Below are 121,896 nucleotides of genomic sequence, written 5' to 3'. Positions count from 1 at the left end.
TATTCCTTTAAGAGGAGTGATTGGCCAGCAAAGACAAAGAATCATTACCTTTGCCCGCCCCCTCCCTGCCAGCAGTCAATAATGAGGGATCATTAAAATGAATAGATGGACATTCCCCTTTTCTCCGGATCCTTATTGCAAAATCAGTGTCAGGGGAAATGAAGATTGAGCTTGGAGAAGGCGTCTAAAAGCCTCACAGTGATTGTCGTGAACTCATCTCCAGTGCCAGGCTCCTTTATCTACTGTAAGAGTCTGCACCTGCCTGAACTCTTGACTAGCAAGGGCTTTTACTGTAGCCCATTAAGAGCATCCCTAATGTGTGCTACAATGTACTTCAACATAAACATTCTGCATATGTACCGAATCATTTACAGCAAACAGTGGAAGAAGGATTGCATAGGATATCTTGGAGTCTTTTTTTGATGAAGAAATAGAGTGAACTAGAAAGGGCTCTTGAATGCAACAACTTTGATGTGGAGAACAGAGAACTCACGTGTTGTGATCATATAAACAGACCCTTAAAGATAATTCTCACTTTTCACATTTCTTAAGCGCAAACATCTGTCCCGCCGCTAAATTTTATAAATCCTCGCACAACATTTCACGCATCACAAAAGAGAGAGCGAATCAAGCTGAATGATTGCAGATGGAGAATAAAAGACGGCACAGGATTTTCCAGGCCCCATCTGGTTGCCTTTCTGAGGGTCTCTTAAAGTGTCTTTTAAAATGGTGATTTGTCTGTGGGTCTGCAATGATGCGACCATGTCAGCGGGTCATCTGCTGGTCCTGTCACATGTGAAACAGTCCCATGAAAGGGGTCCGTGTACACCTGTGGAGCCCCAAAACCCCACCCTAAACAGATTAAAAAAACACATGTAAACACATGCTTAAATCCACAGATGGTCCTCGCCTTCCTTCTTTATCATCCTAAGGGTAATTGATAAGATGGTCTGTTACACATGTTTCTGAAGAAAAAGAAAATCGCAAAAGATTGACCCAAGGGACCAAAAAGATCAAATGTTGAACTGGCTTATTGGACAAAACTATCAAAGGTCCTTGAGTATGGTCAAGCAATTATCTCTTAAAGCATCTCTTAAAGCCACCCCCATGGTTCTCTCAACATGCCCTTCATAACAGAGGTATATTGAGGATTTACTGCCTGCAGATGGCTGATGAGAGACGAGGGCAGGAGCTCTAGCACCGTGCCTATGCACTCACTTTATAAAAGCTCAAATCAAGGGCTCTGTGGGAATACAAGGGGGGAGGAAGCGGGACCGTAAAGACACTATAAATCTGTACAATGAAACTTCTAAGTCGTGCCCTCTGCCAGGTGCTGTGTGCATGTGGACCCTGGGGAGAAAATGGCACGTGCTGCAATCATTATGATCAGAGATTGCTTTTTTGCTGTTGTCACCACTGCAGGGATGTATGGTCTGAGGAAGGCGGTCAGTCTGTCCGTCAGTAAGCCAGGCAGATGATCAGTCAATCAAGCCATTTGATCATTTGGTCAGGCAATCGGTGGAATCTTCATCTGAGTTCAGTCACGACTGCTGTGTGCATGACAAATATATTCAGTAAAACATCAGTTTGGATTTTCCAGGTTTTCCCTGTCAAGATCACAGAAAACATGGAAAAAGGAAGTTTTACGTATATGCATCAAATTTCCAGCAGGAAAATATCTGTTTGTTTAAAGTTCAGAGAAGAACACAAATCCTGCAAATGACCTAGAAAACATTTGTACATAACCTCATTACTAAAGCCAAAGAGGCCATAGTTACCTAAAAAATTCTGATGTCAAATAAGCAACGCATGATTATTCTTTATGAAAATGTCTGCTCAGTATCAGATATGAGCTGCAATAAAATGATTTTCCTGTTACACTGAAATACAAGCTATTCTCTGACTACATGAAAACAATGTACAATGTGATGCATTGAAGCCATCCATTCTAATGCAACTTGTGTGAACAACACCACACATTATTTGAATCCGTGCGGTCAGAGTATGCATCCTGCTCTCAAACATTCAAGCTCTTACTTACACAGTACAGTACTTTCACTGTGTGAAGTTACACATGGGAGAAAATTTGCTAAGTTTAGCATAACACAAAGAGAGACCAAACTATCCAAATGTAACAAAATCTGCCGAGCAGCACCTCTAAAGATCACTGATTAGCATGATGTATCTCATTATTTTTTTTAAAAAAAGCCTGTAAACTTATATTAGCGGTGCACTTTTCCGGGTGAATGTTTGAGTGGTAGAACACTGATGGTGCAGCTTCATGCATGATTTGATTGGCTGAATCAGAATAAGGTCTCCATCTATGTAGACAGATACTATGGTGTTCCATTGAATTAATGAGAAACTAGGGGGTGCATTATGTTTTCTGAACAGGACAAGTGATTTACAAAGCAGATGCTGTAGCAGACAAAAAAAGAAAAAAAGAAAAAAAAAATGAATTGGGCTTTAATAGTCCCGACAATAACTGCTCAAACAATCAAATATGATGGGTTTGTTAGTGACCTTTATATGTATTGATAAGCAGAATTTGTAACCTTTGGATTGACGCTATCCTTTTCCTCTGTTCATGAGAGTGGTGTTAATCTTCTTATCTAACTCTTCGCAAGAAAGCACATAAGCATACAAGAAATGCATCCCAGAGTGCTTTGCAAAACATGTAAAATGTACACATATTGGCCTATATACTGCAAGGTTGACTGAGAAACCTTGTGAGCATTCACTGTTTAAGCATGCATAATTCATTCTTTGCTGCTCATATAGAAAGATTACACAAAGTATTTTTAAAAAGCATTGCTCGTTACAGGTTCTGTACTTTCAATTATGAAAAAAAAAACAAACGGATGCATCTTTGAACAGATGTCAGTAGATTTATAGACTGACAGCAGCTCCATTTGTTTTCATGGATATTCCACTGCTTTGGTTAAGTCTCCCTACTTGACTGCTACTTCGGTGGAAACTATGGCCCAGAGTCATCTCTCCACTGTGTCAAAGGGTACTGCGCTGTCAGAGGAAGACTAAGGTAAGAAGAACAGGGTGCCAGGAAAAAGGGGCGTGACTGCATCTGTAAATAGTGGTGCTATTTTTGGCTTACCACGGTCATACAGGGGAGCACCGCCTAGACCTGCCTTCTGTCACTATGGGGATGGGCGCTTCATAACTTTGCTGGATGGAAAAAGTCTGGAGGACTGGCAGGTGGTACACAGGAGCATGGCAAAGCTCCCATGGCGAGGAGCTGTTTCACTCATAACTAGCCACCACTAACAATACACACCGGAAAACACGCAGGCCTCTGCTTGTATTTGGCATATCAGCACCTTTATCCTCCTGAAGTACAGTGTAGGTTTGTTTGTATTTCAGTTTGAAAAAAACATGAAAGACAAGATCTGCCTCTTTGCAGGCAATATGAAATGAATCTAACATGTAAAAGACATAGTGCCTATAACTACTGTGTCACAATTAGAATTGTAATGAAGTAAAAGTAAACTGCACTGTAGGTAAAATGAATGAAGGTAAAAATTAAATTAACACTAAGTGTGATACACTGTGTGCCAAAAAAAAAAGTGGGCAAAGAAAAACATTTTTTTCCCTCTCTTGTCAAACTCTCTCCTTTGCAGGTTTTATTAGGGATATACATACAGGTTGGAACAATCTGAGGTTTACTATGCTCATGTTCTATAACACAAGAATACCAGTCAGCCAAGTTACAGTGAAGGCCTTAAAACTAAAGCACAGCCATAAGGGCTGTGAACATAATAGTCAAAGAATGCTTTTAGTATAAACTGAGGGAAAAAGTGAGAAAATTGACTGAATCCATTACCAACTGATTCAATATTTTTTCAGTAGAACATGTATTATTTTAAATGAATAGGCTGAGTTTCTGAAAAACCACCAGGCTTAAAACAAGGCTGCAATGATCCATACTATAGGGATCAACGTGATGCACACATTTCAGCATTCCAGGGGGAGAAATATGTTTGTTTGAAGGTTGTCATGCAGATGACCAAGAACTAGTTTAGATGCCATATCAATGGTTGAAACCAAGGTCTTTGGCTTTCAAAAAGCTATGTGAAAAGGCTTATAAAATCAGCAGTGTATTTGCTCAAACTTAAATATAACACCATAGTAACACAGAGCATGGGTATGTATGGTCACCATTATGCCATTTATTAATTCATTGTTTAGAACACATTAAATGCACTTAAAACACATTTCATTTTTCATAAATATTTCATATTAAAGAGAAATATATTTCACCTTGTGCCTACACAGAAAAGCATTATAGAGTTGCAATGATCTTGTAGCCAAGAAAGAGAGTAAGGCACAAAACAGAAACCTTATTCATACAGTTTAGTCATGCTATTATACTATAAGTCCAAAAATGTATTAGGAAGCTATATTGTAAGCTAGTCTCAGCTAAATGATCCCCAACATTGTTACGATGTGCATGCTCCAAAAGACAGATAACATGGGAAAGATTGCAGCTGTGTGGAAGAAGAGTGGATGTAGGTCAGTTTGTGACACGACAGTGGAAATCAATCTACAATATTTGGTCTGGAAGCAAGAAAGTCTGCTCTGTTTCTGCGGTAAAGTGCATAATGTTTTTGATTTGTTTTCTTGTGTTCTGTTTTTTTTTTTTTTTTTCTTTGTCTGTTTGTTTGTACGGGGAGCCACTCTACACTAAAGTCTCCGACAGAAAAAGGAAACTTGGACAATAATTTCACCAAAGATAAAATCCTTTGGTCTACTCAGATCAATTATTGCCAACAGTAAGTAACAGTCCTGCCAACTCCTCAGCGCAATCACCCAAATGATGAGTAAAACTGAGCCTGTGGCATACTTAGATTATCCCTGTGCCTATTTACAAGCAAACCTGCAGTGCAAGAAGTAACAGACAAATATATATTGTCCAGGAATATTCTCATTTCAATTCAGCAGGCAAGCATACCATTGTTCAACTATCATAGGTGGGGGAGAAGAAAATTCTGATACCTGCCTTTATAAGTTCCTGCAACCAGGAACTGTTGTCATAGGATATGTGCTATATACTTCTCTGATTGTCTGTGCATCATTATGTCATGGTTCGGATGGGAGGACTGGAAGACCGGGGCAGGATGATAAAAAAATAGGCACTAAGGTGAAAAGCATAATGCAGGGTAGCAGAGATGGTACAAATCATATCAGGGGGAAAAGGGAAAGCTAAATAGCAAACTGCATGATATAAGCATAAGGCATACATAAGTACATTTTCAAATACATGTTTATACAAAAAGAATATCATACAATAACATTCAGTATAAATGAACAATGAGATAATAATGAGGAAGCAAGAAAAAATACAATTCTAATCTATTCACATACTCCCTATTTATTTTCCAGCCTTTTTTTTCTGTTTCCCTGTAAACAAATCATTGAAATGATACAAAAAGGTCATATAAAAACTTCCACTTTGGGTTACAATGAACCATTTGCATTTGTGTGACTGCTGCTGTTGTTTGCCATCAGTATCACTGCTGTAAGGCACCAATTTGGCTGTTGCGGACTGACTGCACAAACAAATGAACCAAAGTGATGAAGCATGACACTTGTTGTCCCATTAACTTGTCCATGCATTAACATAAAGATCACACTCGAAATGAAGATTGTCATTTGTCAACGATAGAAGTAATTCAGTCTCATTGAGCTGTTTGGTCCACTAAAGAATATCTGCTGTGAATTAAGGCAAGTGTAGTCTTGTACTTTGCCCCTGATACCACTTCCCTTTTTGTAAATATAACATTCATCTGTTTATTCAAATGGAGCTTGCCAGTGATTGTCAATGTGAGTCTGCAGCGAGTCTTTGAGTGAAGAGGAGCTGATGGCAACGATGGTCAGGTGGAAGATCCTGGTCAAAACTTTATTCTTCATCATCTGGATCTCTATGTTTTATTTGTCCTTGTTTTGTTGATGCTGCTGCTGTTTGAGTGTGTGTGTTTGTGTGTGTGTGTGTGTGTGCGCGCGCTGCTGCAGAAGACTTCTGGACGTCTATGCGTGAGTGTGCACGGAAATGCTGGAGAGGTCGTTCCTGATGATCTCGTTAACTGTGGAAAGAAAAGAGAAGTTGTGCTTCATTATAAATGAGTCACACTGAATAGCAATTCATTAAAAAACTATTACACTTAATAAATACAGGTGCTTCAATTTTGACCATTCATTTGTAAATCTCTCTCTCTCTTTATACTGTACATGATACTAAATCAATGGAGTATCCCTTTCATTTAGTTTATTTTTAGGACTATGGACCTTGATTTGGCCTTTTCCATCAACCTTTTCAATGTGATACTGCAACGTGCACGTTAAAATAAGTTGATGGAAACATGGCCAAACACTTGACACTTTGAAGACGATGCAACTCTTCAGCGCTTGCAGCCACCAATTAATCATGTCACATGAGGCAATACTACCCTGAATACTTGGCATACATGTGGTCAAGTTGAAAAATACTGGATATCAGTCCCTGCAATCCAAACATATCACTGTCGTTACCAGCCTCTAAAACTCATATCGGCAGCGTACACACATCTCTGTTTTCAAGTCACCGTCTTGTCTTTCCTGCTCTAGTTCCTGTGCCCGCGCCTTTCCCACAGTCGGGCAGACACAGATCACTCCCCTGCCTTTATCTGCTCTGTGTTCTTTGGCAAAACAGAGGGAAGTGACTGTGAAGATGGCGAGGACCCCGAGCCCTGTGGCTCAACGAAAACAAGAAGCTCCTCAGTCATGAAGCTTGCTGTGATAAAGTGGGCTGATGTAGACACAGAGATTCTGGTGAAACCACCATCTGCAGTAAGGAGCCGAGACAGGAAGTCCACCCACTCTGAGGCCCAAAGCAGGCCTGCCGTTTGTTATCACTAGATACTGTTTGGTGAACGGCGCATCAGCGCTGATCAAGACGAAAACATCACTAAGAGAGAACAAGACGGAGTCCTTTTATCACCAGACAATTTCAATCCTGTGAATTGTAATTAGCACAATGCCACATTTAGCTGTAGCTATGGTGTGGATGAATTGTGAAAAAATGCATGCTTATTCCACTGATGTCAGCTGAACTGATCTGTGGGAAATGAGGTGTAGAACCACCACAGCAATATGAACATTTATTACCAGGGATGGAGACAAAAACCTATATGGAAATGGATAAATGAAACTTTTAATTATGATTAATATAGTAAGATAAATTAAGCAGGCCACACACCTATAATATCATGCCCTGCTCTCTAATATCAGCCAACAACACCCACCTATTCACACACACACGCACAAACACACACACACAGGTTGGTTGGGACTCACCTCCCTAAACAGGAGGAACTCCCATTGGAAAAACCCAACCTGTGCCAACACTGCTGCCTGTTTTCAGCTCTATTCCACTCCGGGCTAAACAGGCATTTACACGCTGAGGTTATTTTTAGCGCTGCCATTGCAGGACATAGAGGAAGTGCAAGAACATGTAACAATTAAATGATCAAATTTTACTGTCGCTGCTCTTCTCTGTTAGCTGAGGTGAGAAAACAGCTCCAGGTGATTTTGAAGGAGGAAAGGGAAAACCCAACAGCTCAGTGGCAAAAAGCCACAAATTTACCCTTTATTTTTCTCAGAGGAAAGCACTGGCTTCCTTTCTTCTTTTCAGTCACTTTAAAAAAAAATTGTGACGTCTCCTCCACCCACAATTTAACTACGGTGTTTTTTCTGCACTATATCAACTGATATTTTCCATTGGCATGCCCAATGATGTTCCATTCTGAAGAAACAAGTGATAAAGAGAAAAAAAAGATAACACACTGGCCCCTCTGTTTTCATCTATGTACTCTGTCGGCAAAGTGAGAATCTCAGAAACAGGATGTGGCCAACTGTTAAACCACAAGACAACACCAAGCTGCTATTTATAGCAGTTTAATGGGGTAGCTTGTGTCATTATTTAGTTGCAACTACTTCTGGGAAATGAAGAAATTTGAAAGAACAGTTGATGAAACCTTAGTAACACATGGTGACGTGCACAGGTAGTGACTCCGTGTGTGCACGTATATTTTTAACCACTCAGGGTGGTTTTGGCCACAGTTCTTCAAATGCCTTTAATGTAATTTGATTTTGGCAAAATATTAAATTTAGTTTCAAAGTACTTTCTTTATTCAATTGATTTTATTTAGTTCATTTTTTTGGCTCTGCCAATGCATATTTTTCTGTTTTTCTTTTTAAGTCAATCTCTCCTGCATGACAGTTGAGTCTATCTCACCTTCAGTGAAGTCACTGGATAACCACAACTATGAAGAGTAAGGGAAGGCGGTCAGACATGATGGGGAACATTTTGTTCAGAGTGGAATTTGGCTCCAATAATTAAACCCCTTGCACAATATTGACGGGCATGGATACAGTACAAGGTGTCCTCTGTAAACCAGCCCTTGAAAGGCTAGTTGCAGTGTTTTACAAAACAGGCCAGAAGGTTATTTTCCACATTCATAATCTCTATATGCTATTGCAAAAACATTGCTATGTTATGTGACACAATAAAGATGCGAAGTTAGATGTTTATTGTCAGATATGTTCATAAATGAACTCCCTGTGGCCTGGCATCCCTGTCAGCAGCACTGGAAACTTGTTCTGTTTTTTCTTTTTTCAGTTGCTCAGGTTAATAATGGAAAGTTGTAACTGGGAGGATACCCTCTCATGAATAAACAAAAACAGCGGAAAGCTGCACTACAAATATTCCCCTGCTGAAAAAAAAAAACAACAACAAAAAAACGTGCCCTGCTAGACTTAGTTAAACAGAGTGACATCCTTTATTAGCCATAGTGCCAGTGCAATCAGTAAACCGCAGCCTGAACCTGTCAGGGCCGGGCGGCTGGGAGATCTATTTCAGGCAGGTGTGAGAGTGACACAAAAATGAGGCTGTGATGCCAGCTGTGTTGAATGGTCAATTCAGCTCTGTTGTGAAGTCCTACCACTGTTTTTTGGCAGTCGCTTACAGCTCAACCCCCGTCTCCATCGGGCGTGGCTGCTGGCTCAATGAATGTTGACCTCGCTAAAATAATCTGTCTGTATCAACTATGATGGAAAATGATTTGTTTCTGCTAGAAGGGGGAAGAACCTCCAGTGGACACGCTGCCTGGGGAGTGCATACATAAATGATACAGTACAGGTCAACTCTTCGAAAATGGCAGCATGTCAGTTATTTAAGTAACAAAGGAAGACACACAGGTTTGCTCATGTGTAACAGGTTGTCTGAGACCAACCATAGCAGAAGGCCCAGCGGGCTTTCGGACCAAAAATAGCACAGCTTTAAAAAACACAAGGGGCTGCGAAGGTGTGGGCATGTTGTTACAGGTACTGCTGAGAAGATACAATCTAAGCCAGGAAGTCCAGTTTGAGTAACATATCCTTGGTTCTAAAGGTTCAACAGTGCCAACACACTGCACAGCAGTTTGTAACACTGTGAGCCAAGATTTTACAACTGAGGAGCGTGTCCATGTTCCCAAGCTGGTCTGTCATGCTTTATACAAAGGACCAACTCACCTCCACAAGTCTATGATAAGCTATGATAGGACTTATAATCATACTCTATTGCTGTTGTCTGCACTTCATAATTCTGAAATTGTGTTCATGTTCACCATTTTCCATTTTGAAGGAGATGGATTAATGTTCGCCAGTCAGTTATTAGTGATTTGACGCACTGGTCCCATTGATGTCATTATGGTGGGTGTAGATACGAGCAGCTAACTTAATGTTTGTCTTGTTGAAACGTGACGATTTAAGTGTTGCTGTTAGTTTAAGATGTCAAAGTGTATCGTAGCAGTCTTTTTTTCTGCCACAGGAAGTTGATGTGCTCAGAGGATCATCCAACCACAAACAATCTGCCACTGTGCACAAAACTACAGACACAAAACACAGATGAAAACCAACCAGGCGCCAATCTAAGCAAATAAGGTACGTTGTGATTTCTATGATAAGACGTTCATTCAAAAAAGCTTGCAAACTGGAAATAGCTGGGTGTTTTCGACTGGTGTTGATGTAAATACGGTACTGCAGTTTTTTTTAAATTCAGTAATCCAAACCTGGGCGTGATGAGTCCATTTGGCTACTCTGAGAGTTCATCGTGAACCTGACCTGAACTGGTGATTTAGTTAGCACTGTTAGACGAGAGCGCTGTGCATTGGCGTTCGATAACAGCCAGGCTTCCTCAGAGAACAGAGGATGCCCGATGGTGTGGTGAGGCGTAGAGCCTCAAGGATCGAGAGCCAGTCTGGGGTTCCTGCCTTCGTAGCACCATCACCCTCAACCAAACCAGGCCTGACTGGCAATGACCTGTCAGAGAGTGACTTCACCTTCCCCTGGCTTCCCTCAGCTGACTATCCAAAACACAACCTCTGAACTAACAGAGGCTTCCTGCAAGGGACTTCTGTTCTCACTTGGAGTCTCTTGATGCCAAAGGACTGGGGGGCACCTTCACTTTCACTACATGAATAAACTGCAGCTGTGTTAGGGTCACGGACCTTCACGCTGTAGCAAAGGGGGGTGTTTCCTACGCTTCCTTGTACCTCCTGTAGTAGCACATCGGGCTTGTGAGAAAGAAGAGGTAGTTTCCTTCTATTGTGCCACTCAGACTCTCAGCAGCATTTGAGGAAGTACGTCTGACTCATACAAGCTCCTTTGTATAAACACAGATAAACACTGGCATCAAATCTGTGCAGGCGCTCATAGAGAGCAAAAGGAGACTGGCTGCAAGACAGACTCAGAGTTAAACCTCATCTGAACTGCTCTCATGTGAAATTGATTTGGTGGGGAAGCCAAACTAAAGCCCAAACTTGCTGGAGAGAGACAATTGAATTTCCTGGTACATATTACTTTTGTTTCCCCACTATATCAAATCTTCCCTCGGCCTCAGCAGAAACACTTAATGGACAATTTGCTGCCTCCCACACACATCTCAAATGGCTGGACGGAGAGGCTCAGACAACGTCACTTATCTTGTGTTGATAACTAGCAGCGTCAAAAATAGGGAGGGGTCAAAGGTCAGAACACACACATCAATGACACATTGAGAGAAATAAAGATGGAGGGACTGAAAGAGAATGAGTGAAATGGAGAGAGACACAATCATTATTCCCACAGATAAACACAAATGGAAAGAGACAAAGTGTTCCACTAATGCTTCATCATGATAAAGTGCTTCATAAATTCATCCCAGCCTCGCAGGTAGACAGCTTCTAATCCATCGCAGGGATCCCTTTGGGCCTAATGATGTGATGATATGTACAGACAGCATATTTCATCCCCACAGCTAGGCTGATGTGTGAAGCCCTGGGCTTTCCCATGTGGAACCACTCAGTCTCCACAACTGACAGAGGAGATAGAGAAAAAAAAAAAAAAAGAAGAGGAGGAGGAGAGATAGTGCTGCAGAGCGAGGGTTTGTTTTTAAAACAAAGCTGAGTTTACCCCGAGAGCTGAGGTTTTACAACTGCCCTGCAGCTGCTTCGTGGTACTGTGAAAACACTGCTGTACCATGGGCCACAGCCAATCGGCTCCTCACGCTGCGAAGGTGAACAGTGATGCCATGGAGGTTCTGATTTACACTTAGAGTTAAAGGCATGATTTCTGCTGGGGGGTTTGAGGCGGACATGTCCCCCTCACTCAGGTTTGTTCTTACTGTAGTAGTAGATAAGAATGTTGACACACTCATCTAAAAATTATTACTGTGTACACAAAGCAACAACCTTAATGAGCAGCAGCAAGTGGAGCTGAGAGCATTTTGTGGGTTTTCATTTACCCTGCGTTATGCCTCTCAGGCAACATACAGGCTGCCCTCCTTTATTGCTGGATGGTGCTGGGACAGTATGCAGCCTGAAATTAATACCTGCAGGCAGATATAGTGATTGATTAATTAATTAATCAATCAAGCAAATAACATGTCTAAAACGAAACTTATGCCTTTGGAGGTGAAATTGAAGAAATAGCTGAAGAGGGAGAAAAAGAAAAAAGAAGAAAGAGGTGGGACAGACAGATCACAGAGGAACTATGAGACTAATAAAAACAATGTGTTTGTGTGTGTGTGTGTGTGTGTGTGTGTGTGTCTTTGTGTGGAAACCGGAGGCATGATTCTAAACTTTGATTCAACAGCACGTATAGGGGGCCGGAGCTGGGATGCCACAAGAGGAGTGATACAATCCCTCTTTTGGAGAGCTGAAGAGAAAATAAGAAATAAAGTACGGAGTGTAAACAGTAAGTGCTCTGATGTCACTGAAGAGATTTACAATCAATATGTCTGCTGCTGTTTTTAGAAAAGGGCTCCAGGCTCAGTTGGAAAAGAGAGCTGGAGCAGCCTTGAGAAATAACGATGGCATACTCTCTGTGCCTCATGTGGAGAGACAAAGTGGAGCTGGGCTCTGTTCTCCACCTGTGAGTCTCTGATGTGCCTCATTCTTCAGAGGACATGCTTTATGGCTGTCTGCAGTCCGCTGAATCTGACATGTTGCCAAAGCAAATGACCTGACCCAGGAGAATTTAGGTGTCTGCCTAGTCCAGATCAAAATCACTTGGAAATGGCCAAATTAACCAGAAATGCTGTGATCCAGGCTTGAGAACAATAAAACGGCAGTATCCCAAATTAGAAATCTAAAGACAACAACTTTTACTCAAAGCTCCACCACTGATGTGCTTATTTTGGCTGCAGCGGTGCATAACCTTTGTCTTTGATCTTGCATGGTGTGCTGTGCCTCTCCCTATCTCACCTCACTCTGTCTCTCTTTGCGAGCCACTTCCCTCTCCTCCTCCTCCTCCTCCTCCTCCTCCTCTCATTTCCTCCCGGGCCCAGGAGGCCGCGGGTGTGCTCACTCGAGGTCGGCCTCCTGGGAGGATGAGGGGGAGGTGTTTACATGGTTGGAGCTGTTCTCCTGTGCCCTCATCACTGACTTCGTCGGTTAAGACCACATTGCAAACAATAACAAAATAAAAAATATATTGTTGTAGCGTTAGTAGTTCTGAGTATACATTATCCAGTATGTTAAGAAAAATTCATGTGAATTGATATCAGTAATGTTTAATGATATGTTATATAGATTATTGCCTTATTGTGGGCATGAATGCTGAGGGATTATCTGATTAGAGGTGAAAGCAAAGGTCAGAAACAACACGTTTTTGTTTAATCATTTGTCTAATTGTGTTTGAGAAACTGACATGTCTTCTTTCTTTTCTTATCCTTACACCTAAGATTTGTATTGGGACCCTTTAGGGGGTCCAGACCCTGACACTGGGAACCACTGATCTTGTACACTAACTGCCATAAGTGCACATGAACATAGAGTATACAGTTTTTCAACATTAAAAGAAAAGGATGCCACAGCAATGCCCACACTGTTTGCCTGACAGACGCTGTCAACAAAGGAAGTGCAGATGCTCAAATGCTGGGCAGGAAAATGGTGCTTTTAGTTATTTTGATTACACAGTTCAGTTTGATTGTGTTGAGTTGTGAACTATTTATTTAGCTGCGGTGGAAGAACACCACAACACAAAGTGTTTATCAAAAGCAAACATAAAAGTAGGAAGCTTAAGAGCTCCTGACATCAAGTGCGCACGGATAACTCAAGACTGTGAGAAATCAAAAGCTCAGTTTCGCACAAGCAGTGAAGCAGAACCGCATAAAGCAAACACCCAGGCCTGAAAATCCACCAAACTGAGTGCAACACACACATCTTTGTGATTGAGATATGAAAGGAGACAGATTAAACTCTTTGCATGGCTCATTACCAATGGGTTTATGGTAAAATAACTCAGCCATCTGATAAACTCCTTGTGACTGATTCAGAATTAGAAACGTATGCTCCCGTGGACGCTGATGCAGACGGCTCGAGATTTTGAAAATGGCACAGAGTGAAAAAAAAAAGCGGAGCATATTGAAGCAATCATACTTCAGTAGGTCGCAGCCGTCTGAGTGAGAATTTGGCTGTGCACCTGCGTATAATACGATTTATGACTCCATTTGTATTGTGCCTCTTTAAATCACCTGTCGCCTGTCAGTTGTTATGTGGGATGTCAGAATTGTTTTCTTTTATTTATACATAGAGAATCTGTGTTCTCTGGGTCCAAAAGGCTTACCTCAGTGCAAGCTTTATTGTTCACTATCCATCACAAATAGATGGCTCAGAGAGGCTCTTTCCTGTTTTTTAAGGTGAACGTCTGCTTGTTAGTGTGTATCTGCACATCATGGCGTTGGGTTAACCCGTGAGGAGCAGGGAGGCCTCAAGGGGACGCTAGCATGGCTTTCTTTCTCAGTAGAAGAACTGCAGCACAAAGGACACTCCAGTCCTCATGCTCAAACTGGCACTCTTAGTCTCTTATGGCTTGTTTTACAGCGTTGGAAAGCATGCTCTGATGAAAGTAACATTTCCACTGATCCAGCATCTCAGCGAGTTGGGCAGAGGGCTTCTGCAGGCTGTCCTGAAGTCACAGAAAAGGCTGTGAACACTATACTGAAGGTAACTCAATCTGAAAAAGCTCCTGCTGCACACAAGAACATGGCCTCTCTCTTTTCAACATCCTGCTGAGCTCTAGTGATCTGACTCTGTACCGAAGCAGAGTGTGATCTGATTAACACTCTGCCTGCTGACCCCGAGAGTTGCCCTACAACTTTAAACCCTCAACGCCTGCAGAGATTCAAAGAGACCGAGGAGGAGGTCAGCTCGGGGCACATCGTGGACTTATTCACGTCGACTTGCCAAATGTTCCACTTATCTCCTTTCCAACACCATCGACCTCGCTTTGATTTTCATAGACAAACTTTCATCCATCTGGAGACGGTGTAGTTTTCATGTGTCAGAGATAGTCAGTGAGACAGAGACTTTTGCTGTCACCTGTAAATCATAGCGCCGCATTTTCACCTGCTTCTGTTCGTGCTGTTTCAAATCACATAGATTTAACAGTTGCTGGGACCCAGGGAGTGAACCTGCCACTTAAAGACCTTAACAGAAACAAGAGCCTGCTACTTTACTCTATGATGCAGTAAATCTAAGCGATTTAATTAAAATGTACGTGACATTTTCACTCACACTGTGTTTGGGAGCCGGGCTTTCCAACTCGAGCTCCCTGCAGATTTGACGTGGCTGATTTACAACATGAGCAGAAAGAACTGTCTTGTCTTCAAGTTCTAGAAGGTCCAACAGATTTGAGAAGTCTAACAGAAGAGCACGGAAAAAGGACATAAAAGCAGTGGTACCACTTTGTGATTTGTTGTCATTCTAATGTCATTATATCATTATATCAGTGGCTAATGAATGATTTTCAAATGCTTTTTTGATCGCTTATAAGTTATGAATGAGTACCAAACAGAAGGCCTTTTCACATCTTAAGAGCTAATGTTATTAATGCTTTATACCTTATCTATGAAGCATTAGTAATAATAGTAATATCAATAATTAATTATATAAATACATTATAAAGGGCCTCATTAGAAAGCCAACCCTAATTTATGTGATATATATGTCACTGATAAACATCATACATATATGGCTTTGTATTTATGTTGTGAAGTCTATTGTCTCATTGGAGGAACTTTTTGTGGTTGACAAATACATTAATAAGCATTTAAAATGTCCTTATTTTCATTTATACCACCATATTAAAGTGTGTTAGAAACAGTTTAGTCTGTTTTTATATCGTGCCTAGAAATGCAAAACAGGGAATGTGTGGGGGGTGGTTAAAATGAAGTGTTCCCTTGATTTAATTTGAAGGTACATAACATTTGAAAGCTGGGATATGTCAGTGCTAAACGCAGCACAGCAATTAGTTCAAAGCACCTTGACCTTTCTGGAGCTAAAGACCTTAATTCTGAGGTTTGTGTAGCGCCGCAGCGGCCTTTCATCGTTTAATCTCTCAATGCTTCACACAGTAATAAAGGCTTACTGAGCGTGAAAGGATTTCCCTATTTGTTAGCATGTTGTTTTGAGAGGAACTGAGCTCAGCTGAGTACAATCAGGAGAGTCAGGGGACCCGTTGAGGTTTATAACTGCCATGGGTCACATGTCAACAGTAGGACACTTACAGTTCAGTGGTTATGATCATTCCCTCCCCTGAAGTAAACCCATTCACCCACCGCTTGGTAAGTCTCTGCACTGCGAGCGGCCACTGGTGGGAGAGGAAGAAAATGTGATCTTTAACTTCGGCAGTGTTTGTCTTTCTTTGACTTTTAGTGTTTTGGTTTTAACAGTTTTAGCTGTGAGAGGAGCACGTACTGTGTGTGTGTGTGTGTGTGTGTGTGTGTGTGTGTGTGTGTGTGAAGAACAGGGGCAGTGGGAGAAGCTGCCAGGGAAAATCACCAAGATTGCACGCTACTTTCTTCCACCTCAGATTTTCCCCTCTTTCTCTTCGTCTGTCTGTCTGTGTCAGTGTCTCCTTTATTTCTATGGCTGACCTGCTTCTTCTCATGCTCGCTGAATATTCCTGGATGTAAGGACATGATGAGATGTCCTGACCCCAAAATCTCAAAACACACAAAAATACATCTATGTCCCACCATTTTTAGGCCCAGAAGAGATGAATCGAGGGTGACGTGATTCTAATCGTTTCAGACAAATTATTTTGACAGTTGCAGTTTACGTTAACCTGCCTGTAAAACTAAAACAGGGGACGTGTGCATTTGGTTCAGAGTCAAGTGACAGATTCCACCTCCATGCTCCCTCCTCCTCCTCTCTCTCTAGTCTCTCTCTAGTTTGCTCGCTATCACCATCTCTTCCACCGTCTTCTTTCTGAGGTATCTGCACACGGAGGAGACGGCAAACTCTGCCAAGAGTTGCAAAACCCAACGGCTTTCCCCATCCCCTCCTGGCTGGATCAGACTTCTCTGTTGACATCCGTCGCTACAGGATACTATTTCACTGAGCTAACAAATTTCAGATGGGGAGCTGTTATTAAGTGGTCAGGGATGGAGACCTGCTCCTGTTTACTGATGCCGCAGGTATTTACATCCCCTAAATACCAACCAAAAACACTGCAATGTCTTGAGGCAAGCATCATGTAAGCGCGGTTATTGTGTCCGAATGGAGGAGCTCATCATTGGCCCTCACTCAGCTGTCTGTGACTACTTGTGTATCCTTGAGCAAGAAACCACACAAGCTTCGGGGATGCTGTCCAGAAGCTGATTCTGACCCTAGAGAATCAAAAGAGGAAAATGTGTCTGTCTTTCTGAGAATCAATTGTGCTTGTTTGTGTGTTTAGTGTGTTCCTGGACTGGATGAGTTTTCCATGTGCTCATAGTTTCAGCGCCAGCAGGAAATATCATAGATTCAAGGCAAATTTATGGTTTCTGGGGCTGTGCAGTTTTTGTGTTGTTTGCATCAATATCAGTGTTTTATGGTAAGTCCGGCAGTCGTGGTGTGATGTTTGCAGGGATTAAAGGCAAACCAACATGCCTTTTGAAAATCTGTTGCAGACACAGTGAAAATTCTGCTTTAAATAAAATCATTTAAAAAAAAAAAACAGATAAGGGCTTGGAGGCTGCTTATATCACAGCTTCAACACAACCTTCGGCAAGGCCAAGATAATGACTTGTGGGAGAAAGAGACTCTCTCAGATCATCCTGTCAGAGCAGTCAACCACACTGACATTTGTCATATTATGATTCAGTAATGAGAGTGTCTGGCGTGAGGTGGTAGCTCCATGATCACAGATGTACACAGGAAGACTGCAGCCAAGCCACAGGCCCTGTCTGAGTCCTGACCCGCTGTGATCCGTGTGGCTCGGCGGCTTTTCAACGCGTGTTTCCTAAACCTCAGAATGTGAGCCACATAAACCAAGCCTCTAAACCGCTGTGTCAGGAGAAACTAAGAAATGCATGACGTATGATGAACTGAAGGAATATAGCTATAATGGTGAATAGGCTCAAGCTTGTGCTTGTACCTTGTGACGTCCATTTTGCTATTGATGCCAAGTAATTTACTTCCACACAGAGTCCACACAGTGTGTCCAGTTTTTACACAGCTTGGAATAATGGAAGAAAATAAGACGCAAATCTTCGCAGTAGCAAATCTGCATCGCACATTTCTGACATTTGGGCAAAATAAACACTAAACCCACTCAAAATCTCTCATCTAAATGTGTTCGCGTATCAGATCCCAGACACAAAAGAAACCCAATTTGTTTAGATAATTTAGCTGCAGTTTTTCAGCAGACACATTCCTTCTCAGTGACTGTGGATATTATGACAGAGCAACTGAAACCAGACCAGATCCTCTGGCTCTCACACACACGCATAAAAGCCAGCGTGCTGCGGTAATGAATGGATTGAATTCTTACAGATTCATCTTGCTGCATTTATCAAAACTAATAATATTCCCAATGGTTTTACAAAGAGCTTAAAATCAAAGCACTAATACAGTGACCCCATAGCCACTGTCATATGTAACCACTTAGACCCAATCATTTGCTAAACTGCAAGCAATCTTGGACAATAGGGTCTGTAATTGAGTGGGTTTCATAATGTGTTGAAAAAAAAAAAAAAAACCTGATCACAACCAGGAACCTAAAGGCTCTTATTTTCAGCCAATGGGACAGAGATAAAAGAGATGTAAGAAGAAACAGAGGGTGCTTAGGTAATCCAGAGGACTTCCACTAAACTGCATAGGTGGTGTCTTCTGTTGTGAAGACACCACGAGATCCTCTGGGTTCCATTTCTGTACTTCCGTTGAAACGTCCACGCTTTATATTGCAAATGAACGCGTTTAAGCAGACTGCCATCTGCTTTACAAGAGTGACTTCAAGTTTCCAACTTTTACAGGGTATAAAGATTTCCTTTTTTATATCACCAATTTTGGCTATGCTCCTCTTTTCCAAGGAAATATCACAGCAATTAACAACTTTATAAGATCAAGCAATAAGTTTGTGTCTTTTAGCAAAACTTTATAAGCTAACTGTTCGATTAATATCGTACCCAAGTTCCACCACAACCAGATCAATATACATCCTCACGTTTGCTACTGAGCACACCCCATCAAGCACTCTGTGAGGTCTGTTTGCACTGTGAAAGTAATGATTTTTGATCCAAATGAGAAGAAATTGAATCAAATCTATTGCTGATCCCAAAAGTGCAGTTGTTGATCCATAGCTTAGGCTCAATGACTCTAAAAGGCCAATCATGGAGTGCAGCCGCCTATTAATTTTTCCTATGACTATAAAACTTCTCCAGCTAGACCATACTTTGACTTATACCCCAGCATGTCAAGAGCTGCCAGGAAAACAGGATTTCTTATGTGAGAACGCACCAGTGACAACAATGGTAAGAAATCCACATCCTCTTTGTTGTCATGAATAATAAAAAAGCCATCACCCTTCTTCTTGCACCCATCAATATCACGATGTCTAGAAGGCGACTCGTCTCTTAGTGTTCCACTTAACCACAAGACAGCCTTTCTTTCTGTGCGCTATTAGCTGGAGCTTGACCTGCTCCCAAAAGGCCAGCGGGTCAGAGGTGGAGTGTTGTGAAAGCACAGGCTGTCACTGGCCCTTACAGCGCTTCCACATCCCGCTGACTAAAAGACACACACACACACACACACACACACACACACACACACATACCGTCTAAACATACAGGAGCTTCTCCTGCTTTAGTGAGTCCCATTAGACACTTCAACCTCCACTTTAATGAACAAACCCCCCCCCCCCCCCCCCCCAAAAAAAAATCCTCTCTCTTCTGCCCCCCCCTCCAATCCGAGAGCCAGCCTTGCGGCGGCACTCCAATGTTAGCGACTCAGCATGTTTTCAGCGCGGTGTGGACGCGCTCTCAATCATCATTAGGGGTTTTGCGGAGTCCTGGGGTCTGGGCAACTTGCCAGGATGTGTAAAAGTTTCCATGAGGAAAGCCTTGAGTTGCCTTCAGAAGCTTTGGTGGTGGACGGAGATCCTCAGGAAGGTTAGAATGCCTTTTTTGTTGCCGGAGGGAGGGTGGCAGGAAAGGAGCACCGACAACAATTCTGTTTCCAGTTTGAGAAAACAAGCCTAGTAGTTTCAAATGCACAAACTTCGAATTGAGGAGGAAACAATCACAAGGAAAACTACCCTGTAAGATGAGGCAATCAGAGCACATATGTCAAATGTCAGAAATCGGCAGCGGCTGCGTTGCACTCTGTGTTTTTCTTATTTTGGGGAATAAGGGCCCTCTGTTTCCCAGAGAGGCAGCTGGTAGAAATCTGGGCCTCTGATTAGCACTAGTTCCTTTGCTGGGTGCTGCATTCAGCTGCATTTCATGATATCACCCATCACAGCAGCAGCTAATGAGACAGGACACACGGCAGCAGCCTCACAGGAACAAATGTCTAGCCCAGCCAGCACACAAACTCTGCTGTACACACACACACACACACACACACACACACACACACACCACACAGCCACACCAAAATACCTATAAACACCAGGAATAGGGGTCAAAGTGAAGGGTTTGCAATAAGCAATGTGAGCTACATTTTCCCACATTAAAAAAAAGTCTGAGATCAAAAGTGTGTGTGTGCATAGATGGACATGTGTGTCAGAGGTAGTTTGAGACAAGAGGAGGTATGATGTCACCAGAACTGCTCCTTCAGACATGTGACAAAGCAGGCCATCATTTTAGCATTTCTTTTTTTGGCCTAATTAGAGGGGCTAACAAGGCTACCGTAAATGCTGCAGACTTTTTTCATCAATTCTATTGTTATCCACACTGATGTCATTTGACTGGCGTTTTTCTCACAGTCATGTGCCTTGTAAAGTACAGATAGTGGGCTGTGAGTAAGTACGAAATGTCTGCAAATTTTGGTTTTATGTGAGCCCCACCACGCGTTGTTTACGATGGTGAGTCAACAATGCAACGAGGCAGAGTCGTCCAGCTGCACGGGGTGTTTTCATCCTCTTCTCGCTTCCATTCTCTAAACCATGCTGATCTACTGCTTCATTCTAGGTATGACAAGTGAGACTGAAGCAGGTGAGAGCCGACAAGCCACAGAGTGAAAATGTCTGCTCTGATGTAGATCTGACAGCCAACTGGAGTCTTCCTATAAAACCTTGTTGCAGACACCAGAATCACCGCCTCATGTCTTGCGCTGTAGTTAGTAAGCTTCTATCACAGCAGAGGGAAGAGTTTAGCAGATTACAATGGAGACTGTGTATGGCAGTCGGGGGGGTTTGCATCTCAGACTCCCTCCATACTAACCAAGCTCCTTGCGGTACAGTAGCTCACCGTTGATAAGTTGAGTGATTTCTCAGGGGCTGCGTAAAATTTGGGCCTGACCAGCGAGACACATTTCCTCTGGCTGATGAGAGCCGGAGGCCTCAGCGTTCAAGCGTGGGAGGTGCTCCACTCTTGGGGAAGATCAAGTGTGCTCCTGCAGACTCCAAATCACCGGCCCCCAATTGCTGTGGAGGAACGCTACTCTACATGGCTGGCGTTAAATCACTGCTGCTGTGGTGAGGTCATCCGCTTGTCTTCCCTCTCTAATGGAGCGCTCAGCTCACTAACATACAGTGGTAATGCGTGCGGACGGCGAGCGGGACGCCCTGTGAGCTGCCTTCCGATCTTATTTATTTGAGCTTAGGGCTCATTTGAGGGGGTTGGGATAGGGCTGGGCCTGGGAGCAGTAGATGCCTTTGGAGTATGCTGTTACCACCACACACTTACAGGGACTCCAGGAGTTCACCACAGATGCTTGCACAGACGTTAGGTGATGCACAAGCGCTGCATATTGAGGTTTTTCAAGGGGCTGCCTCAGTGTCCTTGGTCAATCAATACACATTCCAGCGCGTCCCTAATGCAACTGTAATCACTGCCTGAATACATTTGGCACCGGGTCGGAGGAAGACTGAGCCTGCTAAAGTGACAGTGGATGGAGTAGTGGGGAAGAGAAACAAGGTTACATGATTTCACCTTAGCACTGTTATGTACATTTGGTATATCTTCATGCTGTTGGTGTAAAAGGACCCCTTGCCAACCCTATTACAAAATGCAAACTAAAGCTAGAGTTTCACTTTATTCAATTAATGCTGAAATGAAAGCTTCTGCCTGCCATAGCTATTAAAAACAGTCCGAAAGAATTTCAAATGAGTAGTTTTGTTTCAAATTAGATTTCCAGAGCATCCGGCAATGCTCAGAGAAAAGAAGAGAAAAAGGAAATGAAAAAGTTGGAAATCAGTTTATATATGTAGCTGATAACAGGCAGACATCCCTCCTGTCTCTGTATTGTCTGTTTATGAGGTGAGGACTAATGGGACTCATCAGGACTGACAGATATGCTGACAACCGCATTTCAACTCAATTACAGTTCCACAGCACAACTCCCTTGGTCCCCTCATGCCTATCACCCCTCTACTCCCAGAGCTGTTGAGTGAAGTGTGCGCACACACACACACACACACACACACACACACACACACACACACACACACACACACACACACACACACACATGCATCGACATGCATGCACACACACACTACATTGGTTCACTGAACAAAAGGTGCACAGGAAGGGTAATATTCCTGAGCTCAACGTGGAGTTGTCTCCCCCCCCCTCCTCCATTAGGATGCGGGGGGACTTTAACATTTCAACCTGGCACAATGCCATTGATGCGTTCTATGAATATACAGAAAAACAACAAGTGGAGCCTCTGATAACACTGATAACAGGTTGGTGACCTGAAAGAAATAATGTGGGATGGACACAAGAGGCAATAAACTCGGCCATATGGTCCCTTGGGTGTGACTTTTTTCATTGCCAGAGGGAGACCAGTGACCCCACAGCCTCCCCTGATGACGACAGCCGCATGGTGTCGACTCCATGGGGAAAAGACGGGAAAACAAAGCCTCGCCTCCTGCCTCCCAGCATCCCTCCCAGAAAGATGGGGGGAAAAATGGCTCGGTTCAGGAAACCCCTACCCATTGTTTTGCTTCCTTCATTAGTCGTTGTGTCAACAGTTTGGTTCGCTACGCGTGTGCCACTGTTTTTGTTCTGCTGCACCCCAGCTGACCTCCGCGCTCTGATGTTTTGACAGATTGTTTCAAAATCCCATCAAGGCAATCCACTGTTTTAAAGTAAAGCAGCCACTTGGACAACATAAGCCGGACGGCACGTTGCGCCAAAAGCAAATAAATCAGCCAAGTCTAAAATTACACAAACCTGACGCAAATCTGCCGCCACAATTTCATCAGGAAATACTGAGAGGTGCGGCAGGGTGTGGCTATGTGTGCGAGCTTGCAGATAAGCAAAAGGTGTTAAATAAATGTAATGTGCTACGTAAACAGCCACTTTTGACATGACCAAGAGCTCATAAAGAGAAGTTTTCATCTAGAAAAACAGCTCTCATTATTCCAAAGATTATCAAATGGAAACTTGCAGATAGTGTATGTACACCTTCTTTCTTGTAACTCACCATCATCTAGGTACATCTGGTCCAGTTCCTGGGGCTCCTGTTTGACGGTGATGGCCATTGAAGGGGGACTGGCATCCTCAGGTAACAGGCTGGGTGAGCTGGCTGCTGCCTGAGCCTGACTGGGGCTGTAGGCCTGAACGAACGGGCTCTCCGCAGTCCCACCGGGAGTGGAAGGGTGGGATACCGGGGAGGATGAGGGACTGCTGTTGGCATAGATAGGGTGGTAAACATTGGGCCCAGGGCTGTTGAGGTGGTTAGGGCTGCCCTGGGAATGGAGCAACCCTAGAGAAGAGCTGTGGTCTGGCGATGCTGGGTGGGTGAGGCTGGGGCAGCCAGGGGTCTCCTGGACGGAGGGTACCAGGGGGCCTGGTGGCGCTGCATGGCTGGGGCTGTTGGAGAGGCACTTGCTGTATGCAACTGGGGATAGGTCATGCAGTGTGGGGCTGGAGCTGGGGGACGTCGATGGCATGGCGGCATGGCGAGGTGGGCAGGAAGGGTAGCCACCAACCAGGCAGGCATCAGGATCGGCTACAGGCATGATGGGAGTCAGCCTGGGCTGGCTGTAATAGGGCTTTGAATGCATGGGCAGTCTTGCAGTCCCCAGAGAATCATATTCATCACTGGGTTCTGTCTTTATAATCGGCACTGGGGGAAAAAAGTAGAAAGAAAGGTGGAGATATTAAAAAACGTGCAGGGAATCCACGTGGCGCAGTGAGTGCACGAGTGAGACTGAGTAAAGCAGTGAGCAGGCACAATTGCGGCCACGATACCCTCCATTATCCAAACAAACAACCACCAGTGGATATGGGCTCGGTGTCAACTTGGCTGAGCTCTCTAACAGAGAAACCCTCACGCCTCCCAACCGCCACCCCTTTTTACCACACCGTGAAAAAAAGCAAAAGAATAGGGGGGAAAGAAAAATGGATGAGTCATCAGTGTGGAAAGCCACAGCTGGCTCTAATCATGAATAAGACCTATTTTCTTTGGACTCTCCTCCAGCTCTGATATCCAATAAAAGACTACTTTAAAGCACTGGGCTTCTGCTGTTGCTGCTGCTGCTGCTCAAGTAGCCCGGGACCCCTTGGTTTTCTCCACACTGTAGCAGTAATTGTTTCTCTCAGGACCAAAAGATAGAGGGAGAGAGGGGGAGGAAAGGGAGATGATTTGATTTTGATTAGGCCGCCTGAGCTCCTTAAGAGGCTGTGGAGCTGTGCCTGTGGTTTCAGGAGCTTCAGGCCTCAGCTAATGCAGGAGAGTGCAGTGACCCCACTTGATCATCCTGCCTCCTCCCTGCTAATTTCTAATCCAGCGCAGACGGTCTGCACTGTTTCCTGATTAGTTCTGACTGACAGGTCTCACATGCTTCCACCTCACTTATAGACAACAACTTTCTATTAATTAAAAATTTCGAAACAGAGCTATATGGCCTGGGTTGAGAGATGGAGGCCACATTAAAAAGCTCACTGGTGAGTTATTATGTAAGTACACATGCACAGACTGTGCCAGCAGAGAACTAATAGGGCAGTGTTAAGATACCCAGATGCATAGCAAAGGCTTCTGAGTCACAATGGGCACACTGTTTCTATTTCTACACATTGTTAAAATGTGTTAATGGGTGTGGTGAGCGTTTGATGCCAACCATTAAGAGTTTTTGGCTGAACTTGCTCCAAGTGACATTTACTCAAAGGCGTGCAGATGTCAATATGAATAAGATGTCTGTCTCAACTTTGTGTTTGCGTTTGTACACAATAGAACCTTTGACAGAGAGTAAAAGCAGAGGGAGCAAATGAAACGAATGACGCGCTGGCTGTCATACGAAAAACAAGCTGTTTTTCAGTGTCTTATTATTTGGTGGGAGTTGGATTTGAAAAGACACGAGTCGCGCCTGGAGCCTCTGGGGTGCTGAGCTGCGATGTGGTGATAACGCAGAGCAGGGAGCACATTTACGTCAGCCTCGTCTGCTTTCAGAGCCCAGGGAGCAGACCTGGTGGCTCGGGGAGCATCGTAAGGTGAGTGCCATGATGCACGGGCCTCCACAGACTGGGGAATAACAAGGCATGAAACACACGAAAACCCACAGTCTCTTCCCTCAGCCATTCTCTTCCTCTTTGATGCCCTCTCTTCGGTGTGAATGGGTGGCAAGGTGCCACTGTCATTATCTGATTTGATCATTTTTATATTTTGGCTTCGAATTAAGAACTGGGTCTGTGAGTTGAAACACATTTTGACCTTTTGCTGTTTGAAATCATTTTCAAAGTCCTGTAAATAAATCATTTATAATCAAGCTTGATGGACCTGACTTATGTACAGCTAAATGAGTGACAATATTCTAAAAAAAGGTATTATTTTTAAAGGATGTCATGGTTTTGAGGTTGTACTTGAAATGTTCCAAAGGAAGTAAGAAATTAAGTTTGAACCGTGCAAACAAAGCTAACCCATGCCTGTTAATTTATATGGAAGAAAAGCAGAGCAATGAAAAACGCAAATTGTCTAAATGTTTGTGATTGTGGCTTTATCTGGATGCACTTCTTCAGATTAAACAAACCTAAGTCACAAGATTTCCACCCTGTGACTGTAACCAACATGAGAATTTCATTTAAAGAAACAGGATGGATCAGCAGTAGCTCAGAAGGGAGGGGATGCTGTTGTCCTTTGCAGCCACACTTTGTAATCCAGTTGGAAGGGACAGGTGTATTTTTGAAAGAGGGGTTGGGTTCATTGCAGCTTAAGGTTTTCATTCCCAGTGAGGTCATTTGTCAGCATTATTTTCCTGTATGCCTTCTGACTATGAGCAAGACTGGCGAAACAGGAAATCAAATCACGCTGGACTAATGGCCTTTCTTTAAAGTTTCAAACATTTTTTCCCCCAGCTCCTCCCTCCTCTGCTTCAGATACAAACAGTGGTCTCCCTCCAGATTGATCCATCTGTGCGTCTCCTTTCCTCTTTGCATGTGCGCTGAGAAAACAGATTCACCAGGCGAGTCCCAACTTCAGCTGGCTTTTATTTCCTCCCAACCTGTGGGTTATGGCCCACAGACAGTTGATGTTCTGCACATGGTTTTCTCTCCATCTCTGGCAGTTTCCCCTCTGCTCGTATTAAACTGATCAGGCCTGATCTGGGTATTTTATTGAGAGCTCGTTTCCTCTGAGGAGAATGGGAGTCGAGACGTAGATGTGTGCTGTCTGCGCCTGTATCAGTGTATTTGATTAGGAAGGACAAGCAAACACGGCTTATGTAGATTAGTAAATTATCATCCAGAGGAGGCCCTCTCTACTTGCAGCCATTGGGCAAAGCGGATTTGGGCACTATAAAGGTTCCCATTTTCATTTATGATGCTTTTTGGCTGGGATTTGACATTATCACGCCGCTGCGAAAAAATCAGGGATAGTGTTGTTACAGAAATGCTGAACTCATCTTGTTCTAGCGGCATGAATCTCCAGTGACATTTAACATGGAGCAGGTGGTAGTTCATTAACTCAAAGGTACCTGGTGCACCATGTCCCACTGTGTAGGCAATCTGGTCACCCAGTGTATTGTGGGCCTTGGTGTACTGTGTACTGTGAGTCTGACAAAGCCCAAAGCTGTAGACATGACAGAAACAGCTCAGTCTTTGTCCAATTTTCGGGAAAAACATGACTGTGCAAATATTTACAAAAAAAAAAGAACAATGTGTGGTTCATCAACTTTTCCTCTGTGTCACAGAACATGTTTCTGACTTTCCCCTCTCCAACTCCAACCACAAACCAATGCAGCGGGGGGAGTCGGCACCCGTTTGCGTTAAGAATAGAACTTGATATTACAGAGGAATCTCCAAACGGCCTGTAAAAATAAAGGGGTTCCGAGAAGTTCTTCACTCCAGCTTTGGTCACTGCCAGCACTTTTTTGGCATTTGTTGTTTAATGTGGTTGGTGAAAACTGTTTCTTATTTGAAGAGCAACACGTCACGACCCTTACTCACGCAAGAATGATTGGAAGGGAGCTCGGAAAAGGGAGGCTCATTCCAGGAGCCAGACAAGGACATTCGTACCGTATGTACATCTCAACATCACAGACAGCACTTAGGTTTGACAAGATGCCACAAACGCTGCTGATGGTTCATCTCCACATCAATTCTTGACCCAGAGGAGGCAGCTTTACCTCACATTCAATAACTCCTGAGCAGCAAAAAATTTGGCATAATGGGTTTAACTCTTACATGCATTTTATGCATTTAACTTTAATACATTCTTTAAAATCAGCCTTTCTGTTTGTGGAAAGCCAAGAGTCAAGTTCTGGAGGCCAACTGAAGGATCCTAGACAGCTGACCTGTGTGCTCTCTGCCATACTCCACAGTGCTAAGGACAAATCTCAAGGGGGATGTTTCTGAATGGCTTGAATTCCTGTTTTAAATGGTCTGCAGCAGCCTTCCACTCACATCACTGAGGCTTATCTTTATATGTCAGCTGGGAAGAGTGAGAGCAGCTATGATTCCACCACAGACTGCATCAGATAATGTTATAATTTCACGTTGGATGCAGGACGAGGCTGAGAGAAGATAAAAATCTGTCGGAAACAATACAGTCTATTGAAATGACACGTCTGATTGGAGCTGAGGGGTGCATACAGCATAGTGAAACTTCTTTTTTTCTCTTCTCTTTAGTTCTTCAACTGCAGGCTTAGGTGTTCAGCCACAGTAGGTGCCTACCGCATTTGCTTCAGCATGAAAGAATAACAAGACGGTCACGTGACTTCAATGGAAAATAAAAGTGGTTTTCACTAGCATCTGTGTCCCAGAGAGTGTTTGCTTCATCCTTCCGCTGTTTCAAACAAGTCAGGCTATTTTCAGGGTTGGGTTTGCCTTTTTATAGATGAACAGACACCAGAGTGTGAAAGAAATGTTCTCTCTAAACAACGTCAGTGACCACAACTGTGCTTGAAGTGGGACAGCAGGCCGGAAGAGTCTTTTCATACAAGCAAGCAAAAAAGTGTTGACAACAGCTTGTGTGTATTTGTGTGTGGGTGTGTGTGTGTGTGTGTGTGTGTGTGTATCCTCCTCCCCAGCCCACCCCGAGTACCTGGCCACAGTGTTGGTTGTTTCTCTCAGTGTTGACACACACACTGAAACCCTCAAAAGCAAACAGCGCCTGGATTTCCTCATTCTTTGTTGCTGTATTGAAACCATGAATGTATTACAATCATCATTGCCACAGAGGGTCTGTTTACGCTGATTATAACCTTATACGGTGTTCTTTATGAATGCTTTTCAGACAGTGGGCAGTGATTAGTCACTTGGCCAGCTAGCATCATGAATAAGAAATCAAAAACATACATTTTCGCCACTGCCTCTGTATTTTCCAATTAGTCAAACTCTGTAATTATACATTAGGCTATAATACAGCTTTCATGTATAGCAAGATGCAGCTCTGCTCGTGACTGTACAGACCCTGATATGATATTGTAATATGACACCTCTGTACTGTGGATTACTTCTTTGATTTAAACACTACATTTTTGTTTCTATAAAGGTGCCGTGTTTTAAGTTTTAATGTGTGTCTTCAAAAGTGTGCTAAATCTCAAAATGGAACTCAATAGCTTGTGATTTATGGCCTCTTTGACTTTAACACTTGTTACTTAATTATGCTCCTTTGAGCAGACATTGGCCCTGCTTGTGTGGTCCACACTGTACTTGTGGTTTACTTGGCAGCGAAAGAGAGAACACAACAAGTCATCTTTTAATTAGAGCTGTGTTTATGTTCAGGGAAATGACTTAGAGATGCATAGTGGAGGCTGAGAAACCTCTACGTGTCATTATCTCTCCTTCTCTGTGGAAGTACAGCATATTGAAATGGATAAGCTATATATGGCCACAGTTTGTCTGCCCCACACTGGTCCAGTTACCCATAAAGCACTCGTTCATCACATAATCAGGCATCTCCAAATAGGGTCCTGCTCTACTTTCTCTCAGAGCCTCATCCAAAATCCCAATCACTTGTATCTCCTGCGGCCATAAATACATCTGCTGATAATCTAAATGTCACATCTTATTAACAGCTGTAGACTCACAACACAAAGTATACTAGCCCAGCCGCATTAGACACATTAGACATAATCGATGAAAACAAGATACCAGCCTTCTGATCTAATGGATTTCACTGGTTATCATGAGAGGGAGGTGGGTTTTGTAAATGAAGGGTTGCTGGTGGAAATCCCTTCACAAGCTGGGACAATGTGTGAGGAAATCTGTGGCAGTGGAGCATCACAAAACCTGCCTCAGCTATTGTTCAGGTGGTGGAAAAGTTGTTTAGTACCTTACAAAAGTTACAAAATTCCTGCCTGATTCAGTAAAGCTACTCAAAGGACTTTGGCTTTGTAAAAAGGAAGCATTATTTAGTGAAAAGAAGAGCAAACATGCTTAGTCAACTTTCTCTGGCTACATAAAGATAAAATAACAGCATGCTAGCCGAATGGTTGAAAGTGATACCAAAGCTGATATTTCACCTGTGGCCATTGTGAAAAGTCAATAGCTCACAATGTCATTTTGAGGCTGAACTCTTCTCTAAACTCTCAGCAATACATTCCTCAAATTCCACCTTGAAAGCCATCTATAAACACTGAGGCCAGGGACACATGATGAACACACAGAGAGGTATTCCTGGGTTTTCAGGTTGCTACATGAATGACAGGGCAAAGCACTACCTGGTGGATGCGTGCGTATGAATGTGTGTGTGTGTGTGTGTGTGTGTGTGTGTGTGTGTGTGTGTGTGTGTGTGCATTCGTTGTTGTGTTGGTGAGGCATTGTGTGAGGTGGGGTATGAAAGTCAGGTCACCAGGGGATTGACTTCTCTACATCAACAGTGCTCGGAGGCTCTGTCACTCAGCAGGTACACCTCATCGCTGGGGAACGCGGTCTCACTACAGAATAAACACACCTCACATCTTCTGCTCTAACTCACAGGCTGTGGCCAAGTGGTGCCAGGCCTAACGACAGACCAAAAACTGCCCACAAATTTCACATGGCATGTTGACGGCTGCAGTAAACGAGAGCGGTTTGCAGAGTATGCAGCTTGTCAAAAGCATACATGTTAATGTCACTGGCAGTAAAAAGGTGGGAAATATGTGATGCATTTATGATGATTACCATTGGGAGGCAGGTAGGTGAAGCGCTGGTACTGGCTCCTCTTCCTCTTGCCGTTGCAGACGTAGAAGTTAACCTGCACCGGGCTGGATATTCTCTGGTTCCTGTAGGGTGGGATCTCCACAACAATAGCGCTCTACAATACAAATAAGATACAATAAGATATTCCACATTTTTGACAGAAGGCCATCAAAAATAGTTGTATTTACTCATCTGATTTCATGTCCCTCTCCAAATGTAACTGTGTAGTATGATTTCCTGCAGCATATCAATCAATAGCTATGTTTATTTTGCAGCTGGCCTGCATTGAGCATACTGATTCCAAGAAGCTGGACTGGGACCTGGTCTAATTGAGCTTGTCTGGACTGTGTAGGTGCAGTAGTGGAGCCCACAAGGTTGGTCCAGTGCCAGTGTTTGTCTCTGAGGAAAACCCCAGGGCTTTAGCTGTGTCTCCTTACAGTGCGAGAGGAGGGAGGTAGCTGGCTTATTTGTTTGCACAGCCATGCCTCCCTGTGGAGAGGCTTGCATGTTGCCCTCCCCCCCATGCCAGACCTCTGCAAGTCTGGACGGATGTGAACTTTCAGTGCTTTCCTTCTGACAAGGGAACATTTTCAGAATTTGTCTGAGCGTTTGTGTCTAATTCCTGTGATGGCTGTCAGTCTCGCAGGGGCCTGAGTAGGCCAGAATGGGGGAACTCTGACAGGAAACAGGTTTTCGTTGGTCATCACTGTGGATGGAGGGAGCCGTAGGATGGGGGGCTGGAGGTGAGGGGTCTGCGTCCTCAGCCTTGGTCTGCCCGCCAGATGACGACAAAGAAAACCTGCAGGTGGCTGAGTGTGTCAAGTCTGTGTGTGCACATGGCTTTCCCTCTCTGTCCTAACCAATGAAAGTTAGCACGCTCTGGATGGCAATAAAAACACAGTCAGCCAGGCCGGCTGGAGCAATTTAAAGTAGTCTGGAGGCAACTGACATAAGAAGAAGGCCAGCGCTCTCTTGCTGTCTCCCCTTACTTGTTTGTTAGATCTACAAATAAACACACTGCTGTACTTGTCTTTCATCGACCTCACCTCCCCACACCGCCGCCCCCAGCCGAGCCTTGCACGCCCGCTAATTTTCCAGCATGTGGGACTCCAGCCATAGCACATCAGCCAGCCCTACAGGCCAATTAGACATCAGAGTCCATATTTACCCTCCTGATGCAACCAAGTCATTTACCTGAGTGAAATAACAGCAATAACAAGGACAAAAACACCCTCAAGTTGCAGCATTTACATGCGCATGGCTTATTTCAAACCCTGTGCAAGTGTAAATTGCCTTGGTTAGTTTACACAAAAAAGGGGGAAGTGCGGGGAGGATGAGACGCCGCTGATGAAAGGCATCAGCAATTCAAAACATACTGTCATCAGGCACAAGCAAACAGGTTTTCACAGATCCCGTACTTGACTCTCCACACTGAAAGCAGATCTGACGAACCTCAGTGAAATCTTAATTAACTCCAGAGCACAACTAGCTTTCTGTGACACGAACAACGTTTGCTTCATTCGCTCTCTTGATGATTGCTTTCGCTCCATTTTATATTAACACAATCCGAACGTGTGACTGAGCGTCAGTATTTTCTCATTACGGCTCTCATAAAAAGCAGCAGGTAAGAGCAGGGGTGTAATCCACTCTTGGCTGCATGATCCCGGCACAGACGAGGTGTTGAAGTCCAATTCACCACACCATAACACTCTGCTGTGAACTAAATGTCTGGCTATGCTGGGAGGGCTGTGGTGTGAGTGCGCGAGTGTGCGTGTATGCGTGTTTATACTTCCATTGTGTAATCTCTGTGTGTGTGTGTGTGTGTGTGTGTGTGTGTGTTTGAGATGCAAAAACAATATGACAATATGCCCCTGTTTACTCCGTGAGGGTACAGAGATTTTGTGAAAATTCCATTCAGGATTGCATGGACTAATCATCATTGTCTATGTTGCAAATCGCAACGTCTTAGCAAAGGTTACATCATTACAGGGGACAGATGAGGAGGAGACAGCGAGAGGAAAGGAGAAAGTGTCAAGGGAGGGTGGGACTGAAGACAGCAGGAGCATTTCCAGTGCGTCATGTTGGCGAGGTGCACTTACAGATTTGACAGAGTTCTTGTCAACTTTGGCTTCTGTCTCCCACAGATGATGCCCATCTATTGACAAAAGAATAAAATACAATGTTTAGTACGGCTCATTATGAACTGCATTAGTATACAAACAAGATGGGCTTTAAATGGAGGGTGGCTGGATGGATTAAGATATTGTTATTATTAAGAACACATTCTCCGTTGTTAGCCATTTAGCAAGCAAAACAGCCAAGCATTAGTGAAGGCTTTGAAAAGTGAGAGCCTTTAGGTTCTGGACTAAAAATGCTAAACAAAACAAAGGAAAGATATTCTTTTAAGTTTTAGAGCATTATGATGATGTTTTCTCACAATTTCATGATATACAATTAATCCGAAAAATATATCATGAAGTTAAGCTATAAATGCAGCCTTAGGTCAGATCAGTGACAGATACAAGGTTGTTTAATCTTCAGCTCGGACTGCACACTGTATTTTATTCATCTCCATTAAGTTCTTTTGTGCCTTCCTTAAACCTTAATTAGATACTTTTATTTCTCCCTTTCTCTATTCTGAACTCTGCTCTGTGAAACTACAAAAAAGAAGCGTTTGTTTGTTCTCTTTTTCTTCTCATCTCCATCTTGTTGTGGTAAGGAGGTTTCCCTTGCTGCCATGCAATAAAAGGCCCGTGAGCTACTGCAGCTGCTGGGAGTCTGCAGAAGCTCAGCGCACATTCTTTAGGTTTTCTCTGTGATTTCATGCCACACCTTAGCAAGCAGACGCTCTGGGCTCTGCTAGGGCAATCAGCACCAACCACAGTGCCACTTTTTTTCTTTTTTTCAAAACCGATGACTCATTAGGGCTGTCAGAAATAGAAGTGACACAGAACAGCCTTTGTGTCAGTGGCACACCATGCGAGGGAATAGCATGGGCACTGTGGCACTGCTACTGTACGTTAGCAGGGGAAGGTGGTAGCTGTGCCTTTATGGATACAGCAGTACGAACACTGCACTTTGCTTCTGGGACAGGAAGCCATCAGATAAGATAATCAGAGTCAGTTTCCAAATAACTGATAGCAGAAGTTGAGCAGCTCTGGAAGATGTAAAACCCTTATTTTTTTCCAAAGCATTATGTTTTTCACATCATGCAGAGAGCGAAAGAATAAAGCATCCCAGTCACGGTTGGCTTATTATTGGTGAGCTGTGGTAGTGGGGGCGGGTGGTCAGCTTTATTATTCAGAGAGTGAACATCAGTAGATATCTCTTTCCAAAATGGCCATATTAAAACTGAGAGAAAGAGAAAAACAGACGGTGGACAGATCAGATAAGGATTTTCTATTTGAACTGGGGGAAATAAGAGTTGCATATGGAGAAATGGGAATCGCTGCAATGGAGATGATGTGGATGAATGGCGAATAGAAGGAGGCTGGTACGCAAGTACTGCCACAGGGCGCAGCTATGATACTGTGCATGTGGCAGGCGATTGAGATGCTCAAAAGAATGAGGCACACGTAATGCTGTGAAGTGGCTAAGAGTATGGAAGGGCAATTAGAGTGAGCACAGACAGGGGGAAGGTCAGAGAAAGGGAGAGAGACAGAGACAAACAGAGATGAGCGTTCCTCATGTTACGTCTCGGGGAACCAAGAGGGAATCTCACCCGCCTCCGCTCTGGGAGACACTCCAAGAGGGAAACCTTAGACTACGACGTCAACCCCAACCTCCACTAGTAAACATGTTTTTCAAGCTTTTCTCCTTCCTTTCCTCTTCATACCTCCCTCTTCATCTTTTCTCTCACCTTTTCTCAGTCACTTTGTCACATCAAACTTTTCAATGATTACTCCATCAGGCTTAGCAAACCTAAAACTGAGAGTGAGTTGGGACAGGGGCCACATGTGGCATACCTTTGCGAGTCAGAGAGTGCTGTACGACTGATAACCACAGAACTTTCCATTCACTCCTTCTTCCCTGCAACATCTGCAAAATGCTTCTGTTCCCGACAACACCTCCTCCTTCACGCAGCCTCCACCCACGCATAATGCACACACACAGATCCAGACACATGCACGCACACAGCCACAGTATCCTCTACCTTTGCTCTGGCCTTCAACTTGAATGGTCGGAGGGCATGAAACAATAGGTTCGCCTGGAGAAGTCTTGGTATCATCTAGTCATATTTAAATAGAGCAATAAATGGACGCATGCAAGCACACAGACAAATAGAAACACACAATTATTCTTTCAGCTTGAAGGTAAACCAACATCTGTCTATTGCTCTACATGACTCACTTGTGCAAATGGGATCAACAAAGGCTAACACCAACACAGACAACCAGGACAACACGCTCATTCATCAGGCAATTAGAGCACGTGTAGGGTGAGGCTTCTTGGAGTCATCTCTACTTCAATTTTTGACGGCACATAATGTTGTGAACATGACAACATGGCAACAGTGTTGCTCTTATAGTAAATCTCACACAAACAAAGCCTCTCATTTGTCATTATTTGGTTAATGATGGTGCAGAGACTATGTCATCCACTACACTCTTGTTGGTGATCATCAAAAGGCAAACAACCACTGCAGATACTAACTATATATTTATAACATTCATTGGGTTTTATATCTAGCACATTCCTGATTAGACCTTTTTTTTTAACTAAGCCACAGATAGCTGAGTAATGACATCTTTGTCCTCACACTGACCTTCCACGTTTTGGCTTTCCAGATGTCACTCTTCCTTCAATAAAGTGTTGTGTAGTGCACAACAACTTCCACTGACCAAAGAGAGTTCATTCAGTATTTTGGAGAATGGAAAATATGATTCACATGCTTAATTGCGGAGGTTGTCTTGTGAAACAACCCAGACGTATTTTGCAGCTATGTCTCTTTTCCAGAGATGGTTTTCAGGAGTATTTTTCTCTCCTTCCTGTTTACATACGTCAAGGCTACTTTCCATTTTAATACCACTCTGCTGCGCCTACCTGGGCTGAAAACGCGTTTTACACATATTTTCTCAGCAATTACCTTGTTGTCCAATGAGGAGCAAAGCCAAAAGGCCAAAAGGGTTTCCCCCATGACTGATCGCAGAGGTGCAGCTGCTTTCCTCTCTGAAGCACCTGACCCCTGCCAATCTGAGGACTGGTGAAATTGGAGAAAGGTGAGTCTGCTTCAGATTGAGAGGCTTCTGTATAAATTATGACCTGAGGGTAGATTTATGATGGTTTTATAGTCAGGAAGTGAGTTATTCTTGGTGTTTAACAGGCAAAGCGTGAGCTGACTTGACCTCTAGGCGCAGGCTGAGGAGGATGACAGTCAGATTTGATCCTTTTCTCAAGACTCCAGCTGTGTGGCACTGTGTCTGAAAATGATCTAAAGACTGAGAGGGATGGTTGGAAGATCATCCAGACTTGTACATTTGTATTAAAGGCCTGTTTGTGTTCGCAAGGAAGACATTGCTCTCCAAGTCAGAGTCTATGGAGGGTCGCAGCAAGACCCTTACTGACAGAACTTCAAACAGAATGTATGGTGAGCAGCATTTCATCAAATTGTATCAGTATTCTCATTACATGGAGGGATATTTCTTGAGAATGGCCCCACAATGGGAAATAGAAGCAAATATCTCTGTCTGATGTGAACCACTTATCTGGCTATAACACGTTCATACACATCTGAAGAAAGGGTGGAGGCCAGAGGACAATCGAGACATCTCTCTGTTTTGATAGTGATCAGCTCCAACCGATTCCTTTGATGAAGAGACGTGCCCAAAGCAGAGGCATTCCAGCATGGTGCACTGGCCTATTGCTGATTAATTTCGACATCATAAAAGAAATACATTTTAATTAGCCGGAGGCTTTGTGGGTTAGAGGCAAACTTTCGGTTCTATTTCACATAAGCCTCACCTTAAAGCAATAGCCTATGGTTTAACTTTGTGTCCGTGTGGGTTAACACATTGAAAGCACAGGCTCAGCAAACAAAACTAACCTCATTATAAGCTGCAGTGACATCTTCCCCTTCAACTCTGTATGATTCACTCTTTACTCATTCATTTGCCATAGGTACACCCTTAGACATAATTCATTTTATGGAGGGTGGCAAAGGAGCATGAGAGGCTAAGCCCTTACAGCTGTGTTGGAGGGCTCCTCCAAGAACTACAATTATTATACATAATCATTGATTTTGGTGCAGTATTGCATCTTAATTAGACAGGATACTGTAACTCATACACCTCTGATCTCTAGCCTAAAGCAGGGGTGGAGGTTGACCTTACACTGCCACAGTGCCAAAACTGTGAGCCAAGATTATGGAGGTTATCCTAGCCTAAAGCCAAAGGGCAGTCTAGACATAGTGCTAGAAGTACAATACATCGACCGATTTGTCTGGTGTTTAGACTTGCCCGAGGTAGAAGTGTTTAACGGAATATAAATAGCCTTTGAATGAACTCAGATCACAGTCTGTAAGGGCTGCGTTCCTTGAATTATGAAGGTATGAGAACCCAAATACTTCAGCCTGTTGCTGAAGAGTTTCCACATGACAAGAGTAATAGCCTAGGGGTATTGTTGTGGACTATGCTGTCCTAATGTTACAGATTATACTGTAGCTCACAATTCTCTTAGTCTTGGCTGTGAGCTCGACCAGCCTGAAGCAGAGGTGGAGAAGCTGCAGCCCAAGCTGCGTGGTGCTGCCGAGCTCCAGGCAACGCTCCAATCCCACCAGATGTAAAAACTATCCAGCTCACCAGGGAATTCCCTTACCTCCCCTTTGAGTCAGAGTGTAGGCTTTCCCCAGCTCTCTCTCTCTCTCTGTTTGTCTGTCTGTCTGTCTGTCTGTCTCTCTCTCTCTATTTTCCCTGCCTCTAGCAATCATTCCATCCATGGAAAGCAGGGCAAGCCAGAACACACACTGCAATAGGTGCGCCAGGTATGTCCTCCTACCCTAGTGCCAAAAGAGTGATTTGGGCAAACCAAAACACTGACACAACCTCAACACATACATATAATAAAATAACAGCAAAAACTGAACCAAGCAGAACAATTCAAAAGAAGACGGAAAGTTTCATAAATGTCCACACAACAGCTACGTCAAGGGTACAACTCTCCACTGCAGAGAAAAAAACAGATAAGGCCGATTAAAAATACATGTCAACAGTAATTACTGTTGAAAAGACTGTTTACATTGCAGCAGAAACAAAAATTTGGACTGAGGTTCTTGAGTCTATCATTATCTAGTTTCAGTCTGATTACTTTGCTCTCCCTGCTATGTGTGGTCTGTGACGAACTAAAAAAAAAAAAAAAAAAAAAAAAACTACAGTAGGAAAAGCAGTTGTATTGATTTATTTTAGAAACTGACTCTACACTTGGCGTTCATGAACTAAACAAGAGTCAACATCAGGGAAGGATAGGATCACTTCTATGCTCCGACGTCTCAGCACGCAAGGTCACAAGTAGGATTTCTAAGGAAGTCCTGTCTTTTTCTGCCTCCCTTCTTCCGCTCCTCTCTCTTCTCTCGTCTACCCTCTGAGGGTCTCGTCTTTTCCGTTTCCCCTCTACAGGGAATCCCTCGCGGATGACTCACTGAAAACACTTCCTACCAAACGCAAACAGGCCCGCAGGCTAGCAGCAATAATGTGCACACACGTACACAACAACAAACACACTCGCACATGCAGTGGATGCACAGAGTTTGCATCAGTTATCCTGTGGGTGACGAAGGCGAGCAGTGGGGACAGACATGGCATTTGAGAAGTAAAAGTAATTATTTTTCAAGGCGCATTAGGGTCTCCCGCAGTGGCGACAGCTATAAGCTCTGCTCATTTGATACTGAGGACATCTCAGGGGGTGCGGACAGGCAATCAAAACAATGTAGAGAGGAGGAGAGGAGGATTAAAGTGGCAGCGAAAGACAGAGGGAAGGTATGATTTAACAGTATAATATGTTAAAAAAATACATGTAGGTTCCTAGGGTCTCCCATTTATCTACTTTCCCTTGATGACACCAAAATCAACTATCTGCCCTTCACAGATTCTCTGCACTGCTGCAAAATGGTAGTATTAAAGCACATACTATTGTTTGCTTTAGCCAGAAAATCCAAATTTGTCCCTGGTAGCTTTTTTACTTGATGCTACTTGATGTTTATCAAATTTAGACCAGTGTCAAGGACTTGCCAAGGACTAGTCTTTGTTGTTGGTGTCTCTGTTCTCATCACTAAACCAGAAACTGTTAATGGGACAATCTCTCCATTGTCAATGTCATTCGTTATTTAAGAGTTCAGTAATGAATTGTAATCTGCAGGCAATTCCAAAACAGGCATCTGGGTATGTTTATACTAAAAGCAGCTACATTGTAGACTGTGCAAAAGAAAATGGGAACGGTTAAAGAAATACATGTATTTATGATTTACAACTGTCTCATTTGTGCTAATAAGCTTTTGTGCTGTGTGTGATCTCCCTCTGACTCAACTTGGACGATTTGAACTGTATATAATTATTCACACAAGTTGGATTGGGACACTCAAAAACCGTCTGTTGCTCCTTAGGATTTGTGGAATTTTCTGGAAGGTGTTTATTGGAGTCAATTTTGGAAAGTGAGCAGCCGTCCTGACCTTTGATGGCAGCGACAGTAATGGCTGTCACCACTGTGGCAAAAGCAGTGATTGGTGTCGTGCTGTACAAAGAGCTCGGCTGTACATACGCATGTGTGTGTCCCACTGTGTGTGTGTAAGCACATGTCTGCGAGTAGTAATTATTGCGGTGCAATGCTCTGTATTTCATGGGTGCATTTAGTCATGAACTTTTCCAGAGGAAAATAAAACCAAAGTTATAGAATAAATCTGTAATATAATTATAATTTTATTGGTTTCTTTTTTCCTCATCCCAGTTTGGGCCTTCTAAATCAACAATCAGAGAAATTCTAAGTCTGAGAACCTTCATGAAACAGCAGGATTCTCTGATTAAAATGCCAAAAGACAATATTTTGCAGTGTATTTGGGACATGAGTACTTTTCCACACTCATACTTGCTCATAGATAGTTGCCATTAGTGAGTGATGTATGTGTTCCTGTGGGTGCATGTGTGTAGAGTGTGTACGTCGGGCTGTAATGGGCTTTTTGACTTAGGAGACCCTGGAAGTGGTGGGTCATTAAAGTTTACATAAAAGCAGACTAAGTAGTAGACAGACAACCTCTCTTTCGATCTCTCTCTCTTCTTCTCGACACCACAGAGACGGAAAACAAACCACTGAAATGTCGATGGCAGGCACGAGTGTGGGGATCCCGCTAGCGCAGAGCTCCACATCAGCTAATGTCTTTAACGGGTATCCAGGAGAGAGGTAAGAAGAACTGAGAATGAGGGAATGAAATGAGAAAAAAGGAGGAAACGGAGAACCCAAGGTAGACAGGAAGGGGTGAAAAAAGGGAAATACAACCTAGAGGGGGTCATGAGTGTCAAATTTCAGGGAGTGGAGAAGTGAAGGTGTTGTGTAAGTATGGGCTTTCCTCTCCAGGGGATCCCCCTCCATGACTAAGTCAAGCCAGGAGGAGGGAGACCCCATATTATCATCCACCCCCTCTCACACCACCTCTGCTTATCCCTTAACCCCTAAGAGAACTCACAGAGGAGTGTAGAGAAGAGTAAGACATTTTGTTTTCTTTTATTTAAATTTTTTTTTTTTTTTTTGGGGGGGGGGGGGGGGGGGGGCAGTGAGCAATGACTGAAACCTCAACTTTGAGTGAGCTCTGATAAAGCAGTGATGAAGGGTTCAAGTATTTTCTACTGATTCAGACTTTGAATTCAGTGATCCACAGGGGACTGTCGGTGGATTTAAGCACAAACAGCTGACAAATAAATCATTTAAATTTGATTAGGCAGAGGAGGAGAGCCAGTCACATTTTCTTTTCTTTCTACTGTACAGGCTACAATGATTATTTAAGAGAGTCATTCTTTGGATTCTATCAAAGCTCTGTCATCCTTCCTTTCTTGTTGCTCATCATCATGATGAGCAGCAGCATCGTGTTTCAGCAGAGGTATCATGGTGCTTGACCTTGATTTAGTGGGTGCAATCAAGGAAATGATCGCTCACATGCAAACTTGATCAGTGGTGTTTTTAGGGCCACGGGGCAAGCCACGAGCACTACTGCCTACAGCAAAGCTGTAGACAGTAGTGCTCGGGGCGAAGCCCCGAGCACTATTGTTATCCTGCGGGTTTTTTCTTATTATTATTATTATTATTATTAGGGCCACGGGGCAAGCCACGAGCACTACTGCCTACAGCAAAGCTGTAGACAGTAGTGCTCGGGGCGAAGCCCCGAGCACTATTGTTATCCTGCGGGTTTTTTCTTATTAGGGCCACGGGGCAAGCCACGAGCACTACTGCCTACAGCAAAGCTGTAGACAGTAGTGCTCGGGGCGAAGCCCCGAGCACTATTGTTATCCTGCGGGTTTTTTCTTATTATTATTATTATTATTATTATTATTCTTCCTCTTCCGGACGTTTTTCGATTCGCTACTCCTCCTACAGTTTTGGGAGCACCCACGCAAATGTTATATCAAAACGTGCGTCTCGATCGGGATCGCTATGCTATTATTTTTCTTAAATTTATCGCAGTTTTTCGCGACGTAAGTCGCGAAAAACTGCGATAAATTTCCCATAAGAAATGAATGGGAGGCCGTAAAAATTGTCGCACTTTTTCTACTGGCTACTGCTCCGGCATACTTTCACCTAGAGACTCCATTTAAACTTTAAATTGTAGACACAAGTCTTGTCTATTGCTGTATTAAGCCACGTTTTGATAACTCGTGTAGTTTTTGAATAATCCCTCATCAATGACCATGAGCGTTTTTGGAGAAATTCTCAGATTTCAATGGGTGTGTATTGCGTGGACAGTTAGAGGCTAGAGTGGGTGACATCATCGCTAGAGTGGGAGAGAGCCGATTAAAAACGACTAGGTTTTTGCTCTTTCCACGCTCCTCCCGGCCACAGTTTACACTCTACAGGCATGATTTTTTCCACAGTTGTAGACAAACTTGTCCTCTCTCTCACAATGTGCTCGAAAAATCTGTGAGACAAACAGAATTTGAATTAGCAGCCTCTAAGCGCGGCCACGTCTGTCTCTGCTCTCCATGCACTCCAATACAAAGATTTTCGGAGAGAGCAGAAAGGAGCCCCGTTTTCAACTCGCGACTGTGTCCACAAAATACTCTGTAGAAACACAAAATTACACCAAATCGTTCAGGAAGTCCTCAAGGCGCTCACGGTGTCTTTGTTTTTCTGATAGGGGCTACCGTTCTCTCAGGAGAAGCCCAAATGTGAGAGGAGTGCAGAGGCAGAAAATCGCTCGTTTTCTCCGCTTTTCTGTCGCCCCTCTCTGTCTGCCCCTATCGTCATGGGCAACCAAGCCAAATTGCCATGACAACCACTGGGCCTCAGTGGCAGAGAGCCTAAAAAAAACTCCAGATTTTCTGTCTTTCCAGGCTCCTCCCGGCCACAGTTTACACACTACAGGCATGATTTTTTCCACAGTTGCAGACAAACTTGTCCTCTCTCTCACAATGTGCTGGAAAAATGTGTGAGACTTACAGAATTTGAATTAGCAGCCTCTAAGCCCGGCCACGGTCTCTTTTTCTCTCTCTGAGTGCATGTGTGCCTGAGTGCTGAGAGGGGGCGTGTGTGTGCGTGCGCAGCTGTGTCTCATAGAGCATGATTGGGAGGGCCTCTCAAGTTGCTGTGGCAACCTTTGAGGCTCATCTTAAATTTATCTCAGTTTTTCGCGACGTAAGTCGCGAAAAACTGAGATAAATTTCCCATAAGAAATGAATGGGAGGAGGTCGAAAAATGAAAAAATTATTGCACTTTTTCTACTGGCTACTGCTCCGGCATACTTTCACCTAGAGACTCCATTTAAACTTTAAATTGTAGATACAAGTCTTGTCTATTAGTGTATGAAGCTACGTTTTGATCGCTCATATCGTTTTTGAGTAATCCCTCATCAATGACCATGAGCGTTTTTGGAGAAATTCTCCGATTTCTATGGGCGTGGATTGCGTGGACTGTTAGAGGCTGGAGTGGGTGATATCACCGCGAGAGTGGGAGAGAGCCGATAAAAATGTCCTACAGAATTTGAATTAGCAACCTCTAAGCGCAGCCACATCTGTCTCTGCTCCCCATTGACTCCAATACAAAGATTTTCTGAGAGAAGCAGAAATGAGCCCTGTTTTCAACTTGTGACTGTGTCCACAATATTTGCTGTAGAAACACGAAAATTACACCGAAGCGTTCAGAAAGTCCTTACAGCAATGATGGTCTGTGTTTTTTTCTGATATTCTGTGTTTTTTTCTGATAGGAGCTACCGTTCTCTCAGGATAAGCCCAAATGTGAGAGCAGTGCAGAGGCAGAAAATGGCTCTTTTTCTCTGCTTTTCTGTCTGCCCCTGTCTGTCTGCCTGGTGGGCCCCTATCATCAATGGCAACCAGCTCAAGTTGCCGTGACAACCTCTAAGCCTCAGTACTTGTCTGAGCACTCCTCTGCCACACACCCAAACACACATATGAAGCTTCGTGTGATAAAAGATACACACACACACACACACAGACACACACAAATGCCAACACACATGTAACCAGGGTTAAAATCCTCAAATGTGGCCCAGTAGACCTCTATAGCATTTACAAGGATCTCATGCAGTGTTGTCTGTGGTGTTTACTAACACAAACAGCTGAGATGTGTGTGTTTGAGTGCAGCAATGTGAAGCACTGAACACTGAACTACCAATAGCTCAATACATATTCTGCATGATTTTTGTTCTTAGGGATGCAGTGCTGAGCTGACAGTGTTCATTGCGATGCACAGAACACAGACAGAAAGTACAGAACACTGACATTAGTAGTTAAGGTCAGCGACCTAAGTAGTTAACTACCAATTGCAGAATACATAGTCTGAGTGTTTTTTTAGTGATGCAGCGCTGAGCAATGAACGCTGGCAGGACGTAGCCTCAACTGACTTATTCAATGAGTTTAAAAAAAAAAACAAAACAAAACGGACACTCTAAGAAGGGCTTGTTCAAGATCAGGACAAAATCAGGAATCAGGAAAACATTTTGTCATTGCAATAATGTTCCATTGTACAATGAAATAAAGCTCAGTTAAAAAATAATGAAAATAAATAAATAAATAAATAAAAAAGAATACAAAAAATATACAATAAATACAGTTATGTTCAAAGGCCTTTTTTTTTTTTTTTTTGCCTTTATTGATACGGACGGGGAAGAATGAAAGGAAACGGGAGGTGCATAGTTACGGCGCTGCGCGTTGGCCCGTAATTACGGCGCAGCGCGTTGTCCCTTCTGCAAAGCGCAGTGCCGTAATTACGCGACTATCCGGACGCCCCTTAGAGTCTCTTCTGTCGCAGTGAGTAAGCGTGTGCGTGTCTTTGTGTGCGCGTTACAGTTTGTGTGTATGTGCGTTGCCTGCTGCGCCTTCATGTGTGTAGGTCGGCCGTGTGTGTGTGTGTGTGTGTGTGTGTGTGTGTGTCTTTGTGTCTTTGTGCGCGGTTTAGAATGTGTGTGCGTGCGGGCATGCGCGTGTGTCTTTTTGTGCGCATTAGCAACAGTGTGTGCGCATGTGTACGCGTGTCTGTTTACGTGATCATGTAGCCCGCGAATTATTTTTTGCCTGACAACAAGATATCAGTCATCTGATTTGATAGTAAATCTCGACTGTTCACGTGATCACGTTGCCCGCGAATTATTTTTTGCTTGACAACAATGTGTGCGGAAATGTCAGCCATCTGATTTGACAGTAAATCAAGGATACGGATCAGGAGGACTCTGATTGGACACTTATTTTTGGACGGGATATAAAATAAAACTACTCCTCCCACTCGTCCCTTTTGATCAAGTCAGAGGTAAGAGTACGGATCTTTTGTCTCTTCAATTGTGGTAGCTAATAAGCGCTAGCATGCATAAATCGTTAGCATAAATGATATTATTGAAGATAGAGTCATTACTGTTTTATGATTTTGGGTAAGAATAGGTTACATTTTGACAGTCAGTCCGTTTTTGTACAAGAATATAAGCTGAGCTAAAAGCCTGTGTGTAAAAGTTATTCATATATCTGTCTGTCTAACTACATAAAAATGTATTTGAAACATTTACAGTCTGTTCGTTTTTAGACAAGAATATCAAGTTGAGCTAAAAGCTAATGCCTCTAACTGCCTTTTTCATACATATACTTTAAGCTAAGTTAAAAGCTATCTATCTATCTATCTATCTATCTATCTATCTATCTATCTATCTATCTATCTAACCACATGTAAGTTAATAGCTTTATTTTTAATTGAGAGTATATGTTCATGGTGTTATAGGAATTCTCTGTCCTGGGGAAAAAAATATTTTAGCTTGGGAAAAAAATATTTTACTGATAAATGGCAGCAGGCACTGCTCTGTGCTCTCTCACACACTAACACACACACAATGAAAAGTAATGTCTATTATGCTGTTAGCTTGTTGCTAACACTGACTGAAAGTAACTGAAGGAAGTTTTTCTTTTCATTGTAGTTTCTCTTTGATCACGGTCGAAGGTTTTCTGAGCGCTTGTCTTCATCGTCTTCAGGATTCCCGGAGCAGCTTCATCTCATCACACACAACATCATCACACATTTCTTCCTTACTAAATCTACTTCTCTCTTCTATCCTCAAATCTCTTGCACACTTTACATATATTACATAAGGATATCTTAGATTAGAGTACTTTAGATTTGATACTTAGATTACTTTAGATTAGATACTTTAGTTTAGATAAGGTAGGTTTAGGTTTAGGTTAGGTTTAGGTTAGTTAGATAGGTTAGATTGGATCTGCTTACATTGTAGATTAACGAAAATTTCAGAAGATTAATATATTTTTACTGAGAACAAATTACTTTGAATTTATTAATTTTTGGGAAGTAGTTTTTTTTCTCTTTTTGTCTACAAGTTTACTCCAGCAGGATGCCGAGGAAGGGAAGGCGTTCAACGGCGGCGAAGCTGCGATGGAGGAAGCTCAACCTGGAGGAGCTGAGTCCATCCAGTCCCCCCCTGAAGGTACTTACACAGTAGATAAGCTTCTCTGTTATAGTGACAACTGTTAGCATGAGAATAACTGTTGAAATGTTATCACTTTCTTCTTAACTGGTGAGTTAGTATTTAACTGCCATGACTTAAATTTATTTGGTGTTAATGTTTCATTAGACTGTCCAGAGGGTGTCCCCCCCAGCCGGAGAGTCCAGAGAGCCCAACCCGTCAGGTAGAGGGTCCAGGACCAGGCAGACCCACCCCCCCTGCTCCCGAGCTCCAGTCAGCAACGTATGTTCCTACCACAACCCTCACACACATACACATGGTTTCTACACTGAGACATTGTCTGAGGTTAAAAGTGTTTATTTTATCTGTCATCAGTTGGTTGGATCGTCACCACCAACCAGACCGTTCTGGAGCCCGGATGATGTGCGTGCCGATTTTCGTGCACGTGAGTATCCACCTGCTTTATCCTTAAATGATCTGTAAATTAATAATTAATCATTAATTAATCTTATGTATTTATTTTTGGTATATTGAGAGTTTTTAAACTGGTTTTCTTACGTGTGCTTTTTTTAACTCATAGAAAAGAATGGCTGTTGTCAAGACATTTGTTGGTTGGATTTCCTGCATTATTTTTTACCTTTTATCTGTTTTGTCTTTTTATAAACAGGCAGCGGTACTGGTTACCGCCACCGGGTGCAGAGATGGCCAATGTCCCCCTTCACTGGGCGCAGCCACAAATTGGCCATCCCACCTGAGACTCCTGACAAGAAGGTATGATTATTGTCCAGTTTAGAAAGGAAATAGTTGATTTTGAGAGGAATTAAGGACTTTCATGCTAAAGAAATTATCTTTGTTGTTGCAGTTTGTTCTGATTGTCGGAGACTCCCATCTACGAGCCATTGTAGATGGTTTGGTCGCGATGCCAGAGGGAAGCTTTTCCTTTGGTGTCATGTCGACCCCGGGGGCCTCTGCCTCTCAGCTGCGGACCGAGGTGCTACACGCTGTGCTTCCTCGGATCCCTGAGGCTGTTTGTGTGGTGGCTCCCAGCAACAACCTGACCACCAGCAGGACCATCGACGAGGCTGCCGTCGATTACGCTAAGCTCCTCACTGCTGTGAGGAGCCGCTGGTCGAAGGTACGCTTTGTTTTATCTCTTGCTTGTTCTGGATTCTTATTAGTTGAAGTATAGTGACTACTGTAATTAGATTAAATGTATGAGATTTTTTAAGATAATGCGTATTTATTGTAACATGCGTATGATTTTGAATGAAAATGTCATTTGGTAACAATCATGTTTTGTTTTCCACAGGTTTTCGTGGTCGACTTCCCTCCCCGCCTGACTGTCGAGGAGTCTTACCAGGACCTCCTTCGACAGGAATACCACCGGGTGGCAGCTTGTATGGGTATGTAAAAAAATATCATCTTTGGTGAGAAAAAATAGTAGAAGAGGATAAAAAATGAAAAGAAATGTACTTAAAATATATGTTAAGATATATTATGAATTAAAAGTCATAATACATATATGGACACTATAATGACTGTTATTCATTTAATTTTTAAATTTTTTTAAATACTTTTAGGTGTGAGGTACTTCTCTACAGTGGACCACTTCCCCCTTACACGCCTGGAGCTGTGGAGCAGAGATGGTGTAAGTAGAATATCTGTGTCTGAAATAAAAAAATCAAATTTGCATGTCTTGTGTGTTGATATGAAATGCTCAGTGCAGTGGAGAGTCAAAGTTTGTCTCCAAATGGACATGAAATGTCATTTTGCAGGTCCATCTGAGCGATCGTGAGGGGATGGGGATCCTCGTGCAGTTGCTGTGGTCTGCTACCAAGCAGCAACTGGAGACACCATCTCCAACGCCCCGGGTCTCTCCCAGGCCTTCTCAGCCTCTTAGGAAAGTCTCTCCTAAGCTGGTAGTGAGGGGAGAGGTCCCTGCTCCACCGTCCCCTGACCCCTTTGAGTGGAGGCTTGCTGGTCAGGGCGGCAAGGTAATTATTACAGTGTAATATGTTTGTACATTTTTCTGAAGTGATTCTGAAGTAATTAAAAAGCATCTATTTGTTTAATCCAATATAACTCTGCTTTTTTGTTTAATCCAATATGACTCTGCTTTTTTTCATTCCAGAAGAGCCAGCCTGGTGAACCCTCACAGTCCCAGGGTTCAGCCCAGACCAGGATGGCTCAGCAGCTGGTGTGTTATATTGCTATATGCTATTTTTTCTTAGGACGTGTTTATTGGTTACTATTTAAACTTTTAAACTTACTATTTAAATCTTCATTGTTCTTTGTGTTTTTCTTTCACAGGAGAAGGAGTGCTTCCTTCCACTGAACCCAGTCTGGTTCAGTAGCACAGTCCTGCGTGCTATGGAGGATGTCTCTCCATCTCACCTGTCTTGCCTCACGGACTGCAAGCCTCCTCCAAAGTTCAAGAGGGTAATTGTCTAATATCTATTCTTGGCTGTATTATAAAGTTTTGCCTGATTTCTGAACAGTCAGCACTGCGTACATTTTATAGTAATAATCACAATACTATTAATATTAGTAATACATTTTGAACAGATGTACATAATTTTAACATGATTTAGGTTTAATTGGTGTTGTGTTTTATTTGTTGGTGCAGGTGGCCTCCTCAGCAGCAGCCAGACGCCGTAGGACCACGGACCGCCCCCCCCACAGCCACCGATCTCCAGTGCATGACGTATGCTACATTTTACCACAACTGACATACACTCAGAATGTTTACAGATTACAGTGTCTTCACAGAGACATTACTAAACTGTGTGCTCTGTCTGAGTTTTAATATATTTGTTCTCATGTGTCAACAGCTGGTTGGATCACCCCCATCCAGGTTGTCCTGGGGTTCAGAGGAGGAGGCCCCTGCCAGCCCAGCTGCTTTGGCTCAGATGGTATGTTTGTGTTGTTTTTTTCTATGGTTGTTTGTTTTGTTTTGTTTTTTCAATTGTCTGCACAGCTCTTCTTCAGCACAAGAGGTTACTTGCATGATTGAAATTGTATCTATCGATTTAGACGAGATCGAGACATGCTTATGTTTTCCAAATGTAGCTGTAATAATACTACCACTAATATTTAGCTTTTAAATGAACTAATTTACATGCCCAGTGAGTATCTCGTGTAATTATATTTATGTTTAGTGTAAGTGATCTTGTTTTAATTGGTTTGTCAGACGGCATCCCCCGTGGCAGTGAGACGGTCCAGGACCAAGGATGGACACCCCCCTCACACCCAAACTTCAGTGAACAACGTGTGTTACTCTCTGCTGCAACAGACACAATCACACATAGCAGTGTGTTCACCGAGACATGTGAAGTTTAATATGTTTATTATCATGTGTCCACAGCTGGCTGGATCACCCCCAGCCAAGTTGTCCTGGAGTTTGGGTGATGCAGCAACCCCCTGCTGTTCACCAGCAGCAAAGGTAAATATTATTCCTCCTGAATAAAGTGTATAGTCTCATCAAAGTCTTCATTTTACTAAATGTTTTGCTCTGTGTTCTCAGATGGCCAGGATTAACATCCCCTCACCAGCTGGACCATCCTGGACCATTACAGATGCAGGCTGCGATCCTGCCTCCCCAGCTAAGGTATTTTCTTCCCTCTTCAGTCCACACAAAAAATGTTTACAGTACAATGAGCCACATCTAAATGAAACTGTGGTCCATGTTAAATCTCTGATACCATTATCTTTCTTTGCATTTCACAAATACCATTGGGTAATTCAAATTGATTTGGTAAACTTTTTTTGTATCAGTATAGTCCATTATGTTGCCTTATGTGTAAAGATTCATTGGTATTATCTTTTGTTATAGGCACCCCAAACACCGACTCCCTCATCAGCTGCTTGGCCCTGGTTCATCTCTGATGCACCCTCCACGTCTCGATCCCCAGCCAATGAAGTAAGTTTCTCTACTCCCCAGCTGACACACGTGCAGGACATTTTACATCTGGGTACATCCGGGGTTAAATAAAGTAACTTTGTGTGTGTGTCTGTGTGTGGTTTACTTCAACTCAAAAGCACAATAAACAATGAATGACATGTTTTATCAATGGGCAGTTGAAAAGAGAATGCAAAAATGTAGTTCAAATGTAAACTTTACACAATAATAAAGCAAAATTGTGTGATAGAAAGGAGCCATGATGGTATTAACTGATATAAACCAGTGTCGGGAACACTTTTTAATTATATAAAACATGTGTAATAATTTCACATTGAAAGGTTATAGTCAAGCATGTAGTGTCCCTCTAATACCACTACTACTAATAATAATGATCATTGTGTGGAAGATTCCTTTGTTTAATTATCTTCATATGAGACAGATGCATGTTTAAGCAAACTGGGGGGGGGGGGGGGTACGCCTTTCTACTGCAGTCATTATCCATAATGGCCATTTGTACACCATACGACCCCACTTCAAAAATAGCTGAACTATCCCTTTAAGGTCTGGTTAAATGTTACAGAAAGCCTTACTTTACTTTTTGTGGTCGGATTAAATTACATTAAATATACTACCAGCACTACAATAATAATAAATAAAGCTAATCTATGTAAAACAGAGTAATGCTAATGGTAACAATCATTTTATATCATAATTTCAGGTTACAGCCAGGACAGAACATCAACGTGTTGAAACTGTGAGGGCCAGTCATAGTCAGAATGACAGGAGATACAAAATATTCTCCAGAAATCACCAGTGCACCTGCATGTCCCTTACTTTCCTTGCTTACCAGAATGAGGGCAGTCAGTTCGACAGGACTGCCCTCGACAAAGTAATGGCACAAGGTGACGCACTCTATGTTGGAATTAAACAGCAGCTAATTCTGGAGAAAAAATTCCAAAGTAACCATCTGACATTAGAGGAAATGCCAAAACAAGTGCTGACAGACACAAATATGTACAATGTCCACATGTCATTAGCCAGACTCGGCCCCCTTAAAGCCCAAGCACCCAGCCCAGGAAGTGAGCAGTGGGGGCAGTCCCTTGCCACACAGCTAGAGTGTCTGTCAGCAGAAGTCAGCCAGGCTTTGATCATGATAACTCCCGAGTGCATTGCAGTTTTCCGTGACAAATCAGGGAGGTATGGAGTATTTGATTCACACACAAGAAATGCAGCAGGCTTACCAAACCACTATGGAACTGCAATCATGATGACCTTCTCTGAGCTCAGTGACCTGGCTGACCACCTTCACAAACTTTTTAAAAATCGTGGAGCTCATGCCAGCTACGAATTTGTGCCCATTTCATTTGATGCTGTCGGTTCCAGTGAACATTGTCAACACTCAGCTGACCCAACCAAAGACACCCAGTCTGAAACTCTCCCCTGCACACCCCAAGCAGAGGTTCTGACAGCTCACATCAGCATTTCCTCAGCAGTCCCACAAGTTGTCCCCAAAACTGCAAGTATCTCCAAGATGAGTAAAGAGCAACGACAAAAAACCAGGCGCAATGCAAGTGCCAGCAAAGACCAACGTGCACCATTGTCTTATCAAAAGAAGAGGAAAACAAGCACTGAACATGAAAAAAACAAGTATGCCAGCTGTCCAGAATTTAGAATGAAAAAAATTCAGGCTGCAAAAACTACATATGCCCAAGAAAGTCATCATCAACGACGACTTTTGTCCTTTAAACACTATTATTCAGATCCTAAGGTACAAACTAAAAAGAAGGAAACGATCAAAGGAAAATACAGGACAGATCCAACTTTACGGAACAAAAAGAAGAAAAACATAACTGACAGGTACATGTCAGATCCAGCTTTCCGAAACAGACAGAAGAAAAATATAACTGACAGGTACTTTTCAGATCCAGCTTTCCAAAACAGACAGAAGAAAAATATAACTGACAGGTACCTGACCGATCCTGCTTTCCGAAGCAGACAGAAGAAAAATGTAACTGACAGGTACCTGACCGATCCTGCGTTCCGAAGCAGACAGAAGAAAAATGTAACTGACAGGTACCTGACCGATCCTGCGTTCCGAAGCAGACAGAAGAAAAATGTAACTGACAGGTACCTGACCGATCCTGCGTTCCGAAGCAGACAGAAGAAAAATGTAACTGACAGGTACCTGACCGATCCTGCGTTCCGAAGCAGACAGAAGAAAAATGTAACTGACAGGTACCTGACCGATCCTGCTTTCCGAAGCAGACAGAAGAAAAATGTAACTCACAGGTATCTGACCGATCCTGCTTTCCGAAGCAGACAGAAAATGTACATGAAAACACATTATGCATCCAACCAGAGCTACAAGCAAAAGAAGATGCTAAATCTGAACTTCAAATATCATAATGACCCAGAGTTTAGACTATCTTGCATTCAACGTGTAAGCCAGAAGAGAAAAATGAAACTGTCCACAAATGCTGCCTTTTGCATTCATCACAAGTTACAAAGAGCACTTAGCATTAGAAGAAAATACAGACACATATTTACCCACCACCAGGAAACTCCCCAGCCCCCGATGGATCCTGTGATGGAAGCAGCCATAGCGTCCTTCCGTGAAACCATAAGACACGGACCCACATACGTTTGCACAGTCTGTAACAGAACACTGTTTCCCAATCAGGTCAAGCTATGCAAGAGAGGCAAATATAGCAAATGGGCTAAAATGGCAGCAGCCTGCTTGACAGGAAACTATGTTCATTTCTGTGATGACTGCTCTTCCCCCTGCTCTGTTCCACAAGAGAGATTTCAGGAGTGGATCTGCCACACCTGTGACAACCACCTGAGCAGAGGCAGAATGCCACCCATTGCAGTAGCAAACGATCTGGAGTTAGCACCCGTCCCCCCAGAATTGGCTATACTTAATGTGCTTGAAAGGCAGCTCATTGCTAAAATCCTGCCTTTTGCTAAAATAATTGCTCTGCCAAAAGGACAGCAGAGGGCTGTACACGGAGCTGTTGTGTGTGTTCCATCAGAGATGGAAACAGTCGTGAACAGTCTCCCAAGGCCCAACACTGAAGCACAGCTACTGCAAGTAAAACTAAAAAGACGCATTAAATACAAAGGACACCAGCACTTCTACACCGTCAACATGAAGAATGTGCTAGCTGGCCTGGCTAAACTCAAAGAGCTACATTCTGAGTACAAAAATGTGTCTATTGATGACAGTGCCACTTATGAGAGTCTACAAGATGATGAGTCAGCCGACGAAGAGGACTCACAGCACAACACTGCAGTTGCTGCGCAGCCAGAGCAGCACAGCACCCCAGAGGAAAATATAGAGACTGACATAGATCTAGAGGAGGTGTTCAACAGCCAAAATGAGCCAGACCAGTCCAGTGCAGCAGCACAGACAGAGCAGAGCGACAAGGACGCAGACAAAGAAAAGGAGGAGCTGAGACCTGGTCTGGCTCTGGACACCTGCATGCAACCCCCAGATATTGCACAGGAAATCCTTTCGTATGGTGATGGAATTTTCAGTATTGCACCCGCCCAAGGCAACAAACCAGTAGGTTTCTTCACCATACCAAAATTAGAAGCCATGGCCTTTCCTGTGCAGTTTCCAACAGGACAGAACACTTTAGATGAAGCCAGAACCATCAAACTGTCCCCCAGCATGTACTTTAATGCTAGACTATTTGCTGCAGATACACGGTTTGCCAGTGACCAAAGCTACCTTTTCTTTGCGCAGTTTGTCACAGAGACACACTTAGCCACAAACAGTATGTCTATTCAAATGCGCAAAGGAAAATCCAGAACCAAGGACGGCCGCAGAGTTACCAACTTGATGCTGCAAGACAAGGAAGAGCTGGAGAGACTTATTATGAACAAGGATGCAACACGATTCATGCAACCCCTCAGAGGCACTCCAGCTTATTGGGAGAAAACACTGAGAGATGTCCACGCAATGGTCAGGCAGATTGGCAAACCAACATTCTTCCTAACATTCTCCGCTGCTGAGATGAGATGGCCTGAAGTTGTGGAGGTCATTAAAGCTCAGCAGGGGGAACTAGGGGATTTTTCAGAGCTCGATTGGAACGCCAAATGTGACGTTTTGCGCAGCAACCCCATCACAGTTATGCGCATGTTTGAAAAGAGAGTAGACGCTCTGATGACCAGCCTCATTCTCTCACCAGCAAAGCCCATTGGTGAAGTAGAGGATTACTTTTACCGTGTGGAGTTTCAAGCCAGAGGAAGCCCACACATTCACATGCTGGTTTGGATCAAAAATGCACCCAGGTTTGAAGACAGTCTTGACATCCACGTCACCAAATTCATCGACAAGTACATATCGTGCAAGATGCCTGACCCCAAGAGAGACCCAGAGCTTCACAAAATTGTATCCGAGGTTCAGGTACACAGCAGGAAACATTCAAAATCATGCAAAAAAGGTAATGTTGCCTGCAGATTTGGCTTCCCTAAACTGCCCATGGAAGAAACAATTATCACCAGGCCACCCAGTGTAGACAGCAAATCAGATGAAAACCCAGATCCAGCTGCACAATTGAAGGCGCAGAAGAGACAGCTATCAAAGATGCAAAGGGAAGCCAAGTCAAAGCTTCAGCCACTAAGAGACTTGCTCATGCAACCAGACACCTGGTTCAGCAGCTTGTCAGACATGCTCCGCCAATGCAAGATGACAGAACAAGAGTACCTGCACCACGTCATCGCTCTGACAAGCAGCTATGTAGTGATGCTGAAGCGTGATCCAAATGATTGTTGGATCAACAACTACAATCCGGACCTGCTACGAGCCTGGAACGCCAACATGGACATCCAGTATGTTGTCGATGACTTCAGCTGCATAATGTACATGATGTCCTATGTTTCCAAGCCAGAGCATGAGATGACCGAATTCCTCAACTCGGTCATCAAAAACGTCAAAAAATCCAAAGTCAATGAGCGCGATGAGATGAAGCAGATCATGCAGGCGTACGCAAAACACAGAGAGGTCAGCGCTCAAGAAGCTGCAGCTCGCACTTGCAGCTTACCCCTGAAGAAGTGCTCTCGTTCCGTTGTGTTCCTTCAGACTGATGAGGACGGTCTGAAAATGAGTCACCCGATCAACAGACTCAAAAACATGGAACCAGGTTCGGAGGAGGTGTGGATGTCAGGAGTGCCTGAAAAGTACTTAGACCGACCTGTCGGACGACTGTTCGAAGGTATGTGTCTGGCTGAGTTTGCATCAGAGTTCAGGGTAGTGTATGGCCAGCAAGCTGAAAGCAAAAGTGTCATTCGTCTCCAAAATGAGAAAGGGTTCATTCAGAAGAGAACTGTAGGCAAACCAGCCATCATCAGATTTGCTCGCTTCTCAGAAAAGAAAACACCAGAGAAGTTCTACAGGCGGCTGCTAAAGCTTTATTTCCCACACAGATCTGATGATGAGCTGACTGATGAACAATACCCCACTTATGAACAGTTTTACAAGTGTGCCAAAAGGGGTGATATGGATGTCAGAGCTATCGTAGACGCCAACAAGAAACGATATGAAGGAGGAGGCAAAAACATCGAAGCAGCACTCCAACAGTTTCAGCAGTGTGGTCCAGTTCTTAATGCTTGGAACACCTTTGCACCCGAGGTAGAACTGGACCGCTTGGAGTGTCTTGCCGAGCGTGAACCCTTGGAGACAGAGCATGAAGAGAATGAAGACATCCCCGACTATGAAGTCAACAACGATAGGAGGGGCTTCATGCCGATAATAGACGCACCAGAGTTGAGTCCAGACTACATGAGAAAGATGTATCAGAGTCTGAACGAGACACAGGCATCGATATTCTACAGTGTGCGTCAGTGGTGCTTTAAACGCGTCTGGGGCCACAATCCAGACCCGTTTTATTATTTCATGACTGGAGGAGCTGGCTGTGGCAAATCCCACGTCATCAAGTGCATTCATCAGGAGGCAACAAGGATTCTGCGTGAGCTCCCCAGATTCCGGGACAAGGCCGACATGTCCCAGCCTGCAGTGCTGCTGACTGCGTTCACTGGCACAGCAGCCTTCAACATCTCAGGCAAAACATTGCACTCCATCCTGAAGCTCCCAAGGACCCTGAAGCCACCATATCAGGGCCTTGGAAATGCACTAGACGAAGTCAGAGCGGCACTGTCCAATGCCGAGATTCTTATCATCGACGAGATATCGATGGTTTCCAAAGAGCTGTTTGCCTACGTCCACTGGCGATTTCAGCAGATTAAAGGAAACAGGAAACCATTTGGAGGAATGTCTGTCCTCGCTGTAGGCGACTTTTACCAACTGCCACCCCTCGGCAGAGCCAAGCCACTGTGTGTATATGAGGAGAATGAGTTCGATCTCTGGAAGGATTACTTCACAATGGTCAACCTGACAGAGATCATGAGACAGAAAGACGATCGAGCTTTTGCTGAACTCCTGAACCGCCTTCGAGTGAAGCTAAAGAGAGATCCTCTGAGCGATGAAGACAGGCAGTTGCTCACACAGGCAGTGGCTGATGGCAAGGATTGTCCAGCAGACGGGCTACACATCTACGCCACAAACAAAGAAGTTGACAATCACAATGCCAGTACTGTAGACGCCCTCAACGAAGATGTTGTCAAGATTGCAGCCCAAGACTACAGAAAAGACCCTAGAACAGGCTGCATGATGAACTTAGCTGACAACTTCAAAGGAAGCAAAAGAGACTTGCCTGACAACATAATGGCTGCTCAAGGAGTACGCGTTATGTTGACCAGGAATCTCGATGTGGAGGATGGGATTGTTAATGGGACATTTGGAACAATCAAACACATTGTGATGAGTGAACATGGCCCGGAAGCCGCCAGGCTGATTGGGCTGCGGCTGGACAATCCTACAGCAGGACAGAGGTTCCGTAAAAAGATCCTGGGTCCCTCAGACGACTTGGTGTACATCGAGAGATCTGAGGAGAGCACGAGCAAGAAAGGAGTCATTCGACGTCAGTTTCCAATGAAGTTGGCCTTTGCATGTACTGCCCACAAAGTGCAAGGCATGACCATGGCATCGGCAGTCGTGTGCCTCAAACGTGTTTTCGAACCAGGAATGGCTTATGTTGCTCTGAGCCGCACAACTTCCCTTCAAGGTCTCACCATTACAGACTTTGATGAGAAAAAGATATATGCTGACCCCGAAATCAAGACAGCTCTGGAAAGTATTAATCATGCATCTTTCCAGAGTGCCAGACCCCTGTTGACTCTTTTTAAATCAATGGACCAAACTCTAATGACTTTGACAATCATCCACCACAACACACAAGGACTTCCATCTCACATTGTGGACCTGAAAGCACATCATGAACTCAGACTTGCAGATGTGTTGTGCCTCACAGAGACACATCTGTCAGGGTCCTCTGTGTCCCCAGTTTTCCAGCTGGAGGGATACAACATGTTCACACGCAGCAGACAGGTGTCATACAACACCTGTGTGGACATGGCAAAAAAAGATGGAGGTGGAGTTGCAGTCTACTGTAGAGGCGATGTTCAAGCAGAGCCTCGCAGATACATGCAAGATGTCACTGATTTAGAGTTTGTTGTTGTGAAAATCGAGGCTCCAGTCAAAGTGCTATTGGCGACTGTTTACAAACCGCCAAATTTCAGTTTGGGAAAATTTTTGCCAAACATGAAAAGCCTCTTGGACTCACTGGAAGTACTTAATCACGAGCCCATCGTTGTTTGTGGGGACTTTAATGAGGATCTCTTGACAAAAGGAAAGAAAAGCATAAGAGATTTGTTCCAGTCCAGAGGTTACACTCAGTTGATCACGGACTCCACAACTGAGAAGAACACCTTGATTGATCACATTTATATTTCACATCCTGATAAATGTCTTCAGTCAGGTGTTCTAGAAACGTATTACAGTTATCACAGTCCAGCTTATTGTACTTTGACTGGCTAATAGCCTCTCCAGCCAACACATTCTGCCAAAAATGTGCTAATTATGTTTTGAATGAAATGTTAATTTATGACATTTTAGTTTCACATAATTGTTTGATGTGCTCTATTTATACTGTTTGTTTATTTATTTATTTATTTATTTATTTATTTATGTGTCAATCACAAATTGTGCTGTGATTGCACATTGGGTGCATTTTAACTTTATTTAATGTTATTTATTCCAGTCAAGTGCTGGTTTTTATCTCACTATACCTACTGGCTCTGGGTACAAAAAATGGCTGTCTCTGGGTGCAAATATGTTATTTTAACACAACAATGCTGTCATCATTCTGGGTGCATTTCATTTAGTCTGTCTGAAAAAATCAATCTCTGGGTGCATGTTCTATTTGAACTATTTATGTATTTGTATTGTATTTATTTATCTATCACAAATTGTGCAGTGATTGCACATTGGGTGCATTTTAACTTTATTTATTTAATGTTATTTATCCATCAGGAGTTATGCTGTGATTGCACATTTGGTGCATTTTAACTTTATGTATTTGATGTTGTTTATTTATTTATCAATCACATATCATGCTGTGATTGCACATTGGGTGCATTTTAACTTTATTTAATGTTATTATTTCCAGTCAAGTTCTGGCTTTTATTTCACTACATCTACTGGCTCTGGGTACAAAAAGTGGCTGTCTCTGGGTGCATAACAATGCTGTCATCATTCTGGGTGCATTTCATTTAGTCTGTCTGAACAAAATCAATCCGTGGGTACATGTTCTCTTTAAACTATTTATGTATGTATTTATTTATTTATCTATCACAAATAGTGCTGTGATTGCACATTGGGTGCATTTTCACTTTATTTATTTAATGTTATTTATCTATCAGGAGTTATGCTGTGATTGCACATTTGGTGCATTTTAACTTTATTTATTCGATGTTATTTATTTATCAATCACATATCATGCTGTGATTGCACATTGGGTGCATTTTAACTTTATTTATTTAATGTTATTATTTCCAGTCAAGTTCTGGCTTTTATTTTACTATATCTACTGGCTCTGGGTGCAAAAAGTGGCTGTCTCTGGGTGCATAACAATGCTGTCATCATTCTGGGTGCATTTCATTTAGTCTGTCTGAAAAAATCAATCTCTGGGTGCATGTTCTATTTAAACTATTTATATATTTACTTATTTGTCTATCACAAATTGTGCTGTGATTGCACATTGTGTGCATTTTAACTTTATTTATTTAATGTTATTTATCTATCAGGAGTTATGCTGTGATTGCACATTTGGTGCATTTTAACTTTATGTATTTGATGTTGTTTATTTATTTATCAATCACATATCATGCTGTGATTGCACATTGGGTGCATTTTAACTTTATTTAATGTTATTATTTCCAGTCAAGTTCTGGCTTTTATTTCACTACATCTACTGGCTCTGGGTACAAAAAGTGGCTGTCTCTGGGTGCATAACAATGCTGTCATCATTCTGGGTGCATTTCATTTAGTCTGTCTGAACAAAATCAATCTGTGGGTACATGTTCTATTTAAACTATTTATGTATGTATTTATTTATTTATTTATCTATCTATCACAAATAGTGCTGTGATTGCACATTGGGTGCATATTCACTTTATTTATTTAATGTTATTTATCTATCAGGAGTTATGCTGTGATTGCACATTTGGTGCATTTTAACTTTATTTATTTGATGTTATTTATTTATCAATCACATATCATGCTGTGATTGCACATTGGGTGCATTTTAACTTTATTTATTTAATGTTATTATTTCCAGTCAAGTTCTGGCTTTTATTTCACTATATCTACTGGCTCTGGGTGCATAACAATGCTGTCATCATTCTGGGTGCATTTCATTTAGTCTGTCTATAAAATCTATCTCTGGGTGCATATGTGTTCAACTTGTTTATTTATTTATTTAACTTGTCACAATCATCAATCTATATGAATTACGAAAAGTGTCATTGTTCTGGGATGTTTTTTTCATCTAATCACTTGTATATATCTGGGTGCATTTTGTTTCATGGCTTGTGTAATTGTTTTCACATATATGTTGTGTCTAAGCATGTTCCCATCAAGCAGGGTCCATGGGTGCATGCTGTCTTCATTTTAATTGTTAAGTGTATCAAATTTGAGTTACTCTACACACTAATCATGGTGTTATGTGTTGGCTGGACATCGTCAGGTCATATGATGATGCTCATTCTAATCAAGTTCAAGTCAAGTGTATCTATTTATATATCTATTTATGTATGAATGTATCTGTTTATATCTATTTATTCAACTATTTATGTAGCTATTTATTCATCTATTTAAGTATGTATTTATTTATTTTTTTTATTTATTTATACGGGGTCAGCAATATCTGAGACATTGAGATGATGAGAAGGACAGTGCCAGTGTATTCAAATGTAAGACAGGGAGCTCAAGACAGGAAGCTGCAGCTGCAGCAGCTTTCCTCAAAGCTAGAAGATGCAGACTGAATAGGGACAGCAGTGGAGGAGGGCCGAGGACCAGGTAAAGGGAAACACAAGATTAAGTTTGATGTGAAACATGAAGTTAATGTTGACCAAGTTGCACTAGACCAATTGCATTTTTCTTTCTTTTTTTTTTTTTTCCCCAAGTGGATGACATCAGTTCCCACTGTGAAGATGCAGACCAAGCTGCTGGTGCCAACCTCCTCCATCAGAAAGTAAGTCTCTCTCTTTCTCTTTCTCTTAAAACGATTAAAATGCAAAGTAACTTAATGATGCTTGTCTATAAAGGAACAATGACCACAGACCGAGAAGGAAGACCTCCAGAGGACCGCAGCTGAGGACAGTGCTACCCAGCAGACAAGTGAGTAGTCTTTACCACTGTGTGACAAAACCACTGTAATAATGTCCAATGTAATATTGTCTGTTATAATAACTTTGTTTTTGTCTTTATGAATACTCAGGTATTTAATGCCCTGTACTATTGCCACACCTCCTCCTGCCACGTCTGCCTGCATGTCTGAGGGGAAGCCATAATAATGAAGCTGCAGATGCCAAAGATGACAGCTGATCCAGGATGAAGACCTCCAGAGGACTGCAGAGGATCTCTCATCACTAACAACAACTCAACAACAACAAGGGAGGGATATTTCATTATTTTGTTTCAATTGACTGCAATTTTTTTGTACAGTTTGTGATCAAATGTTTACATGATGTTTTGAAACCTGCAACTTATTAATGCCTTTGCCTTTTATGTTCCTGTAAGAGTAACAAAAGATCCAGGCAGAAGATTGCAAGAGGACCACTGCAAATTTCCAGAGGACTCCACAGAGGATAAAACATCCCAACAGATGATGAGTGAGCAACACTTTCCAGTGTGTTTTACTGACTGTAGTGTGATCAAATGCTCAAGTAAGATTTGATCTAACTGTAACTTGTGCTTTATTAATCTAGAGAGGATGACAACAGATCCAGGAAGAAGACCTTCAGAGGACCAAAGCTAAAGACAGCAACCCAACAGACGACAAGTAAGGGACATTTACATGCCGTGCATTGTCATTGATGTCATGACAATGTAGGTACATGTAGGTTGTGTCTGTGTATCTAGGTGAATAAATGCTTGAACACTTCGATAACTGTTACTGAACAATGTGTGAAATATTTTAGGAAGGATGACAACAGATCTTGGAAACGAGGACCACATATCAAGACAGCACGCCAGCAGAAGAAAAGTAAGAGACATTTACCCATGAGTACATAACTGTACTGTATCTTGATGACTTTAACTTGACTTTATTCATGTTGGTGTCTGACATGTTTTTTGTGTGTGTGTGTATTCGCAGACAACGTGGAAGATCATCACTGCCCTCTCACTTAACTCTACTCTGCCTGCACCCCTTTTCATATTTTTTTTGTGACTTTGTCTCCCATACATTTGAGGTTGAAAGGGCATAGGTTGCTGTTTAAATAAATACTTGAAAAAGGAACATTTGTTGTAGGTGTGCTCCTTATATATAATGTCATAATGTTACAGTATTAATTGTTTGAAATGTCTGAAGAATGTCATCATAATTTACACACTCCGGCAGTAGCCCCCGTGGCCCTTTCAAAATTTCCCGCAGGGAAATTGTCTAGTTAGGGCCACGGGGCAAGCCACGAGCACTACTGCCTACAGCAAAGCTGTAGACAGTAGTGCTCGGGGCGAAGCCCCGAGCACTATTGTTATCCTGCGTGTTTTTTCTTATTATTCTTCCTCTTCCGTGTCAAATTTCGATTCGCTACTCCTCCTACAGTTTTGGGAGCACCCACGCAAATGATATATCAAAACGTGCGTCTTGATCGGGATCGGCGTGCTATTACTTTTCTTGGATTTATCGCAGTTTTTCGCGACGTAAGTCGCGAAAAACTGCGATAAATTTCCCATAAGAAATGAATGGGAGGCGGTAAAAATTGTCGCACTTTTTCTACTGGCTACTGCTCTGGCATACTTTCACCTAGAGACTCCATTTAAACTTTAAATTGTAGACACAAGTCTTGTCTATTGCTGTATTAAGCCACGTTTTGATAACTCATGTAGTTTTTGAATAATCCCTCATCAATGACCATGAGCGTTTTTGGAGAAATTCTCAGATTTCAATGGGTGTGTATTGCGCGGACAGTTAGAGGCTAGAGTGGGTGACATCATCGCTAGAGTGGGAGAGAGCCGAAAAAAACGCCTAGATTTTTGCTCTTTCCACGCTCCTCCTGGCCACAGTTTACGCTCTACAGGCGTGATTTTTTCCACAGTTGTAGACAAACTTGTCCTCTCTCTCACAATGTGCTCAAAAAATCTGTGAGACTTACAGAATTTGAGTTAGCAGCCTCTAAGCGCGGCCACGTCTGTCTCTGCTCCCTATTCACTCCAATACAAAGATTTTCTGAGAGAAGCAGAAAGGAGCCCCGTTTTCAACTCGCGACTGTTTCCACAATATTTGCTGTAGAAACACAAAATTACACCAAATCGTTCAGGAAGTCCTCAAGGCGCTGACGGTGTCTTTGTTTTTCTGATAGGAGCTACCGTTTTCTCAGGAGAAGCCCAAACGTGAGAGGAGTGCAGAGGCAGAAAATGGCTCGTTTTCTCCGCGTTTCTGTCCGCCCCTGTCTGTCTGCCCCTGTCGTCAACGGCAACCGGCTTAAGTTGCCTTGACAACCTCTGAGCCCAAGTACTCAGAGTGGCAGAGAGCCTTTTTTTATCTCCAGATTTTCTGTCTTTCCAGGCTCCTCCCGGCCACAGTTTACACATTACAGGCATGATTTTTTCCACAGTTGCAGACAAACTTGTCCTCTCTCTCACAATGTGCTGGAAAAATGTGTGAGACTTACAGAATTTGAATTAGCGGCCTCTAAGCCCGGCCACTTCTGTCTCTGTCTCTTTTTCTCTCTCTGAGTGCATGTGTGCCTGAGTGCTGAGAGGGGGCGTGTGTGTGCGTGCGCAGCTGTGTCTCATAGAGCATGATTGGGAGGGGCTCTGAAGTTGCTGTGGCAACCTCTGAGGCTCAGTACCTCTGTGAGCACTTCTCTCTCATGCTCCCATATGGAAATAAACAGACATATGGGCATATAATGTAATGTATATGTACGCGGTCGGGCAGTAGACCCCGTGGCCCTTTCAAAATTTCCCGCAGGGAAATTGTCTAGTTATTATTATTATTATTATTATTATTCTTCCTCTTCCGGACGTTTTTCGATTCGCTACTCCTCCTACAGTTTTGGGAGCACCCACGCAAATGTTATATCAAAACGTGCGTCTCGATCGGGATCGCTATGCTATTATTTTTCTTAAATTTATCGCAGTTTTTCGCGACGTAAGTCGCGAAAAACTGCGATAAATTTCCCATAAGAAATGAATGGGAGGCCGTAAAAATTGTCGCACTTTTTCTACTGGCTACTGCTCCGGCATACTTTCACCTAGAGACTCCATTTAAACTTTAAATTGTAGACACAAGTCTTGTCTATTGCTGTATTAAGCCACGTTTTGATAACTCGTGTAGTTTTTGAATAATCCCTCATCAATGACCATGAGCGTTTTTGGAGAAATTCTCAGATTTCAATGGGTGTGTATTGCGTGGACAGTTAGAGGCTAGAGTGGGTGACATCATCGCTAGAGTGGGAGAGAGCCGATTAAAAACGACTAGGTTTTTGCTCTTTCCACGCTCCTCCCGGCCACAGTTTACACTCTACAGGCATGATTTTTTCCACAGTTGTAGACAAACTTGTCCTCTCTCTCACAATGTGCTCGAAAAATCTGTGAGACAAACAGAATTTGAATTAGCAGCCTCTAAGCGCGGCCACGTCTGTCTCTGCTCTCCATGCACTCCAATACAAAGATTTTCGGAGAGAGCAGAAAGGAGCCCCGTTTTCAACTCGCGACTGTGTCCACAAAATACTCTGTAGAAACACAAAATTACACCAAATCGTTCAGGAAGTCCTCAAGGCGCTCACGGTGTCTTTGTTTTTCTGATAGGGGCTACCGTTCTCTCAGGAGAAGCCCAAATGTGAGAGGAGTGCAGAGGCAGAAAATCGCTCGTTTTCTCCGCTTTTCTGTCGCCCCTCTCTGTCTGCCCCTATCGTCATGGGCAACCAAGCCAAATTGCCATGACAACCACTGGGCCTCAGTGGCAGAGAGCCTAAAAAAAACTCCAGATTTTCTGTCTTTCCAGGCTCCTCCCGGCCACAGTTTACACACTACAGGCATGATTTTTTCCACAGTTGCAGACAAACTTGTCCTCTCTCTCACAATGTGCTGGAAAAATGTGTGAGACTTACAGAATTTGAATTAGCAGCCTCTAAGCCCGGCCACGGTCTCTTTTTCTCTCTCTGAGTGCATGTGTGCCTGAGTGCTGAGAGGGGGCGTGTGTGTGCGTGCGCAGCTGTGTCTCATAGAGCATGATTGGGAGGGCCTCTCAAGTTGCTGTGGCAACCTTTGAGGCTCATCTTAAATTTATCTCAGTTTTTCGCGACGTAAGTCGCGAAAAACTGAGATAAATTTCCCATAAGAAATGAATGGGAGGAGGTCGAAAAATGAAAAAATTATTGCACTTTTTCTACTGGCTACTGCTCCGGCATACTTTCACCTAGAGACTCCATTTAAACTTTAAATTGTAGATACAAGTCTTGTCTATTAGTGTATGAAGCTACGTTTTGATCGCTCATATCGTTTTTGAGTAATCCCTCATCAATGACCATGAGCGTTTTTGGAGAAATTCTCCGATTTCTATGGGCGTGGATTGCGTGGACTGTTAGAGGCTGGAGTGGGTGATATCACCGCGAGAGTGGGAGAGAGCCGATAAAAATGTCCTACAGAATTTGAATTAGCAACCTCTAAGCGCAGCCACATCTGTCTCTGCTCCCCATTGACTCCAATACAAAGATTTTCTGAGAGAAGCAGAAATGAGCCCTGTTTTCAACTTGTGACTGTGTCCACAATATTTGCTGTAGAAACACGAAAATTACACCGAAGCGTTCAGAAAGTCCTTACAGCAATGATGGTCTGTGTTTTTTTCTGATATTCTGTGTTTTTTTCTGATAGGAGCTACCGTTCTCTCAGGATAAGCCCAAATGTGAGAGCAGTGCAGAGGCAGAAAATGGCTCTTTTTCTCTGCTTTTCTGTCTGCCCCTGTCTGTCTGCCTGGTGGGCCCCTATCATCAATGGCAACCAGCTCAAGTTGCCGTGACAACCTCTAAGCCTCAGTACTTGTCTGAGCACTCCTCTGCCACACACCCAAACACACATATGAAGCTTCGTGTGATAAAAGATACACACACACACACACACAGACACACACAAATGCCAACACACATGTAACCAGGGTTAAAATCCTCAAATGTGGCCCAGTAGACCTCTATAGCATTTACAAGGATCTCATGCAGTGTTGTCTGTGGTGTTTACTAACACAAACAGCTGAGATGTGTGTGTTTGAGTGCAGCAATGTGAAGCACTGAACACTGAACTACCAATAGCTCAATACATATTCTGCATGATTTTTGTTCTTAGGGATGCAGTGCTGAGCTGACAGTGTTCATTGCGATGCACAGAACACAGACAGAAAGTACAGAACACTGACATTAGTAGTTAAGGTCAGCGACCTAAGTAGTTAACTACCAATTGCAGAATACATAGTCTGAGTGTTTTTTTAGTGATGCAGCGCTGAGCAATGAACGCTGGCAGGACGTAGCCTCAACTGACTTATTCAATGAGTTTAAAAAAAAAAACAAAACAAAACGGACACTCTAAGAAGGGCTTGTTCAAGATCAGGACAAAATCAGGAATCAGGAAAACATTTTGTCATTGCAATAATGTTCCATTGTACAATGAAATAAAGCTCAGTTAAAAAATAATGAAAATAAATAAATAAATAAATAAAAAAGAATACAAAAAATATACAATAAATACAGTTATGTTCAAAGGCCTTTTTTTTTTTTTTTTTGCCTTTATTGATACGGACGGGGAAGAATGAAAGGAAACGGGAGGTGCATAGTTACGGCGCTGCGCGTTGGCCCGTAATTACGGCGCAGCGCGTTGTCCCTTCTGCAAAGCGCAGTGCCGTAATTACGCGACTATCCGGACGCCCCTTAGAGTCTCTTCTGTCGCAGTGAGTAAGCGTGTGCGTGTCTTTGTGTGCGCGTTACAGTTTGTGTGTATGTGCGTTGCCTGCTGCGCCTTCATGTGTGTAGGTCGGCCGTGTGTGTGTGTGTGTGTGTGTGTGTGTGTGTGTCTTTGTGTCTTTGTGCGCGGTTTAGAATGTGTGTGCGTGCGGGCATGCGCGTGTGTCTTTTTGTGCGCATTAGCAACAGTGTGTGCGCATGTGTACGCGTGTCTGTTTACGTGATCATGTAGCCCGCGAATTATTTTTTGCCTGACAACAAGATATCAGTCATCTGATTTGATAGTAAATCTCGACTGTTCACGTGATCACGTTGCCCGCGAATTATTTTTTGCTTGACAACAATGTGTGCGGAAATGTCAGCCATCTGATTTGACAGTAAATCAAGGATACGGATCAGGAGGACTCTGATTGGACACTTATTTTTGGACGGGATATAAAATAAAACTACTCCTCCCACTCGTCCCTTTTGATCAAGTCAGAGGTAAGAGTACGGATCTTTTGTCTCTTCAATTGTGGTAGCTAATAAGCGCTAGCATGCATAAATCGTTAGCATAAATGATATTATTGAAGATAGAGTCATTACTGTTTTATGATTTTGGGTAAGAATAGGTTACATTTTGACAGTCAGTCCGTTTTTGTACAAGAATATAAGCTGAGCTAAAAGCCTGTGTGTAAAAGTTATTCATATATCTGTCTGTCTAACTACATAAAAATGTATTTGAAACATTTACAGTCTGTTCGTTTTTAGACAAGAATATCAAGTTGAGCTAAAAGCTAATGCCTCTAACTGCCTTTTTCATACATATACTTTAAGCTAAGTTAAAAGCTATCTATCTATCTATCTATCTATCTATCTATCTATCTATCTATCTATCTATCTAACCACATGTAAGTTAATAGCTTTATTTTTAATTGAGAGTATATGTTCATGGTGTTATAGGAATTCTCTGTCCTGGGGAAAAAAATATTTTAGCTTGGGAAAAAAATATTTTACTGATAAATGGCAGCAGGCACTGCTCTGTGCTCTCTCACACACTAACACACACACAATGAAAAGTAATGTCTATTATGCTGTTAGCTTGTTGCTAACACTGACTGAAAGTAACTGAAGGAAGTTTTTCTTTTCATTGTAGTTTCTCTTTGATCACGGTCGAAGGTTTTCTGAGCGCTTGTCTTCATCGTCTTCAGGATTCCCGGAGCAGCTTCATCTCATCACACACAACATCATCACACATTTCTTCCTTACTAAATCTACTTCTCTCTTCTATCCTCAAATCTCTTGCACACTTTACATATATTACATAAGGATATCTTAGATTAGAGTACTTTAGATTTGATACTTAGATTACTTTAGATTAGATACTTTAGTTTAGATAAGGTAGGTTTAGGTTTAGGTTAGGTTTAGGTTAGTTAGATAGGTTAGATTGGATCTGCTTACATTGTAGATTAACGAAAATTTCAGAAGATTAATATATTTTTACTGAGAACAAATTACTTTGAATTTATTAATTTTTGGGAAGTAGTTTTTTTTCTCTTTTTGTCTACAAGTTTACTCCAGCAGGATGCCGAGGAAGGGAAGGCGTTCAACGGCGGCGAAGCTGCGATGGAGGAAGCTCAACCTGGAGGAGCTGAGTCCATCCAGTCCCCCCCTGAAGGTACTTACACAGTAGATAAGCTTCTCTGTTATAGTGACAACTGTTAGCATGAGAATAACTGTTGAAATGTTATCACTTTCTTCTTAACTGGTGAGTTAGTATTTAACTGCCATGACTTAAATTTATTTGGTGTTAATGTTTCATTAGACTGTCCAGAGGGTGTCCCCCCCAGCCGGAGAGTCCAGAGAGCCCAACCCGTCAGGTAGAGGGTCCAGGACCAGGCAGACCCACCCCCCCTGCTCCCGAGCTCCAGTCAGCAACGTATGTTCCTACCACAACCCTCACACACATACACATGGTTTCTACACTGAGACATTGTCTGAGGTTAAAAGTGTTTATTTTATCTGTCATCAGTTGGTTGGATCGTCACCACCAACCAGACCGTTCTGGAGCCCGGATGATGTGCGTGCCGATTTTCGTGCACGTGAGTATCCACCTGCTTTATCCTTAAATGATCTGTAAATTAATAATTAATCATTAATTAATCTTATGTATTTATTTTTGGTATATTGAGAGTTTTTAAACTGGTTTTCTTACGTGTGCTTTTTTTAACTCATAGAAAAGAATGGCTGTTGTCAAGACATTTGTTGGTTGGATTTCCTGCATTATTTTTTACCTTTTATCTGTTTTGTCTTTTTATAAACAGGCAGCGGTACTGGTTACCGCCACCGGGTGCAGAGATGGCCAATGTCCCCCTTCACTGGGCGCAGCCACAAATTGGCCATCCCACCTGAGACTCCTGACAAGAAGGTATGATTATTGTCCAGTTTAGAAAGGAAATAGTTGATTTTGAGAGGAATTAAGGACTTTCATGCTAAAGAAATTATCTTTGTTGTTGCAGTTTGTTCTGATTGTCGGAGACTCCCATCTACGAGCCATTGTAGATGGTTTGGTCGCGATGCCAGAGGGAAGCTTTTCCTTTGGTGTCATGTCGACCCCGGGGGCCTCTGCCTCTCAGCTGCGGACCGAGGTGCTACACGCTGTGCTTCCTCGGATCCCTGAGGCTGTTTGTGTGGTGGCTCCCAGCAACAACCTGACCACCAGCAGGACCATCGACGAGGCTGCCGTCGATTACGCTAAGCTCCTCACTGCTGTGAGGAGCCGCTGGTCGAAGGTACGCTTTGTTTTATCTCTTGCTTGTTCTGGATTCTTATTAGTTGAAGTATAGTGACTACTGTAATTAGATTAAATGTATGAGATTTTTTAAGATAATGCGTATTTATTGTAACATGCGTATGATTTTGAATGAAAATGTCATTTGGTAACAATCATGTTTTGTTTTCCACAGGTTTTCGTGGTCGACTTCCCTCCCCGCCTGACTGTCGAGGAGTCTTACCAGGACCTCCTTCGACAGGAATACCACCGGGTGGCAGCTTGTATGGGTATGTAAAAAAATATCATCTTTGGTGAGAAAAAATAGTAGAAGAGGATAAAAAATGAAAAGAAATGTACTTAAAATATATGTTAAGATATATTATGAATTAAAAGTCATAATACATATATGGACACTATAATGACTGTTATTCATTTAATTTTTAAATTTTTTTAAATACTTTTAGGTGTGAGGTACTTCTCTACAGTGGACCACTTCCCCCTTACACGCCTGGAGCTGTGGAGCAGAGATGGTGTAAGTAGAATATCTGTGTCTGAAATAAAAAAATCAAATTTGCATGTCTTGTGTGTTGATATGAAATGCTCAGTGCAGTGGAGAGTCAAAGTTTGTCTCCAAATGGACATGAAATGTCATTTTGCAGGTCCATCTGAGCGATCGTGAGGGGATGGGGATCCTCGTGCAGTTGCTGTGGTCTGCTACCAAGCAGCAACTGGAGACACCATCTCCAACGCCCCGGGTCTCTCCCAGGCCTTCTCAGCCTCTTAGGAAAGTCTCTCCTAAGCTGGTAGTGAGGGGAGAGGTCCCTGCTCCACCGTCCCCTGACCCCTTTGAGTGGAGGCTTGCTGGTCAGGGCGGCAAGGTAATTATTACAGTGTAATATGTTTGTACATTTTTCTGAAGTGATTCTGAAGTAATTAAAAAGCATCTATTTGTTTAATCCAATATAACTCTGCTTTTTTGTTTAATCCAATATGACTCTGCTTTTTTTCATTCCAGAAGAGCCAGCCTGGTGAACCCTCACAGTCCCAGGGTTCAGCCCAGACCAGGATGGCTCAGCAGCTGGTGTGTTATATTGCTATATGCTATTTTTTCTTAGGACGTGTTTATTGGTTACTATTTAAACTTTTAAACTTACTATTTAAATCTTCATTGTTCTTTGTGTTTTTCTTTCACAGGAGAAGGAGTGCTTCCTTCCACTGAACCCAGTCTGGTTCAGTAGCACAGTCCTGCGTGCTATGGAGGATGTCTCTCCATCTCACCTGTCTTGCCTCACGGACTGCAAGCCTCCTCCAAAGTTCAAGAGGGTAATTGTCTAATATCTATTCTTGGCTGTATTATAAAGTTTTGCCTGATTTCTGAACAGTCAGCACTGCGTACATTTTATAGTAATAATCACAATACTATTAATATTAGTAATACATTTTGAACAGATGTACATAATTTTAACATGATTTAGGTTTAATTGGTGTTGTGTTTTATTTGTTGGTGCAGGTGGCCTCCTCAGCAGCAGCCAGACGCCGTAGGACCACGGACCGCCCCCCCCACAGCCACCGATCTCCAGTGCATGACGTATGCTACATTTTACCACAACTGACATACACTCAGAATGTTTACAGATTACAGTGTCTTCACAGAGACATTACTAAACTGTGTGCTCTGTCTGAGTTTTAATATATTTGTTCTCATGTGTCAACAGCTGGTTGGATCACCCCCATCCAGGTTGTCCTGGGGTTCAGAGGAGGAGGCCCCTGCCAGCCCAGCTGCTTTGGCTCAGATGGTATGTTTGTGTTGTTTTTTTCTATGGTTGTTTGTTTTGTTTTGTTTTTTCAATTGTCTGCACAGCTCTTCTTCAGCACAAGAGGTTACTTGCATGATTGAAATTGTATCTATCGATTTAGACGAGATCGAGACATGCTTATGTTTTCCAAATGTAGCTGTAATAATACTACCACTAATATTTAGCTTTTAAATGAACTAATTTACATGCCCAGTGAGTATCTCGTGTAATTATATTTATGTTTAGTGTAAGTGATCTTGTTTTAATTGGTTTGTCAGACGGCATCCCCCGTGGCAGTGAGACGGTCCAGGACCAAGGATGGACACCCCCCTCACACCCAAACTTCAGTGAACAACGTGTGTTACTCTCTGCTGCAACAGACACAATCACACATAGCAGTGTGTTCACCGAGACATGTGAAGTTTAATATGTTTATTATCATGTGTCCACAGCTGGCTGGATCACCCCCAGCCAAGTTGTCCTGGAGTTTGGGTGATGCAGCAACCCCCTGCTGTTCACCAGCAGCAAAGGTAAATATTATTCCTCCTGAATAAAGTGTATAGTCTCATCAAAGTCTTCATTTTACTAAATGTTTTGCTCTGTGTTCTCAGATGGCCAGGATTAACATCCCCTCACCAGCTGGACCATCCTGGACCATTACAGATGCAGGCTGCGATCCTGCCTCCCCAGCTAAGGTATTTTCTTCCCTCTTCAGTCCACACAAAAAATGTTTACAGTACAATGAGCCACATCTAAATGAAACTGTGGTCCATGTTAAATCTCTGATACCATTATCTTTCTTTGCATTTCACAAATACCATTGGGTAATTCAAATTGATTTGGTAAACTTTTTTTGTATCAGTATAGTCCATTATGTTGCCTTATGTGTAAAGATTCATTGGTATTATCTTTTGTTATAGGCACCCCAAACACCGACTCCCTCATCAGCTGCTTGGCCCTGGTTCATCTCTGATGCACCCTCCACGTCTCGATCCCCAGCCAATGAAGTAAGTTTCTCTACTCCCCAGCTGACACACGTGCAGGACATTTTACATCTGGGTACATCCGGGGTTAAATAAAGTAACTTTGTGTGTGTGTCTGTGTGTGGTTTACTTCAACTCAAAAGCACAATAAACAATGAATGACATGTTTTATCAATGGGCAGTTGAAAAGAGAATGCAAAAATGTAGTTCAAATGTAAACTTTACACAATAATAAAGCAAAATTGTGTGATAGAAAGGAGCCATGATGGTATTAACTGATATAAACCAGTGTCGGGAACACTTTTTAATTATATAAAACATGTGTAATAATTTCACATTGAAAGGTTATAGTCAAGCATGTAGTGTCCCTCTAATACCACTACTACTAATAATAATGATCATTGTGTGGAAGATTCCTTTGTTTAATTATCTTCATATGAGACAGATGCATGTTTAAGCAAACTGGGGGGGGGGGGGGGTACGCCTTTCTACTGCAGTCATTATCCATAATGGCCATTTGTACACCATACGACCCCACTTCAAAAATAGCTGAACTATCCCTTTAAGGTCTGGTTAAATGTTACAGAAAGCCTTACTTTACTTTTTGTGGTCGGATTAAATTACATTAAATATACTACCAGCACTACAATAATAATAAATAAAGCTAATCTATGTAAAACAGAGTAATGCTAATGGTAACAATCATTTTATATCATAATTTCAGGTTACAGCCAGGACAGAACATCAACGTGTTGAAACTGTGAGGGCCAGTCATAGTCAGAATGACAGGAGATACAAAATATTCTCCAGAAATCACCAGTGCACCTGCATGTCCCTTACTTTCCTTGCTTACCAGAATGAGGGCAGTCAGTTCGACAGGACTGCCCTCGACAAAGTAATGGCACAAGGTGACGCACTCTATGTTGGAATTAAACAGCAGCTAATTCTGGAGAAAAAATTCCAAAGTAACCATCTGACATTAGAGGAAATGCCAAAACAAGTGCTGACAGACACAAATATGTACAATGTCCACATGTCATTAGCCAGACTCGGCCCCCTTAAAGCCCAAGCACCCAGCCCAGGAAGTGAGCAGTGGGGGCAGTCCCTTGCCACACAGCTAGAGTGTCTGTCAGCAGAAGTCAGCCAGGCTTTGATCATGATAACTCCCGAGTGCATTGCAGTTTTCCGTGACAAATCAGGGAGGTATGGAGTATTTGATTCACACACAAGAAATGCAGCAGGCTTACCAAACCACTATGGAACTGCAATCATGATGACCTTCTCTGAGCTCAGTGACCTGGCTGACCACCTTCACAAACTTTTTAAAAATCGTGGAGCTCATGCCAGCTACGAATTTGTGCCCATTTCATTTGATGCTGTCGGTTCCAGTGAACATTGTCAACACTCAGCTGACCCAACCAAAGACACCCAGTCTGAAACTCTCCCCTGCACACCCCAAGCAGAGGTTCTGACAGCTCACATCAGCATTTCCTCAGCAGTCCCACAAGTTGTCCCCAAAACTGCAAGTATCTCCAAGATGAGTAAAGAGCAACGACAAAAAACCAGGCGCAATGCAAGTGCCAGCAAAGACCAACGTGCACCATTGTCTTATCAAAAGAAGAGGAAAACAAGCACTGAACATGAAAAAAACAAGTATGCCAGCTGTCCAGAATTTAGAATGAAAAAAATTCAGGCTGCAAAAACTACATATGCCCAAGAAAGTCATCATCAACGACGACTTTTGTCCTTTAAACACTATTATTCAGATCCTAAGGTACAAACTAAAAAGAAGGAAACGATCAAAGGAAAATACAGGACAGATCCAACTTTACGGAACAAAAAGAAGAAAAACATAACTGACAGGTACATGTCAGATCCAGCTTTCCGAAACAGACAGAAGAAAAATATAACTGACAGGTACTTTTCAGATCCAGCTTTCCAAAACAGACAGAAGAAAAATATAACTGACAGGTACCTGACCGATCCTGCTTTCCGAAGCAGACAGAAGAAAAATGTAACTGACAGGTACCTGACCGATCCTGCGTTCCGAAGCAGACAGAAGAAAAATGTAACTGACAGGTACCTGACCGATCCTGCGTTCCGAAGCAGACAGAAGAAAAATGTAACTGACAGGTACCTGACCGATCCTGCGTTCCGAAGCAGACAGAAGAAAAATGTAACTGACAGGTACCTGACCGATCCTGCGTTCCGAAGCAGACAGAAGAAAAATGTAACTGACAGGTACCTGACCGATCCTGCTTTCCGAAGCAGACAGAAGAAAAATGTAACTCACAGGTATCTGACCGATCCTGCTTTCCGAAGCAGACAGAAAATGTACATGAAAACACATTATGCATCCAACCAGAGCTACAAGCAAAAGAAGATGCTAAATCTGAACTTCAAATATCATAATGACCCAGAGTTTAGACTATCTTGCATTCAACGTGTAAGCCAGAAGAGAAAAATGAAACTGTCCACAAATGCTGCCTTTTGCATTCATCACAAGTTACAAAGAGCACTTAGCATTAGAAGAAAATACAGACACATATTTACCCACCACCAGGAAACTCCCCAGCCCCCGATGGATCCTGTGATGGAAGCAGCCATAGCGTCCTTCCGTGAAACCATAAGACACGGACCCACATACGTTTGCACAGTCTGTAACAGAACACTGTTTCCCAATCAGGTCAAGCTATGCAAGAGAGGCAAATATAGCAAATGGGCTAAAATGGCAGCAGCCTGCTTGACAGGAAACTATGTTCATTTCTGTGATGACTGCTCTTCCCCCTGCTCTGTTCCACAAGAGAGATTTCAGGAGTGGATCTGCCACACCTGTGACAACCACCTGAGCAGAGGCAGAATGCCACCCATTGCAGTAGCAAACGATCTGGAGTTAGCACCCGTCCCCCCAGAATTGGCTATACTTAATGTGCTTGAAAGGCAGCTCATTGCTAAAATCCTGCCTTTTGCTAAAATAATTGCTCTGCCAAAAGGACAGCAGAGGGCTGTACACGGAGCTGTTGTGTGTGTTCCATCAGAGATGGAAACAGTCGTGAACAGTCTCCCAAGGCCCAACACTGAAGCACAGCTACTGCAAGTAAAACTAAAAAGACGCATTAAATACAAAGGACACCAGCACTTCTACACCGTCAACATGAAGAATGTGCTAGCTGGCCTGGCTAAACTCAAAGAGCTACATTCTGAGTACAAAAATGTGTCTATTGATGACAGTGCCACTTATGAGAGTCTACAAGATGATGAGTCAGCCGACGAAGAGGACTCACAGCACAACACTGCAGTTGCTGCGCAGCCAGAGCAGCACAGCACCCCAGAGGAAAATATAGAGACTGACATAGATCTAGAGGAGGTGTTCAACAGCCAAAATGAGCCAGACCAGTCCAGTGCAGCAGCACAGACAGAGCAGAGCGACAAGGACGCAGACAAAGAAAAGGAGGAGCTGAGACCTGGTCTGGCTCTGGACACCTGCATGCAACCCCCAGATATTGCACAGGAAATCCTTTCGTATGGTGATGGAATTTTCAGTATTGCACCCGCCCAAGGCAACAAACCAGTAGGTTTCTTCACCATACCAAAATTAGAAGCCATGGCCTTTCCTGTGCAGTTTCCAACAGGACAGAACACTTTAGATGAAGCCAGAACCATCAAACTGTCCCCCAGCATGTACTTTAATGCTAGACTATTTGCTGCAGATACACGGTTTGCCAGTGACCAAAGCTACCTTTTCTTTGCGCAGTTTGTCACAGAGACACACTTAGCCACAAACAGTATGTCTATTCAAATGCGCAAAGGAAAATCCAGAACCAAGGACGGCCGCAGAGTTACCAACTTGATGCTGCAAGACAAGGAAGAGCTGGAGAGACTTATTATGAACAAGGATGCAACACGATTCATGCAACCCCTCAGAGGCACTCCAGCTTATTGGGAGAAAACACTGAGAGATGTCCACGCAATGGTCAGGCAGATTGGCAAACCAACATTCTTCCTAACATTCTCCGCTGCTGAGATGAGATGGCCTGAAGTTGTGGAGGTCATTAAAGCTCAGCAGGGGGAACTAGGGGATTTTTCAGAGCTCGATTGGAACGCCAAATGTGACGTTTTGCGCAGCAACCCCATCACAGTTATGCGCATGTTTGAAAAGAGAGTAGACGCTCTGATGACCAGCCTCATTCTCTCACCAGCAAAGCCCATTGGTGAAGTAGAGGATTACTTTTACCGTGTGGAGTTTCAAGCCAGAGGAAGCCCACACATTCACATGCTGGTTTGGATCAAAAATGCACCCAGGTTTGAAGACAGTCTTGACATCCACGTCACCAAATTCATCGACAAGTACATATCGTGCAAGATGCCTGACCCCAAGAGAGACCCAGAGCTTCACAAAATTGTATCCGAGGTTCAGGTACACAGCAGGAAACATTCAAAATCATGCAAAAAAGGTAATGTTGCCTGCAGATTTGGCTTCCCTAAACTGCCCATGGAAGAAACAATTATCACCAGGCCACCCAGTGTAGACAGCAAATCAGATGAAAACCCAGATCCAGCTGCACAATTGAAGGCGCAGAAGAGACAGCTATCAAAGATGCAAAGGGAAGCCAAGTCAAAGCTTCAGCCACTAAGAGACTTGCTCATGCAACCAGACACCTGGTTCAGCAGCTTGTCAGACATGCTCCGCCAATGCAAGATGACAGAACAAGAGTACCTGCACCACGTCATCGCTCTGACAAGCAGCTATGTAGTGATGCTGAAGCGTGATCCAAATGATTGTTGGATCAACAACTACAATCCGGACCTGCTACGAGCCTGGAACGCCAACATGGACATCCAGTATGTTGTCGATGACTTCAGCTGCATAATGTACATGATGTCCTATGTTTCCAAGCCAGAGCATGAGATGACCGAATTCCTCAACTCGGTCATCAAAAACGTCAAAAAATCCAAAGTCAATGAGCGCGATGAGATGAAGCAGATCATGCAGGCGTACGCAAAACACAGAGAGGTCAGCGCTCAAGAAGCTGCAGCTCGCACTTGCAGCTTACCCCTGAAGAAGTGCTCTCGTTCCGTTGTGTTCCTTCAGACTGATGAGGACGGTCTGAAAATGAGTCACCCGATCAACAGACTCAAAAACATGGAACCAGGTTCGGAGGAGGTGTGGATGTCAGGAGTGCCTGAAAAGTACTTAGACCGACCTGTCGGACGACTGTTCGAAGGTATGTGTCTGGCTGAGTTTGCATCAGAGTTCAGGGTAGTGTATGGCCAGCAAGCTGAAAGCAAAAGTGTCATTCGTCTCCAAAATGAGAAAGGGTTCATTCAGAAGAGAACTGTAGGCAAACCAGCCATCATCAGATTTGCTCGCTTCTCAGAAAAGAAAACACCAGAGAAGTTCTACAGGCGGCTGCTAAAGCTTTATTTCCCACACAGATCTGATGATGAGCTGACTGATGAACAATACCCCACTTATGAACAGTTTTACAAGTGTGCCAAAAGGGGTGATATGGATGTCAGAGCTATCGTAGACGCCAACAAGAAACGATATGAAGGAGGAGGCAAAAACATCGAAGCAGCACTCCAACAGTTTCAGCAGTGTGGTCCAGTTCTTAATGCTTGGAACACCTTTGCACCCGAGGTAGAACTGGACCGCTTGGAGTGTCTTGCCGAGCGTGAACCCTTGGAGACAGAGCATGAAGAGAATGAAGACATCCCCGACTATGAAGTCAACAACGATAGGAGGGGCTTCATGCCGATAATAGACGCACCAGAGTTGAGTCCAGACTACATGAGAAAGATGTATCAGAGTCTGAACGAGACACAGGCATCGATATTCTACAGTGTGCGTCAGTGGTGCTTTAAACGCGTCTGGGGCCACAATCCAGACCCGTTTTATTATTTCATGACTGGAGGAGCTGGCTGTGGCAAATCCCACGTCATCAAGTGCATTCATCAGGAGGCAACAAGGATTCTGCGTGAGCTCCCCAGATTCCGGGACAAGGCCGACATGTCCCAGCCTGCAGTGCTGCTGACTGCGTTCACTGGCACAGCAGCCTTCAACATCTCAGGCAAAACATTGCACTCCATCCTGAAGCTCCCAAGGACCCTGAAGCCACCATATCAGGGCCTTGGAAATGCACTAGACGAAGTCAGAGCGGCACTGTCCAATGCCGAGATTCTTATCATCGACGAGATATCGATGGTTTCCAAAGAGCTGTTTGCCTACGTCCACTGGCGATTTCAGCAGATTAAAGGAAACAGGAAACCATTTGGAGGAATGTCTGTCCTCGCTGTAGGCGACTTTTACCAACTGCCACCCCTCGGCAGAGCCAAGCCACTGTGTGTATATGAGGAGAATGAGTTCGATCTCTGGAAGGATTACTTCACAATGGTCAACCTGACAGAGATCATGAGACAGAAAGACGATCGAGCTTTTGCTGAACTCCTGAACCGCCTTCGAGTGAAGCTAAAGAGAGATCCTCTGAGCGATGAAGACAGGCAGTTGCTCACACAGGCAGTGGCTGATGGCAAGGATTGTCCAGCAGACGGGCTACACATCTACGCCACAAACAAAGAAGTTGACAATCACAATGCCAGTACTGTAGACGCCCTCAACGAAGATGTTGTCAAGATTGCAGCCCAAGACTACAGAAAAGACCCTAGAACAGGCTGCATGATGAACTTAGCTGACAACTTCAAAGGAAGCAAAAGAGACTTGCCTGACAACATAATGGCTGCTCAAGGAGTACGCGTTATGTTGACCAGGAATCTCGATGTGGAGGATGGGATTGTTAATGGGACATTTGGAACAATCAAACACATTGTGATGAGTGAACATGGCCCGGAAGCCGCCAGGCTGATTGGGCTGCGGCTGGACAATCCTACAGCAGGACAGAGGTTCCGTAAAAAGATCCTGGGTCCCTCAGACGACTTGGTGTACATCGAGAGATCTGAGGAGAGCACGAGCAAGAAAGGAGTCATTCGACGTCAGTTTCCAATGAAGTTGGCCTTTGCATGTACTGCCCACAAAGTGCAAGGCATGACCATGGCATCGGCAGTCGTGTGCCTCAAACGTGTTTTCGAACCAGGAATGGCTTATGTTGCTCTGAGCCGCACAACTTCCCTTCAAGGTCTCACCATTACAGACTTTGATGAGAAAAAGATATATGCTGACCCCGAAATCAAGACAGCTCTGGAAAGTATTAATCATGCATCTTTCCAGAGTGCCAGACCCCTGTTGACTCTTTTTAAATCAATGGACCAAACTCTAATGACTTTGACAATCATCCACCACAACACACAAGGACTTCCATCTCACATTGTGGACCTGAAAGCACATCATGAACTCAGACTTGCAGATGTGTTGTGCCTCACAGAGACACATCTGTCAGGGTCCTCTGTGTCCCCAGTTTTCCAGCTGGAGGGATACAACATGTTCACACGCAGCAGACAGGTGTCATACAACACCTGTGTGGACATGGCAAAAAAAGATGGAGGTGGAGTTGCAGTCTACTGTAGAGGCGATGTTCAAGCAGAGCCTCGCAGATACATGCAAGATGTCACTGATTTAGAGTTTGTTGTTGTGAAAATCGAGGCTCCAGTCAAAGTGCTATTGGCGACTGTTTACAAACCGCCAAATTTCAGTTTGGGAAAATTTTTGCCAAACATGAAAAGCCTCTTGGACTCACTGGAAGTACTTAATCACGAGCCCATCGTTGTTTGTGGGGACTTTAATGAGGATCTCTTGACAAAAGGAAAGAAAAGCATAAGAGATTTGTTCCAGTCCAGAGGTTACACTCAGTTGATCACGGACTCCACAACTGAGAAGAACACCTTGATTGATCACATTTATATTTCACATCCTGATAAATGTCTTCAGTCAGGTGTTCTAGAAACGTATTACAGTTATCACAGTCCAGCTTATTGTACTTTGACTGGCTAATAGCCTCTCCAGCCAACACATTCTGCCAAAAATGTGCTAATTATGTTTTGAATGAAATGTTAATTTATGACATTTTAGTTTCACATAATTGTTTGATGTGCTCTATTTATACTGTTTGTTTATTTATTTATTTATTTATTTATTTATTTATGTGTCAATCACAAATTGTGCTGTGATTGCACATTGGGTGCATTTTAACTTTATTTAATGTTATTTATTCCAGTCAAGTGCTGGTTTTTATCTCACTATACCTACTGGCTCTGGGTACAAAAAATGGCTGTCTCTGGGTGCAAATATGTTATTTTAACACAACAATGCTGTCATCATTCTGGGTGCATTTCATTTAGTCTGTCTGAAAAAATCAATCTCTGGGTGCATGTTCTATTTGAACTATTTATGTATTTGTATTGTATTTATTTATCTATCACAAATTGTGCAGTGATTGCACATTGGGTGCATTTTAACTTTATTTATTTAATGTTATTTATCCATCAGGAGTTATGCTGTGATTGCACATTTGGTGCATTTTAACTTTATGTATTTGATGTTGTTTATTTATTTATCAATCACATATCATGCTGTGATTGCACATTGGGTGCATTTTAACTTTATTTAATGTTATTATTTCCAGTCAAGTTCTGGCTTTTATTTCACTACATCTACTGGCTCTGGGTACAAAAAGTGGCTGTCTCTGGGTGCATAACAATGCTGTCATCATTCTGGGTGCATTTCATTTAGTCTGTCTGAACAAAATCAATCCGTGGGTACATGTTCTCTTTAAACTATTTATGTATGTATTTATTTATTTATCTATCACAAATAGTGCTGTGATTGCACATTGGGTGCATTTTCACTTTATTTATTTAATGTTATTTATCTATCAGGAGTTATGCTGTGATTGCACATTTGGTGCATTTTAACTTTATTTATTCGATGTTATTTATTTATCAATCACATATCATGCTGTGATTGCACATTGGGTGCATTTTAACTTTATTTATTTAATGTTATTATTTCCAGTCAAGTTCTGGCTTTTATTTTACTATATCTACTGGCTCTGGGTGCAAAAAGTGGCTGTCTCTGGGTGCATAACAATGCTGTCATCATTCTGGGTGCATTTCATTTAGTCTGTCTGAAAAAATCAATCTCTGGGTGCATGTTCTATTTAAACTATTTATATATTTACTTATTTGTCTATCACAAATTGTGCTGTGATTGCACATTGTGTGCATTTTAACTTTATTTATTTAATGTTATTTATCTATCAGGAGTTATGCTGTGATTGCACATTTGGTGCATTTTAACTTTATGTATTTGATGTTGTTTATTTATTTATCAATCACATATCATGCTGTGATTGCACATTGGGTGCATTTTAACTTTATTTAATGTTATTATTTCCAGTCAAGTTCTGGCTTTTATTTCACTACATCTACTGGCTCTGGGTACAAAAAGTGGCTGTCTCTGGGTGCATAACAATGCTGTCATCATTCTGGGTGCATTTCATTTAGTCTGTCTGAACAAAATCAATCTGTGGGTACATGTTCTATTTAAACTATTTATGTATGTATTTATTTATTTATTTATCTATCTATCACAAATAGTGCTGTGATTGCACATTGGGTGCATATTCACTTTATTTATTTAATGTTATTTATCTATCAGGAGTTATGCTGTGATTGCACATTTGGTGCATTTTAACTTTATTTATTTGATGTTATTTATTTATCAATCACATATCATGCTGTGATTGCACATTGGGTGCATTTTAACTTTATTTATTTAATGTTATTATTTCCAGTCAAGTTCTGGCTTTTATTTCACTATATCTACTGGCTCTGGGTGCATAACAATGCTGTCATCATTCTGGGTGCATTTCATTTAGTCTGTCTATAAAATCTATCTCTGGGTGCATATGTGTTCAACTTGTTTATTTATTTATTTAACTTGTCACAATCATCAATCTATATGAATTACGAAAAGTGTCATTGTTCTGGGATGTTTTTTTCATCTAATCACTTGTATATATCTGGGTGCATTTTGTTTCATGGCTTGTGTAATTGTTTTCACATATATGTTGTGTCTAAGCATGTTCCCATCAAGCAGGGTCCATGGGTGCATGCTGTCTTCATTTTAATTGTTAAGTGTATCAAATTTGAGTTACTCTACACACTAATCATGGTGTTATGTGTTGGCTGGACATCGTCAGGTCATATGATGATGCTCATTCTAATCAAGTTCAAGTCAAGTGTATCTATTTATATATCTATTTATGTATGAATGTATCTGTTTATATCTATTTATTCAACTATTTATGTAGCTATTTATTCATCTATTTAAGTATGTATTTATTTATTTTTTTTATTTATTTATACGGGGTCAGCAATATCTGAGACATTGAGATGATGAGAAGGACAGTGCCAGTGTATTCAAATGTAAGACAGGGAGCTCAAGACAGGAAGCTGCAGCTGCAGCAGCTTTCCTCAAAGCTAGAAGATGCAGACTGAATAGGGACAGCAGTGGAGGAGGGCCGAGGACCAGGTAAAGGGAAACACAAGATTAAGTTTGATGTGAAACATGAAGTTAATGTTGACCAAGTTGCACTAGACCAATTGCATTTTTCTTTCTTTTTTTTTTTTTTCCCCAAGTGGATGACATCAGTTCCCACTGTGAAGATGCAGACCAAGCTGCTGGTGCCAACCTCCTCCATCAGAAAGTAAGTCTCTCTCTTTCTCTTTCTCTTAAAACGATTAAAATGCAAAGTAACTTAATGATGCTTGTCTATAAAGGAACAATGACCACAGACCGAGAAGGAAGACCTCCAGAGGACCGCAGCTGAGGACAGTGCTACCCAGCAGACAAGTGAGTAGTCTTTACCACTGTGTGACAAAACCACTGTAATAATGTCCAATGTAATATTGTCTGTTATAATAACTTTGTTTTTGTCTTTATGAATACTCAGGTATTTAATGCCCTGTACTATTGCCACACCTCCTCCTGCCACGTCTGCCTGCATGTCTGAGGGGAAGCCATAATAATGAAGCTGCAGATGCCAAAGATGACAGCTGATCCAGGATGAAGACCTCCAGAGGACTGCAGAGGATCTCTCATCACTAACAACAACTCAACAACAACAAGGGAGGGATATTTCATTATTTTGTTTCAATTGACTGCAATTTTTTTGTACAGTTTGTGATCAAATGTTTACATGATGTTTTGAAACCTGCAACTTATTAATGCCTTTGCCTTTTATGTTCCTGTAAGAGTAACAAAAGATCCAGGCAGAAGATTGCAAGAGGACCACTGCAAATTTCCAGAGGACTCCACAGAGGATAAAACATCCCAACAGATGATGAGTGAGCAACACTTTCCAGTGTGTTTTACTGACTGTAGTGTGATCAAATGCTCAAGTAAGATTTGATCTAACTGTAACTTGTGCTTTATTAATCTAGAGAGGATGACAACAGATCCAGGAAGAAGACCTTCAGAGGACCAAAGCTAAAGACAGCAACCCAACAGACGACAAGTAAGGGACATTTACATGCCGTGCATTGTCATTGATGTCATGACAATGTAGGTACATGTAGGTTGTGTCTGTGTATCTAGGTGAATAAATGCTTGAACACTTCGATAACTGTTACTGAACAATGTGTGAAATATTTTAGGAAGGATGACAACAGATCTTGGAAACGAGGACCACATATCAAGACAGCACGCCAGCAGAAGAAAAGTAAGAGACATTTACCCATGAGTACATAACTGTACTGTATCTTGATGACTTTAACTTGACTTTATTCATGTTGGTGTCTGACATGTTTTTTGTGTGTGTGTGTATTCGCAGACAACGTGGAAGATCATCACTGCCCTCTCACTTAACTCTACTCTGCCTGCACCCCTTTTCATATTTTTTTTGTGACTTTGTCTCCCATACATTTGAGGTTGAAAGGGCATAGGTTGCTGTTTAAATAAATACTTGAAAAAGGAACATTTGTTGTAGGTGTGCTCCTTATATATAATGTCATAATGTTACAGTATTAATTGTTTGAAATGTCTGAAGAATGTCATCATAATTTACACACTCCGGCAGTAGCCCCCGTGGCCCTTTCAAAATTTCCCGCAGGGAAATTGTCTAGTTACGATTGCTCCCTCCCACGCAGGGAGGAAACGGCGAAAAATCTGGACAACAACGAATACAGGGAATAGCCTCTTCACCATGACTCAGTGACAGGCAGCCGGGGTGAGTGTCTGCTAGCATGGGTGGAAGAGGGAGCTACAGTAGTGATTGTAAGCGAGAGGGTTAAATGGCAAAAGCAAGGGAGTCAGGGAGGGAGAGGCAGCGAGGGAGAGAGGGAAAGTGAGAGACAGAGACGTTGCACATGCCCTGGTTGTGATTCATTCCTTAACTTGTGGCGAGCACCAGTGAACAGGCAATGGAAACTTCAGCAAATGTAAATACGCTTTGGTTAAAAATATAGTGGCTTAATGCACACCACATGTGGCTCTCTGGCATGGCCTGCTCTATTTTGACGGGAGGAGAGACTGAGGAAACGCGACGGAGGCAGAGAGGGAGAGGGACGCTTGAAAGAGATATTAAGAGGGGAAATTAGAGGCAGTAAACATGGTCTGGTGATGGCAGCTTACCCTGGGCCTTCTCCACAAACACCACCTTGGAGTCAGGGAGGAAGTTGAGGCCAGTCAGGAGCATCATTTTGCCTCCGGTGGCAGGGTAGCTATCCATACTCTGCTTCTCCACCAAGGGAAGCTCCTGAGCTGAGCGCTGAGCTGTTGGAGGAAAACACACACACATTTCAACGCAGTGTGTGAGCCCACATAAGCTCACTGCCGGAGCTCCATCAAGTCCAAGAAGTATGAGCCCAGCACACAGCCAGTAAAACAGCAGTTGTTGGTTAGGGAAACAGGCTTATCAGCTTTATTATAATGATTTCATGACCCCTAGCTAAGAGGTTTTCAGCCAACAGCTGCTTCTTAAATGACATCGAAGAAGGCGGTCAACTGATCAAAACAATATTTTCATGGTCAGGTCCTTAGTCATTATTTTCCATCAAGTAGCTGACAGCCAACCACCTGTCTTTGCTTTCTATAAACGTGGCTAGCTAGTCACCTTTAGCCTCTGGGATTCGGTGACCAAATTTACAGCCAGAAACACATATATTTATTATGACATAGCTATGTATTTCATCCATTAGCCCATTGCATAATTTTGGAATAAAAGCTCACGAAAATAACTGCACTGAAGAAATCACTAAATAAACTTTTGTTTTTTTGTTAAGATGAACCAACTCGGATTAACATCCACTTTGGACCATAAACTATAATGCCAGCTCTGTCTCACCATCTGACTTTTACTGGCTTCCTTGGTTGCAAATAACATCACACCTATATACACAAATGTCTGACAAAGAAACAGAGGTTTCTTTCAATGTGCTCACTCAACCATGCCAAAACCAGGGCTGGCAAATGACCTTTGTGGAACCTGTGCTAATGGGGTAGTCTTACCACAATAACTTGTGCATTCAGTCATAAAATGGGAATTGAGATAGATAACACGTGTGTCTGGCATCATATACAATACATCTATTGCACTGGCAAATAACTTTGATCATATAAAGCTTATTGGATGCAGAGGCACTGGATTTGCTCCAGCAGGTAATAAAATAGTAGCTCAGTTTATTGGATTACAACAATAGATGCCACCTTTTGCTTAAGTGGGAAGCCAAGAGAAAAGGCATGCCAGTTTGTGAGTTTATTTCTGTGTGTCAGTGTGTGTGACTTACAGCATTCAATGGGGTTCGAAGTAGTCTGCAGGGAGACCGTCCTGCCGTTGGGCTGGTTGATGTGCACTCGAAACACCAGTCTCACACGTGTGTTTTTACGTCCAATGTCGGTTTCCCCTTTGCGAAGCTCAATGTCCGAATTGCGCAGCTTCAGGATCCCTGCGCAATCAATTCTAGAACAGAGGCAGGGAAGGGCAAAATTTAACACCAGATTTCAAAGATGACATTATAACACAATAGAACTGGTAACAGAAAGGTGACCCTTAGTGTTTTGGAGTTTTTGGTTTTCAAGGACAGGATACTTCCCATAGAATATTTTCTATACAAAGTGCTGTATGGACAAAGGCTGAAATGGGAGCCAGAGTCAAATCCTTGACTTTGGCTGTTAAAATCGAGACACTGAGCACAGTTGCTGCACATTAAGACCAGCAGTGAAGTCCCCGCTGGTGTTACAGATCATGCACTGGAAGTTCACTGGAGCATGACCGTGTCATTATTAATCCAGCATGTCATCAAAGACTGAGTTGGACATTAATGACTTCACATCAGAGTTTTAAAGGGTCATGGTGGTCCAAGAATTAGCAGTTCTCTGGAGGAATCCCCTGGACTGAGCAGACCTGGTCCCATCAGCTGCACTCAGCGTACGCAAAGTCACTTTACTGCTATCTGAGTGCACCAAGTCTCTCCAGTCCCTTCACACCGTTCAAGCCTTACACTTCATGGATTTAGGGTTTAAATCTGCTGCTAATCATTGCCACGTGTAGCAGCAGACCCTTTACTGAGCTGTCTGTCTTTTTTTTTTGTTTTATTTCATTTCACAATTTGGGAGGTAAAGGGGTAAATTTTCTTTCCCTTTTCTACGTGGAAAAAGGCATTCATTTTCAGACGTGGCCTTTCATGAATTTACATAAAACTAGTGTGGCTGGTTAAAAAAAGTGAGGGAATACGAATGGGATATGGTTTGGCATTTCAATTATTTTACATGGTAGCTTTTGGGCACTATTCCTGGAACATGGTAAATGTCAGGTTTTATACCATTTCTCCCCTTGACTTTGGTTTGGACAATTTGAATAAATAAGAGAAAATAATATGCTACGCTGACCACCCACTCCTTATCAGCCTCGCATGATGTAAGTGTTCTGTCGTGCATATAGCTTTGAAACAAACACAAGATGATGGACATCATGGGTGAGCTTTCACAGCCTATATAACCTGAGATGTGGGACAGTTAAATCGTCAGCAGGGAAATGTTTAGACTAGATGAAAGCAATTCTCTGCCAGCAATGTAATAAGGCATGCTCAATATGTGAGCTTAAAAACAACTCTGTCATAGTAACTGTAGTGATAACAGTCAGTATCTTACCTTGCATTACATCACCTTGCTGATTAGGTTACATGTATCTAGGACCATACATTATGCTGTATTTGTTAGAATTTGCAGAAGAGAATGTTCTTTAAATTAAGCCACTTTGTGGGTATGAGATGAACTTTCCTAGAATAGGAAAGAAAGACAGATTGAAACTGTCTGAAGGTTTGACTGCAGCTCTCGACTGTCTGCATCCCACACAGCGAGCAAATGATCGCTGGCACGAGAGCAGAGAGATGGATGCTGCTTTATCAAGACGACTGCTAAACAGCTCAGCGGAAAGAGGCAGTTAAAGGCTTTTCTTCGTGTTTGACCTTTCCGACAGTCGGCGGAGAAAGAGAGAACTTTCACTCCTCTTCCTTTAGCATGTGTGCTGACGACAAAGGGGAAAAGAAACTTCCTTTTTCATATTTTTTAGAATATCATATTCATCCTGAGGGACACATTAAGTCAAGTCAATTTAAGGTCGCCCCTAAATATGATACAATATAAGGGATTTTGCGGTATTGTTGGAAATGATATTGTAAGGCAGTACGAATGTTAAAATCATCGAACCAAGAAGGCCACCGTCCAGTCAGGAAAATCTTCTGTCCTATAAATATCTTCATATTCTGCATTTAAACGAACATGAAAATATGTCCGATTAAAATGGAGGTGTATTATTCTATACATTATTCTTATTCTATTTACTAAAAGTTTTAAAAAGTATTTTAAAATCTGAAACGGTGAAGAACAAACTTTAGGTGCAGTAAGAGGTAACGGCCTTATGTAACCTATGTTCAGATACAGTGGTTTTATCCATAACACAGAGTTCTGGGCCCCAGTCCAAAACATTCAGTGCTGCTTAGTCTGAACGGAGCCCCACGACACACTGCAGAGCACAGCCCCTTGGATTACTGCAAGTCTGGAGGGAGGATGAAAGAGACCAAGGCCGATTTACCTCAGCTTAGCAAACAGATGCTCATGTTTTTAAAGGTAAACCAAGATCATATTTAGGGGAGGACTTCATGTGATTCTAACCACACTTTCACAAAGGCTATGTCTGATTGAGCTCACAGACCGCCAGAACTCATAACAAGCAGGCAGCCACACTAATTGGCAGAGAAAACTAGCTTGTTAGCTAGCTAATCTTGTGGTAAACACTAACGTTAGCTAACATATGTGTGATTGCATACGTAATTGAACTGAACGGCACCATCATTAATGTTATTAACACAACACCGGTGCGTTTCCTACTATGACAAGTCAAAATATCTGCTGTAAAAAATGCTTATATTTATTTGGGCTTTACTAACGATTTAAGTGCAAAAAGACTTAAATTACACTGAAAATATACAGCACATTGCAGGTTATAGGGGCACCTTGAAAGTATGATCTGGATTTTGGGGTGCAGCTTTTTGCTGACTAAGCCTGATATAATGGAACTACATCACACTGGTGACCCATGGCACTCTCAGGGGTCCATGGCTCTAACCTGGCTGTTACTTTTTAAGATATCATTTGTGCAAAAGATTTGACTTCCTTGAGGGCTCCTGGTTTCAACTGCAAGCCTCTAGCCTTTAGAGTCTCTGCACACATTGGTCAGACTTGAGTCACCAATGAAGTGTGTTGACAGTGAGTACTTATTTCACTTTCTTAGAAATCATGCATCTCCTGGGGTGAAAGCACAGATCTCAATTTTGAAGGCCTGTTTGGAAGTGTGTACTGTGCAGTACCTATCATCAACCATTCTGTTTGTAGAGCAAAGAGGAAGGTGCAGAGAGAGTGAAGTGTGTGTGTTTTGTGGGTGTATTTTAAAGTAGGGGTTAGCAGTGAAAAATGTGGAAAGAAAAAGATGGATAGGTGAAAGTCTGAGAGCACTCACATGGCTCTCATGTTGTTTTCAGGCAGCAGAGGGATCTCCAGAATTTTGGTGTTGGATTGCATGACTTCATGGCTGGGGGTGGAGACGGTTTTGCCGGTGATGCGGTGGACCTGGTAGAAGGCATGTGGTCGCAGGAGGCGGTCGTCTGCGGTCCCTATGAACAGCTGCAGGGTGAGCGGCTCGCTTTCCATGTAGCCATAAAGCTGGCGGGAGAACAAAGGCATCCAGGTGAGAGGCAATGTCGGATTTTAAGACCCCCATCTCAGGCAAACCCTCATTTAGGAAATAGAGTTTGAATGCACATCGGCTACTGATAGTTAACGGGGGCCTTAATGATAGCTCTGACATGGTAGAGGGGCTGTGAAAATACGCCCCCTTTCTTTGTTTGTTTTTGGTTTGGTTGGAGACCCTTTTTCTGGTCTTTGCTGCTCTTTTCTTGAGCTAATTCGACATTCCTTTAGGGGAGGGTGAAAAAAAAAAGTTTTTTGATGTTTCTGATGTCTGTCTGTGGTAGGGATCTCCTGGGTGCAGAGGGATGGGCGCTGATGGAGGGGCTGGCTTCCCAACACTTCACTGTTCATTAAAATCTCACTGCTGCTATTAAAAAGTGCCTACAGAGAGGCGAGCAGTTGACAGTGACTCACTGGAAAGTGACCCTTACAGAGACAAAATAGGAAATCAGGGCAATCATCTCAGGTCTGCCTCAAGATGTCATGCTCACAGTCTGTAAAGTTTATGAAACTGATGATTGGGCTAATACCATTTTCCCTTTATAAATATAAGGGAGTTCCATTTATGGTATGAAATCGAAACTACTTCAAAATCATTGGTGTAAATAAAATGGAATAAAAGTCATAGCATGCATTTGTGTTCAATGTCCAACTTCTGATTTCTACGACACATAGTAACATAATTTAGAGTGCAATAATTGCCCCTCTATACAGACAGCAGCAAACTTTACACCTAAATGCAACATGGCAAAAAACTTCATGGAGCTTGGCATGCAGATGGGATGCAGCCCCTTTGCCTCTGGGCAGTTATGAACATGTATTATGATTTCCATTAAAGCTCAGAGACTGTGTCCCACTGTGATGAAAGAGACTCCTGTATCAGAACCACCACTTCAAACAACTACCACTTCCTCTAGAAGACTTCCATTAGCAGCTACTGCTCAAGTAATAAAAAGATCAAATCTTTTTTTAAAAAGAGAAGAAAAACTCCACAGTTATGCATAGTTTGAAAATGACTGTTGACTTTGGGGTCAACGACACTTCAAATATAAACTGTAGCTGCCAGTTTACATTCAGCGTCCCTGGATCATTTTGTGACAGTGTCTAAAGTAACACTATTTGATGATTTAACCAAGTGTGCAATGGCTCAAAATATGAACACACAGACAGGGCTGCAAATTCCAAAGTGTGGTTAAGGACAACTGATACTTTGTGAGGGATTTCTCACCAGAATCATTTGCCAACCAAATGTGGATTTCTGGTAGAACTGAGTGTTACACTGCAGACCTCCCAGGATATGCTTGCTCTTTGCAGTGCAAAGTGGTCATCCAGTATGATCACACGGGCGGATGTTGGTGTGGACTTGGATGTCTCTCCGTTAACTGTCAGAAAACGCAGAATCCATCTGGTTCAAACCAAGAGAAAACTGAGTGGACTAACTTCTCACCGAGTGGACCTCCATGGATCCACCCCGGTGGCTACTTGACCGCATGTGACATTTTCTGTGAGAGATCGCTTACTCTGGACCACCACTCACCAAGCCACGGCCATCTGAAAAATCCCACAAATTGGTCAATTACTCCAGCACACACCAGCGCATCGCTTCAGACCATTTTTCTTTGAGCTCCGTGAAAACAGTGGTACCGTCAAATGGAATAAAAGACCCCTCTTGTTTATCTAACAGACTGAGTCATATTACAAAATATAGACCACATGTAACCTATGACATAATCTGATTAATGGTTTTCTAATTACCTTTCTGAGGGCGGTGAGGGATGGGGGTGTGAGGAAGAGGAAGGAGAGCTACGTCATTAGAAGTCTGTGGAAATTAGTGCCACTGTGTCATGGACGCCAAATGTTTTTGATTTGAGAACAAATTTGTCTGGACACTGTGTTAAAAGTTGTCTGGCCTGATAATAAAGCCGAAGATTAAGAGCCTTTGGCCCGTACTTGAAGACAGATCTTTGGGACAAGGCAGAGGATGTGTTCTTTTTCTTCCCAGTTAAAGAATTCACAGTATTAATTATGTCGAGTAAAAATAGAACATGACTCGACACTGGAGTAGAGCTTAAATCCATATGTTTCAATAATCTCAGCAGCAGTGGTTATCTGGCTTTGCTCTTTGATTCAGATATCAAGGGAGTGCAAAGGGAGTGGTAAAGCTAAGGCTGTCATTCATCTCCAGTTCCAGCCGTTCTATTTTTCTCTTGAGCTCCACATAGTGTCTCTAGCAGCTGTCTTGACCTGTGAGCTAGTCACACATGCTAGTCATCAGTGAGTTAGGCCGAGGTCAGGAGCTTCTTGAAGTTTTGGCATCCCAAGGGACCACTTCATCTATGCGGTGATCTCACCAGCAGACCCCGCTCTGCTTGTTATATTTTACTTATGGTGTCACCAGAGGTAATTATCCATAGCCACACATGCTACCAGTTACTTGTGTATTGACTCGTGAGAGCACTATGGTGGAGCATGAGGTACAAATCTGAAACACCGGAGCGTTAAATTGCATGACGTCCCTGTATGATTTAATAAAACGCAGGCAGCCACGCTACAAAGCCGCGTCGTCTGTCACTTGTGCCTCAGTAGACTTCTTTGGATTTCTCGCTGACCTCCAACCATTACCTCAGCCGCCACGTGGCTGCAAGGAGGCCCGCAAGAGAGGTAGGAGGGAGGAAGGGGGGGTCTTTATCCCTTCACTCATCTTGCGGGAGTGCGCAATGATGGTGGTGTCCACACTCAGAGCCGTAGTGACCTCATGGAGGAGAGGAAGTGATTAATGAGGTCAGGTAGTCCTCTTGGTGACGCTGGTCTTCCCAGCAGCAAAGGAAGGCGGTCTAGTCCCCCCTGGGCGACCTCCCCTGATTTCTTTACCATATGTGCTCTCTGACCCTCTCCCTTAGCTTCTGCGTAACTCCTGTGATGCTCACTCGAACGCACGCCACGAGCACACAGCAAAACGTACTTCTTCTTTTTAATCTCAAAGGGAGAATAAGAGTGGGGGAAAAAGACGAGGTAGTATCGTAAACTTTAAGCGTGGGCTGGCGACAGAGGCTCCACGCACACACCTGTGACCTCAGCTTTGTATTTGTGTCTATTGCAGCCTGTGAGGCTGGACCAGAGAGTGGCTAATTTTGAGCAGATGAGCCTTTCGAGCTGTAACTGCAGCCTATCTGGCACACGTACTGTATATTTATTTTGAGATAATCTAAACTGGGTTTGAATCCAGGCTTGATTTGCAGCTGTTTCAGGGTGCCAACTTCTGCCACTGCGTCAGCTAGATCCATTTACACCTCCCACCACAAGCCACTGTTGCACAAGCCATTTTTGATAGCTGAGGCTCAAGTAAAACAGTGTGGATATGGCAGCTGATGCATTAATTGTGTAATTGTGTGCAGCTGTATTGTCTGGGTCAGTTGTGATGATGTGGATGGGCTTAAAAGGGAGAGGAGGGTGCATCTCATCCACTTTCCACCATTCATCCCCCAGCGGACCATGGAAGATCCATCATCAGTATAGAGAGTTTCAGCCCTTGGGATACAGCACCAAAAGTTTTGTTTTGGGGTTTTTTTTTCCCCTTAATTTTCTTTGCTTCACTCAATGAAAATCAGTTGTGATGAAATAATAACGGAGGCTGTTTTTCAAACGATTAATATACATGTATATTTTTCATGGCACATTTTATCCCTCAATTTATCTAGTAATAGTGACATTCTCGGTGCTGCCTGCATCTGGCCTCAATAGTTCAAAGAAAGGATTTGAAAGTGTAATGTTTAATAATGACTTGCTGGTAAATTAAATGTGTCTGGCCATGGCTCCAAATTGAGTGTGAATACACTCTACAGGCCTGCAGTGGGCTGCCTTCTATCCCTCTGCAGTGATTTCATCACCGCCTGGAGAAATGTCATGACTCGTAGAGGTCCACGTGGCGCAGAGAATTGGGGAGAGGAGAGGGAGAAGACGACTGGAAGCAGCCGGGGGGGGGGGGGGGGGGTTGAAGCAGGGGAGGAGAAATACAACAGCAGATTCAGGCTTTTTCCCATTATCACGCTCCCCTCTCTCTGTCAAGTGCTGACAGTCACACAGCCAGCCTCTGCTGTACCCAATTAAATGTACACTCATCCAAGTTGTCTCTCCTTCCAGACTTTACTCCATCACCCTTCTGCCCTGCTAATGTCTCCAGTGCCTCATATTGAATACATAAGGCAACATATGCAATCCTTTAATGTGCTGCATTCCCATAGCTCCAAAAGCTGCTCCTTTTATAAGCAACCAAACAGCTATATCCCTCAAAGTTTTTGTTGAACCGAGTGCTTTAGTGTTATGTCATTGAGGGCATAGTTTCAGGCACTAGCCCATGTCTAGACCAGTGAGGGTCCAAATTCCATATAAAAAGAATTACTTTGTTAGCAGCACAGCCTGCCATAAGAAATATCATCCAAACCTACAGAGAATTTGAGTAAGACAGCACAGACAACTGCTGTGACCCCCAATAGCACGAATACCCACCAGTGTCTTACCTCATAAATCTGTGGGCTGTCTGGTTATCACCTCAAACCAGTGAAAATGATGCAAATTTCGCTCCATTTTTTCCAGTTGCTATTAACTGGTAATTAGTGGTAGCCCAATACCAGTGTAAGGGAAGCCCCGCAGATGGAGAACCACAATTTAAGAGTGGCATAAATACCCCTTTGGGCAACGAATAACAGCCCTGACTAAGCTCTAACAGCACTACAGGGTACACCAAGCCTTTTGAATATCAAACAAGAGGCGGCAGTAGATTTAATGAGCAATTAGCAGCTATGGTATAGGGTGATGTGGATCAGGGTTTTCTTTTGAGACATTACGCAGCCAGCACCGGATCCCAAGGTGAAACCGCACATGCGAAGAACAGAACACATGTTTGGCAAGGTCTTTCATGTCGTCGTGGCGGAAACATACTGCAAATTTGATGTGCATTACATACAGTTGCAGAGGAAGGGAGATGGGTATTAAGTCACGCACACGTTAATAGGGATGATGGCCACATCCTGCTGAAATTACACCATGTCTGTTGCTGCTTTAGACTTAATGAGAGACTGAGTGAGAGAGTGTGTGTATGCGTGAGTGGGAAAGCCCTATAGGCCAGTCATTATCCTATACAAACTAGCCATATGCAGGACTGCACTGTTTGCTGCGCGATAGGTTTAATACTCCACAGGTGTTCCTGTCTGCTGTTACTAAGGGCCTGGCGGATGTCTGTTTATTCCCTGACTGAGGCTGAAAGCCTTCGCAAAGTCTTCTACTGAAGTCCGCATTTTAGATAAGAGCCAGGTCATGTCCTCGGTCACTATATGCTCAATGAAAATAATTCGGCCCAATTCCACTTTTTTCCCCACTGTTCTTCTCTGGAAAAACCCATCAGTCAATGCCATGGTGGTATTCTGAGTGAAGGTAGACCAGGTTGTTTTTTTTTCCTGTGCACGGCTCATCATCAGCCTGTAGACGTTTGGCATAGCTGTGGTGAGAGAGGGGAGCGTCTGGAACAGTGTGAGAGGAGCCAATAGAGTACCCTAGATCCCCTTAATGGCGTTGTGGTCTGCTGCAGTAAATAAAGTGGAAAAGCAGTCACGGGGGTCACAAAGTGGACCAATCTGGAGAGAGGAGGTTAAAAGGCTGCGGATGTGGAGGATATGAGGGAAGGACAGAGTGCGAGTCCAGAATAATAGATAGAGGATAGATTTGGAACAGGAAGCCCAGAGAGCTGGTGCAAACAGCAGAGGGGTAATGACTCGAGGTAACCCATAATCTAGAGGTTTTCATCGGCGTGCGGCTGGAGTACAGACACTCCATTCTCTCCACCCATCCATCCCACAAGCTCTCCATCCTGTGTGGTGAATAGCGCTGAATGCGGTGTGGTTGATCCGCTGCATGATGTCAAACCTTACTGATGCCTAATTTACTGACTTCAAACGTTCGTCAAGAAAACACCTCTGATTTGTTTTTGAATGAAGAGAAAACAAGAGTAAATGAGCAGCTGAGTATCTTTGGTTTGACTACCTGTCAGTTGCTGTCTTCCCAGAGGACATCGTAAGCGCTAGAAACAGTGTATCCCTTCATGTTTTTCATCTTGCTGTTTTTTTATCCAGTGTTGCTTTCCAACACACATGTCACCATCACTCACAGCGCGTGTGTCCGATCATCCATGAGTTAAAAAAACAAGAGCCGTGGATGACTGGGCTTCAACCGAGGGAGGCCTGCTGGTGTGGGTTTGGGAGATGGTTGAAGGATGAACGGTTCACGAGGAGTGACATCCTCAGGCCCCCCGGGGGGGAGGGAGGCACCGGTGCATGGAAAGGGGAGGTGGCGTCCGATGGGTTCTGGGATTCTGATTCCTATCCACCACTCCGCCACCACATCATCCCCACCAGCGCCATGCTCAGCCAACCTCAGGGCCACCCAGGCCCTAATCAGCAGGATACAGAGCATCTCCAGGGGCAGCCAAGCCCCAGCTGCCTGGTGACTCCCTCTGCCCCTTCTCTCTACTCGCTCCAGTCTCACACACACACACACACACACACACACACACGCACACACATTTATACTTCTATTCTTGTGAGGACACTCATAATGCATTCCCAGGACAGTTGCCTTAACCTTAATCATCACAACTAAATGCTTAACCCCAACCCTAAACCAAATCTGAACTCTCAAACAGCCCTTTGAAGGTCTGTCCAAAAGTGAAGAACAGTCAAAATGTTCTAACTTTCCAAAAATGTCCTCACACCCACCCACACACACACACACATACACATACACTTACACACAGACACACACACACAAACACACACACACACACACACACACAAACACTTCCTTAGCTGCTTCCTACACCCGTATCCCCATGTCATTAATGACTCATTCTCCTTGACTGCACCTCACCTATCCAGCGCCTGCCACTCATTACCACAGGGCACAGGGGACGACACCATGCCCTATCCTCCAAGAATACAACAACATGATTTCACACAAAGACGAAGAGATGGTGAGACAGTCAAGTTTTAAGAGAGATTATATACTCCAAACTGTTCAAAAACTTCCTGAAGATACAGTACATGCGCTTCTTTTTTGTTTTACCCTCTAGCATGTACACACAATTGTGCAATCTTTATAGATTTATCTTTCTGCCAGCTGCCACGCTTCCAGTGGTTTCCACTGCATTGAAACCCTCGAGATATCCCAGTTGGCTGCACATGCATTATCAGACGCATAAATCATCCCTTGCCGAAAAGTAAGAGTAAAGTGTGAGCTATGCGAGTCGGGGGGAGGTGTGATAGTAAAGCAGCTGTCATCATATTTCCTCCATGACTACCACTTACTAATAATTGCTCGACATACACGGTAATACTTGAAAACATCCTTGCAAAGCTGGCAATGAATTGGCACCTCTGTAGTTTGAAGTAAACAACTGAAGTCATCAGTCTATATGTGGACAGCGCTGTGTGCGCAAAGACACACAGGATGCTTACTCACGACTTTTTGCTCTGGCCCCTGAAGTGAGTCAGAAAGTGGTGTAAACTGTATCAAAACCAGTCTCACCTGCCAGCCACAGCTGTGCACAGCAGGCTCAGTCTGGTCAGCCTCACGTGGAGGCGCAAGGATGAAATGTTGAATTCACTCGCATGTTGATACACAAAGGTTTGTAATGAAGGGGAATGATTACCTGTATTTACAGAGAAAACCTGAAGGCTGACAGGCCTGTTTATAAGGCCACCTTGGCCAACAGCTGTCAACTGTGTTTGACATTGAGCAGACCAGGCCGTGCTGACAACATCTATTTACAAAACAGCTGTGGCGCTAACAGCGTCAAATGCTATGTGTGTGACAAGGATGGACCACCGACTTGAAAGTGTACGGGTCAAAAAAGTGTTTCTCAGCATGCAGTGTTTGCTTTGGCCACACGAAAAGTAGAATATCAGCCACGTGAAACCCCTAAACCCAGTCTGTAACAAAACCGTCATCAATGTAATGCCCCAGTTATTATTAGGTTAAATGCAGTCTCATTTTGAACATTATTGGCAAATTGACCCTTAACCTTAAGGACGCACACACACCGCTGGATCCCCACCTTGAGTAAACTGAGATGTCAGCACCGTGTTATGACAGTGAAGCAGAGAAAGGAGCTCTGTGCTGTGCTGCTGGTGAGACTGACGCGTGTTCTTTAAGTGGTCGCCAAGTACAATAGTGAGAGGCGATGGTTCTGCTCTATACTAATTGAGTCAGCATGCACTGCTGCTCATCAGGGTGAACTTTTGCAGCAGTAGATTGACTCCCAGCTTCAAGGAGCATTAATAACCCAGTCTACGAGCACATACAGAAACGTACAGACTGTGGGGACACTGTGCCACAGCCGTCAAAAGTTACAGAGAACGTTTGAGGCCTTTTGAGAGCCCAAGTGGCTCGATAAGTTTGCAATGATAATGCCATGACACACTGAATAGTTTAAATTTTAAAATAATTGTCTTGTAGTTTGTTTTTACTGTACTTTCTCATTTTCGGGTTGATGGGTGGAAACAGGCTGCTGGAATTTTTGATTTTTTTCTGATTTCTTGGATAGATCTGATATAAGTCATTTGATATTTGTCCAGAACAAGCTGCAAGATTTTTGCAGATATTAATGGTTTGAAAGGAAATCACACAGTTCAGAACCAAACTAAGCTTTTTTTTCTTTTGATAAAAAAAGAAAGAAATAGCAAGAGAATTTCACAGTCTAGACTAATGAAAGAAATGACATGGCTGCTCTGACTCTACTTTGTGACTACATGCTGTCATAAAGTCAACTACAGCCAAACATCCGTGTCACTAGCTTGCTGTTGGAGAGGAAAGTGCCATTAATCAGCATGCACTTGTCTGTGTGTTACCACTTATGCTGTAATGACAGCAAATTATTACACAGTTTAAACACACAAAGCTGACCTTGTCTCTGGTAAACAGCAGTGTGTACAGTGAAAAGATTTCATCCAAAAACTTTGCTGGCGAACAGTGTTGGTGACATACCTGTACAACGGGGTGGCCACCAGACAGCGCCTTCACCGCCCCTCGGCTGCCTTCAGTCTCATAGTGGGCCCTGTGGTGGGACTTTGGCTGCACCTCGATTTGTAGGTTGTACGGGCCGGAGCAGGATGGAAGCTGCCAGTCGAGAGCTGGCAGAGATGGGCTGCAGTGACAATTTGAACATATATTATTATTAGGACAAAATTTTATATATATATATATATATATATATATATATATATATAACTCTACTGCTGATTGATATAACATAATAGTGAAACAACTTTTATCTAGTCCATGAAAGTTCTACACTGTCGGTGCTAAACACCCACTGTCTAGTTATTCTTTCCTGAAAAACAGGAGGTGCTGTGTCTTACATTTCTAGGTTTTTTGGAATAAAAACATGATTAACTTTGTATGCTTTTTTCTCATCTCCTCTCTTCTATTCTTAAAACTGTAGTCAAATTTGATTTGCCAAAGGGGGGGACTGTAAGGGTTGCATTTTTTCCACGGTCACATTGCTGCCAAGGAAGTCTAAATCAGAAAGCTCTGAACTTGCTTTAAATTAGCCTCAAATTAGGACACTTTAGTGTAATCCAACTGGCTTGATCCTTCTCCATTTCATCATGGTCTATAATCGAATCAATTGAAGTCATTCGTTTACGTCCATAATTCCTTGGCCTGGGTTATAATCAGTGGCCCCTTTCATGAAAGATGCATGAATGGCGAATGTGCCCTGGTTAGAGAGCAGTATGTTTTGCATATTGGTGTAACAGGTGGAAACAGACACAGGGAATTAATTAAGTGACAGTGGGAGAACAGATATTTCTAGGGCAAAAATACTGATCTGGAAATCCTCCTGTTCTTTTATGCAATTATTATCCATCCCAATTTGATAACTGTAAAATTCTAAAGCACATCCCACCACACTTGTATTCGATACAATGGAGTTATACAATGGATAAGGTCAGCAGTGCACCCTGCCTTGGAGCTTGATATCTCTTTCTCAGAGCTACAGCTGGCCTCTCTTAACATCATTGTTCTCGAGATGGAGAGTCAGAGCTTCCCATGTGAACACCGTGGAGATATCTAAACCAAAACAAACACATGCAAGACAATATTTCTGCATGCCGGATGCCTGGCAAACGCAAAACCCTGACCTGAAGGGTGGCTCAACTGAAACCAATCTATGGCATCTTTGTGGAACTTAGGGGCTGTTTGTTGACCCAAAATGAACTGATTTCCCCCCGCCGGGCTTTATCTGCCCAGTCAGTGCATGACATCAGGGCTAGCTACACAGAAAGAGATGGGCTGACGGCGCTACAGACCAGAGCAGCAAGCCAGCTGATTAACCCACAGACTGCTTCCCCTTCAGCCAGGCCTGTCACCATCACTTCCTGTTGCTCACTATCTTAATCAAACACTTGATTTCCGACAGGAAAGTGCGTTATTGACTTGGAAAAAATGCCACGAGGGACACAACTTGAAACTGAAAAAGCCGATCTTAGTCAAAAATGTCAAAAATCAATGATATAGCTGAGTGCATGTGCAAATTTCTCAGCATAAACATTGCGTCTACATGCATTCTTCTGTTTGTGTGTGGGTTGCTATAGTAACAGTGACACACACATGCCAAGCAGCTCCTCCCTGTGAAATATGATTTATGAAATAGTTTTGATCTTCAAATAGGAGTTTTTTTTGGGAGTGCAGAGCATGTAACTTTTGGATTGCTGCCTTTTGATATGGCCTTTGAAGATTAGAAACTACAACAATCTTGTCCTTGCAATAAATAAACCCTTAATGTGGACACAAAAAGACAATCAGGTAAACATTTAGCATTATTGGAAGAATTCTTTTTTCTTTGCTCTGTCTGAAAATCTTATTGCAATCTTTAAGCAGAATGTTAGGAGACATAAGTCTGTCTAAGTTAGTATACATGTGTGCTTCACTGTCTTCTCAAGGCAATTTAAAGGCAAGACTGCTGGGTTGGTTTTACATTAAGTGGTAAAATCACTGAATTCACAAGGGCGTCTAGTAGACTTGTATGCTGAACTTTTTTTTTAGTACTACTGAGTTGCTGGAGTAGCTCCACCCACCTGAGGTAAGGCTTGGGTTTAGACCAAGAGTACGGATGCTGAGGCACATCCAGGAACCCCCCAGAGTAGTTCTCCTTCTTGATGGCCATGCGGGAGGGGTAGTCCTCATGGCAGAGCTCCCCATCAGGACCTAGCACTTCGCCACCAGGCTCCATCTTTAGGCTCATGGTGGATGTGTGGTCCAGCATGGTCTTCCGTGTCTTGATTGGGATTCCCTCTGTCATGTCTACCACTCCATCTGTGGTTAGAGCATTGATGGCAGCCACAATGGCAGAGTTGGTGTACTGGTTGGTGTTGGCGAGCCAGTTCTCATCTGTGATGCTGACCCTAGGGGATCCATGTGGGGATAGGGTGGGTGACTGGATGGGTGAGCAAGATGTCTGGCGGTAGGGGGTGCCATTGAAGCTGTACTTTCTCTTCCCTATACCGCCGCCATTGCCTCCACTGCAGGAAGGGGAGTTAGGCCTGGAGCCACGAGGTTGCGCTGGCCAGCCTTCTTCTGCCACAGCTCCTATCTGGGGGGAGGTGGAGGGCGAGTGGTGAGGGGAAGCTGCAGGACCGCTGGCATGTGGGCAGGAAAGGAGTGAGGATGAGCCTCTAGGAGAGACGCAGGGAGACTGCCAGGGGGAGTTCTGTGGGGAATTGTCGTAGTTGTAGAAGCTGGACTCGTAAGAGGACGCCTCGGAGTTACAGCTACGCGAGGAAATGCTACTCGCAGGGCTGAGGCAGCTGGGGTCACGGTAGCCATCTGCATTGGGCAGTGTCAGCGTCACGATGGAGTTAACGCCTCGTTTGACGATGTGGTCCTCACTGCTGCTCTCTTCTACCTCATCCTCGGGATACTGGCTGTAGGCAGTGATCTCAATACGGGGGCTTTCCAGGGCCGGGGCCCCATTGGGCCTCAGGCCGTGGGGCAGGTAATAGCCTGATGCTGCATGGTTATCATTCTGGAGGCTGTAGCCTGTCTGGTGGCAAGAGGAAACTGAGATGACTGGGCTGGACTGTAAAGTGTGGTACTGGGTAGCCAGACAGGGGTTGCCCATGCCCAGTGGAAGGGACAAGCTGACATTCGGTGTGTAGCTGTATGCATCTGAAAGAGAGAAGTACATTTTAAATATATGGAAGTATACTATATGGCTACATGCCACTGCAAATGTTCACAATCATTACATTATGATGATAATGTAATGATTTTTGAAAAAATACTGTGACACAAGCTGTCTTGTGGCAAATGACAGCCTCCCTTTTTTTTTTTATAAACATCTGGAGAAGCTTAGCAATCATCTCCAAGCAGTTACTGTATGTGGTTGCTGTGCAGTCGCGAGCTGCACAGCCACTCTGTTTGTTTGATCAGTTCATCTAAGGCTCTATTTGGCACTCCCTGCTGTCATATGTACTCTACAGGAATTCCTCCAGCAACGCTGATGGATGCTTTATTTGATTGATTGCATCACTCACTGAGTGAATTAGGCCCTCCCCTGTGGAAAACTGCTAGCACTCTCGCATTGCTCTGAGCTTGTGATTAAGTCAAAGAGAGTTTGCTGCAGCGTTACACACAGATACACCATGGTACACACACAAACAAAGGGAACGCACAAGCAAGTAGCCAAGGAAATCACAAGCAGACAACTGCAATGACTACCATCCTCAGTCAGTGGGGGCACATGTAGCCTAGCAGATATGAATCCTCAGTTAGCCTTGTAGCAGCTGGCCACTGTGTCAACAGTTGTAAACCTCATGTCTGCCTTTTATTGATAATGTCAATGAGGGTAAAAGTGGTCAAAGAATGAATACCATTTGGTCTGAAACCCAGTAAAGGGCAATCCCCTTGATGCAGTGTGCTATATTTGTTAACCACAATGCTGTGGATCACATGAAATGATGAATCTGTCACACACCGCAAAATATGTGGGTGGGCAGTCTAAAATTAGTTTATGAGAGTCTATTTTCAGAGGTGATTATGTGATGTGCAACAGACAAGTTCAATATACCACAGGTTCAGTGAAGCATAGGACACCTCTCACAGGTGGCCAGTGCCAATCACTTAATACAATGTCCAAGTACATTATAGAAAATAATTTCTGAAAACTTGTTGATTTTCTTCAAAACAGAGACTCAAAGGATACAGAAAGTAATCATATTTTGTTTGGTTAGCACAATGCTAAATGGCAGAGTCTTTTACAGCCAAACAGACTGAATTCTGAAGTTATTTTCCTTATTGATCGCCGTACACAGCGGTGCACTCACACTGTGCAATATACAGGATATGCAATAAAGAAAAGAAGCCCTCCTTTGGCCTACCTGTCTCAGGCTCATTCTGGACATCTTGGCTGTACTCAAACACGTCGCTGAAATCAAACTCTTGCTCTTCGTGCTGGAAACTCATCTCCGCCCCAGTGGTTAGACACTAAGTTTCAACATAAAAACTACTATGTCTTCAGCTCAGTCTCTTATGATGCGTTTCTCCTCTGGTTTACCCTCCTCCTGCTGAACAGATGATAATCTCCTGCCCACTCCACCCGGTGTGACACACCTCCTTACTTCAGGCCTGACTGACTTTGCTTAGAGTTGCAGCTGTTATTTTTTTCCTTTGAATGTGTGCGCGATCAGTACACTATGCTACCTCATACTCGACTTCTTCTAACACCCACTCAAAAACACACTGGGGCTTTCACTCTTGTGTGCTGCATGAGCTTGAAACTTGGCTTTTCCGGGTCACATGCGTCACGTCTGCTGAACTAACAAAATTATACCAGATCATAATTTGTGGGGTGAAACAAATCAAAGAAAATAAAATGACTCACTCTTGCACTCAAGGCAAGCCTCTACAATTGTTTGCAGTGCATTCAAAATGTGGTGTAAGCAGAGTTAATTTGAAAACACTGACTATCACACAGATTATAGCGTGCTCTTTCTGTCCTCCACAATTTTTCTCAATTATGCTATCACGATCAAAACGCTCTCTCCCCACAACCAAACCAGCGTGACTAAAGAATGGATGGGTTTATCCACGGGGATTGTGGTCTAGGCCGGGCTCAGACTGACGGGACCTCAGGGAGAGATAGGTGGTCGCCCACAGAAGTCATCTGCAGCCTCTGGAACTAAGAACCCTGGGGCCACTTATCGCACATGGCTAACTGTGGGCTATGGCAAAACATCAGTAGAGTGTGTGTGTGTGTGTGTGTGTGTGTGTGTGTGCTTGCATCCACATGTCTGTTCCCCTGAGTTTATGCATATGTGTGGTAATAAAGCAGCCCTCGGCATACTGCTGTAGCTGTGTGTGGTTAAGCATGTCTCCTTGTCAAGCAAACTACTCAGCATCCCTTAACGCACCGATCACAGCTCTCTCACTCTCTCACTCGCACACATACACACATGTCTGTTACCAATTACAAGGCCTAGGACTGAGGGACTGAAATGAATAATAATACAGCCCGCACCCGTCCGTCTGAAACCTCAAAGACAAAATGAAATTCCCAAAATCCACAAAAAGCCAGTGACATCAGCACTGGAAGACTCTGTAAATTAAAAGAGGCAGACTATCACTGAGTTCTGATGGAGCAAATCAAATTTTGCTACCATAAATGCTGAATCAAAGAGCCTCAAAAACCAAGACTTCCCTTTGAATTGTAAACCCAGGCTGAATCATACTGCAAGCTAAAGTATCTCTAAACAAGCCACACAATCTCTGGCAACCCCTGATGTTGCTGTTGGCTGACCTCTGACCTCGCTGCGCATTGAGAGAAAAGACAGGCAGGCGATCTCCATGCTTTTTAATATTATTTAGTGTTGATCTTATCAAGAGCAGCAGGTGACAGCAACAGTGTCACCCCGTTGACAGTCTTTGCTCATGATGAGAAGCACCTGCTGAGACAGCTGGAGACACCTAATGGTGTGGATGTAAAATGGGCGCATGCCACTCTGTATACTGGAGCAAGTGCTAATTTGATCCTTATGCAGAGCATAGATCAAGCAAATGTCTGGCATTTATTTGGTGACATCTTTAGGAAAAAAAGCAACCAACAGCAGAAGATAATTGAAACATGTTTGCTCAAAAGTAATGGTTTTGACTTGTCATGATCTATTAATATGACTAAATAACATAGTCAGCCATTCACCAGTTGCTCAAATTTGTACCAAGATTTCTGCAGGTGGAATTATTTATTTCTTTATTTTTTTATTTCTTTATTTTTTTTTTTTTTAACTTTACAAACAAATCGGATCATATTACAGTTCACCAAAACTGGCTGCTCCTTCCAAACGCTTGACCTAGACTTTACAGGAGCGCACAAGGTTCCTATGAGTTTGTATTAAAGCCGCGGCACCTGGTGTCAACATATATTAAAATCAGAGAAGTACAGCTAAGACGGCAAATTCATATTTGAGCGCGCTGGCTGAACCGTGAAATCAAAATAAAATGTTTTACCTTCTTCTGCAGACTTCATATCGGCGGCGAGAGAGGTGAGAAGTCCCCGCTCCTTACCGGCTGTTGCTCCAAAGCTGAACTTGGAATTGACGCTGAGGCAGAAGGTATCCTGCATTCAACAAGCGATGCGCAACTTTCGGCTGCGAGACTGTGATAAGCAACGGCGACGGTAATAATGCAAGCACTAGACTACTTCATACACCATCAAATAAAAGCATAATTCGCCGTGAAGTTGGAGCAACGCGAGTTACAACTTAGAAGCGCAACGCGAAGGACTGTGCGCAACACGAGAACCGGGTAAATGTTGAGTCTGGAGAGCGGCGCAGGTAGGGCTGCTGATGGGACCGTGGCTGAGGTGAGTTTGGCTCTCTTCAGCCCAGTGAAGGTTTTCAAGAGTCTCCCCAGGTAGATGACGCAGAGCGGTTTGTCAGAGGGGCCGGCTCCGGTGCTTTTAAAGCTGGAAAACACCCTCCGTCCTCCCGTCAGTGCGCCGCCCATCCAGGGATGACGCGACCGGCTCCTGCAACCTCCTGGACCGCCTGATGATGTCTTCCACCCAGGGATCCCATCGATGGAGGTGGGGAGGTGTGTGAGATGTGCGTGTGTGTTTGTGAGATGTGCGTGTGCGTACGTGTGTGTGTGTGTGTGTGTATGTGTGATGGAGAGAGAGAGAGAGAGAGAGAGAGAGAGAGAGAGAGAGACAGAGAGAGACAGAGAGAGATAGACCCTACCTCAAAGTTTATTTCCACAGTCACATTTTTGTTATTTTTACATCATCCATCTAGTGGCATTACTCCAATATAAAATAAATAATGATAAAATAACAATAAAAATACTACCATTAAAAGTGTCTGTAATAATAATAATTTATAGAAGTCACAAATGATGGAAAATGACCCTAAATTACCAATTAAACATTTGTACCTTGAGTTAATTGAAATAACTGCCAATTTCTTTCTTTCTGGAAGAGTGATCGACTTTGTGGCCAAAACTGTTTTGCAAATATATTTCAGAAAATCTCAGCACAAGTTCCATTTAGCTGCCATCCTGGGGCTTTTGACCAGGCAAACGTCTCCTCATCCCTCCTGAACAGAGTTTTATTCAGTTTTCATGGAATTAAAATTTCCACCATGGTAGCTTAAATTAACACTGACTTTTATGAATGATATTATATGGTTAGAATGTTTTTCCTCACTTGTTTCTCATTAGATGGCAGTCCCTCTGGATTATTTTAAACCTAATGAATATTCGTTAGCATTATTGTTAATCCTTTCACAATTTAGTGGAAGCTACTTGTAAGGTACATGCAATGAATATCATTTATTCCCACATGTTTTTATGTAGCTGACCCCAACCTACCAAATAAATGGAGGGGAGGAAGTTGGGGGTCTCCTACACAAACAACAGAGTATCATATTGCAGAGTACTTACTGATATGGCCATAATGGCCTTCTTCGTGAATTCTGGCAGTTGTGTTATTATATGACCATTAACATTATTCAAACATTCAGCATGTCCCCACGATTAAAATCAAAACCCGAATGCTATTGAATTTCATTTCCAAATGTGTTTTCCTCATGTTTGAGGGAAATACGATTTCACAGATTCGCCTGAAATAACTATCCTGAACCTCTGACAGCTCAAATACACCACGTTCCTACGTTCCTCATCTCTGCTTTCCCTTACTTTGTAGCAAGTCAGTCCCCAGTGAATCTGCGGGCACAAAGCCTTATGCTTTGCCTTTGTTAAAGGAAAATACTGAAGTTCACTTTTCAGTTTATTAATTGCACTCCTGTTATCGTTCATCAAAGTAGTAGTTGCCAATACATGACTGTGTTATAAACTGATGCAGAAGGGTGAACATGCAGAGAGGTGGAGCTGGCTGATAAGACATGGTTAGATTTGGCTGACAGGTGTTATAGAATTTAAATTACATGTACATGTTGCATATCTACTGTAGGCATTTAAACGTATGTGGCTGAGCATCAAAATGCCACTTCATCATCATGGGCTAACTGAAGGGATTATAACAGTAACACTGAAGCAATTGACAGATTAATGGACACTGGGCGCTTACACTAATAGATCAAGTTTTAATTTGTAATGATGTGTGCCATGATGATACTTGATGGGGTATTTTAAGTGAGTCTGATGAATGGTACTGCTGAAAACCTATCTTTTGGCAATTGCAAAGCACTGAAAATAAAGTCTCCATTATGTGGGTTACAAATGGCACGGAAATGATAATGACAAGTTAAAAACTCCATCTAACAAGTAGAGCAGGGATATCATTGAGTGCTGGTGGCTGCCATGAGTGCAATTAACAATGGCTTAGACAAGCTACAGTGTAATTCCTTTTGAATGGGGGCCAGAATAGAAGAAAAAAATAAAATGACTCCCGTGAGTCTGAAATGTAGCTGGTAAGCTCGAGGATGATCACACATAATCAGAAGCAGACTGCCTTTTGGGGGCAGGCCGGCTGTGGGGCAAGCATGAGCAGACTGCACGGGGGGAAAGTAATAGTACGCTCTGTTTTCTTTGCCTACAGTAGCTTGCTGGCGTCAGCTGCGGCTCGGCCACTGTGCACGTGTGAGCTCCAAGATGAAAACGCAGCATCACATACTTTAGGAGATGAATTACGATACGAACCAGCGGTAGGAAAAAAGTAGCCACGCAACTGATTGGCACTGTCAGTGAGATGGGCTTACACTAGTTGTTGAACAGCTTTAAAACTCTGTGGTGGAGCTTATCTTGATGGATTCTGTGCGACTGAGTAAGGTACCATTAGCTACAGTGTCTGTCAACAATAGTCAGAGCACTTCGGACCAACTCTACAGCAACAGATATTGTAGCCATCCAGCCACTAAACAGTCTATTCTTCACTGAAAAGATGTGTGTAATGTAAAGACCTGATGGTGTCATGCTTCTTATAATGTATCTATGTAAAGTCACCTTTCCTCAGGAGCAGTTCTGGCTGCGTCTTTCTAGGCAGCAAGGTTCAGGCTCAGGTCCAATCCCTACTGCAGTTTAACTATACATGAGGTAAGATTTTTATGCAAAAAACATCCATACTGAGACTGTGTTGACCTGCCAAAATAAGCCCCACGGTGTTGGACGCTTCTGCGCTCGCAGGAAAGGCCAAATAATAACTTAAGAGAAGTTCAAATCCAAAGTGTGTTCTTAACAGCAGTGAATAAGAAAGCTGGACTCACTTACAGTATGTTAGGTATTTTGCCTTTTTCTGTCCTTTGTTACAAAATCACCACAGACGGGCCAACTAACACGAGCATGCTGTTTTTAGGCAACGAAGCATCTTTATGTGATCTCTGAGTATCCAGCTTTTTAAAGAATATATCTCTCAATGGCATTTGAAGCCACCAAGTTATATTTCTTAGTGCAGCTTTGATTGTGGCAACATACTGCTGTATAATGTGCCACTCATGCTATACTCGGTTCAATACTGTGATTTAAATTGTCAGTGCCAGTGAAGCTTAAGCTCATTTGCAAAAGCCTTCCTAAAAATGATTAAACCAACACCAGCTTGATTAACACACGCACACACACACACACACACACACACACGCACACACACACACACACACAAAGCATGATTTAGACAAATAAATAAAGACAGCGATATCTGTTTTTGCAAATGAACCTTGCGTATGTGTTGTCTGGAAGAATTTGCCCTTATTTTACATCTCCTCTGGAAATGTAGCATTATAATTTATAGTGCTACTACATCTGGCCCTGTGACATTGCGACATTGCACGTACTGAGCAGCCACAACATGTCTGCGGAGAGCATTAGAGACATACTGTGTCTTGCGCTGAGATTTACGAGCGGCCTGCTCCTCGCTCGTGTGTTCCCCAGAAAAATGATCATTGCTCGTGTCTTTTAAACAGACACATGATGCTTTTACATTGACTCAAATTGAGCTGTTACTGTTGTGTTTTGCTCTTTTTCCTTATTGTCAGCCCATGGCTCAGAGCTATTTGTGATACACACGCATGTACATAATAATGTGCCAAAATTGAGATGAGGATTGTTCAATACGGAGCTCAAACTTCACTCCTGTTTCCCTGAGGTTCTCCTCCTCTTTTCTGCTATTGGTATAACGCTCCAGTGCGATGCATTACTGTCAAAGCACTGGAAATGTTTGCCAGCAGCGCTGATGATATAATAAATGACAAGAAAGGGTTTTTCAGTACGAGTGCTGTACTTAATGCCAGTCCCTACAATGTTTACTACCAGTGGTTTGGCCCGGGAGTCAGGCTACATCTCAGCATGGCCAGAAACCGTTTCTTAGAACTCTCCATAAAAGATTTACATGTTAAAAACAGACCAAAAGTTGACAGGTATAAATTTTCACATCTGAGGCTCTCCAAGCTGTGGGCTTAGTCTTGTCATATTTGTTTGTCTAGACATCAGGAGTGCTACCAGTAAGAAAAAAGAGTCCCTGGCAGATGTTAATATGCACATGGGTACTAACAAGACATGTAAAGAAGAGCCATGCAGCTAACTGAATCTCTGTGATATGTAAAATTCAAGGCTGCAAACCCATGCTCTTCCCTCAAAGCTGCACAGTTAATCCCCTCCTTTTACAACATATAATTCATGTTTGACATATCCGGAGAAATGTGCACACTGGCATCTTGAGTTCCCTACACTATTATTATGTATTTTCTGAGTTTTTCTATGAGCCATAACTTGAATCAGGCAACTTTTAATAGCTGTAAACACTCATTTGTGTGCACTCTGTTGATACAAGTTTATTACTCAGCTGCATTTAACCCTGCAGCATCAGTGGCAGCTACTGCAGACATGATTACTAGTCATCACATTTGATTGTAGTCTTAAATGAGTGATGAATGAAGAAGTCTGCGGTTAATGAAGGTAAGTTGTGAGTGGCTGCGGTCAGTTCCGTCCTTTGGCATGAGTGGAGCACACACGCACAGCCAGTTGTACACTTGTCCCCGCTTCTCCTTTTCCTTCGTTACTATTTAGACGCATTGAGCTGCATACTTCAGTGCTCACAATGGAGAACTGCTTGGAGCTATCTTAGGCATGTCTGGACATTGCTGTATGTTTAGCTACTGGCTTTTTTCAGAGATTCCTCTTATGAACAGGAAGTAACGTACATGTCTGGCTTGTAAACCGAAGGATCCGGGCTGTCATTGTCACACGGCCATTGACTAAGATTCTGCGCTGGCAGAAAATAGGGAAGGAACAGTGAGAGGCTGGTACTTTGTCATAGTTGTTTACATGATAAACTGCAGATAAATCTTTTGTTTAACATTCATTTAGAGTCCAGTCCCATTATTGCAGGTTTGGTACGATAAGTGAGATTAATATGATACTTACAACTATTGCCAACCACTTAGAGCTGATGTCCTGCAGCTATGCTTTATTACAAAGTCAGTTCAAGAGATGATATAACTTTATAATGAGAGAAGAAGACAAAAAACATTTTAAAAATTATGGAAAAACAAAAAATACATCCAGGATTCAAAGCGAGACTGTGAGAGAAGACAATATCATAAAAGTATAATAATGTGCTTGTTTGTTATTGTCTAGATTAAATACAGCTCCACAGAGATGAAATATCTGCACATTGTTTTTTTCCTTTATTTTAACTAATGACCTATTACTGCACTCTGTCAGTGTTGTTTTCTCTACGACTGCTTTTGCTGACAGTGTGAGATGTGATAAGAGCTCCACCATGGGCACTGTATCTTACCCACATGTGTAGCTAATTCAAAACCTGTGGCCAATAACAGTTTCTGTAGGTCAAAGACATATGACCTATGAGACAATTTTCCTACATCACTTCTTACACAGATAATTACTCAGGCAAGACATCTGAGGAGGGCCATATTGTCAGTTTCAAACAAAACAGTATGATATAAGCTTAGGTTTTTTTTTTTTTCTCCCCTGAAATGTGTAGCCATTCAGTTTTGTTGCAATCCTAGTAATGGTTATAGGATTATGAGGGCGGATGGTTTCATTTTTCTAGCCTATGACTGTCACATCCAGGTCCATTACAGTGATTTAAACCCAAGAATATATGCCAAGGCCATTTTTACTGCAGGGCTCTCCAGCTTGGCTGCTCTACATTAAAACACATTTATATAGTCCAGCACAGCCAGGGTCCTGGTTATGCGAAAGGGTCAGTCACAAATCTGAGCTCAATCTCGCTGTGTCTTGAATCATTTTGTCGACTAAATAGTGAGAGGTGATTTGTCACAGGCCGTCATTGTTTCCATTGCTATTTTATTCAACTGGAAGATGACAGGACAGGAGGTTTAGTGATATATATGCATTTATTTGAAGAAAAACACAAGGCACTCAGAGAATTCTTAATGCATACACGCTTACAATTAGCTATGAGAATGTCTACTTTGTGAAGGTGAATTGTAGCACATACAGTATTGAATAACAGGCTGTCATGAACCTGCATTATACTGCAGTACGTTTTCTTTATGCTGATTTTCAGGTGCATCGTTCGTGCAACAATTGCAGGTAAGGATCAAACATTCCCTCTGCCGCCAGCTCTGCTCCTACTCATTTCTTAATGACATCACTGGGTCATTAATTGGACAGAAATTTGATCTGATGTCAAAAATCTGTCAAAAAAAAAAAAAAAAAAAAAAACATTTAAAGGAAGAGTTCAACATTTTGGGAAATACGCTTATTTGCATTCTTGCTGAGAGTTCATTTCAGTCAAGCAGCCTATGATGCTGGAGCTAGGAGACAGTTAGCTTAGCATGTGGGGTGGAAGCTGGGGAAAACAACTAGCCTGGTCCTGTCCAAAGGTTAAAACAAACACATCTGCCTGCTAACCCCTCTAAAGCTTCCTCGAGTCTTTACTGGCTGCTCTGCAACCTTATGGTAACACAACTTCAGGAAGTCACTGCTCCCAGCCAAGAAATAGTCCGACACATAACTCTTGATAAAACCGCAAATTGTTCTTTCTCACTTTGGTTATGGTATGGGTACTTTTATCTTTGGATTTGGTGTAAATACTGTTTCCAGTCTTTGTCATAGTGATAGCATATCATTTGCTGATCATACCGACAGTTTCCAGTCTTTATGCTAAGCTAACAGTCGTCTGGCTCATATTTAATGGGTAGATACAAGAGTGGAGTCCGTCTTGGTGACGGTGGTGACTCTCTGCAGGAAAGCGAATATATAGAATAGTGAGTGTAATAAGTCTTTAATAACCAGTAAATTTTGCATGATAAAAGTAGCAGCGAGCTTTACCTCACATTTTCTCTGGGGCCATATATTCTTCAATAAGGCTTTTTCGTATTTCATTGTTATTATTACTTCTGTCAAGATGCTGAGATCCATCTGTGGCTTCAAATAAAATTTTCCATCATTACTGACCTGATTGGCATGAAATTTGCTGCGTACACTCAATATCCCAAGAGGAGACAAAAGAAAGAGGCAATTTTGGTGACTCCATGACCTTTCTTTTATTGGCACCACATCAAGCCAACCTTTCAATTTTCAAATGACTCCATATCTCCTGAGTCTTTGGTCATAAAACACACAATATTTGCTGTGTGATTTACCACTCCCAGTAGGAGGAAACCTATTGATTTTGGTGACCTTTTTCCTTACTCTGCCAACAGGCCAAACTTTGGTCACTCTGAAGCAGGCCTTGTTGGAGGCCTGTGCTCTAATGAGCAATAGAGTACCACTGTAAATCACACAATGTATTTCTTCACTCTTAATGTGGAACCTACTAAAAAGATAAATGCATAATAATCTATTCCAATTCCAAGTGATTGGTTCCTGTAAATGATTCATGTGCCTCAAGGTGTCATGCTGCATTTCCTCCTGATTGGCTTAGAAGGGATTCATCATTCACAGATGACAGAATAATCACTCCTGTGGTGTTTCTTCCTTAAATTTTAACTAGTTTGTGCAAGGCTAAAATAAAGACTGGGAATGCTGTCACACTAACTGATGCTTCTGTCCAGTCAGGTTTGGATTCCTCCAAACTGTTTCACATGTCAGAGTAGCAGCATGTGTTTGCACCCTCTTTAAGTCTGTCCTGAAGCAGCCAAGTGGGGCACTCACAGAGCACCAGATTTTCAGGGACAGGTCGAAACAAGATCCCATCCATCAGGTGATTGTGCTGCATTCTTTGCCACTTTCAAGTTTGACAAGAGCAACGTAACTATATCATTTATGGGATCTAAAAGTGTGACAATGGATTGAGAAGGAGGAAGATGCTAACTGAACTTAGTGTCCTTCAATGCTGCTGCAGAGGTATGATTTACGGGGCCTTTCATGTACAGGCCCATAGAAGGCTCAAGGCAGGTCACTTATAGTGCTGCTGCTGTGATTCCATGACCTGCCCTTGGTGTTGGTATTGACATGTCATAAAAAGATTAAAAATAGCTTGATCCTGGCTTACAGTGCTGCAGCAAGTCACACTAGTCTAAGATCGGCTGACAGTCATTCTGACTGAGGAGTCGAGAAAAATAGCCCCTGCTGGACATTTCTGTGGAGGGGGTCAACTGAAGGACCAGCCCTCGTCTTCTTCCTCTTTTTTTTGTCCTTTTCCTTTTCCTAGTCAATGCCTTCCTTTTTCATGGCCCCTCTGATGGGATCCCCTCTTCTGTTTCCTGCTGTTTGTGTCAGTTGCTTGGAAACCATGGCAGCTGTCCAGTTGGGAGGGATTTTTTCTTTTTACTGGTGTGACTGGGGGTGGGGGGGTGGCGTTGGAAGGTTATGAGGCCAGCATATGGGTGGGATGCTTCACAGTTTTTATGTTGGCATTTTGATATATGGCCAAAAGCAATTTGGTTTGTCCTCCTCTTTAACAACAGCATGTAACTGTAATACACACAATCAAATGGATTAAAAGAGAATTTTAAACTTTAAAAGACATTTTAGTTTTCATTTTTAGTTCATATTTGCTTTCACTGTGATTATTATTATCAAATGTTCCTACTTTGCCTAACTTTTATGTGCCCCTGCTCACATTTTACCTTAAAGCTGCACCAATCGATATTTTCACACTACCAAAGGGAAAAAAAAAAAAATGACCATGTGAACCCACAGAAATAAGCCGCCAACTCCTCAGGTCCCATCACCTGGCACATTTTAGTGATTTCAGCTCATTGTTTTGGTTTTATGACCTCCAACTTTAATGTTCAGGTTGACTCTCACTGCCCTCCTTTCTAACAGCTGTTTTTAACAAAAAAGCTCCGACAACCTGCTGCACGCTGCTCAGCAGACAGACAAAACAGACAAAGTGGAGTTAGTGGAGACCAAAACAGAGCTGAAAGGAAAGTAAATTTTACATTTGCCAGGTTGTCAGACGCATGACTCTGAATTAATGCTAATCTCACTCTCTGTCTGTTGGATGTGTAAATAGGCATCTGTTCGTTAACACGAGTGCTGTATGAACTTTATGTAAAGCTTAAATCCTGACATTAGCCCTGAGCTAGCCCTGCTAGCTTCTGTGAATCAATGTAATCTCTCACTAAGAATTCGTGTTATCTGATTTCTTAAAAAGATGACATTTGTTCCTTATTATGGATAATAAACTATCCATAATCTAAAACAAATTGGCATCCACTAAAGCACTTGCCACTAAAATTAGAAACCTTCGTGATTTTAACAACATTAACAACAATTAACAAATTTATTCATGTAAAAAAAAAAGCAGCAGCATCGTGACTTGGGTTCGTCAGTATCCATACCTGCCATCATTCTCTTTTAATGTCATTGTGACATCTTTTAGCTGTGGCCTCTTCTCCTTGCTGTTATTATAGATGTCAAAACTAACTGTGTCTCCACTAGTCTATCAAGCTGGTTTAGCTCTAATTTGAAATAATGTTTGTTGAAGGTTGCTAAAGTACACAACAAAGAAATACTTGTTTTATTATTATTATCCAAATATGTGGAGATAATCATGACAAACTGTTCAGTAAGGCTCTGTTTCAAGCCAGGATTTTTAGTTATTTTGGCTCTCCTTAGGGTGATAATAAGTCAAGGTTGTTGTGCTTTGTTGTTGTGCTGCCCCCAAGTGTTCAAAAAGAATTTATTAATGTCGGCTTGATTGTGAAATGTTAAAACTTCTGCTATCTAAGTAATGATCCTTCTGCTTAGTAACATGCATTGTTTAACACGTGCACACAGCGACTGCACACACAAACCCCTGTAAATAATGCTGTGATTCACTCTGTTATTAGTCAGCCCTCTCCTTTGATTCACCCCCATCTGGCTCTGATACGACTGGGGCGAGAATGTATCACATGAGGAATAAGCCACATAGTGTGACGCCGAACGGCTGGACGATTCCGCTGAGGCCGAGGCTTGACCTTCACACCCCTCACATCACCTGTGTGCTGATACCATGGATAGATGTCTGGTTTATCAGGCTGTGTTCTGCTTTTTAAGGTCTTTACAAGGTTTAACAGCAACCACACATGCATTTGAAAGCACGTGTTAAGTGTGCAGAGGAGACACAGTCCAATTTGGAATGTGTGTGTCTGGACGAAAAACTCATCGGGTTAGAATGACTCATGTGTGGCTGAATTGATACAACATATTCATACACACATCAGCTCAAGAGGGGTAACAGTTTTCCTTCTCTCTCACTCCATTTTATGCCACTAAAACACTGTTGAGATGAAACCAGACATAATAAAGTGCTGCTCCTCAGGGAGAGAACATGCTGCCCTGCTGTGGATCCATCTGAAGTCATTCCCTTCAACCCTGCAGCCTTAAGCATCTCCCCAGTCTCTAGAAACCTGATCTGGTGGTGTGTTTTTCACTTGAATCCTACAGCGGTGTTCCTGACCTCAAACAGTGATCCCAATCAGGAGGAATACCCTGATGCTGCAGTTTGGACCCTCTGTGCTGAAACCAAATAGTATAATCGTGTAATGAGGGATCCCTCTCCAGGAAACATACTCAAGTAGGAAAACTGGCTGCTGCTCCTGCTGATAACTTGCATGGTTTATTATTAAAGCACAATTTCAGTAAGTAATAGTCTCAATTTACAAATTACCATTTTGTATTCAAAGACTGTTGGGATCTGGGATTCATTTTTTAGTTGTTTCTTAGTCGTAGCTGCCAATGCTACAGTCGTACTTGGTACCCACATTACAAATCAGCATTTTTCAGTTAAAACATTGTCATATTTTCTTGCAGAGTTACTCTAAATGTGATGAATCATGAACTCCAATTCCTTTCTGACAAGTAAACACTGACCACTGTCTGAAAATCAAGAGCCTGATGTGGAGTGTAATGCGGCTGGGTGGATGTTGTGTAATTAATAAATCATTCAGGGAGGCGCTGAGGTGAACGGCAGTGTGCATTTCAGACAATAAACAGGATACTCTCCTCATGTCCTGTGTAAGCATGGGACTGTACGCAGGATTAGCCTCAACTGCACTGACTTGAATGGGCAGGGCGGGATTACGTGCCCACCTTCCTGGCGCTGGGCGTTTTTATTGACAGCCAGAAGTTGTGTGTGTGAAGTTCTGCTGGTTACACTATGCACACTGTGGTGTTTTCTAACAGGGCATGGCTGCAGTCATTTTTGTGTACACAAAGATCACCAATAATACATTGTGCTTCTTGTTAGTGGGGACATACAGTTTATTCTGAAGAAGCATATTTGTTTTGTTCTGCACATGTAGAATGGTGGATATTAATCAGTCCTGCGAATCATTTCACATTAGCCAGAGATGGGTTCTGGGATTATGCCTGCCCCCCCCCCCCCAAAAAAAAAGGAAAAAAAAAAGCAGAGAACAATGTGAGATTGTGAAAGCCTGCATGCCTTCATGGTTTGTTAGCTTGTCTGTTCTGGCAGCAGGAGGCAGTGTTACTCAGCAGCTCCCATGTGTCACAACCTCGCCACTATCTACGCAACTGCTGTGGCTTCTGGGAACCCATCTGGGCCCGTAATCATCCTCCAGTCAAAGGAGATGAGGACGCTGCCAAAGAAAAATACACAAGCATGCCGAGAAATGTGCACATGTGCACAAAAAACATGTATGTAAAGCCATGCATGCTACACACAGGTGTGCACACATGTCAAGAAAGGTTTGTTGCCAAATATAATGGCTCCCTCTACTCTTTCAATTATGGCTGTATGTATAAATACATCTGGACAATATAATTTCACACATCGTCACCTTCAGACGCCCACCCTCCCATGTCCCCCCTTCCCTCCATAAGAAAATAACTCGGGTCTTGTCAGAGGGAATCCCTGCTACCCCAGCTGAGAATACACACTCCATAATGGCCCCCGCCGACATAATTCTCTCCAAGCAGTCTGAAACCACCCTGACCCGTCGTCTAGAGTGACTCAATCCCTCGGCTTCCCGCACTTCCCAGAAAGCCATGCCAGGCCATGAGTTTGGAGACCTCCAGACGAATGAGATTTCCCACTCTTGCATTGGTCGGGCTCTAGATCGCTCAAACGTCGGAACACATTAGTACCGTGTCTCTGCATGTGTGTGTGTTCTGTCTTGTGGGCTTTACGGAGCTCCAAGATCCTTAAGGTGGAAAATGAGCCCCGAAAGTATTTACATATCATCACATGAACCAGATCTGTGTCCTAACTTCACATTAGGTACAGAGCACAGACTGGCTGCCATGGTGGCTTTTTTAAAAGCAACCAGACGGTTACGAAACTCACGGAGCAAATAGGTTATTATGTCTCAGTTATGGTTCCATGGTGTGGTTTCAGAGGGTTACAGCTCCTGAAGTCCCATGTTGAACAGGGAGTTGCTCCTGGGCGCACCATGTATAGGCAAACCAAAAATGACCACATCACTTTGAAAGTTGTTTTTGTCTGTCCAAACTATTTTCTTAGCTATAACATCAGTTGTTAAGCCTTCTGCAACTAGAGCACAGAGTAAAACTGACCAGCATTCACTGCTTCCTTCCCCAATACATTATTTTGCACATCAAAGTCATTGTAAATCAATATAGGTCATGTGACAAAGATTGAAGCGAGAGGATTTACCAACTAGCTGTGTTAGTCGTAGTAATAACTGCACAGTTGGTGCATACACAGTTGGCTGTCTTTAAGAAGAACAAAATTAATGATGGAGTGTTTTCATGGTATGTCTTGGCAAGAATTAATATTTTCAGATTGACATTGTGGTTTGTGCTTTGATTCACAAAGATTTTGGAACAACCTGTGCATCAGTGGAGTTCTACACAGTGGGCTATAATTGCTGTTGGTAGAGCTGAAAGCAGGTACTAGTTTACTTGTCAGTGCAGGAAAGCCCTGTATCACCTCACAGAAGAAACAAGGCTACAAAAAGTCAATGGGGTTATAGCTGATTCTTTTATTCCTCTTTGTCTGACAGAACCTCAGTTTTAATTCACTCATGTTCTGATTTGAGTCTTTGAAAATGGTCATTACGCACGATCATGAAAAGACCAGCCCTGATACAATCAGACATGTTTATCTTTCAAACTTCAGAATCTGTCAAAAAGAGTCATAACTGATGCCCTTTAAGGCAGCCAGAGGCTGACTGTACATTACACCTCAAATAAGTAAGCCTGCTGTGGACCAGTTGAGTTTGTCCACAGGATGCTGGCAGTTGACGGGATAATCAGGTCATATTTTGATTTGGTGTCAGTCCACAAATAGCGACCAATCTGGTGGAGTGTGAGCTACGTTGGGATGAGTCAGAGAAGAAGACAGTACCTGTTTATAGTATATTCAATTGATGTTGACTGTAACCCAATTACTGGGAATACAGAAGAAATCTAAAAAACTGATGAAAAGTTTTAATGGCCCATTATCACCAGCATACTGCAGAAATACTTCATATGATTGGAATTTAAGTTTGCTAAGATTAAAAGATGAGAAAACATGGGAAAGGTGTATTAAAATCACCAAATGAAGAACAGTCACAGGACTCACAGGCTCACAATGTTGAATATTTTGTACACTCAGCTGGTTTAACGGTGTCAGTAACCTGAATCTCAACATCCTTTAAACCTCCTTGAAATCAGTTTGGCCAACTATGATATGTGCCACGTGACATCAATCTCCAATCACCTGTTACAAATACAGTGTCTGTCATGATGAACTTGCTTCATGAAATTTTATCTGACCCTGACTGGTGTGTGTCACTTCAAGGGTTATACACTTCACTATTTGGAAATCCTGTGGTTAGAATATTTGAGGAGATTGAATGTTTTAGAATCTACAGTCAGATAAAAGTTTGAAAGTTAAAGTTGAATTTATATACACATCCGTTCACCTGCCATCAGTCTTACCATGGTTAAGTATTAAGGACATATTTGAAAGAACTGTCACTTTGTCAATTGTGTGTCCTTGCAATGCAGTGACGGAGCAGATGTCTGAAATTAAACATTCTTTAGGTCTTTGGGTAGCATGAGTTTGAGTTAATATACCCTAGTCTTTATATTCTATTATATTATAGAGGGGGAATCAGTGGTTATGGGTATTACAGAGCACATGATGGTGCTAGTTCATGTGTTGTTGCTGCCATCTGCTGGGTTGCTGATGTACTACATTAGATTTGTTCATATGCATATGGATAAATTACAAAACGAGCAAAGAAACCAGAAAAAAAAGTATTTTAGAAATCAGAGAGTTTTAGAAATCACCTAATGTTTATTAAATAGCAAACTGCTTCATAAATAACTAATATATAAGATCATATATGACATTCCTTTGACAGCCTGTCAAAAGAGTGAAGAAAGATCATAAGAGGAAATACAAAAAATGTGTGATATAGTGAGCATATACATAGTATGAACACAGCAACTTTGTATTATCATAGTATAGGAGTATTAGAGCACTTTCATGTGATTTTTTTTTTTTTTTTTTCACACATTGCGGTCAAGAAAAAGATGACTTTGATATGTTTGCCTCAAAAATTTGTGTTGAAAGTATGCAGACAAGAAGAGTTAAAAAGAAGGGCAACGTCACTGCTGACTGACTCATCACTTACTGAGTCTTGCACCATCTGGTGGGGAACACAATCATTATTACCTGTCACTTAGATATTACCAATCAGTGAATCTAGTTTGAATTAAAAAAAAAAAATCTTACTTTGCTATAACTCTGTCATTCTCCGTGCTTCCATTTAACATTTTATCTCTGCTGGTATGTTGTAGAGGCTCCATGAGGCATCAGGTGAAAACATCACCATCACTGCATGCTGAGCCGTCTTACACAAAAAGTGCCTGCTGCTAAAGACAGACTGTACTGCGTGTCTTCACTCCCTGAATGAACTGTACAGCCCTCTCCTCTGTGCTCTGCTCCCAGGCCTAACACTCACTGACTGATCTCATCACTGGATATGCAGCAGTATGGCACATTCCTCGGATGCAGTGTGTGTGAAATAAGGGAAACGTAATCGTGATAGAAATTCAAATATTTTGCTCATATTTCCTGCAGTGCCATTTTGTGTCTTTTAATTAAAAGCAGACATGGTGATGTCATGCATGGCAGGCAGGAGAGGGAGCAGGTCTGCTTCTCGGGCCTGTGTGTGTCACACTGCACAAGTGCCAAAATATCAGATATCTTGATACAGAAAAAAAGGGATGTGTCGTACTTATGCAGATGTATGGTAACCTAACCTACTGAGAAAATACCTGGAGAGGCAGGTGAAAGAAAGGACAGGGACATTATTAGTTAAATCTCTCATGGGAACATTCTGCACTGTTGCACAATATACCTATTATACTGCATGCACACTGATCTGATCAGGGACTTTTTTTCTTCTGCCACTGAATGCTGCCTTTTCAGTCAGTTAAATATAATGTGCAGCATTTCCTATTCAGGTTCAACTTATGCCTGTGTCAGGCCTGTTTGCCTCTGAGTGATGACCCTCACAGGGCACAGATTGGTCTCTTCTGAAGCAACACTAACTGGTAATGAGCATTCATGTCTATCAGCTGCTTGTCTGATACATGACTAATAAACATGCAGCAGGCTACGCGGGGTTATTTAAAGGCCCAGAAATGGAGGCGTTGGAGAGAAGAGGGTCTTTTTCTTGTCCTGGTGTCACTCTGTGTCAGCCACGTTGGCAGCATTCATTAGCATGGGTCAGATCAGCGCTGTCAAATGTGTGATGGTATAGACATGTGCATACACATCCAAACGTGCACACACACAGGGACACACAGAATTTATGTGAAGACGTGCACATTTTCTCACATCTATTACTTTGCTGCCACCATGTGGATAAGGTATGACATATCTGCCTCTGTAAGCAGCAATGAGATGTTGATGGTGTGTGTCCTACACATGTAAGCCAGGGAATTCGAGGTGCAGTTGAACTAATAGTCTCATTTATGTTAGGGGATGTGTAACAACCCTGCAGTGATCAGGGCTCTTTATTTCTTTTACTTGTCTTATGCACATACAATATTAATTATTATTTGCAGTAAGATATAACAAAAATCTAAGGAGTTTTGTTAGTCGCTAGTCCTATTAGTTTTGTGGCAGGTCAGTTTACAATATGTTATTCTTATTACAGCATGATGACCTCATGTAAATCCCAGCAGAGCTTGGAACAGCTCCAACCTGAGCAAGTCTAATGAACGACAGTGACTGAAAACACCTGTGACGGTGTGCAGGGCCTTTAATTTCTAATAATGCATGCTAATACAATAAGTGGACCACATGTTTTACATGTAAATTTAAAGTAACTAGTGATTACAGCAATCAAATAAACATAGTGGTCTGAAAAGTACAATTTTTTCCCTCTAAAATGTTGAGGAGCAGAAGTTAAATGTAGCATAAATTGAATATGTTTAAAGTACAAGCACCTCAAGTTTGTGCGGAAGTGAAGTACTTGAGTTAATGTATTAACTCAACTTAGTATAGTTACTTTTGACCTCTAATAATAATGTTAATCAGTCGTAATGTACCATATGTTGCATTATTAGCATCACCACAAAGCATAATGTTACCCAAATGTCTCGTGATCTTTGTCACGTATAATGAAAAGTAAACCACAAGAGTCTTAACGGCAACAGACAACATGTGAAATTCCAGCTGAGGCCAAACACTCTTTGAATCATAAAAGGTCAAGAAGAAATTGTTCTTCAATATAATCACCACGTTTAACATTTTAATTGTAAATTTTAGTCTTGAGGGTGTCATTTATCATTATGGTGTATTTGTATTATTTATTTATTTTAATTCAAAACACATTTATATGTAAATTATGTCTAAATAACATTACCAAATTAATTATGTTGCTATTGCTCTTTTGCTGTGTGACAGGTGCTAGGTTTGGGGTGTAATCCTTAATTTAAAACAAAGACAACAAAAACACAAACCTTTGTCGTTTATTTATGTCTGTATTTTAAGAAAATGACTTGTTGGCTTTGATTGGGATAGTTCATTAAATCTTGGAGCGCTACAGAGAAAATCATTTCATTTTTTTTCCCCAGCATGCTTTCAGGAGATACGAATACGAG

General features: G+C 42.7%; 3 protein-coding genes across 3 annotated transcripts; 2 read left to right on the top strand and 1 right to left on the bottom strand.

Moving 5' to 3' along the window:
• Positions 1–4,665: 4,665 nt before the first annotated feature.
• On the bottom strand, positions 4,666–104,957 carry LOC143324046 (nuclear factor of activated T-cells, cytoplasmic 1-like). The gene is made up of 10 exons (XM_076736237.1): positions 104,440–104,957; positions 100,014–101,103; positions 97,921–98,080; positions 88,658–88,860; positions 85,428–85,600; positions 84,274–84,414; positions 32,668–32,723; positions 30,551–30,683; positions 23,433–24,077; positions 4,666–6,098 (listed from the first exon to the last, which is right to left on the bottom strand). Exons 1-10 carry the CDS (start codon positions 104,552–104,554, stop codon positions 6,043–6,045), a joined length of 2,772 nt encoding a protein of 923 aa, XP_076592352.1. The 5' UTR covers positions 104,555–104,957; the 3' UTR covers positions 4,666–6,042.
• LOC143324275 (uncharacterized) lies at positions 45,603–61,490 on the top strand. The gene is made up of 22 exons (XM_076736630.1): positions 45,603–45,695; positions 45,843–45,956; positions 46,050–46,119; positions 46,342–46,445; positions 46,537–46,809; positions 46,984–47,077; positions 47,255–47,322; positions 47,450–47,668; positions 47,806–47,871; positions 47,985–48,113; positions 48,301–48,378; positions 48,506–48,586; positions 48,865–48,942; positions 49,039–49,116; positions 49,198–49,281; positions 49,507–49,593; positions 60,163–60,230; positions 60,304–60,376; positions 60,477–60,870; positions 60,967–61,040; positions 61,180–61,244; positions 61,356–61,490. Exons 1-19 carry the CDS (start codon positions 45,603–45,605, stop codon positions 60,534–60,536), a joined length of 1,917 nt encoding a protein of 638 aa, XP_076592745.1. The 3' UTR covers positions 60,537–60,870; positions 60,967–61,040; positions 61,180–61,244; positions 61,356–61,490.
• On the top strand, positions 65,979–83,610 carry LOC143324274 (uncharacterized). The gene is made up of 22 exons (XM_076736629.1): positions 65,979–67,813; positions 67,961–68,074; positions 68,168–68,237; positions 68,460–68,563; positions 68,655–68,927; positions 69,102–69,195; positions 69,373–69,440; positions 69,568–69,786; positions 69,924–69,989; positions 70,103–70,231; positions 70,419–70,496; positions 70,624–70,704; positions 70,983–71,060; positions 71,157–71,234; positions 71,316–71,399; positions 71,625–71,711; positions 82,281–82,348; positions 82,422–82,494; positions 82,595–82,988; positions 83,085–83,158; positions 83,298–83,362; positions 83,474–83,610. Exons 1-19 carry the CDS (start codon positions 67,721–67,723, stop codon positions 82,652–82,654), a joined length of 1,917 nt encoding a protein of 638 aa, XP_076592744.1. The 5' UTR covers positions 65,979–67,720; the 3' UTR covers positions 82,655–82,988; positions 83,085–83,158; positions 83,298–83,362; positions 83,474–83,610.
• Positions 104,958–121,896: the final 16,939 nt, after the last annotated feature.

Source organism: Chaetodon auriga, chromosome 8, assembly GCF_051107435.1.
Source record: "Chaetodon auriga isolate fChaAug3 chromosome 8, fChaAug3.hap1, whole genome shotgun sequence".
NCBI lineage: Eukaryota > Metazoa > Chordata > Actinopteri > Chaetodontiformes > Chaetodontidae > Chaetodon > Chaetodon auriga.
The sequence above is the reverse complement of the archived record's forward strand: the minus strand, read 5'-3'. Positions and strand labels throughout refer to the sequence as shown.

Coding starts and splice junctions, on each gene's coding strand:
- LOC143324275 (XM_076736630.1), top strand. CDS start 45,603: ATGCCGAGGAAGGGAAGGCGTTCAACGGCGGCGAAGCTGCGATGGAGG. Junction 45,696..45,842: donor CATCCAGTCCCCCCCTGAAG/GTACTTACACAG, acceptor ATGTTTCATTAG/ACTGTCCAGAGGGTGTCCCC. Junction 48,587..48,864: donor CAGCTGCTTTGGCTCAGATG/GTATGTTTGTGT, acceptor TTGGTTTGTCAG/ACGGCATCCCCCGTGGCAGT.
- LOC143324274 (XM_076736629.1), top strand. CDS start 67,721: ATGCCGAGGAAGGGAAGGCGTTCAACGGCGGCGAAGCTGCGATGGAGG. Junction 69,787..69,923: donor TTGCTGGTCAGGGCGGCAAG/GTAATTATTACA, acceptor TTTTCATTCCAG/AAGAGCCAGCCTGGTGAACC. Junction 70,705..70,982: donor CAGCTGCTTTGGCTCAGATG/GTATGTTTGTGT, acceptor TTGGTTTGTCAG/ACGGCATCCCCCGTGGCAGT.
- LOC143324046 (XM_076736237.1), bottom strand. CDS start 104,554: ATGCAGGATACCTTCTGCCTCAGCGTCAATTCCAAGTTCAGCTTTGGA. Junction 85,601..88,657: donor GAAAACAACATGAGAGCCAT/GTGAGTGCTCTC, acceptor CCTCTGTTCTAG/AATTGATTGCGCAGGGATCC. Junction 32,724..84,273: donor GTTTGTGGAGAAGGCCCAGG/GTAAGCTGCCAT, acceptor TTTTGTCAATAG/ATGGGCATCATCTGTGGGAG.